The following is a 123,211-nucleotide window of genomic DNA, read 5'->3' on the forward strand; positions in this document are numbered from 1 at the left end:
TTGGTGATATTTAATTACTTTAATAACTAATAAACAAAAAAAGACCGAACATTTAAAATAAATAAATAAAAATTCATTTTTCTTTGTTTCTGTTATTTTTGCCAGTAAATAACTGTCCTTCATAATATTCAGCCAAAATTTATTCTGCTACATTTCTTTGGTGAAAATAACCCAAAAAATAATATAGTCTGTAGGAAAGGTATAGAGTCCACAAACTATGATAAATATCAGAAAATTTATCAATCCTGATGTGTTGATGGACTTTCTCATTTTTTGAGGCCCGAAAACGCCAGGACAGTAAAAATACCCCCCCCTCCCCCCAAATTACTCCCTTTTTGGAAAGTAGACAGTCCAAGGTATTTAGTAAGAGGCATGGTGGATTTTTAGAAGTTGTCATTTTTTGGGAAAATTAAGAAATTAAAAAACATTTTTTTTCACATTTAATAGATTTTTGTTTTTTTCTTTTACATACTGACACCAGTACAGCGTAATCCGGCGGTGATCAGTGAAACTGACTGGTGACATTACAAAAAAAATAAAAAAATAAACTTTTTTTTTTTTTTTTCCATTTGTGTCATTTGTTTATTATACATTTTTTAACACACTGTGACCAGAGCAATATGTTACCATAGTAATATTGTACTACTCTGGAGAAGTGATCAGGATTTTTTTGATTTTTTTTGCACATTAGGATTGCTTATAGCAGTGAATTTCATTGCTATAAGCAAGCATTTTACGGAATGAAATTGATTTGTTCAGTTTGTTTTGTTGCGATTAGATGTGATTGGCCAGAGCTAATCATATGGCACAGATGGGTTGTGATTGGCCCTGTCTGTACCATGTGATCACTGTGACCAATCACAGCTAGCAACACAATTTTACACTATGGGTGGCATGAAAGGAAGCCATTCATTGTTTACAACTGTCATGCGACCTGCTGTGATTGGTCACAGCGATCACATGGTACCGGCAGCGGGCTGGTACACTGATCAGTCATCGGCTGTGTCCGGTGACAGATCGTGCGGGCCTGATTCAAGAGGACGGCATATGATGAAAGGCCCGCCTGGCCATCATTTTGCCATAGGCCGCATGGGAACTGGTTAAATCAACGCATGTTAAAGTAGAACTAAAACATTTTTTGTTGGCTAGAGTAAGGGTGGGTTATAAACCCTGTCAGATCCCCCCCCCCCCCCCATCAGTGTCCCATTGGGGGGGGAGGGTTTCCTTTCACTTGCCCCATCAAAGCTAATACAGAAAGTGAGAGGAAATCCTTCCAGAGTGAGGGAATCCCTGGTTGTCACACAAAATATAAGATTTCCTTTCACTGTCAGTAATAACGATAAACAGGACAAAGAGGGGGAACAGAAAGCAATAAAAACCTGACAGGGGGTCTAAACCCTTCCCACTCTATCCTTCCTGTAATCAGCAAACTGCAACAACCTGCCCGACAGAGTCACACGAATGAGGAAAATCTCATCATCTATACAAAGTAGCGGGGGGTTGGGGTTTGCCGCACATGTCCTGGGTGCGCTCCAAATCAGGATTGATGCAAAGTAATGCTCAGCGGGGTGCTTGCAGGGGGAGGAGACAGATCAAGAAATATAAATAAATGTATTCTGTGACTGACGTTTCGGTGGGACGCAGCCAAGCAAGGCGAAAGACACAGCAACACCATAAATGCCAATTCATCCAAAACGCTGCACCGCTCCTACAAATGCGATGTCATTTCCAACAACAAGCTATAATTTGCAACTTTTTCACACATTTGTAAATCTTAGTAGCAGTTATTTCCTGTATTTTTATGTTCTATGGCCCGATATGCCCATATTTTTCATCATACGGCCCAATACACCCACATTTTATGTAATGCGGCCCAATACACCCAGAGTTTGTGTTATACAGCCCAATATGCCCATAATTTACAGTCTATGCTTCTATACACCTATATGTGACATTATACAGTCAATATTTTACATTATGTGGCCCAATACAACCATATTTTGCATAATAGAGGCCAATAAGTCCATATGTTATGTTATACGGTACAATATACCCATATTTTACATTACATTATACAATCCAATACACCCAAGTTTTAGGTTACACTGCCCAATGCACCCACATTTTACGTTATGCAACCTAATATGCCCATATTTTGTGTTCTGCAGCCCAGCATGCCCGTATGTTAAGTCATGCAGCCCAATACCCCCATAGTTTGTGTTATACAGTTTAATATGCCTATAAATTACATTATATGGCCCATATTTTTCATTATACAGCCAATATGTTACATTACATGGCCCAATACAACCTTATTTTGCATTATAAAGCCCAACAAGCCTATATTGTATGTAATATGGTTCAATATACCCATATTTTATGTTATACAGCCCAATACACCCAAATTTTAGGTTATACTGCCCAAAGCTCCCACATTTTACATTATACAACCCAACAAGCCCATATTTTATGTTATGCGACCCAGTATGCCCAAATGTTACGTAATGCAGCCCAATAAGCCTATAGTTTATGTTATACAGCCCAATACACCCATATTTTAGGTTATAAATATATATATATATTTAGCCCATATGTTAGGTAATGCAGCCGAATACACCCACAGTTTGTGTTATACAGACCAAGAAGCCTATATTTTATATTAAATGGTCCAATATACCCATATTTTATGTTATACAGCCCAATATACATATTTTACGGTATGTTATACAGTCCAATACACCCATATTTTAGGTTACACTGCCCAAATTAACCCACAATTTATGTTATACAACCTAATATGCCCATATTTTATGTTACGTATCCCAGCATGCCATATGTTACGTAATGCAGCCCAATAAACCCATATAGTTTGTGTTATACAGCCCAATAAGCCTATATTTTATATTAAATGGTCCAATATACCCATATTGTATGTTATACAGCCCAATACATCCATATTTTAGGTTATATTGCCCAAATGATCCCACATTTTACATTATACCACCCAATATGCCCATTTTTATGTTATGCGGCCCAGTATGATCATATTTAACGTAATGCAGCCCAATACACCCGTACTTTGTGTTATACAGTCCAATATGCCTATATTTTACTTTATTTGACCCTATACACCCATATTTTACATTATATAGCCAATGTGTTACATTATATGGCCCAATACAACCATATTTTACATTATCCAGCCCAACAAGCCTATATTTTATGTTATATGGCCCAAATATACCCATATTTTGTGTTATACAGCCCAATACACCCAAATTTTAGGTTATACTGCCCAATGCACCCACATTTTACGTTATACAACCCAACATGCCCATATTTTATGTTATGCGACCCAGTATGCCCATATGTTACGTAATGCAGCCCAATAAGCCTATAGTTTATGTTATATGGTCCAATATACCCATATGTTACGGTATGTTATACAGCCCAATACACCCATATTTTAGGTTATACTGCCCAGTGCTCCCACAATTTAGATTATACTACCTAATATGCCCATATTTTATGTTATATGACCAATATGCCCATGTATTACATTATACGGCCCAATATGCCTGTGCGCAGGATCAGTGGTATATTAGGCTCTCTATAGTAGTGCATTAAGCTCTCCCCATGCCGTAATTTAGACATTTTTTTTTTTTATTATATTCATCTCATTCCCATCTTTGTACGAATGATTCAGAACAACCTTCAAAACATATTTATAAAAATACCAAACCACCACCACATTTTAAAAACAAAACAAATACCAACCACCTTAAAAATAACAAAAAAAAAAAAAAAAAAGAATATATTTCACTATAAAATGATAAGCAAAGTTCTCAAATATTTCATAAATAAGATCGAACAAATTCCAGGATCCAAACAGCTGACGCAGCTATGAAATTAAAGGGACCCCTCATTTTTTTGAGCCTGCAATTTAATATTCCCCCAGCAATTTAGAAGCTCTTCCCGCCGCTGAAAGTGCCCACAGGCTGAAGCCAATCACAGATTTACACAATTGTAATATCCAGGTCTTCCATCGGGCACAAGACGACTATAGTCAATGGGCTGGGTTGGAATTTGTCGGTAAGCTGCTAAAATAAGCACCATAGAAAAGTTTGGAGGTTGGGAGGCAGTAAATGTTTTCTCTAATTGAACATGGCTGCTTGACCAGTTAGACTCCCCCCCCATAGAGTTGGTCATAAGACCCCCAACCCAACCCGCCAGGTCATGCCAGCTGATCTCCCAGGTTTATGGATCCTAGATCTTTGTCCGCCCCCATCTGTAAAGGTGGTCCCAAAAAATTCAAACACGGGGAGGTCATTACCGCAAATTTCTTGATGTAATCCGAAACGCTAAATCCTCCCGTCGCCAGGCGAATCGATCGGTGGAGAGGCGACTCTTGATATAATGTTCCCATTTTCTTGCTGTGACAACCTACCATCTAGCCGAGTCCCTTCTGTCCGACTTTAGGAAAGAAAAAATAAAAAAACCTCTCAGCCCTGTTTGGATCTTGTAAGTATTGTGTTTGGGAGATAATGGAGGAATGTGTTTATCGGGCTTCACTCCAAGCATCCAAACCCGGCATGGCCTTATCTCCTACCGAGTGGAATATAGCTTCCGGAGATACGGCTGCTAAAGGCATCACTGGACACGGTGAGGCTGACTGACGGCTAAACCAATGGTGCCTTTTCTCAAAAAAAAAAAAAAGAAGTTTTATCCTTTCAGATTTCCAGAACATTCTGGAGAGAGGACATATCTCACATGCATTACTTTCTAGGCTCTGATTTCATTATATACACATATATATATATATATATATATATATATATACACACATTCACACACACATATTTTTGAGATATATATATATATATTAGGCTTGTGCAATTAGTTTCGCAACGAATCATAATTCGGCCGAATTTTGCATCTTTTCGGACATTCGGGTGCATTCGAATGTCCGAATAAAAAAATAAGGAATACGAAAGAAATATAACGAAATGAATTCGAATTAATTCGACATGATTCGGTAATTCTTTAAAGATCTAATGAAACAAAAGGTCAGCTCAAAGTAAATCTTATAGTCCAATCAGCTAATAAATTTTGTGCCGGAGGTTGGATTACTGGCAAAGTGCGTTCCTGAGAACTGAGTTAGAAGGGTGTTGTATTGTATTTGAGCCGAGGAGAAGAGATGTTGTCATTGTGTGTGTTAAAAGATTCAATAAACAAACGACTTTCCAAACTACGAATCGTTATCCCGAATGTCTATACATCAACTGTGGGTAAAGGATTCTGAGGATGCAGGTTTTTCATTCATTTCTTTTTGTCTTTTGGTTGAAGTGGCTGGACGTGTGTCTTTTTTTTCCAACTTCTCTATGATATATTAGGATAGTAGAGAACTTCTCTATGATATATTAGGATAGTAGAGAACTGTCCTCCAGGATATAGATTTGATATTTCTCACCTAAACACTACAATAATAATAATAATAGCCAATAGTCTGTGTAGCAGAGGCACCATTCATGCATCATGTGACACCCCCCTGATATAATATACGGTAGTTCACAGTATGGGGGTCACTTCAGGCATAAACATTCTCCAAATGTTGATTTTTTTTTCTCCCATGCTGGTACATGTAGTCCCACTGCGGATAGAGAGCTGAACATCCAACGCAATGGAGGGACCCGATTTAATACCTTCTAAATGACGAGTACATTGATATTAGACTCGGCTCCATCTGCATGAATAACACCGAGTAATAATCCGATTTGTGGTAATATTTTCCTGAAGGGTTCTTTTAAAATCATTATAATGTGGCAACAAAAGGTATAATATATCCCACACCATGGTAACGAGCCCCGGCTCCCACTTAGCTTATGAAATGCTGAATTACAGAAAAAAATAAAAAAGAAAACAGAGTAGAGGTAGAAAGAAAGACGGCTATGTGCGTTTCACATGGAGCTACTCAGGTTCTAAAACCTCTGTTTATAATCCGAGGAGATGAAAAAAAAATTACCTCTTTTCTGCTGTGTATATATATTTTCCCATATATTGAGCTGGGGATCCCTTTGTACAGTATATACAGACGCAGTTTTTATTTTTATAGATATATACACACACACACTACGAGAGAGAGAGAGAGATATCTCTATCTCACACACACAAATTATATATATATATATATATATATATATATATATATTACACAGTATCTCACAAAAGTAAGTACACCCCTCACATTTTTGTAAATATTTTCTTCTATCTTTTCATGTGACAACACTGAAGAAATGACACTTGTCTACAATGTAAAGTAGTGAGTGTACAGCTTGTATAACAGTGTAAATTTCCCATCCCCTCAAAATAACTCAACACACAGCCATTAATGTCTAAACCACTGGCAACAAAAGTGAGTACACCCCTAAGTGAAAATGTCCAAATTGGGCCCAAAGTGTCAATATTTTGTGTGGCCACCATTATTTTCCAGCACTGCCTTAACCCTCTTGGGTATGGAGGTCACCAGAGCTTCACAGGTCACCACTGGAGTCCTCTTCCCCTCCTCCATGATGACATCACAGAGCTGGTGGGTGTTAGAGCCCTTGCACTCCTCCACCTTCCATTTGAGGATGTCCCACAGATGCTCAATAGGGTTTAGGTCTGGAGACATGCTTGGCCAGTCCATCACCTTTATCCTCAGCTTCTTCAGCAAGGCAGTGGTCATCTTGGAGGTGTGTTTGGGGTTGTTATCATGTTGGAATACTGCCCTGCGGCCCAGTCTCCAGAGGGAAGGGATCATGCTTTTCTTCAGCATGTCACAGTACATGTTGGTATTCATGGTTCCCTCAATGATCTGTATCTCCCCAGTCCCGGCAGCACTCATGCAGCCCCAGACCATGACACTCCCACCACCATGCTTGACTGTAGGCAAGACACACTTGTCTTTGTACCCCTCACCTGGTTGCCGCCACACACGCTTCACACCATCTGAACTTGAAGTCGCAAGCCGATTGGCCCAACATCAAGTCGCAAGCCGATTGGCCGAACTTCAAGTCGCAAGCCGATTGGCCGAACTTCAAGTCGCAAGCCGATTGGCCCAACATCAAGTCGCAAGCCGATTGGCCCAACATCAAGTCGCAAGCCGATTGGCCCAACATCAAGTCGCAAGCCGATTGGCCGAACTTCAAGTCGCAAGCCGATTGGCCGAACTTCAAGTCGCAAGCCGATTGGCCGAACTTCAAGTCGCAAGCCGATTGGCCGAACATCAAGTCGCAAGCCGATTGGCCGAACTTCAAGTCGCAAGCCGATTGGCCGAATATCAAGTCGCAAGCCGATTGGCCGAACTTCAGGTCGCAAGCCGATTGGCCGAACTTCAAGTCGCAAGCCGATTGGCCGAACATCAAGTCGCAAGCCGATTGGCCGAACATCAAGTCGCAAGCCGATTTGCGACTTGAAGTTCGGCCAGCCGATTGGCTGAACTTCAAGTCGCAACCAAATAAGTTTATCTTGGTCTCATCAGACCACAGGACATGGTTCCAGTAATCCATGTCCTTAGTCTGCTTGTCTTTAGCAAACTGTTTGCAGGCTTTCTTGCGTATCATCTTTAGAAGAGGCTTCCTTCTGGGACTACAGCCATTCAGACCAACTCGATGCAGTGTGCGGCGTATGGTCTGAGCACTGAGAGGCTGACCCCTCACCACTTCAACCTTGGTAGTAATGCTGGCAGCACTCATATGTCTATTTCTGAAAGACAACCTCTGGATATGATGCTGAGCACATGACCTCAACTTCTTTGGTCAACCATGGTGAGGCCCGATCTGAGTGGAACCTATCCTGTTATATGGCTGTATGGTCTTGACCACTGTGCTGCAGCTCAGTTTCAGGGTCTTGGCAATCTTCTTATAACCTAGGCCATATTTATGTAGAGCAACAATTCTTTTTTTCAGATCCTCAGGGAGTTCTTTGCCATGAGGTGCCATGTTGAACTTCCAGTGACTAGTATGAGAGAGTGAGAGCGATAACAACTAATTTAGCACACCTGCCCCCCATTCCCACCTGAGACCTTGTAACACTAACCAGTCACATGACACTGGGGGGAGGGGGGTGGTTGAAGATGGCGAATTGGGCCCAATTTGGCCATTTTCGCTTAGGGGTGTAATCACTTTTGTTGCCAGCAGTTTAGACATTAATGGCTGTGTGTTGAGTTATTTTGAGGGGACAGCAAATTTACACTGTTATACAAGCTGTACACTCACTACTTTACATTGTACACAAGTGTCATTTCTTCAGTGTTGTCACATGAAAAGATAGAATAAAATATTAACAAAAAATGTGAGGGGTGTACTCACTTTTGTGAGATACTGTATATAGTGTGCTGGGGATCCCTTGGTTTTATTTATTGCACTACCCATGTGCACCTTTTCACTCATTTTAAACAGATCACAGCAGACGCCATTGTTCCTTTTTTTGTTTTCTATTTGGTGCAAATACACAATGGAAGTCTTCAGCTGCCTTGTAAAGGTAATGTCTGGGCTTCTGATGTCTTGTTCCTTTAAGAAGGAAAGCAGCAAAAAGAAGAATATTTGAAGAATCACACCACTGTTCAATAGTCCAGGTACAATTTTATTCCAGGAAAAGTCAAAGATGATAAAAAAAAAAAAAGAAAAAAAAAAAAGAAGAGGTGTGCTGACGCATTTCAGGGATCCAAATACACTTTCATTAGGGATTGCAATAGGAAAAAAATCAGGACTGAATAATGACTGGACCTTGAGGAGTATTTAATGCAGTATGAGAATATTCACAGATCTCCTGAGCAGCTGATTAAAGCGGTATTAAACTGCATTTAAAAAAAAAAAAAAAAACATGTAAAAAAATTGCATAATGTTCTAGCATGAATCACATACTAGGACATTATGAAATACTTACTGTAGAACGAAGCATTCCAGCGGCACGCTGTGACCGCTGAAAGCGCTTTCATCTTCACCAGGTCTTCCTTCCAGGTTCGCATCCTCCGGGCGTCCGATTGGCCGTGCCGACGTCACTTCCCGCGCATGCACACAGGAGTCAGGGACTGCGGGGCATGGAGCTCTGAAGGGATGGCACGGGTATACTGTCCTTTCAGAGCGCATGCGCTGGTGACATCACCGGCTGCATCCGGTGTGAATATCTCCTAAACCGTGCAATTTTAGGAGAAATTCATTCTACCCACAGAGAAATCTTATTAAAAGGCTTACCTGTAGGCAAGTCAAAAAGAAGACTTTACTTCCACTTTAAGAAGGAAAAGGCTGCTTCCAGGGAGCCTGCGCTCTGTTAATGCAATCACAATAAATAAATCAAACATACATCTATATCTCCCCCCCCCTCTCTCTCTCTCTCTCTCTCTCTCTCTACCCCCCATCGCTCTCTCACTCACTCTCCCTCCCTCCCCCTCTCTCACTCTCCCTCCCTCCCCCTCTCGCACTCTCCCTCCCCCCTCTCTCACTCTCCCTCCCTCCCCCTCTCTCACTCTCCCTCCCTCCCCCTCTCTCACTCTCCCTCCCCCCCCCTCTCTCACTCTCCCTCCCCCCCTCTCTCACTCTCCCTCCCTCCCCCTCTCTCACTCTCCCTCCCTCCCCCACCCCCCCCTCCCTCCCCCTCTCACTCTCCCTCCCCCTCTCACCCCCCCTCTCTCACTCTCCCTCCCCCTCTCACTCTCCCTCCCCCTCTCACCCCCCCTCTCTCACTCTCCCTCCCCCTCTCACCCCCCCTCTCTCACTCTTCCTCCCCCTCTCACCCCCCCTCTCTCACTCTTCCTCCCCATCTCACCCCCCCTCTCTCACTCTTCCTCCCCATCTCACCCCCCCTCTCTCACTCTTCCTCCCCATCTCACCCCCCCTCTCTCACTCTTCCTCCTCATCTCCTCCCCCCCTCATGCATTGAATACAACCAAGAGACAAAAATCAATAAATTAAAACCTAAACCCGCAGTTGATCCAGAGGAAGGAAAGAAAAACTCACTTTGTTCCATTTTGCTCCAACAAGGAACAAAGGTTAATTTACTAAAGGCAAATAGACTATGCACTTTGCAAAGTGCAGTTGCTCCAGAGTGTAAAGCTGTTTCTCCCCCCCCCCCCCCCCTTGCATGTGATGGGGTATTCTTTGCAAAGTGAAAGGCTGGGGTTGATTTGCAATAGACTGCACTTTTTGAAAAACCAAAAACACTTGACTGGATGATGGAAGTCAGCAGAACTTCTGCTCATTTACTAAGCTCTGGACTAACTGCACTTTCACTAAAAGGCAAATAGACTGTGCACTTTGCAATCAACTCCCAAATCCTTCCTAAACCCCTAAAGGCAGTTGGAGACTCCCTGGATCAACAATCCCCGGTGTTATTCCTTATCAATATTATTAGGTAGTTATATTTTGTACATTTAGAAAGGCATCCATTTTTTTTTTTTAACTATTTACATAGATAGCTAGATCTACACTTAAAGGGTAACTCCACTTTTGTGGGAAAAAATAAATAGCAAATAATGCACTCGCTCTGTCTCCTAACTGCTCTCCTGGGTTGTCACCCTGTGCCACTGGCTTCCAGTGGAGACTACAAGTAGCCATATCCACACACATCACACAAGGACGGTCCCTGACAAATGCCATGCATCCATTGTTGGAGTGCACATTAACGAGAAGTGGCTGCAAACAGGATGCAGGAGATTAGCAGCACCGATTTGCAACAAAGGAAGGGAAAAAATAAAAAAAATAAATGCGTGTTTTCACCAATTTTTTTTTAACGACAATTGTTTGATATAAAGCGCTTTAGCAGACTAAATGTCATTCGCTTAGGGTTTACATCTACTTTAGGTTGCAAAAGCAAATAACTCACGTTTCGTCTTTGGTACCATCCGTGTAAACACCTGGAGCTGGACACCAGCATAAAGTGACCACAGCAGAGGAAAGAGTGCGTTGTGGGGATTCTGCAGGAGCTGGGCTGGAAGGACGGACGGGCGGAGAGGAGCAATGCTCGATCAGCCGAGGTCCCCCCAAGACTTGCCAAGCCCAGAACGAACAGCAGTCATAAAAATAATCCGGACGGGGGCACTCGGGAGGCCGCGCCCTCTGGCCATTATCTCTGTCTAGGTGCTGGCTGCCGGCTACATAGATTAATAGTAAAGGTCATTCCCAGAGAAGCCCAGCCAAAAGGGATGGTACAGCTCAAAACAAAAATAGAGCGACTCCCCGCTGTTATTTCAGGTGCTTTGTATTGTTTTAGAAGGGCTTTCGTCTGACCGGCGCTGGAATGGCTGATCCTACGTCTGGTGGACAAGCCAAGCTGGGGGGGGAGGCGAAGGTTAGCATCACCACGTCCATGTTTACAGCAGCAAGGAATTGTGGGAAATAAGATGTATAATCCACGACGGTTCAGCAGCTCTATCCTCCTGCAGAATAGTCCTTTTACTACATCAAGAGTCCCCAAACTACGGCCTGCGGGCCACATCCGGCGTACTAAAAAATTGTAAAAGGAAAAAAAAAAAAATAGTTGACTTAAGAAGTTTGGAGGCGTCATTTCCACCATCTCATAAAATTATTTCAAATTGTACATAAACCTCCAATTTTTGATTTTTTAAAAGGCAATGAAAACTATTTAAGTAAAAAAAAAGTCATTCGCATATAAATACATAGGACAAAAATTGAATAAATAGAATTCCGTCATTACACAGATATTTCATAATGTTAAAAAGCATAATGCATATTTAGAGAAAGCGATACATCATACTACAAAATGTGGTCACCACAAGCTCAAAAAAAGTGGCGTGTAGTAGCAGACATCGTGACTACTACACGACCACATTTTGTAGTATGATGCATCGCTTTCTCTAAATATGCATTATGCTTTTTAACATTATTATTATACAGGATTTATATAGCGCCGACAGTTTACTCAGTGCTTTACAACATATGAAATATCTGTGCAATGATGGAATTCAATTTATCCAATTTTTTTCCTATGTATTTATATGCTAATAAATGACTTTTTAACTTAAATAGTTTTCATTGCCTTAAAAATCCCAATTGGAGGTTTATATACAATTGTTTTTTACTACAAATATTGCATCTGGCTTGCAGCTTAGGCGCACAGATAGAGAATCCGGATCAGTTGCTCTACTGATGGGGACCCGGATGTAAGGAGAGACTGATGAAGACTCTTATGTAAGAGGGGACCCTGATTTAAGGTGGATCTCTGATGAAGACTCGGATGCAAGGTGGGTTCTGATGGGGACTCTAATGTAAGGGGGCTCTGATGGTCTCCCAGATGCAAAGAGGGAACTCTGATGAAAACTTTGATGTAAAGGGGCTCTGATGGGTACTCTGATTTAAGGGGGAACTCTGATGAAGACTGATGTAAGCGGGCTCTGATGGTCACTCAGATGTAAAGGGGGGGCTAAGACAAAGACTCAGATTTCAGGGGAACGCTGATGAAGAATCTGGTGTAAGGTGGACTTTGATGGGAACTCTGATGTAAGGGGAGCTCTGATGGTCATTCAAATGTAAAAAAGTGGGCTCAGATAGAGACCCTGATGTAAGGTGGAACTCTGATGTAAGAAGGGCCCTGATGGGTACTCTGATTTAAGGGAGATCTCTGATGAAGACAGCTCTGACATTAAGGAGATCTCTTGATGAAGACTCTGATGTAAGAGGGCTCTGACATAAGGAGGGAAATCTGACGATGACTCTGATGTAAGGTGGGCTTTGATGGGGAACTCTAATAAAGACTCCGATTTCGGGGGGGGGGGAACTCTAATAAAGAATCTGGTGTAAGGCAGACTTTGATGGGGACTCTAATGTAAAGGGTGAACTCTTTTGTAAGGGGGTCCCTAATGGGCACTCTGATTTAAAAGAGGACTCTGATTTTGTCATGTGCTTCATCTCTCGCACACGCCGTACAACACTACACGCATCTGTTAAAGGAAAAGATCTAATGGAAAAGCACCCCCCCCCCTCCACCCCCACCCCCCTCCACACACACACACACACCAAATGAATGTTCTTTATATGGCTCATGTGTGAAATGATTCAGGAGAAGGATATGTTGGTCATCACTGCATCCTAATGTGAAATTTTAAAGGAAAGAGTGCAAAAAGTCGACTTTAAAAAGGATTAACCAAAAAAATAACGTATGCAGTCCACATAAGGTATGCCAATCTATAACCCTAAACCAGTGCTCGTCAAACTATGAGCTAAAAGGGGGCCTTATATGCGGCCCCTGACATCACCAAAGGGCCGCCACATAATGTTCAATATATGTAATGCTTGAGAGGACTGTTAAAAACGTCGGCCCTAGTAGAGGAAATGAGGGTCGCAGAGTGTGGACAGGCTTCATTTGTGGCTGGGGAGATGCTGCAGAGACAATACAGGACTGGGAACAGGTTACACTAATCTAGTAGAGATAAATGCTATTATCCCTAATCAATGTTCCCACCACAGACTGCTAAGGTCCAAGGGCCTCACACCATCAGTTGGTCTCTACTGAGCCCAGACTACTGACCTCAGGCCGCAGGTTGGGCACCAGTACCCTAAACTTATCAGACTTTTAAAACATGCCCGTTTGTCCTTGCCATACCTGTAGGATATTTGTGCAAGGAGTGAAGCCCATCCCAAACACCCCTGACAGTTGTCAAAGCTCCGTTCCGTCTTTCTTCTAGGATGGATCAGCCCTTAGGCCAAGCGCCCCTTGTAGTACAGGAGTCAGCGTCGTACCCTTATCCTCCTGAATCCAGCACATGGGCAGTCAGTTGGCCTCATCCACAGTGACAAGACAGCACCATGTGCGTGGGTCAGCAGACAGGAGGTGCTCCCTACAGGCTTCACTCCTTGAGCTAGTGGCCTGCAGGTATGGAAAGGGCATAAATGAATATTTATAAAGTTCGATTCGTTTATGGTTATGGAATGGCGTTATGGAGGGCTTTTTTTTTTTTTTTTTTAAAGCAGAATTCAACCAAAAGAAAGAATAACCTAAGAATAAAATTAAAAAAAAAGCTTTTTCTGCGTTACTTATCCTTAATCTATAGCCATCCCCACAGTACTTCTTTTCCACCACTAGATGTCCTCAGTCTACAGGCAGGCTTTCATGGGCCCATCCATAGCTGGTCAGCCTTGGATACGCAGTACAGTGATGCGTCCTTTTTATCCACGGAGTTCGGCTTTAAATCATGTACGCCAGCGGGAGCCGTTGCTTTAAATGGACAATGACACCCCCACCAATATGAGGGGCTTCCATTCATGTGGCACAGTGCCGACATCATCGATAGACTATCCTTGGAGTCTGTGGGAGGAACGCGGCCCCTCCCCCATCCTTGGCGTCTGTGGGAGAACGCGGCCCCTCCCCCATCCTTGGCGTCTGTGGGAGGAACGCGGCCCCTCACCCATCCTTGGCGTCTGTGGGAGGAACGCGGCCCCTCACCCATCCTTGGCGTCTGTGGGAGGAACGCGGCCCCTCACCCATCCTTGGCGTCTGTGGGAGGAACGCGGCCCCTCACCCATCCTTGGCGTCTGTGGGAGGAACGCGGCCCCTCACCCATCCTGGGCGTCTGTGGGAGGAACGCGGCCCCTCACCCATCCTTGGCGTCTGTGGGAGGAACGCGGGCCCCTCACCCATCCTTGGCGTCTGTGGAGGAACGCTGCCCCTCACCCATCCTTGGCGTCTGTGGGAGGAACGCTGCCCCTCACCCATCCTTGGCGTCTGTGGGAGGAACGCTGCCCCTCACCCATCCTTGGCGTCTGTGGGAGGAACGCTGCCCCACCCCATCCTTGGCGTCTGTGGGAGAACGCTGCCCCACCCCATCCTTGGCGTCTGTGGGAGGAACGCTGCCCCACCCCATCCTTGGCGTCTGTGGGAGGAACGCTGCCCCACCCCATCCTTGGCGTCTGTGGGAGGAACGCTGCCCCACCCCATCCTTGGCGTCTGTGGGAGGAACGCTGCCCCACCCCATCCTTGGCGTCTGTGGGAGGAACGCTGCCCCACCCCATCCTTGGCGTCTGTGGGAGGAACGCTGCCCCACCCCATCCTTGGCGTCTGTGGGAGGAACGCTGCCCCACCCCATCCTTGGCGTCTGTGGGAGGAACGCTGCCCCACCCCATCCTTGGCGTCTGTGGGAGGAACGCTGCCCCACCCCATCCTTGGCGTCTGTGGGAGGAACGCTGCCCCACCCCATCCTTGGCGTCTGTGGGAGGAACGCTGCCCCACCCCATCCTTGGCGTCTGTGGGAGGAACGCTGCCCCACCCCATCCTTGGCGTCTGTGGGAGGAACGCTGCCCCACCCCATCCTTGGCGTCTGTGGGAGGAACGCTGCCCCACCCCATCCTTGGCGTCTGTGGGAGGAACGCTGCCCCACCCCATCCTTGGCGTCTGTGGGAGGAACGCTGCCCCACCCCATCCTTGGCGTCTGTGGGAGGAACGCTGCCCCACCCCATCCTTGGCATCTGTGGGAGGAACGCTGCCCCACCCCATCCTTGGCATCTGTAGGAGAAACGCTGTCCCCCCCTGCTTGGAGTCTGTGGGAGGAACGCTGCCCTCCCCATCCATCTGTGGGAACAACACTGTCCCCCCCCCCCCCCATCCTTGGCATCTGTGGGAGGAATGGTGCCACAAGGGCCAGATAAGTGCAAGCAAAGGGCCACATCTGGCCCATGGGGTAAAGTTTGGAGAACACTTCTCAAGACCAAATGTAGGGACCATAGCCCCGCATTAAATGCAAGGATGCTGAGCGACAGTCCACCACCAAAGCATGGGGGAGCATAAGATCAGGTAAGTAAAAGTGTTTTTTCCATCCCCTATGCAGAAAGCAGTTAACCCTTGCAGTGCAAGCACAGCCCCACTGCATGAAAATACTTGTAATTTTTTCCAGAGTTTGACTTTAAAAGTGTAAAAATTTCAGCTCTTGGTTAAAAGCGTCATTTAACCTAATGGAAATGACACAACAGTAGAGCAGCTCCAGTTTGCAGTATTTGTGCTCTGACATTGGAAAGGACTCATCTATGTAGAGTGAAGGTCCTCTGCACTTCCATAAAACAAGAGCACCATCTAGTGGCAGGAAAAGGAAACTTCACAACAAAAAAACAAAAAAACGTACTTCAGCTGAGCTATGTACGCTGTGTGCCGCTTATCTTAGTATTACTTTATACATGTAAAAATCTTAGAAACTTTCTAACCCCAAAAAAAAAAAAAATATTCCTTGTCGCACCTTGCTGGTCCTTTCGTCCTTTCGCCAGTCTACGTGACAGGGGCTTTCTGATTGGAAACAAAAAACACAAACTGCCATTGACATGTTTCACACAACAAAGTACTCATTATGAATATGTACTTGGATGTGTGAAACGCGTCAACCACCTTGTGTATCCTAGTGCTGTCAGACTAACATTGGTGGCAATAAACGTATTGGTAATTGGACTGTGTACCCACGGTGGTGCAGCCATTTGTTTATTTCTCCCGGATCCTTCCTTTGACTTCCTAAGTTTAACTAGGAAATCCTGCAATCTGATTGGTTTGATTACAATACAGACACACACAAAAAAGCCAGAAACAAAATAACGCATTACACATCTTTCAAAAAAGGCAACATCCATTTAATATATAAAAGTTATATAAACTGTACATTTGTCAGGCTCTATTTTTTTTTTTTTTAATTTATAAAATTGTGATACATATAATAATATTTTAACAAGCATTTAAATACACCAAGTTTGGCGGCCGTGCCAGAGTGATTTCCTCTTCTAAAAAAAAATAAAAAGAAGGATTAGAATCACTGAGATTCATAATGAAGGGAAAAACGAAAAGCCCCCGTGTGGAAAATAGAATATTGCTGTAAGACACGGTAGAAAATACAAAGTCTGTAGTGCAGGGAGCCGTCTGTAATGTCCTGTACAGGGCAGGACTGCACCTGTATTGACCATCCCCTCCAGCCAGATGGAGGAGGTCACAAGATAAGTCTTTGATTGAGGATTTTCCGGTTAATTTCTGCTAGTGCAACGGAAAATACAAATGCTTTTTCATCTGAGAGGTTGGCATACATGTCCACTTCTTTCTCTTGTTTTTCTGGGGAAGGGAGGGGGAGAGGGAGAAAAAGAAGGGAAAGAAAGAGCGGAGTGGGACAGAGAGAGGAGAGCAGAGAGATGGGGTAGAAGGGAGAGAGGGCGAGAAAGAGGGGGGGGGGAGAGGGGAGAAGAAAGGAGAGAGAGGGGGGGGGGAGAGAAGAAAGAGAGAGAGGGGGGGGGGAGAGAAGAAAGAGAGAGAGGGGGGGGGGAGAGAAGAAAGAGAGAGAGGGGGGGGGGAGAGAAGAAAGAGAGAGAGGGGGGGGGGAGAGAGAAGAAAGAGAGAGAGGGGGGGGAGAGAAGAAAGAGAGAGAGGGGGGGGGGAGAGAAGAAAGAGAGAGGGGGGGGGGAGAGAAGAAAGAGAGAGAGAGAGGGGGGGGAAGAAGAAAGAGAGAGAGAGGGGGGGGGAGAGAAGAAAGAGAGAGAGAGGGGGGAGAGAAGAAAGAGAGAGAGAGGGGGGGGGAAGAAAGAGAGAGAGAGAGGGGGAGAGAAGAAAGAGAGAGAGGGGGGGAGAGAAGAAGAGAGAGAGAGAGGGGGGGGAGAGAAGAAAGAGAGAGAGGGGGGGGAGAGAAGAAAGAGAGAGAGGGGGGGGAGAGAAGAAAGAGAGGAGAGGGGGGGAGAGAAGAGAGGGGGAGAGAAGAGAGAGAGGGGGGGAGAGAGGGGGGGAGAGAAGAGAGAGAGAGAGAAGAGAGGAGAGAGAGAGAAGAGAGAGAGAGAAGAGAGAGAGAGAAGAGAGAGAGAGAGAGAGAGAGAGAGAGAGAGAGAAGAGAGGAGAGGGAGAGGGAGAGGGAGAGGGAGAGGGAGAGGGAGAGGGAGAGGAGAGGGAGAGGGAGAGGGGAGAGGGAGAGGGAGAGGGAGGGAGAGAGAGAGAGAGAGAGAGAGGGAGAGAGAGAGAGAGAGAGAGAGAGAGAGAGAGAGAGAGGAGAGAGAGAGGGAGAGAGAGAGGGGAGAGAGAGAGGAGAGAGAGGGGAGAGAGAGGGAGAGAGAGGGGAGAGAGAGGGGAGAGAGAGGGGAGAGAGAGGGGGGACAAAGAGAAAAGGAGAGAGGGGACAAAGAGAAAGAGGGGAGAGAGGGAGAGAAAGGGGAGAGGACAAAGAGAAAGGGGAGAGGGACAAAAGAAGAAAGGGGAGAGGGACAAAGAGAAAGGGGGAGAGGGGACAAAGAGAAAGGGGAGAGGGACAAAGAGAGGGGGCAGGAGCAAGGGGGGGACAAAGAGAAAGGGGAGAGGGACAAAGAGAAAGGGGAGAGGGACAAGAGAAAGGGGAGGGACAAAGAGAAAGGGGAGAGGACAAGGGACAAAGAGACAGGGAGGAGGGGGGAAAGAGAAGGGAGAGGGGAGAGGGAAAGAGAAGCGAGAGCTGGAGTGGGACAGAGGAAGAGGAGGGCAGGTGGGGTGGTGAAAGAGAAAGAGAAGAAATATAAAAAGTGCATCTTTTACCATCTAGCTGAAGCATAATAATTACTGGAATACAATAACTGTACTAGTCATTCACCTCAAGTCACAGAACACATAGAAAATTGAACTGCAACACTAGACACAACTGTTTATTTCGGAAAGAGGGGGAACATTTATAACTTCTATTATCATTTTTTTTTTTTTTAAATGACTGTCTGTGTACATTGCAGAGATTTCCTCGATCATATCCCGTTAGCTAAAGTATGATTGTTATTTATTTCATAAAACAGAGAAGTTCTAACCCAGTCCTGTTATTTAAAGATTCCTTTTTTGCCATGTGAGTGTTGGAGAGATTCTGCTCATCTCCTGGCAGCCGGTAGAGAGTTTGAGGAAGGTCAGATTTACCGGACTGTCCTCCTAGATCTATGGCCAGCCTTGGAATCCAGTTGAAGGTTTGTATGTATTATCCAGCTTCAGCTGGCTGCTTTCCCCTCTTATGGTTATTATAGTTATTTATTTGTACTCTATATCCATTTTGAATGGTTGAAAAATTATTTTTGTTTTATAGGTTATGAAATATCTGAAAATTAAATTTACTGCTGCAAATTTAACACAATATAGTGTGTTAGCCAAGGAAGTCTGTAAACAGATCATTGTATCCTTTTCCTTGCTCAAGCTGTCCCCAGCAAGTTCTAATTTCCACACTGGAAAGTTTTCACACTGTGGAGACTTCATGGTTATTTAGCAACACTTTTATCTTTTATATTTTTACTACCCAATGGAAGCCTTTTTGTTCATTTTTGTTTTGCAGTAAAGCTGCCTATGAGGGGTAAATATGTTCCGTTGGGGAGAGAGGGCATTAAATTGAACCCGTTACCTTACCCCACACAGGTTCATTTTAACCACTTCCAGCCCGACCTATTGCAAAATGGCGGCCGGGCGGGACCTTCGTCGTTCCGGGTGGATGTCCTATGATGTCCTCCTAGAAGGCGACCACAACGCAGGAAATCCTCTGCAGGCGCAATCTGTCACCGGTAGTGTCCACAGGGCACTGCCAATGACAGATCGCTGTACAAACCTGCTGACAGAACCATGTGATCACTGTGAACAATCGGAGCAGAACACATGACATTTGTAATCAATGGATGGTTTTCTTTCATGCCATCCAATGTGTACATTTGTGTTGCTATTGGTGATTGGTCACAGTACTCACATGGTACAGACAGGGCCAATCCCAGCCCATTTGTACCACGTGATTAGCTATGGCCAATCACAGCTAATCACAATACACACTGAATGAATCAGTTTCAATCAGTAAACATGGTTGTATATACCAATAAAATTCATTGTTATAACCAACCATAAGGTGTTGAAAAATCTGTAAAAAGAAAAAAGAAAAAAATCTTGATTACTTCCCCAGAGTAGTACAGTGTTACTATGGTAATGCCCCGTACACACGATCGGAATACTCATCGGAAGAAGCTCTGATGGTTTTCCCGACGGAATTCTGCTCAAGCTGTATTGCCTACACACGGTCACACTAAATTCTGATTGTTTAGAGCGTGGTGACGTACAACACGTACGACGGGACTAGAAAAAGTAAGTTCAATAGCCAGTAGCCAATAGCTTCCGTCTCGTAATTGAATCTGACCATGCGTGATTTTTGGCGTGTTGGAATTGCATACACACGATCGGAATTACAGATAGAAAGTTTTTCCGTTGGGAAAATTGAGAAAATGCTATCAATTTTTGGCTGGCGGGAATTCGGACAGGTAAATTTCTGATGGAGCCTACACACGGTCGCATTTTCCGATGAAAAGCTCTCATCGGTCTTTTTCTGGCCGGAATTCCGATCGTGTGTACGTGGCATCGCACTGTATTGCTCTGGGTTTTGTTACATACTGTCACCTGTCTGTCTTCCTGATCACCGCCACACCAATCATATGGTGACACTGCGCTGCACTAGTGACAGTATGTTAAAAAAAAAAAAAATTGTGAGGCCGACAGTACATCAGGATTGTGGACAGACGAAATAAAACACAGATTTGGGTTATTTTCACCAAAGAAATGGAGCAGAATAAATTTCGGCCTAAATCTACGAAGAAAAGTTTATTTGCAACATTTTATATTTTAACATTTTAAAAAAGCAACTTTTCTTTTTTTTTCTTTTAACATTTTCGGTCTTTTTTCAGTTAGCAAAAAATTGAAAATAAAAACGGTAGTGATTAAATACCACCAGGGGAAATCCATTCGTATTTAAAAAAAATATATATATAAAAAAAAAAAAAAAAAAAAAAAAAAAAAAAAAAAAGATAAAAATTTGGGTACAGTGTTGCATCAGTGTTGCATCGTCAAAGTGCGACAGGGCTGAAAGCTGAAAATTGGGCTGGTCAGGACGGGGGGTGAAAGTGAAGTGTATTGAAGTGATTAAAAGGAGTTGTAAAGTCAGAAAGGTTTTTTTTTATCTTTATGCATTAAAATAAAAAGCCTTCTGTGTGTGCAGCAGCCCCCCCTCAGCACCCCCAATACATACCTGAGCCCCATCTCTCTTCAGTGATGTCCACAAGTGTCTTGGCCGTTCGAGGCTCTTCCTCCTGATTGGCTGGGACACAGCAGCGGCACCATTGGCTTCCACTGCTGTCAAAGTCAGTTAGCCAAACCAGGAAAGAGAGGGGGCCGGGCCGGACCGCAGCTCCGCGTCTGAATGGACATAGGGAGCTGTGACTCGGCTCAGGAGCCCCCATAGCAAGCTGCTTGCTGTGGGGGCACGCCACAGGAGGGAGGGGCCAGGAGCACCGAAGAGGGACCTGAGAAGAGGAGGATCCGGGCTGCTCTGAGAAAATCCACTGCAACAGAGCAGGTAAGTATAACATGTTTGTAAAGACTTTTTTTTTAAAAATAAAAATAACAAATTACTTTAAGGTCACGAACTCATGCTTTACCAGGGTTCCTCCAGAGGTTGCTTGGGGTTCTTAGAGCTGTGGGAAAAGACAGATTGATCTACCACCTGTAAACACTACCCAATGTGGGGGGGAGGGGGCCACTGATATGTGATGTAATTCACTTCCACACTGATCACCAGTGGGCATTTCACCACTGACCATCAGTGTAATGAAGGCCTTTTTCATTGACCACCTATGTAAGGAAAGGGGAAGGGGTTTCTGCCGGCCACCAATGTAAGAGCATTTCTTCAACAACTACCATTGATGGAAAAAAAAAAGAAGGCAACTAAGATTTCCAACGGGGCAGGAAGGTTAGGTCCGTACTCCTTGACACTAGGCAAAAAAAAAAAACTGAGCTGCCTCTAGCAGATGAAGGGGATTACGCCACCAGCAGGGGGAGCCCCTGTGCAATGCTATCGTTTCTGTGCCTGGTGTCCTTCTCCTGATGGTGGATCTATAACCCAATGGTCAAGATCCAAAAATCTGAGATTTGTCCTTCAATGGAGGGAAGAGAAAGTTATACAAGAGAATTATAAAAATACAGTCAGTATTGCAAGCTTCATTGTTAAAGAAAAATGTTACAATTACCACACACTTTTTTTTTTGACAAATGATTTTGAAACTAAAAACAGCAGAATAGTCGACATCAAACCAGCCCCATTGCTCACCAGAGCAATCTCTCCCACAATGCAATTGCTCGCCAGCAATCACCTTACCTTCTCCCATCCCCTGCTGCCTCCTACTCCCGCGGTCTGTTCTCAATGATCTGGATTCGTCGCTGCTCCCTGCTGACGGTCTGTCAAATACGGTCTCCTTGAGGCTTCCAGGCGCCGCTGCCGGGTAAGACTAATGGGTTAGGGTTAAAGCTGCAGCAGGAGGGAGGGGTGAAGCGTGATGTCAGCAATGGAAGGAAAGGTGGTGGTGGTGGGGGGAGGGGGGGTGTTAGCTTTAGGAGGGGGGGGGGGGTTAAAAAAATCTTAAAGCCCATTAACATTCCCTTTTAAATAACTAAAACCCTCAAACAATACAAAACGCATAAAGTAAAATGTTAAACTTTCATTTAAACCAAAAACATAATTTAAATGCATTAAGTCAATCGCCTTCTTGATCAAAAACTGTCTCTGGATGTGAAAAGCGGGGTGGAAGCGATGCAGGAATTAAGAAGCTGGATAGGCAAAGGTTGCAGCAGCGTTGTCAGGCTGGGGAGTCCAAGCAAGTTAAAGGGGTAAGCAAGGTTAGGGATGTGCGTGGGGGTGGGGTGGCAGAGGGGAGGGGAAGGGTCTGGCCTAACCTAACCTCCACTTATTAGCAAAGAGCTCATTAGGCCAACTGCTTGAAATGTATTATTTTAACAACATGATTCTCAAGCAGCAACTAAAACACAACTAGTTCTTAAAGCAGAGTTCCACCCAAAAGTGAATTTCCGCTTATCTAATTTGCCCCTCCCCCATTGGTGCCACATTTGGCACCTTTAGGGGGGGGGGGGGGTAGCTACCTGTTTTTGACAGGTACCCTGTCCGCACTTTTGCTGGACCTCGTTGCAGCAAGGTATGTTGGAGGTTCCAGCCCTCCTTCCTCTGCTGCCGGGCCAGTAAAAGAGCGAAGCGTGCATAGTAGGGACCCGGCTGTGAAGCCGCAAGGCTTTACAGCCAGGTTCCCTTACTGACAATGGTGGCAGCAGCAGCACCCGACAGCAACATCGCCTGGGGCACCAAAATCGCGGAATTCCTGGAACTCATCTTTAAAGAGCGAACGTCTTTTTGCAACTCCCCTGAAAACCCAACTATAAATCAGATAGAATGTATCAAAACAAAATGTGCATAGTTCTTTTATTCTTAAGTCTGACTGACTGATAAGGGGTGTGTGAGACCTCTGCTTCCATAAGTTCTGAATATAACATGTTTCGAGGGTAGTACCCGCTTCCTTAGATGTTCTGGCCATGAGAAAGCAGGTACTACTCTCGAAACACGTAAGACAGTCAGAGGATCCTGGTGGTGTCCTTCAAGTTTAGGAATGCGCTGAGGGGACTTGAAGCTAATGCTTAACTTGATGCAATAGGGTTGATTTACTAAAACCGGAAATGTAAATCTAGTGCACTTTGCATAGAAATCAATCAGCTTTCAGGGTTTTTGTCAAAGCTTAACCTCTTCATGACCATGCTATAGCTGATTCATGGCCGATTGTGATCACGCTGTTGCATGCCCCCCTGCGGCATTCCTTTCCACACGCTGACAGGAGGAGACGCAATAACCAGAAAATCCACACTGATAATCAGGGAACCGATTACAGTGCCGCCCCAACAGTGCCCATCAGTGCTGCCTGTCAGTGCCACCCAATCAGCCCACATCAGTGAAGGAGAAAAATACTTATTTACAAATTTTTTATTCAAAACCTGGTTTTGACAGGTACCCGCTCCCACTTCCAGGTAAGATCGATGTACGGCCCCTCCTCAATACCCCTCACAGTCTTTGGGACACACACAGGTTCCAAAAGACCACAGAACAAATCACAAAAGCACAGCGCGACTTGCCCATGCTTGTCCCTGGCTTCACTGCCAGTTTCCCTTAGTGAAAATGCCGATGCCTGCACCCAAAGCCGATTGAAGAATCGGCTCGCATGCCGACATCGCTGGATCCCTGGACAGGCAAGTGTCCTTATATTAAAAGTCAGCAGCCACAGTATATGTAGCTGCTGACTTTTAATTATTTGGTGGGAAAATTCAAGCTCCTCTTTAAAAAGCAGGCTCCAGCAGCCGATTATAAAAGCTTGCAAGGACCCTGGTGGCCATTCTCCCTGGGACAGAATGTTCTAGGAAACCCAACAATTTATGGGTGACACTGGACTAGGTGGTGAGGGGGAATCCACCAATGGGGACACTTGTTCCAGTGAAGAAATAGGATTTCCTTTGACACTGGGGAGATCTCCACTCACTTCCTGTTGTGTAACTGGGACAGGGCATGAAAAAAATTCTCCTTGATGGGGGTAAAGACAGCCAAAAAAAAAAAAAACTGATGGAGGTTCCGACCCTTCCCAGCTCTATAAGGAAAACAAAAAAAAAAAAAAAAAAAGTTTTGGCTGCAGTTGAAGTTGCCTTTGAGGGCGAGTTTTTAGTCTGAAGACACAAAGGGAGGAGTCTAGGATGCATGCGGGAATTTGACAAAATGTGATGTTCAGAAGACCAAGGCTAAGGCTCGGTTCACATTGCTGTAACTTGGGATCCAACCTGTGAGACCCCCAAGTCGCTTGACATGTGAAATCGCATGTTATTCAATGAGAGCGGTCTTAATCAGCACTACTGAAACCGCTCCGACTTTGGAAAGAGGTTTCTGTACTACTTCAAGGCAAATTCTATCCGACTTGTGCCCATAGACTTTAATGGAAGTCGCCTCCAAGTCTGATCCTCATCTTAACTGATGTGATTTGGATCCGACACTACAGGAAGATTACCTAAAGCTGCTTCAAAGTCGCCTGGCATAGTCGCACTGCAGTGTGAACCGAGTCTAATGAGACCATGGCAGGAGGGGTTTGCTGTAATAATCCTTGGGGAGGGTGTTAAAAGTTGACAGACAAAGAAAACTCACCCACCGCAGCCAGCATGAGACATAATGACTGCAGTTTGGGCAGTAATTAATCAGTGCCACCAGCAACTACCATGTCAAACACTCGCAAATGTGATTATGTCACAGCAGTCGCTGAACGATGATTGCTGATTGGTTCCCGAGGGGGTGGGGGGGGGTTACCACACTGCTCTTCACCTCCTAACATAAGGCTGACTATGCTACAGTTATCATTTACTTGCAAGAATTACATTTTATCCTTCTTTTACCTTTAGCGCAATCTAATCAAGAATGTAAAATGACAAAAATCATAACAGGAGGATGCAATCATTTATGAAGAAATTAAGATTAATAATGATTATGTAGACACAGTACATTTATAAATCCAGGATGTGGTTCTCCACCCAAATCTCACATCATTATAGCAATAGATCCTGTAAACCAGGGGTGCCCAACCTTATGAAGAGTGAGGGCCACTTAAGCGACTTGGTAACCGGTCGCGGACCACAATGAGCGGAGCGGGTGGATGGCATGTTTGTGTCCATTCTGCATTTTGAGAGCGGACACGGATGCAGCCCACGATACCTTTTAGCGGATCGTATTGGAGGTAGAACATAAGTCGGTTTATGTCTGCCACTACTTAGAAATGAATAGAGGGTCCAATTGGTCGGACTGTCGCACTGCCCGTGTGAAAGGGGTCCAAGGCTGCTTTCACACTGATGCGCTGCGGTTTACCTGCACCACCAAAACCTTTGGCTTTCCTGCAGTTTGCAATAGACTTCTATTATATTCTGTAGGTTTGGTGCACTTTTAGAAAGCTCACCAAACTCGCAGGTAATAATAGAAGTCTATGGCTCAGTGCAGGTAACCCTGCAGGTAAATTGCTCTGCACCTGCGAATCAGTTTGAAAGTAGCCCAGTAACCACTGTAGAAAAGATATGCCCGTACATACACTGGGATTTAATAACAGTATTCTTTCTATTCTATCCCAGAGCAGGAGGTCGTGGGACACATGTGGCCCCCGGGCCACTGGTTGGGCACCCCTGCTGTAAACAGAATGACCCTTTCCTCTGCTCCAGGCCCACTGAAGGGAATGGATGGAGGTCTGAATTCATGAACAGCAAACAGTCTTTGTTTAACACGGCAAGTATCCGAGACTGAGAAAATTATACACTATATTGCCAAAAGTATTGGGACCAGTGGCGGCTGGTGTTTTTTTTTTTTAGCCCCCCCCCACCTCAGCTTGCTGTCTGCCGATTGGTCCGGTACTTACCCCATCTAGGTGGAGTGGCTGGCTGCAGCTCTGGTGTCCTCCAGCACGGTGGTCCCCATCTAGGTGGTGAGCGGCAAGTCTCCTCCAGCATGGTTGTTTTCCACCGGGCGTCTCCTCTTCCTAGGCGCTAGGTGCCCAATAGGATCGCCTGACGTTTTGGCCTCCCCCGATTGGCACGGAGGAAACTTAATGTGAAAACAGCGAATACTCATTCTCTAGCATCACACAACTGGGTGGGATCGGGAGCAGTGCCTCTGGCTCTAATCACATGCTTCAAACAAAAAAAAAAAAAAAAAAACACAGCTCCGCCATTGGAATCCATAGTCAGGCACCCTCTATGTAGATCAGGGGGCCGGACGCATGGATGGGGGGGGGGGGGCGCCACTAATGGACGGTCCGCCACCGATTCGTACGCCTGCCTTTACACACACACACACACAAACTGTAATGGCATCCCAGTCTTAGTCCGCAGGGTTCAATATTGAGTTGGCCCACCCTTTGCAGCTATAACAGCTTCAACTCTTCTGGGAACACTGTCCATAAGGTTTAGGAGTGTGTCTATGGGAATGTTTGACCATTCTTCCAGAAACTCATTTGTGAGGTCAGGCGATGATGTTGGACGAGAAGACCTGGCTTGCAGTCTCCGTTCATCCCAAAGCTGTTCTATGAGGTTGAGGTAAGGTCTCTGGAGGCCAGTCAAGTTCCTCCACCCCAAAACTCTCTCATCCATGTCTTTATGGACCTTTACATTCAGCGTTTCACATGCAAATTTGACACTTAAAATGCACCTGAACAGGACTGAAAAATGCACCGGACCCTTTTCTTTAATTTGCACTGCAACCGGCCTGCATATATGTCAACAAGCTCCACTGAAAGCTGATCTAGTTCACGTTATGCAAATCAGATGCAGTTCAAAAATATGTGTGAACCAAAATCTAAAGCTGAACTCTGGGAATGGAAAGAAAAAAAATAAATAAAAAAAAAAAGGGAAGAAGTACTCTTGCAGTGGAGTAGTCCTGCTTGATCAGGCTCATGTACATATAGGCCAGTACAAAGAGGCCATCTTCACCTATAAAAGATGAACAGGTGTTCCATGCAGACTACAGGCTCAAATCAATGATAGGCAGCCAGGTGTACAGATCTGCACAGATCTCCATGCCCGCCCTGGAGAGAGCCTCCATGCCCGCCCTGGAGAGTACATGTGAATCACCCTCTGTTGGCTTTGAATTTCTCTCTGTGCACCTGTTGCAAATATTCCCGAACTTCCTGTTTGGTAAAACAGTTGTCAGCCAGACAGGAAGTAAGGCAAAAGCTCTCTTCCAAAGCCCTGGAGAGCAGCAATTTCTTTACAGGTGTTCAAACTAATCCACATGCCATGCAAAACTAAAAAAAAAAAAAAAAAAAAATTGTTTTGGCTGGAACATGCACTTGAATGTTGGTCATCGAGTAGAAGGCACTCTACTGACCAGCCTGACATCAGAAAGGTCCATTCTCTTCAAATGGTAAAGTAATAGGCAGTCCCCTTACGAGTCACACCACCATTTATAAAGGAGGCTCACCCCCCGCCCCCATGGCAGTACTAAAATGCAGAACCTTGGGTAGAGAACCTCTGGACAGTATGTAGTTACAGATACCTTTCTCCTCTTCCGGTTTCTTCGATGTAACGGTTTTCGGCCGCCCCCTTCCACGGCGCACTGCTTCCGATTGGCTATTGGATCTCGACCGCCGCCTGTTCTCCAGGTCTCTACTGACTGTAGAGATGATCCGCTCTCTTTTTATCCTTTCTGTCCGCCTTCTTTTAGGATCAGATCTGTTTTCTAAACAAAACCAAAGACAGGAAACTATATGAAGTATACGAGAAAAAAAAAAAAAAAACTGTCCAGCATAGGCGAGCCAATCTCATGACTCCAATGTGACAAAATAAGAAACGCTTCTACATAAAACCAGAACTTCTATTTTCTCCCTATTCGTCAGGTAAGTATAACATTGCAAGCATTTAGTTCTATCTGTTCTATAAGTGTAGAAATGTTGCTTTTGATCCTGCCCTAAATCCAGTGGGTTCCAAACTTCCAGTTAGCAATGTTTCCCAGCTATCTCTGTGGACTACAAAACACCTCCCTCCAATGTTCGAGGTAAAGGGGATCCCGACAGGGAGAAAGAAAAAAAAAAATGATATTATAATAAATTTATCTCTCTATTGTATTATATTGTATATATATATATATATATATATATATATATATATATATATATATATATATATATATATATATAGATTTGTTTCATCCTTAGGCGTGAAAGGGTTAAAGAGGAACTAAATTCTGGAAGCCGGGCACAAATATGCAGGCAGGGGGCAAAGGGCTGGTTACCAGTATTGTCTGTGGTCTCTCCGCAGTTGATCTCTCTCCTACCCCCCCCCCCCCCCCTTTACAGACTTTCTATGCCTTGTGCTGCACTGTTGCTATGTGGAGGCGGCCACCTTGGTAGAGGCAGGGCTTTTCTTCCTCATGTCAGATCCTCCAGTAAGGAGAACAGAGAGCAGCACGCTAGTGACAACTCCAAATCTGAATAAGTCAGAGGGACAGCAGTGCCCGAGATCTCACACTGCAGATATACAGCTATGAGGCTGCAGGCACACTCACATACCAGGAAGTGCACAGTGATCTGTCAGGAGGAATTGAAGACAAAAAAGGTACATCTCACAGGGTACTGCTTCAGCACACTTAACATTTCTAGATGTTCACGATCCACTTGCCGACTACCTAACCAAGGAATGTACGTCATGTTTTAGACTTTAATTACTGGGGTTATAGCGGCAGCTAGTCACCATAACCCCAGTTATCTTTTTTTTCTGTTAGGCAGTCGGCTTTCCAATAAAAGTGATCGCTGGGGCGCAAGATCACTTTTATAGGTGGCGGGAAAAGTGACCCCAGCCCCTCCCCCCGCTGCTTCTGAGCCGGAGTCGTCGGTAAGCCGGAACCGATCCAATGCGGCCGATGGCTAGGCAGGAAGTCGAGTAAGGACAAGATAGCCCCCCACTCAACTCTATGCCCTTGGAGGACCGGAGTGAGCTCTTATGTCACTTCTGGTTCTTGGGCTTAAAGTGGTTGTAAACCCTTACAAACCACTTTGACCTACAGGTAAGCCTAGATTAAGGCTTACCTGTAGGTCCAGGCAATATCTCCTAAACCTATATGGTTTAGGAGATATTTGCCAGAAAACGGGCACCGCTGTCTATGGTGCATGCGCCGTAGACAGCGGCGCGCAGGCGCACTGAGCGCGGCATTCTCAGCGACGGAGATGCCGCGTGTGTCGGCTCCCGTGCGCATGCGCGGGAGTGACGTCATCGCGGCTTCGCCGAATGACAGCGGCGGAGCTGCGAGACCCCACCAACAAGATGGATGCGGCGGACTACAGGGGACAGCGGCGACTTCGCTGGCTCCTGTGTCAGGTAAGTGACACATAATGGGCTACTATGCGATGCATAGTAGTCTGCTTTACCTTTGCAGGGAATGAAAGAGGAAGTAAACTCATCAGGGTTTACTTCCTCTTTAAAGACATTATTATTATTATTATTTGTTTTTTAAAGTCAAAATGTAATTTTTTTTTTTTGCTTTTTGGGTAATTTTCTTAGTAAGTTTCTAGCAAAAATACAGATTTTTACTTGTAAAACAAATGTTAAAGAAAGGTCTGGTCAGCAAGTGGCTATAACAAATCAAATCTTCACTTTGTAAGTTCAGGTTCACTTTAATGTTCTGTGCATCTCCTTTGCTCAGGTGGGACAATTAGGAGAGTTAAATAATAATAATATATAATAGGGTGAGAGGAATACCTGACGTGGGGTGTATCCGCTCTGTCTGTCTGGCATGTAGAAGTTTTCTACTTATAAATATGTAACCACAGGGACAGGACTTGCAGGCCACAGGAACCTGAAACACAAAAACACATTTCATAAGACCGATCCCAATCATCCCTATGGTTGTATAAAACGAAAATACTTTTTCTGAATTTGTGGAACTGCAACCAACTCTAAAGAACCCTCGGTACACCAGCAGTTATATATTTAAAACCCAAAATGGACTTTCTTTTCTGTTCCCCATTCCAGGAGCATCGGAACAAATAGTGAATTTTCTTTAGAAAACAGCCACAGTCTGGTTAGAAAAGCCAGTCCTTTGCCAACATGCTGCAGAGTGGGACCCTTGCTCTCTGTGTGGAAGCAGTGGTCTCTTTGCAGAGGTCAGGCACACCCTCTGAGGAGTCAAACTTAAAGCGGAGTTCCACCCAAAAGTGAAACTTCCGCTTTAAGCACTCCTCGCCCCCTTGCATGCCACTCTTTGGATGTCATTTTTTGGGGGGGTGGGTGAAAAAAGGGTACCTTAATTTTCAGAGAAACTTCCTGTCCCACTTCCTCCTTCCGCTTCTCGGCCGCCTAGGCGACTCCTCCTCTCTCCTTAGGTGGCCCCTCCCTCCCTGAAATCTTCTGGGACATGTCACATGATTGCATGGCCAATAGAGTGCAGCGCGACTTCCGCATGCACAGTGCGCGCCCGGCCGCGAAGCCGCAAGCTGTCACAGTTGCTATGACGGCGCCGCGGAGAGGAGGGGGAGAGGAGCGAGGCTCCGGGCAGCCACATCTCTGGACCGCAGAACAGGCGAGTGTCTGTTTATTAAAAGTCAGCAGCCACACATTTTGTAGCTGCCGACTCTTTTTTTTTTAGTATTAAAACACGGGTGGAACTCCACCTTGAAAGTTATTTTAAAATCGAGGAGAGAAAAAAAAAAAAAAAAAAACACACACACACACACGTTTATACTTACCTGCCCTGTGTAATGGTTTTGCACAGAGCAGCCCAGATCCTCCTCTTCTCTGGTCCCTCTTCCCTGCTCCTGGCCCCTCCCTCCTGTTCAGTGCAGCTCCATTTAGACACAGAGCCATGGCCCAGGCCCATCCCCCTTTGTCACCTCATTGGCTGACTGACTTTGACAGCAGCGGGAGTCAATGGCGCTGTGCTACCGTTTCAGCCAATGAGGAGGGAGAGTCCCAGGCAGCCGAGATACTCTTGCAACATCGCTGGAGCTAGAGGGACCTCGGGTAAGTGTTAGGGGGGCTGCTGCACACAGAATACGGTTTAGCCTAATGCATAGACTGCATTATAATATAAAAAAAACAAAAAACAAAACACTTCTGCCTTTACAACCACTTTAAATTCGCAAAGCTCATGCTTCCTGCTTTGACTTAGCAGGGGGGGGTTGTCAGGCCAGGTTTTTTTCTGTGTCCATGTGCAAAGTGAATGTGAATGGAAGTGACTTTATAATTATTAATCAGCTGCCGCACCTGCAGGGCTTGAGTGAGGAAAGGTGCAGAGTCTGCATCCCTGCAGAAGTGATTTCCCTTTGGGAGCATCTCACCAAAAATGACCTTTTTGTTGAGTGCCCAAAATCTGCCTTGTATTTTAGTACAGACTTCTGGGAAAATCAGTGAGCCAATCACACAAGCAGGAAATTACATTGGGGGGGGGTTGGTTATGTATGCCATCTGTGTACAGAATGTTTCTAGGCTGTCATATTGCATTTGATTGAAAATGACAGCGGCTGCATATTGAAAAGGTCATTTTTTTTTAAAAAAACATTCAATTACAATGTTACTCATGTTTTCCTTTTTTTTTTTTTTATTTCTTTTTTTTGTATTCTATTTGCCAATTTTTTTTTCCCCCCCAAGAAAGTTGGAGTTACCCTTTAACGTTACATAGCAGGAGGAAAAAAAATACATTTTTGAAGTCGCCAGAAAAAAGGTAAAATAGAAACAGCTAATTTTTCATGTTTTTTCAAGCCAAGCTATGTGAACGGGACTATGTAAGAAACCCAAGTACTGCAGTAGGTTTTCTCAGATGGCTGCAAAAAAAAAAGTGGAAATGCACTTTAAGCGGGAGATTAAATAAAATCCCTGCAGGGCTCGGCCTCTAGGAAAAGAAAAATCGCTAACTCCTGCATTTTCTGCAGTCATTTCGGCTCCCCTCCCCTCCCCCATGCAGCGGAATGCATGCTGTGTGACATGTGTTGTATTATCTATATACAGTATATATCCAATATTGCATGAAAACAAGGAATCTGGGCCGGAACAGAGCCACTAACTGGAAAGAGATGCAGGTAATGTGTATGCACTTTGCTCGCCCACCGATCTCCCCTGTTCACTGAACCCACGTCCTTGGAGCTCCCCAACCTGCCCGACACCAAGGACCAACCAACACTCTGCACAGGGCAGGGGCACTGGACCACAGATGGAGTGTCCCCAAGCTTCATCCCAACTCCTCCAGCGATGTAGGCTGCATAATTCACTGCTTGGGAGTAAAAAAAGTATTTGATCCCCTGCTGATTTTGTACGTTTGCCCACTGACAAAGAAATGATCAGTCTAATTTTATTGGTCGGTTTATTTTAACAGTGAGAGCCAGAACAACAAAAATATCCAGAAAAACCCATTTAAAAAAAAAAAAAAAAAGTTATAAATTGATTTGCATTTTAATGAGTGAAATAAGTATTTAATCCACTATCAATCAGCAAGATTTCTGGCTTCCAGTTGTCTTCTATACAGGTAATGAGCTGAGATTAGGAGCACTCTTAAAGGGAGTGCTCCTAATCTCAGCTTGTTATCTGAATTAAAAAAAAAAAAAAAAAGACACCTGTCTACAGAAGTAATCAGATTCCAATCTCTCCACCATGGCCAACGAGCTGTCCAAGGATGTCAGGGACAAGATTGTAGACCTACACAAGGCTGGAATGGGCTCCAAGACCACCGCCAAGCACCTTGGTGAGAGGGTGACAATAGTTGGTGTGATTATTCGCAAATGGAAGAAACACAAAATAACTGTCCATCTCCCTGGGTCTGGGGCTCCATGAAAGATCTCACCTCGTGGAGTTTCACCGATCATGAGAACGGTGAGGAATCAGCCCAGAACTGCACGGGAGAATCTTGTCAATGATCTCAAGGCAGCTGAGACCATAGTCACCAAGAGAACAATTGGTAACACTACGCTGTAAAGGACTGAAATACTGCAGCGACAGCAAGGTCCCCCTCCTCAAGAAAGCACATGTACAGGCCCGTCTGAAGTTTTCTAATGAACATCTCAATGATTCAGAGGAGAACTGGGTGAAAGTGTTGTGGTCAGACGAGACCAAAATCGAGCTCTTTGACATCAACTCAACTCGCTGTGTTTGGAGGAGGAGGAGGAATGGTGCCTATGACCCCAAGAACACCATCCCCACTGTCAAACATGGAGGTGAAAACATTAGGCTTTGGGGGGGCGAGGTTTCTGCTAAGGGGAAAGGACAGCTTCACCGCATCAAAGGGATGATGGACCAGGCCATGTACCATCAAACCTTGGGTGAGAACCACCTTCCCTCAGCCAGGGCATTGAAAATGGGTCGTGGATGAGTATTCCAGCATGACAATGACCCAAAACACACGGCAACGACAACAAAGAAGCAGCAAAAAAAAAAAAAAAGCACATTAAAAAGGTATTGGAGTGACCTAGGCAGTCTCCAGACCTTAATTCCATAAATATGTGGTGGGGGCTGAAGGTTCAAGTTACCAAACATCAGTCACAAAACTTTAAAGTGGATGTAAAGCCACTCTCATCCTTTCTAAACTACTTCCATAGTGGTCATCTATGATATACATGCCTCCTGCATGTATCCTTACCTGTCAAATGTCTTCCCTCTGTCTGTTACGAGACCCGAAAAACTGCAGATTCTGTGGGCGGGTCTGTTGTCCGAAGCTCGGTGGGTGGAGTCGTGATGTCAGTAGACTTCCCGCCCACATCTACATTTCCCTTGTCAACATGCATTTTCTCTTGTGTATTTCTTACACAACTTCTGCTATGATCACTAACATCCAGTCAAAACCCAGAAAAGTCACCACATGACATCAGCTTGCCCAATCATGCTGAGGTGTGGAGCAGCCAATCCTGGGAGAGCTGGAGAAGAAAGGAGGAGGGGATGGGAAGTACACTGAATGTCTCTCTCAGGTTCCTGAATGAGAGATGTAAACCACCTCTCACTCACAGAAAGGAGGAAGAACCGACTCTTATTTCTGTGTGTCAGTTTTTCTTAGGGCCGGTTCACACTGCAGGCGAGGCGAGGCGACTCCGACTTGCCTCGCCGCGACCTGCCGCGGCCTCAGCGGCGACTTGCAAATGACTTCTGTATAGAAGTCAATGCAAGTCGCCCCGAGGTCGCCCAAAAGTAGTAAAGGAACCTTTTTTCTGAGTCGGAGCGACTCGAGTCGCTCCTGTCAGAACGGTTCCATTGTACAGAACGGGGGCGACTTGCGAGAGCGAGGCGAGGCGAGTCGTGTCGCCTCGCATCGCCCGCTGTGTGAACCGGCTCTTACTGAAAAAAAAAAAAAGATAAGAGGACTGCTCAGAGCTGAATTAACTCTTCGTGGCGAGACTGGGCACAGATTACATGCAAACCTATACTGTACAAGGTGCAAGCCTTAATTTAAAAAAAAAAAAATGGGTTTACTTCCACTTTATGATAGAGTAGTAAAGGTTTTTTTCAGATTCACACTTGCCTAGGTGGATGCTGCATCGGTCCCTCTGCACTGAGAGCTGAGCAATCGAACACCACCAATCGCTCATTTTCAGAGCTTGGTGAGCAGAGAGTTGTATTCTGTTCATTCACAGCTCTCTGCTCTGCTCCCTCCTCGCTCACTTGAGCGCTGGGCTGTGGGCGTCCGGCTCAGGCTCTCATCGGCTCGTTAAGAGGCTGAGCCTAGTGTCAGTCCAGGCACCTGGTGGATCCCGACTTTGTTGCAATGACGCCGTGCCTGGACTGACTTCTGTGCAGCAGACTTCAGCCCGCTCTCTGCTGCAAACGGGTCACAGGAGTGCAAAAAAAAAACGGCACAGCTGTTATCCATAGGAGAAGTACAGCCAAACTCAGGCTGGACTTCTCCTTAAGACCCCTTTCACACTGAACTGCCTAGGGCGTTAGTGGTAAAGCTGCGCTATTTTTAGCACCGCTTTACCATCGTTTTAGTGGCGCTATTCGGCCGCTAGCGGGGTGGCTTTAACCCCCGCTAGCGGCCAAAAAGGGTGTAAATCCACCCACAAAACACTGCCAGAGCAGCGTTTTTGCCGGCGGTATCTCAGCGCTTGCCCATTGATTTCAATGGGGAGGAGCGCCGAGTTCAACGCTGTTCACTGATCCAAAGAAGCTGCTGGCAGGACTTTTTGTGACGCCCTGCCAGCGCACCGCTCCACTGTAAAAGCACTCAGGCTTTCACACTGGAGTGAATGGAGCCGCTTTTTCAGGCGCTATACATGCGCTATTTTTAGCGCTGCAGCGCCTGAAAAACGCCCGCAGTGTGAAAGGGGTCTCAATGACCCGGAGAGGATCTGCAAAGAGGAGTGGGGCAAAATCCCTCCTGAGATGTGTACAAACCTGGTGGCCAACTACAAGAAACGTCTGACCTCTGTGGATTGCCAACAAAGGTTTTGCCACCAAATACTAAGTCATGTTTTGCGAAGGGATCAAATACTTATTTCACTCATTAAAATGCAAATCAATTTATAGCTTTTTCGAAATGCGTTTTTCTGGATATTTTTGTTGTTATTCTGTCTTTTACTGTTAAAATAAACCGACCAATAAAATGATAGACTGATCATTTCATTGTCAGTGGGCAAACGTACAAAATCAGCAGGGGATCAAATACGTTTTTTCCCCCCTCACCGTTTTTTCCACCCCCCCTCAGTTCCTCTATTTTTCGGGAAATATCATGCTGGTTACGCGGGTCGCAGGACAGACTTTCCTTATACAGCTGTACACACATTCTGTGAACCTTTAGAGAAGTTTTATGACTTCCCAGCAATGAGGAACATGTGCCGTTTTATGTTGTGAAAGCTCATAAAACACAACACATACTTCAGACAGCTGTATACTCCCAACGAGCCGACACCACCATCACCGAGGATTTTTGTTTTCCACAGAAATAGGCTTTAAAAGTATACCTGAAGGCAATTATGTTTTTGTTTTTCATTGAAGGGAGAGGGATTAGAGCCCCTGTAAGATTGTTGATTTTTTGTTTTATTTTATTGCTGTCTTTGTCTCTGTTAGGGAGATTTCCCCTCTCTATTTGTCTGGTATACCATTATCACTGAGCGTTAATGTATAATATAATCCCAAAAGTTGGGTTGTCAGAACAGAACATGAAGAGGGGAAACCTTCCAATGGGGACAATGGTTCTGGTGACCCCCTTGTTTCATCAGATTACACGTCACATTTTGTAACAGAAGCGACATTTTGTCACCGCCATCTTGCTACACCCTGTGCTCATCCACAGTAAGGATACAGTGAGAAGGCGACAAGCGGACATCTTGTTACACCCACCGGAGTTGCATTTCACACTTATTTTTAACAGTAAACAGTTTATATAATGAAATACAGTATTTAGAAATCCGTCAGTCTGTTTTGATGTTCATTTTACAAAGTAGCAGTGTTCTGTCATATTATCAAACCTGTTAGATCAGCAGGTTTAAAACTCTGCTTTTAACCACGTCCCGACCAGCGCACGCCGATGTACGTCAGCAGAATGGCACGGGCAGGCATATTGGCGTACAGGTACGTCCAATCTTAAATGCCACCGCCATGTATGTTTATAATTATATATATATATATATACACACACACACACACACACACACACACACACAGGGGTTCTAATTCTCCCTTGCTCTGTCTAAATTGAAAAAAAAGTTTGAAAAAAAAAAAATGGCACCGATGCCACCACATTCTTACTGCTCCAGATGCCTCCTTAGCAAGCCTAATGCCAAGACAACGCCTGTGTGCATGCACTCCTAAGCTGAACTGTGTGCATCCATAGAAACACACAGCACTGGTAAGCCACACCCCCAACCCCTTCCTATGGCTTCAGCTACTCTCAGTGTCTCCTGTGAGACCAGACAGTGAGAGGAGTGATGTTGGAGGCAAAGCAGGGCTGGAGTGGTGACAAGGGCCATTTAAGTATTTATGGATGGGGGTAGGTAGGACAGGTAGTGGTTAGTGTTCATTACATTGACTAAAACATTTGATGACCAAATTAATACTATTTTAGTCAACTAAAACAATCGAGACGACCAAAATACAACTAAAATGGCATTTTAGTAAAAAAATAAATAAAAGAAGGAGTAGGACTAAAGCTTAAAGCGGTAGTAAACCCGCACATTTTTTTTTTTTAAACCTGCAAAGCAAAAGGCATAATGAGCTAGTATGCACCGCATACTAGCTCATTATGAAATACTTACCTTAGAAGGAGGCCCCGACATCTGGCCCAATCCACGCCAAGGGAGCCGACATGCTCCCTCAGCGTTTCTTCCGGGTATCGCGGCTCCGGCGCTGTGAGTGGCCGGAGCCGCGATATCGTCACTCCCGCGCATGCGCGCGGGAGATTTCAGTCCGGCCGCTCGGCTGCTGCCGGATTTTGACGGCGAGAAACCCCTTGTGCGCATGCGCCGCTGCAGTCAGCGGCGCATACCGAGGGGAATATCTCCTAAACCGTACAGGTTTAGGAGATATTTTTTTTACCTACAGGTAAGCCTTATTATAGGCTTTCCTGTAGGTAAAAGTTAAAAATGTGGGTATACAACCACTTTAATTGAAATTTGACTTCAAATTTAACACTGGTCTGTAGTGCATGTTCAAACCATAAATAATAACATATTCTATTTTTCACTCCAGCAGTATATAAAGAGTTTGGAAATTGTAGAGAAATGCCTAAATAATTCATTACATTCTTGAAACTTCAATAAAAATATTGAAAACAGAAAAAATACATTACAATTTACATTACAATGACATGGGTCAGATGGTAGACGCACAAACAAGGAACAAAGCGTTACTAGACTTACTGATTCCAACAATACAGACTGATCACAGATGTGGAAATACGGAGCAATTTAGGAAACAGCAATCACAGGTCAATTAGTGTCAGCATAAATCACACAAATAGGAAACATAAGGGGAATACAAAGACACTGAATTTCAAAAGAGCCAACTTACCTAAATAAACTCCTTGCTAGAAGATATTAAATGGGATAAAATCTTAGGAACAAAGCACACAGAGGAAAAATGGGTGTGTTTTAAGAAAATATTAAATAAATGTATTAGCCAGTGCATCCCAATGGGAAATAAATTTAAGAGAGTGAATAAAAGTCCTGGGTGGCCTAACTCCAACATAAAAATGCATATAAAAGCAAAAAGGAGAAGGCCTTCAAAAAATACAAGGCTGATGGAACATCATCAGCATTTCCACTTTACAAAGAATTCAACAAGAAACTTAAGAGTACAATCAGGGCGGCTAAGATAGAACACGAAAGGCAAATAGAGGAGAGTAAAAAAAAAAAAAAAAAAATAGTAAAAGAGGGAGGTCAGATCATATTGGCCCCATAAAGAATGATGACAAAAAGGTACTGAAATTATTCTTCTCCTCAGTTTTCACAAGGGAAACGGGGAGATTCAGTAACCAAAAACGGCAGTGTATATCCTCATGACACATCACAGGAAGCACCCTCATGGCTAACAAAGAATGGAATTAGGAATAGACCTGGAAAAAACGTAACATTAATAAATCACCGGGACCAGATGTCTTGCACCCTAGGGTCCATAAGGAACTCAGTCAAGTAATTGCCAGACCATTGTTCCTAATTTTTACTGACAGTCTACGGACTGGAATGGTACCAGCTGATTGGCTTTTCTCCAATGTAGCTCCAATATTTTTTTTTAAAAAGGACCAAGATACGTCCCTGGGAATTACAGACCAGTTAGCCTAACATCAATAGCATGCAAGCTCTTGGAGGGGATGAGAAGTGGCTATATACAAGATTTTAGTAATGAGAACGGTATCATTAGCAGTAATCAGCATGGATTCATGAAGAATTGTTCTTACCAGAACAATCTATTAACCTTCTATGAGGAGGCGAATGGCCATCTAGATAAAGGAAGGCCCGTAGACGTGGTGTATCTGGATTTTGCAAAGGCATTTGACACAGTTCCCCATAAACGTTTACTGTACAAAATAAGGTCCGTTGGCATGGACCATAGGGTGAGTACATGGATTGAAAACTGGCTTCATGGGCGAGTTCAGAGGGTGGTGATAAATGGGGAGTACTCGGAATGGTCAGGGGTGGGTAGTGGCGTCCTCCAGGGTTCTGTGCTGGGACCAATCCTGTTTAATTTACTCATCAACAGCCTAGAGGATGGGGTAAACGGCTCAATCTCTGTATTTGCAGACAATACTAAGCTAAGCAGGGCAATAATTTCTCCGCAGGATGTGGAAACCTTGCAAGAAGATCTGTACAAATGAATGAGGCGGGCAACTACATGGCAAATGGGGTTTAATGTAGAAAAATGAAAAACAATGTATTTGGGTGACAAAAATATGAATGCAATCTATAGACTGGGGGGAGAACCTCTGGGGGGGGGGGGGGATCTAGGATGGAAAAGGACCTGGGGGTCCTAGTAGACGATAGGCTCAGCAATGGCATGCAATGCCAAGCTGCTGCTAACTAAGCAAACAGAATATTGGCATTAAAAAGGGGATCAACACCAGAGATAAAACGATAATTCTCCTGCTCTACAAGACTCTGGTCCAGCCGCACCTGGAGTATGCCGTCCAGTTCTGGGCACCAGTCTTCAGGAAGGGGGTACTGGAAATAAAGCGAGTACAAAGAAGGGCAACAAAGCTACTAAAGGGTCTGGGGGACCTCTGCTATGGGGAAATACTACAAGCATTGAACTTATTCTCTCTGGAGAAGAGACGCTTGAGAGGGGATATGATTTCAATGTACAAATACCGTACTGGTGACCCCACAATAAAGATTAAACTCTTGCGCGCCAAAAAAATGTAAAGAGACACACGGCCATCCACTAAAATGAGAAGAGAAGCGGTTTAACCTTAAACTGCGTAGAGGGTTCTTTACTGTAAGAGCGGTAAGAATGTGGAATTCCCTTCCACAGGTGGTGGTCTCAGCGGGGGGCATCGATAGTTTCAAAAAAACTCTTAAACACCTGAACGACCACAACATACAGGGATATACAATGTAATACTGACATATAATCACACACATAGGTTGGACTTGGACTTTTTTTCAACCTCACCTACTATGCAATTTAAATAAAACCATTAGATTTCAGACAACTAAATACGACCAAAACTAAAATGCCATTTTAGTCAAAAGACTAAAACTAAATCGAAATTTTCTGCCAAAATTAACACTGGTAGTGGGGCAGTTTTTCACAATGAAAGCATTAAGGTAAAAAAATAATAAAATAAAAACCCCTTTTGTCTTTAGAACCACTTTAACCCTTCCCTCCACTCTACAAAGCACAAAAGCTTTGATCCAGCCAAACCTGCAACCCAGAAAAGCTTTTGTTTAGGCTGTAGCTGTTCTTTGAAGGCGAGGAGATAAATAATAGATGATATTTGCAGAATATTTTATCAGCTGCAATGTCTCCGCGCTCGGCGATACTCCGGAACCCTCTGCGGATGGCGCAGTCTTTTAATAAATGAATGCAGCAGTGTTCTCAACATAATCAGAATCCACCAACACAGCACAACGGTCTAAAATAAGATTAAATACGCAAACATGAAATCAATCTGATGGAAAAAAGAAATGCAAGCAGTCTGTGCTACTAAAAAACATTACAGCAGAGGGACCAGCAAACATCCGTTCTTGGAATGCAGACTGAGGATTAAAAACGCAGAGCGATCTAGGAAAAATAGATTCCAGAGCCTGGAAAATATGGAGCAACTCACTGCCATGGGGCCAAGAATTCAGAGAGAGGACAAAACTAAACTTAAGGGAAGAACACAGAATATATAATAATATCAGAATAATGATAATAATAATAATAATAATAATAATAATAATATGGTACCTAAGTATCAATGTGCATTTAGAACTCTAACATATGGTTAACTGATTGTTGGGTTTATCACCAGGCTCTCTCTTCAACATGTCTAATTCTTCTTTGTACTGTACAATGCACACTACTTTCTAAAAATAATTAAAAAAAAAAAAAAATATATATATATATATATATATATATATATATATATATATATATATATATATATATATATATATATATATATATATATATATATATATATTTTTTTTTTTTTTTTTTTTTTTTTTTTTATTTCCTAATGTTTTTGGGATCAGGCTTTAATACTTTTTTTTTTTTTTTTTTTTTGGCGGGCTAGCAAAAAAAATATATTTTTATTTTATTTTTTATAAAACATAATAATAATAATAATAATAATAATAATGAATGCACCAACATAATGGCCTGCCGAAAATTAGCTGCCGATAATAGGCTGATCAGCATTTGCTGATTAACAAAATAATAAAAAAAAAAAAAAGTGCAATGGGCGCTGAAAAACGACCGCAATTTTACGGTGCGTTTTTCATAGGTCATGTGACTCAAAAACAACAAAACCCGGGTGCATTTTTGAAGCAATTTTGTCACATTTTCAATGGGGGGGTGCATTTTTTTTTTTTTTTTTTAAACGGACCAAATATGCACCAAAAATTCAGCAAATCAGGAACACCCCAACGGATGTGCAACGGACCAGTGTGAAGACATACACAGAATTTAAAGCAATGCATTTTCCTTGAGTTTCTCCTCTCTCGCTTTTTATAAAAAACGCAAAATTCTTGAAAAACTGCTCAGTGTAAAAGCAGTCCATCGGCCGAAAAGGTGCCATTAGTGGCAGAGAATAAATTTATATTAATTTAAATTCACGATATTAAAAAGGTTGAGTATAAATACAATAATATATATATATAAATATATATATTATATATATATATATACATACATATACATATACATATACACACACACAACCTTTTTAATTAATATGTATGAATGAATAAAACTTTTTTTTTTTTTTTTTTTAAACTGTCCATTTTGGCTTTCGGCTAAGTGCATCCTGAATTTTCATTTCAGTGCACCACAAATTTTTATTATAATAAATATATTTAACAGTCTATATTATATTTTTAAAAAGTAAACACACACACATATTATATTAAGTTTTAGAAATATAGAATTATTTTTAAATCACAAAATCTATAAACTTTTATACATTAAAAATATACAGCTTTCTGTGTATACACTGTCAAATAAAATATAGAACATAAAAAAATAATATAAAAAACAATATGTCAAATAAAATTAATTCTAAGAAGATATTTTATTTGATATATTATTTTTGAAAAAAAAAATGTTAGGTTCTAGATTATACGGTTATTTTTATACAGTGTGTACAAGGTGTATATTATAATTGAAAAAAAAAAAAGTTTATAAATACACACATATAAAATATATAGAACATAAATATTTTTTTGTGTGTGAAAATTATAAATGTTTTCTGAGCCTTCTAGAATAAAATTACAGGTCTCAGATGGCGATGTAACAGGCAGTGTCTGGATTGCTGAGCGCTCTGACAGCAGAATGCCATATTTCTCAATTTTCAAGTCATATTTACAGCAACACAGTCATAAACTGTCAGCTCTTCCATTATAAAAAAAGAACACAATCACATTCTCCAACTCCCTGCAGCAAGCAGTAACACCATTACCTATAAGTGTACTCCATCTCTGTAAATTTTGACCCTTCCATACACACAAAGGAAAAACTAGTGCTAGCCCGCCACAAAAAAAAGTATTAAACCTGACCCCAAAAACATTGGGAAATAAAAAAAGTAAATTATATATATATATATATATACCCCTGTTGAAGACATATGTTGTCGAAACGCGTCGGGATTGCATTTGGCACCCCACATTGCTTTTTTCTTCCTTTTAAATATATATTTTTCGTGATCACATGTCATAATTTTGTTAATTTTTATGACTTTTTTTAAAATAAAACCTAATGGTTACCATCTGACCTGCACCATTTGGAGCCTCTTTTTCCTTTCCCCTTTTTTTTGCGGACCATCTCCCGCATTTGGGGCTGGCACCCCAAATGCGACTAATCTGATCCTGACACTTTGAGAGACGCTTCGAGAGACGCTCATCACAGCCTTACAACATCTGAAGTCCTTCCAAACTGGAGCCCACTGAGCCATCCATTTGGACTACTATCAATTCATCATTGGTTCCATGTTCGGACCCCAAGCGCTGTTGACTCAACCGTCGTATGACAGATGAGTCCACCCTCTCTGGTAAGAGTATTTTATCCATTCTTTGAAACTACTTCAGACAAGCCGTTATCCCTGGTTTTACCTGATCTGTGCATCCCGATTCCCTCGTGGGGAAGATTAACCACAATATTTGTGTACCATTTAATACATGTGGGCTATTCTCACTGGGACTCACAATTTAGTTAACACTTTCCAGTATTCACATACTCTTGATGTTGTATTTTCAGTATATTTACATTTTGATTTTTTTTTGTAACCGCATAATTTATTTATGTGCGGTATATTGTCATTTTTCCACACATTCAGTGCTACACTATTTGTTACTATTTGTTTCACCTCCTTTCTAGCGCTGTCCCTTGCAGTATTGTACTCCTGCCAGTAGATGTCACCACCTTCTCAGGTTGAATAACTCCCAGCAACTGAGGACATCTTGTGGCAGAGAAAAGGTACAGCAGGGAATAATGCAGGATGTGATTATTGGAGACAGGGGAGGAGAGTATTGCAGCCAGAGATTTTATTTTGAGTACTCGGGGGGGGGGGGGGGGGGGGGTTTGTTGCCTCTAAATGCCTGCATGGGCACACAGGCTAACATGGAGGGGCATTTAGGCTCCATTCACACTTGTGCAACACGACATTCCCCATGTTTACCAAACGATAACCATTCATATAGGTGCAAATTAAAGTTGCAGCAACTTTAAAGTAATTCATGCACTACTTTGGTCCGACTTTCATGCAACTTGAAGGCCATAGGCTGCAATGTTAACCCTCAGAAGTTGTATGGAAGTCGTACCTGAATGTTACACAATGTAACCGTTGTCCAACAGTCTTTCCATTATCACTGGTCTAAGACAAAGTCTTTTCCAAGTTGCACCCATGCAAAGTCAGAGCAACTTTGGAGCCGTAGAAGTGTGAGCGGAGCCTTTAGGCCTCATTCACACGAGGCGGATCTGCTCAGCGGAGACCACCAGCTCAGTAGAAGGTCAGAAGAATACGAATAGAGTATATATACTCTTCTACGGTGACACAACTAGACACCCCAAAGACACGTGAAAAGACGGGAGATGCCTTCACCACAGCAAACACTGCCGCTCACTAGATCGCAATGGTCGCTAATTATAGGGGAGATGGCCATTATCCCAGCTCGGGATCTCTGTGCTGTGCACTGAACCCCTTAGCAACAGCAGTGATGGTCCTCACACAGGTCGAATCAGGCATGTGCCCCCTGACGACATCCTGCGAGTGACGAAACGCGTAGGAAAGAGGAGCGACGCACTGATGTGACCTTTATACGCCTAGTCCTGGAAGCTACAGGCTTATTCAAAGTCGGCCGGCATGATTTTTTTTATGCTTTATTCTACATAAATGTAGGTGTCCATTTGTCTTTTGCTATATGAAATAAATGTGGAAGCTTTTACACTATGTGAGCCTTATTGTTTTATGGGGATCTGATTCGACCCGTGTGAGGACCATCACCGCCATTTTTTTTGCGATTCAGCACTGCGTCACTTTAACTGACAATTGAGCGGTCGCACGACGTTGCACCAAAACAAAATTGACGTCCTTTTTCTCCGCACAAATAAAGCTTTCATTGGCTGGTATTTGATCACCACTGCAGTTTTTATTTTTTGCGCTTAAAAAAAACAAAAAAAAAAAACACACATTTAAATACTTTTTGATATAATAAATATCCCAAAAAATTAATAAATTATTCTTCATCAGTTTAGGCCAATATGTAGTATTCTACATATTTTTGGTAAAAAAAAAAAAAATAAAAAGCAATAAGCGAATATTGATTGGTTTGTGCAAAAGTTATTGCGTCTACAAAATAGGGGATAGATTTACGGCATTTTTATTATTTCTTTTTACTAGTAATGGCAGCAATCTGCGTTTTATAGTGGGACTGCAACATTGCGGCAGACAGATCAGACACTTTTTTTTTTGGGGACCATTGACATTTATACAGCGATCGCTAGGGGGCGATCAAGGGGTTAAATGTGTTCCCTAGGGAGGTGTTTCTAACTGTAGGGGGAGGGGGCTGACTGGCGGAGAGGAGAGGAATCACTGTTTCTGATCACTAGAAACACAACTCTCTCCTCCCCTGTGAGGAATGGGGATCTGTGCGTTTACATCGACAGATCCCCGTCCTGGCTCTATTTCCCGCAATCGCAAGCAGGGTGGCGGACATCGCGGCCCGCTGGCCATGTGCATCGGGTCCCCCGTCGTGCAGCAGGCGCCTGCTATGGATTTTAAAAAAGGAGCTGAAGTAAAGCTACGGCAATTCGCGGGAAGGAGCAGACCTGCCGCCGTATAATGACGGCGGCTAGTCAGCAAGTGGTTAAAGTAGAACTATAGGCAAAACTTTTTTTGTTTTTCATAGAAAAGGAAAGGTTTTAACCCCGTCAGATTTTTTTTTTTTTCGCCATCTGTGTCCCATTGCAAACAGGAAATGAGAGGAAATCTCTGCAAATTAAGGGAATTCCTTAGGGACCCCCAAAACACCAGAATTAGTGGTCCCTGTTGGAAGATTTCCCCTCTATTACTTTTCTGGGGACAACCCACATTTTGGAATTTTATTTTATTTTTCGCTTTCAATGATAACAGTAAACAAGACAAACAGAGAGGGAAAATCTCCCTAACGGGGGTTCTAATCCCTCTGCAATCTATTAAAAAAATAAAAATAAAAAATAAATTATGTTTTCAGGTTTTGCCTTTAGTTATACTTTAAGGTTTGGCATGTTGGCTATCTATTCGATGCTACCTCCCCTTTTATATTTAACCAAAAATGTGGGTAGTTTTGTTTGTTTGTTTTTTTTCTTTTTGATTTTTGATTTTTTAATTTGTTTTTACTGAAATTTGCATTAATAACGTGTGACACAAAAATTCAAACTACCACTATTTTATTCTCTAGCGCAGGGATATGCAATTAGCGGACCTCCAGCTGTTGCAGAACTACAAGTCCCATGAGGCATTGCAAGACTCTGAAAGCCACAACCAGGACACCCAGAGGCAGAGGCATGATGGGACTTGTAGTTTTGCAACAGCTGGAGGTCCGCTAATTGCACATCCCTGCTCTAGGGTGTCTGCTTTCAGAAAATATATGTTTGGAAGGGGGGGGGGGGGGTTGTGTAATCTTCAGGCCCAAAATCATTTTTTAAAATTGTGTGCAAAGAAAAAAAAAAGAAAGAAAAAAAAAAAGACAAAAAAAAAAAAAAAAGACAATAAAAAAAAGAAGAAGAGCAAACGAAATGGTTAAACTCTTTACTGTCATATCATCCTTGAACAGAATCTCACATGTACTCATTAAACATTTTACAATATAAAATTTTATGAAACTTCCTGAAAACCTTATCTTGTAACGACCACACTGCTTACACAGTTGATCCTGCCCATTCCAGTCATCTATAATCTGAACTTCTGTATAGTTATTATGTACGGTACTATTTGTGTTATGTGTCAGGCTTGGTCCAAGTTAACGCATGTGTGTGCATTTTACACGTGTTCCCATGTGCCCTAGTGCAAAGGGCAATTAGTTTTTTTCATTTTTGGATAAAGAGGATTTCAACTGCTGGGGAGATTTCCCTTCACTTCCTGTCCCATCCCTTCACTTCCTGTCCCATACCCAAAACAGGGTCAAGGGTAGTGTTGTGCCCAATGTGTTCTGGTGGAGTCAGTGCCTCCCCTGTGCGTTGTGTATGAAGTGTTCTCCTGGTGGAGCCAAGCCCTACAATGTGCATTGTGATATGCATAAAGTGTTCTGTATCTCCCATGTGCATAGATCAGGTGTCCCTGATTCAGCGCCTAGAGGCGATTCAGTTCGCATTGTGCGCTATATAAGTATTTCATTCATTCATTCATTCAGGGACTGTCCCCGACTTGGAACAAAGTTACTGTTTCCGGTATGATCTATGTATTATTATATAAAATGCACTTTTTATATCTTAAAAAAAAATAAAAAAATAAAAAAAAAAGTGTCTCTCAGTGCTAAACCTTTCATCCAATTTCTAAATTGACGCATTTGTAAATTTCAAAAGCCAGAAAAAAAATAAAAAAAAAAAAAAAAAAAAAAATGAATAAAAGGAATAGTAGTGGTTAAAAAAAAAAAAAAAAAAAAAAAAAAAAAAACACTTTTGGGTTTAACTAGCCACTTTAACCACTTCAGCCCCAGGAGATTTTACCCCCTTCCTGACCAGAGCACTTTTTGCGATTTGGCACTGCGTCTCTTTAACTGATTATTGTGCAGTCGTGCGACGTTGCTCCCAAACAAAACTGACGTCCTTTTATCCCCCCCCCCACAAATAGAGCTTTCTTTTGGTGGTATTTTATGACCTCTGCGGTTTTTGGAGCGCTTTAACTGACAATTGCGCGGTCGTGCGACAATGTACCCAAACAAAATTGATGTCTTTTTTTTCCTCACAAATAGAGCTTTCTTTTGGTGGTGTTTGATCACCTCTGCTGTTATTTATGTTTATTTTTTGCGCTATAAAGAAAAAAAAAAAAAGGAAGGAGCGACAATTTTTAAAAAACACAATATTTTGTACCTTCTGCCTAAAATAAACATCCAAAAAAAAAAAAAAAAAACTAAGTATAAAAATGTCTTTATCAGTTTAGGCCGATATGTATTCTTCTACATATTTTTGGTGAAAATAAAAAAATAAAAAAATTATAAATACATTATATACACACACGTATATTGATTGGTTTGGGCAAAAGTTATGTCAAAATGGAGGATAGGTTTATGGCATTTTTATTATTTTTTAATTATTTTTATTTATTTTTACTGGTAAGAGCGGCGATCTGCCATTTTTTTTTTTGCGGGTCTGCGGGGGACAGATTGAACACTTTTTTTGGGACCACTGACATCTATACAGTGATCAGAGCGAACAAAAGCCACTGATTACTGTATAAATGTCATTGGCAGGGAAGGGGATAACACTAGAGGGGGGCGATCAAGGGGTTAAATGTGTTCCCTCAGTGTGTGTTCTAATTGTGGGGGAGGGGGGGGGGCGGTGGACTGACAGGGAGATCGCTGTTCCCGATTACTAAGAACAGACGATCACTCTCTACTTCTCTGACAGAACGGAGATCTGTCTGTTTACATTGACAGACCTCCGTTCTGTCTCTCTGAGGAGCGATCGCGGGTGGTGCCCAGCGGACATGGCAGCCACCGGGGGCAAGTGCATCAACTCCTACGTCACGCTCCCCCCCATACCCCTTAAAGTGTCTGCCATACAGCGATTTGCACAGGCTTTACACAATGAGCACAATCTGCATTTTGGCTTTTCCTCCACCTTCCCCTCTATGTGTTGATAACCAGAGTGATATACAAGGAATGGGATCTTCAAAGCCCCCCCCCAGGGGCAGAAACACTTCACCTCTCCCCTTCATCTCTGTGTTGCAACAAGCACATAACTTCAAATGCAATCCATTTCCTCCTTGAGCCGCCATCAACAATAGACTCTTCATGTAACACAAATCGCCCTTTATACCTTTCCTATTAGTTGCGCCCCTTCCTGCTTTTAACCCCTTCATGTCCACAGCAAGCACCGCTTACCCCCATGGGTCCATTTAAAGCGGTTGTAAACCCTCACAGACCACTTTAACCTACAGGTAAGCCTAGATTAAGACTTACCTGTAGGTGCAAGAAATATCTCCTAAAAACGTACACGGTTAAAGGAAATATTTTCCTAAAAAACGGGCACCGATGAGCGCGCCGCTAGTGAAGGAGATCACGCCGGCACCAGCGCGAATGCGCCGGAGTGATGTCATCGCTGCTCCAGCCAGTCACAGCACTGGAGCAGCAATACCCGGAAGTCACTCCGGGAGATATGGTGGCGACGGAGGAGGGGGACGAGGGTCGCATCGGGGGCTTCGCTCTCAGGTAAGTAATTCATAATGAGCTAGTATGCTATACATACTAGCTCATTATGCCTTTGTCCTGCAGAGTGTTTTTTTTTCTTTTTTGGACAGGCTTTACTTCCTCTTTAAAGGAATATTAAAGTGGAACTTTATGTTATAAAAAAAAAAAAAAGGGGCAAACAGGCGGGATTTTTTTTTTTTTAACACAGAGGCATTTAAGAGGCATGCTTTGTCTCTTCTGCAAGTGGTTGTAAAGCTCAGACAAGAAATACGAAACAAAGCTTATCCCTCCATAGTGTGTACTACAATCCAGAGCACCAAGTATCATTTCTGTCTGCTCCCTCCTGACTCTGCTTTGAGTTACTTCTGACAAGCTTTCCTGACACCAAGAGAAAAATGGTGACAGAGCAGGAGGGAGCTCCAGCACACAGCCTGTGATTCACAGCCTTAGCTCTGTTCCTGTGTGAAGGGGTGTGTCCCTTCCCTCCAATCAGCTGTCAGAGCTCTCTTCACTGAGCTCTGCAGAGTGTAACTTAAAACGGAGTTCCAACTACAGCAATTTTTTTTTTTTGGACGAATATATTGTTTTAAACACTATTATATGACTCGCAGTTTAGGGATCGATTGCTGATCTACTGCCGACTTTGATCATAAGATTTATTTGATTCTTCTATCCCTGGCATGTTCCCTATTGCTTGTGGGCATGTGACGCCCACAAGCACTTTTTTCTGTGTTACGTTGCAGCTGAGCAACCAGCATGCACCGCTCCATTCTCACGCATGAGCGGTATGTACGGCTCGCACCAACGAGGAGGGGGGGGGTTACCGAGCCGCGTCACAGCTCACTGTGTCCATTCAGACATGGAGCCCCGACCTGGCCCCGCCCCATCTCCTCTGATTGACTAGCTGACTGAGTGACAGCCGCGGGAGCCAATGGTGCCGCTGCTGTGTCCTAGCCAATCAGCAGGAGAGTAACAGATGGCCTTGTAGACCTCGCTGGAGAGAGATGGGGCTCAGGTAAGTAATTTGGGGAGGGGAGTGCTACACACAGAAGGTCGTTTATCTTAACGCATAGAATGCATTAGGATAAAAAAAAGAAAAACCCTTCTGCCTTTACAAGCCCCTCCCACCACAGTTAGAATCACTCCCCAGGACACACTTAACCCCTGCAGTGCCCCCTCCGGGTTAACCCCTTTACTACCAGTCACATTTACACAGCAATCAGTGCATTTTTAATCAAATTGATCGCTGTATAAATGTGAATGAATGGTCCCAAAATAGCGCGAAGAGTCGCTGTCACGATAAAAACTAAAAAAAATGTAAATAAATAAAATCGCTGATCACCAACAATACTAGTAAAAAAAAAAAAAAAATATGTTAATAAAAATGCCATAAAACTATCCCCTATTTTGTAGACGCTATAACTTTTGCACAAACCGATCAATAATCGCTTATTGCTCATTTCCACTTTAGGCTGGGTTCACACTATAGCGATGCGGGAACGCCGCGAATCCGCGGCGTTTTCCCCGCATCGCATACCTCCCACCGGCAGTTCACACTGCCCTATGCGGACGGCTGGGAGTGTCAATGATATGTTAATGACACCCCCAGATCCGTCCGCATATCGCAGTGCGATCTGCCGACTCGCACAGGAATCGGATCGCATGGTGTGAACACCCATGCGATCCGATTCTGCTGCGGACCAAAAAAAGGGTCCCGTGCGAGTTTGCGGCGGGTGCGATGCGAATTCAGCCATACTATCTGTATGGCTGTACTCGCATCGCTACGGAGATCGGATGTGATTTGCACTGCAGTGCGGTGCAAATCACATCCGGATCTCCCCCCCCGCAGCAGTGTGAACCCGGCCTAAAACAAACTTTTTTTAACTGTAAGGCCAGGGACAAAAAAATATATATAACAAATTCACATATATACCACTGTTGCATGACTGAAGGCTGAAAACTGGCCTGGGCAGGAAGGTGGTGAAAGTGCCCAGTAGGTGAGTGGTTCATAAAAGACACACTAATGCCCACTCAGAACTATATTATAGACCAGTGATGGTGAACCTTGGCACCCCAGATGTTTTGGAACTACATTTCCCATTATGCTCATCCACTCTACAGTGCTGTTGAGCATCATGGGAAATGTAGTTCCAAAACATCTGGAGTGCCAAGGTTCGCCATCACTGTTATAGACATTTATTGAGCAGCGTGTGTGTGTGTGTGTGTGTGTGTGTGTGTGTAATATATATATATATATATATTTTTATTTTTTTTGGTAGACTATATATTTTCTACCCAGTACTCATTTATTTTTTTAATAAAAATACATTTGTATGTATATATATATATATATATATATATATATATATATATATATATATACACACACACACACATATACACACATACATACATACACAAAAGACACAGCGATCCCTACTCACAAGCGTAATATATAATCGGACTCCTTAAATATATAATACAGCTCTGATTCTGCAGTTATATATATATATAAAAAAAAAATGTATAACACATAGCGATAGATATACACATTTTAGATTTTTTTTTTTATTATCATTATTATTAAAATAGTGTATACACACAGTTCCCTCTCCCTCCACATCTGTAATACTATCTATGTCCAATAATAAAACAATATAGCGGAATTTTTTTTTTTTAATATATATATATATATATATATATATATACATATATACACACACATACATACATATATATACACACACTATATAGAGGACACATACATATCCCCTCCCCCCACTCAGAGCTGTATTTCTATTGGTTCACCTGGGTTCTTCCAGCTGTAGAAGGACTACAACTCCCAGCACCCCCTCCCCCTGGCTGAGCCTTGTAGTCCCCCCCACGCTGTGATTGTTGCCATACCTGTCAGATCAGTGCCCCCCCCCCGCTGATCTCTCTATACCCCCCACCTCCTCACCTGTTGGTCGCACTGCGGACAGGACTTGGTGGCCATCTTCACTTTCTTGGCTCTGGCCACAGACATGCTCCTTCCCGCTGTGCGCGCCCCCCCTCCCCACCACCGCCAGCAGCCGCGGCTCGCTCCCGCCTCTCCCCGCTTTCCTTACACGTTCACAGTCAGCAGAAGAGAGCCTCGGGAGCGCGCATCCGTACGTCACACCCAGCCTCCCACCCCGAGGAGGGCACGCCCATTGTTTACTGCTTTCAGCGTAGGCATTGGCTGGGCCGGTGTAGTAAAAAAAAAATTGAGAGACTCATGCAGAAACCAAACCCCGTCACTCAAACAGCTGACGGCGGGGCTTTACTGCGCATGCGCGATTTCACGTCCCTTAATCGCGCATGCGCGGTAGCTAGCCGCGGCCAAGAAATATTATGCTCTCGGGCGGGCGGAGGCGGAGAGATGGTTTAACTTCAGAGACAGCCCCGCCCACCCCACTGGCACGCCGCTATCGCGCATGCGCGAATCTTGTGTATGTCCAGGTGCCAAAAAAATTATGGACTCGAGGGGGCGGGCGGAGGCGGAGAGTTTGTGGGAGGGGGAGATGCGCATAGGTGCATATCACTGAGTTGAAGTACAGTATATTGTTCTGCCAATAAATACGCTGCCACTGTGCCCAGCAAACGCCTCAATGCGCCTGTCAAACTGTGCCCAGCAAACGCCGCCTCACTGTGCTCAGCAAACGCCTCACTGTGCCCAGCAAACACCACCTCACTGTGCCCAGCAAACGCCTCAATGCACCCGTCAAACTGCCCAGCAAACATCACCTCACTGTGCTCAACAAACGCCTCACTGCGCCCAGCAAATGCCTCACTGCGCCCAGCAAACACCACCTCACTGTGCCCAGCAAACACCACCTCACTGTGCCCAGCAAACACCACCTCACTGCGCCCAGCAAACGCCTCACTGCGCCCAGCAAACACCACCTCACTGTGCCCAGCAAACACCGCCTCACTGCGCCCAGCAAACGCCTCACTGCGCCCAGCAAACCCCTCACTGCGCCCAGCAAACACCTCACTGCGCCCAGCAAACGCCTCACTGCGCCCATCAAATGCCTCACTGTGCCCAGCAAACACCTCACCTTGCCCAGCAAACACCTTACTGTGCCCAGCAAACGCCACCTCTCTGTGCCCAGCAAACACCTCAGTGCGCCCAGAAAACGCTGCCTCATTGTGCCCAGAAAACACCTCACTGCGCCCAGAAAATGCCACATTACTGTGCCTAGCAAACGCCGCCTCAATGTGCCCAGCAAACGCCTCATTGTGCCCAGAAAACGCCTCACTGCGCCCAGAAAACACTGCCTCACTGTGCCCAGCAAACGCCGCCTCACTGTGCCCAGCAAATGCCTCACTGTGCCCAGCAAACGCCTCACTGCGCCCGTCAAATGCCTCACTGCACCCATCAAACGCCTCACTGCGCCCACCAAATGCCTCACTGTGCCCATCAAACGCCTCACTGCGCCCACCAAATGCCTCACTGTGCCCATCAAACGCAATCACACTGTGTCCATCAAACGCAGCCACAATGTGCCCATCAAACGGACCCCCTTCTCCCCCCTGGAGAGGAGGGGTTTCCTGTCCCCAAGAGATAAGGGGGTTCCTGTCCCCAGGGGAGAAGGGGGTTCCTGACCCCAAGAGATAAGGGGGTTCCTGTCCCCAGGGGAGAAGGGGGTTCCTGTCCCCAAGAGAGAAGGGGGTTCCTGTCCCCAAGAGAGAAGGGGGTTCCTGTCCCCAGGGGGGAGAAGGTTTCCCCGTCCTCGGGGGGGAGAAGGGGGTCTCTGTCTTGGGGGAGGGGGTCCCTGTCCTCAGGGGGGTCCCTGTCATCAGAAGGAGGGAAGAGGGTCCCTGTCCTCAGAGGGGGGGAAGGGGGTCCCTGTCCTCAGAGAGGGAGAGAGAGATGGAGGGACGGCATCCATCTTGAGATTAGGGAAGGACCACTTTTATAGGCCTCAGGAGAGGTGCCCCCATTCCTGGTGGACCACCACTTTAATTAAAGGTGAAAAGACATGATAGGTGGGGATGTGGGTGAAGAAGGTTCTCCTGGTGAAGGACCATGAGGGGTTAAGATTCATGTATAGAGAAGGCAGGTGATAGGTGGGGATGTGGGTCAGGAAGGAGCTCCAAATGAAGGACCATGAGGGGTTATAGTTTATGGAAGGTGAAGAGAGATAATAGGTTGAGTTTGTGGATGAAGAAGCTTCAGGTGAAGGACCATGAAGGATGATGTTTCATGGAAGGTGAAGGGAAATGATAGTTGGGGATGTGGGTGAGGAAGGAGCTCCATGTGAAGGATCTTGGTTCATGCGAGGTGAAGGGAAATGATAGTTGGGGATGTGGGTGAGGAAGGAGCTCCATGTGAAGGATCTTGGTTCATGCGAGGTGAAGGGAAATGATAGTTGGGGATGTGGGTGAGGAAGGAGCTCCATGTGAAGGATCTTGGTTCATGCAAGGTGAAGGGAAATGATAGTTGGGGATGTGGGTGAGGAAGGAGCTCCATGTGAAGGATCTTGGTTCATGCAAGGTGAAGGGAAATGATAGATGGGGATGTGGGTGAGGAAGGAGCTCCATGTGAAGGATCTTGGTTCATGCAAGGTGAAGGGAAATGATAGTTGGGGATGTGGGTGAGGAAGGAGCTCCATGTGAAGGATCTTGGTTCATGGAAGGTGAAGGGAAATGATAGTTGGGGATGTGGATGAGGAAGGAGCTCCATGTGAAGGATCTTGGTTCATGGAAGGTGAAGGGAAATGATAGTTGGGGATGTGGGTGAGGAAGGAGCTCCATGTGAAGGATCTTGGTTCATGGAAGGTGAAGGGAAATGATAGTTGGGGATGTGGGTGAGGAAGGAGCTCCATGTGAAGGATCTTGGTTCATGCAAGGTGAAGGGAAATGATAGTTGGGGATGTGGGTGAGGAAGGAGCTCCATGTGAAGGATCTTGGTTCATGGAAGGTGAAGGGAAATGATAGTTGGGGATGTGGGTGAGGAAGGAGCTCCATGTGAAGGATCTTGGTTCATGCAAGGTGAAGGGAAATGATAGTTGGGGATGTGGGTGAGGAAGGAGCTCCATGTGAAGGATCTTGGTTCATGGAAGGTGAAGGGAAATGATAGTTGGGGATGTGGGTGAGGAAGGAGCTCCATGTGAAGGATCTTGGTTCATGCAAGGTGAAGGGAAATGATAGTTGGGGATGTGGGTGAGGAAGGAGCTCCATGTGAAGGATCTTGGTTCATGGAAGGTGAAGGGAAATGATAGTTGGGGATGTGGGTGAGGAAGGAGCTCCATGTGAAGGATCTTGGTTCATGGAAGGTGAAGGGAAATGATAGTTGGGGATGTGGGTGAGGAAGGAGCTCCATGTGAAGGATCTTGGTTCATGGAAGGTGAAGGGAAATGATAGTTGGGGATGTGGGTGAGGCAACAGATCCAGAAGAAGAACCATGAGGGATGATGCAGAAGAAGAGGTAAAGAGATATGATAGTTGGGGATGTGGGTGAGGAAGGATTGGTTGCCAGGCAGAGTTGCTGCAATTTTGATGAATTCCCCCTTTTATTTTGGTGATGACAGCCACCTTGACAGGAAGTTGTCACCTAAACAGGAATTGAGGGAAAATGCTTCGGCAGGGGTCACCTGTTTCGGTGAGAACAGCCTATGGGCCGTTCACACCTCATTGCGGTGAGCTGTATTAGGCATCTATATAAAGTAAATGCTCTCATCCCATGCAGAGTTAGTACAGTCTCGTATTTCTTTGAGTTTGGGTGGGAGGACTCTGATTTACACCTTTATTAGTTCCTTGGTACTGATAATCATGACAGGCTGCACGTCAGAGCTCTCCTCACAGAACAGAATGCTGCCCAGTGCCCACAGGTGTACAAGCCGGGCTCTTCCCGCCAATTCCTGTCTGGCGAGCTCTTTAGCGGCCCCCGCGCGCCCCCTCCTCCCGACTCCTCCCACCATAGAACGGCGGCTGGCCCCTCCTTCTGACTCCACCCACAAACAAACCTGCGCCCTGCCCCTCTTCTGACACTGCCTACAAACAGAACGGTGACTTGCCCCTCCTCCTGACTCCGGCCACCACAAAGCTGCGTCCTGCCCCTCCTCCTGACCCCGCCCACTACAGAGCGGTGGTCCCGGGTGACATGAGGGGTCCGGTGAGGTCGGTGCTCCGCGGCGGGCTGAGGAGGGCGGGGGTCTCCGGGGCCCCCACGAGGGATAAAAGTAGTGTGGTGGCGGAGGCCCCTGCGGTGCGGAGCCGGATCCTCACCCTGCAGTCTATGAACCCCAAGGTGCGGGCGGTGGAGTACGCTGTGCGGGGACCGATCGTCACCAAGGCCGGGGAGATCGAGAGAGAGCTGCAGAGGGTGAGGACTACAACTCCCAGCATGACCGACAGAGGGACTACAACTCCCAGCATGACTGAGAACAACAGAGGGACTACAACTCCCAGCGGGACCGGAAAACCGACAGGGGGACTACAACTCCCAGCGGGAACGGAAAACTGACAGGGGGACTACAACTCCCAGCATGACTGATAACGACAGAGGGACTACAACTCCCAGCATGACTGGAATAATGACGGGGGGACTACAACTCCCAGCATGACTGGAATAATGACGGGAGGGCTACAACTCCCAGCATGACTGGAATAATGACGGGAGGGCTACAACTCCCAGCATGACTGGAATAATGACGGGAGGGCTACAACTCCCAGCATGACTGGAATAATGACGGAGGGACTACAACTCCCAGCATGACTGGAATAATGACGGGGGGGACTACAGCTCCCAGCATGACTGGAATAATGACGGGGGGACTACAACTCCCAGCATGACTGGAATAATGACGGGGGGACTACAACTCCCAGCATGACTGGAATAATGACGGGGGGACTACAACTCCCAGCATGACTAATAATGACAGGGACTACAACTCCCAGCATGACTGGAATAATGACGGGGGGACTACAACTCCCAGCATGACTAATAATGACAGGGACTACAACTCCCAGCATGACTAATAATGACAGGGACTACAACTCCCAGCATGACTAATAATGACAGGGACTACAACTCCCAGCATGACTGTGATAACGACAGAGGGACTACAACTCCTAGCGTGACCATAATACTGAAAGGAGGACTACAACTCCCAGCTTGACTGGAATAATGATGGGGACTACAGCTCCCAGCATGAATGTAATAATGACAGGGACTACAACTCCTAGCATGACTGTGATACTGACAGGAGGACTACATCTCCCAGCATGATTAGAATAACGACAGGGACTACAACTCCCAGCATGACTGGAATAATGACGGGGGACTACAACTCCCAGCATGACTGGAATAATGACGGGGGACTACAACTCCCAGCATGACTGGAATAATGACGGGGGACTACAACTCCCAGCATGACTGGAATAATGATGGGGGGACTACAACTCCCAGCATGACTGAAATAATGACGGGGGGGCTACAACTCCCAGCATGACTGAAATAATGACGGGTGGGACTACAACTCCCAGCATGATGGGGGGACTACAACTCCCAGCATGACTGGAATAATGACGGGGGGGCTACAACTCCCAGCATGACTGGAATAATGACGGGGGGGCTACAACTCCCAGCATGACTGGAATAATGACGGGGGGGCTACAACTCCCAGCATGACTGAAATAATGACGGGTGGGACTACAACTCCCAGCATGATGGGGGGACTACAACTCCCAGCATGACTGGAATAATGACAGGGACTACATCTCCCAGCATGACTAATAATGACAGGGACTACAACTCCCAGCATGACTGTGATAACGACAGAGGGACTACAACTCCTAGCGTGACCATAATACTGACAGGAGGACTACAACTCCCAGCTTGACTGGAATAATGATGGGGACTACAGCTCCCAGCATGAATGTAATAATGACAGGGACTACAACTCCTAGCATGACTGTGATACTGACAGGAGGACTACATCTCCCAGCATGACCAGAATAACGACAGGGACTACAACTCCCAGCGTGACCGGGAAACCGACAGGGGGACTACAACTCCCAGCATGACTGATAACGACAGGGGGACTACAACTCCCAGCATGACTGGAATAATGACGGGGGGACTACAACTCCCAGCATGACTGGAATAATGACGGGGGGACTACAACTCCCAGCATGTCTGGAATAATGACGGGGGGGGGGAATACAACTCCGTGTACACGGAGCTCGGGACTTCTATGACCTCTACTGCTGTGCAATGCTGGGACTCTGCATGTCCTATGAAGAGCAAACTTCCTGGGGCACTACAGATCCCAGCATGCTCAGTGGAGATTCAGTTCCTGTACATGTGCAGAGTCTATGTGTGAGCTGGAGATGTGTTGGGCCTCGTATGTTTCACCCTTTTCAATGCGACGTGTGAGAAATCACCAGGAATGTCTTCTGGGCTCCCCCACCGACTCCTGGCTCCTCCTCCTTGAACAGTGCCCCCAATATCAAGCCACTTGCTATGGGGGCCACTGATGTGTGCTCACTCCTGAGCCCTTCTCTTTGCATCCATAAGAGACACAGAGCTGTGCTCGGTCCCACCCCGCCCCCCCGCTCTCTCCTCATTGTCTCACTGCCTGTGATTGACAGCAGTGGGAGCCAGTGATTTATGCTGCTGTTTCAGCCAGTGAGGAGCGATAGCCAAGGGTCTCGTGGACATCACTGGATCGAGAGGGGGCTCAGGTGAGTGGGGGAGCTGCACACAGAAGTTTTTTTTTTCCCCCTTGATGCATAGAATGCAAACCTTCAGTTCACTTTAAAGTGACTGTAAATGTAAACCTTGATGCAACCCATTCAGTTTGAAAAAGAAATGAAAGGCAAAACATTTTTGTATAGATGGATATAAAAAAGAATTTATAATGTTTTTTATTTTGTATAAGTGCTCGCATTCCCTCTGTTAAGAGCTGGGGGGAGGAGAAACGGCAGCACACTGATCTTCACAGTGAATGGCTGTGCAGCGGGGGCGTGTCATGACAAGTCTGATCATTGGAAGAGAGCACACTCAGCCAAACCTAAAACAATGACGCCTTGTCAGGGGGTTAACCCTTTCACGGCCAGTGCATTTTTATTTTGCAGATGTTTGCAAAAATAATTTTAGGCTAGAAGATTAGTTAACCACCTCGCGCCCGCCCTATAGCCGAATGACGGCCGTAGAGCAGGCGTGTTTGTCCGGGAGGCCGTCCCTGGACTTCCTAATGTTTACTTCCGCAATGCGCGCCGCCGCGGGCGCGCATCGCGGAAGTTCTGTGTTCGCCGTGTCCCCCGGGGACAGGCAAACACAGATCGCTGTAAACAGCCAATCACAGCGGCCATTTACAGTGCGATCGGCGTGTCCAATGGGAGATGATCTCATATGTAAACATATGAGATCATCTCTCAGCGCCGTTCTCCCTCCTCACACAGACAGTGTGAGAGGGGAGAGATAAAAAAAAAAATTAAAAAAAAAAGTGCCATCCTCCCCCAGCAGTGCCACCTGTCCCCAGTGCCACCTGTCATCAGTGCCACATAGTGCCATCGGTCGTCAGTGTCACGTGCCATCTGTTGTCAGTGTCACGTGTCATCAATGCCACTTATCAGTGCCATCTGTCATCAGTGTCATGCGTCATCGGTGCCATGTATTAGTGCCATCTGTCATCGGTGGCACGTATTAGTGCCACGTATTAGTGCCACGTGTCTTCAGTGCCACGTATTAGTGCCACATATAAGTGCCACGTGTCATCAGTGCCACATATTAGTGCCATCTGTTATCAGTGCCACATATTAGTGCCATCTGTCATCAGTGCCACGTGTCATCAGTGCCACGTATTAGTGCCATCTGTCATCAGTGCCACCTGTCAGTGTCACGCGCCATCTGTTGTCAGTGTCACGTGTCATCAATGCCACTTATCAGTGCCATCTGTCATCAGTGTCATGCGTCATCGGTGGCACGTATTAGTGCCATCTGTCATTAGTGCCACGTGTCTTCAGTGCCACATATTAGTGCCATCTGTTATCAGTGCCACATATTAGTGCCATCTGTCATCAGTGCCACGTGTCATCAGTGCCATCTGTCATCAGTGCCACATAGTGCCATCTGTCATCAGTGCCACGTATTAGTGCCATCTGTCATCAGTGCCACCTGTCAGTGTCACGCGCCATCTGTTGTCAGTGTCACGTGTCATCAATGCCACTTATCAGTGCCATCTGTCATCAGTGTCACGCATCATCGGTGCCATGTATTAGTGCCATCTGTCATCGGTGCCACGTATTAGTGCCATCTGTCATCAGTGCCACGTATTAGTGCCATGTGTCATCAGTGCCACGTATTAGTGCCATGTGTCATCAGTGCCACATATTAGTGCCATCTGTCATCAGTGCCACATATTAGTGCCATCTGTCATCATTGCCACCTATCAGTGCCATCTGTCATCAGTGTCACGCATCATCGGTGCCATGTATTAGTGCCATCTGTCATCGGTGCCACGTATTAGTGCCATGTGTCATCAGTGCCACGTATTAGTGCCATGTGTCATCAGTGCCACATATTAGTGCCATCTGTCATCAGTGCCACATATTAGTGCCATCTGTCATCATTGCCACGTATCAGTGCCATCTGTCATCAGTGTCACGTGTCATTGTCCTGGTGCTTCAAAAGTGTAATAAATAGTCAACAAGTTAGATGTGTAATTTATGTTTCTAGAACACATGATGGCGCTACCTGCATCTTGGGCCTCTCTAAGTGGCCAGGCTGTGAAAAAGTCCCACACATGTGGTATTGTAATACTCAGGAGGAGTAGCAGAATTTTTTGGGGGTGTCATTTGTGGTATACACATGCCATGTGAGAGAAATAACCTATTACAATGACAATTTTGTGGAGAAAAAAAAAATCTTAATTTTGCAAAGAATTGTGGGGAAAAAATGACAACATCAAAAAGCTCACTATGCCTCTTACTAAATACCTTGGAATGTCTACTTTCCAAAAAGGGGTCATTTGGGGGGTATTTGTACTTTCCTGACTTGGTCGGGTCACAAGAAGCGAGATAGGCCACCAGTACATCAGATGTGATCAATTTTGTGCGATTCGCACCACAGCTTGTACACTCTCTAACTTTCACAAAGACCAAATAACATCCACTAATTGGTTATTTTTACCAAAGATATGTAGCAGTATAAATTGTGGCCAAAATTTATGAAGAAAAAATTAATAATTTGCATAATTCTGTCACAGAAACAAAGAAATATGCGTTTTTTTTTTCAAAATTTTCGGTCTTTTTTTTATTTATAGCGCAAAAAATAAAAATCCCAGAGGTGATCAAATACCACCAAAAGAAAGCTCTATTTGTGGGAAAAAAAGGACAAAAAATTCATTTGGGTACAGTGTTGCATGACTGAGTAATTGTCATTCAAAGTGTGAGAGCACCGAAAGCTGAAAATTGGTCTGGGCAGGAAGGTGTTTAAGTGCCCAGTAAGCAAGTGGTTAAAACTCCCAAACCGTATTTATATATTCTAAAATCGGAGACCCTGGAGAATAAAATGGTGGCAATTACAATTTTTATGTTGCATGATATAAACACAACAGTAGAAAATAAACTCTAGTTAACCACTTAAGCCCCGGACCATTTGGCTGCCCAAAGACCACTTTTTGCGATTCAGCACTGCTTTGCTTTAACTGACAACTGCGCGGTCGTGTGACATTCTTCTCAAACAAAACTGACGTCCTTTTTTCCCCCCCCCCACAAATAGAGCTTTCTTTTAGTGGTATTTGATCACCTCTGCGGTTTATATTTTTTGCACTATAAACCAAAAAAGCGTCAATTTTTAAAAAAACAATATTTTTTACTATTTGCTATAAGAAATATCCCCAAAAAATATATAAAAAACATTTTTCTTCCTCAGTTTAGGCAGATACGTATTCTTCTACATATTTTTGGTAAAAAAAAAAAAAAATCGCAATAAGCGTTTATTGATTGGTTTACACAAAAGTTATAGCGTCTACAAAATAGGGGATAGTTTTATGGTATTTTTATAATATATTATATATATATATATATATATATATATATATATATATATATATATATATATATATATATATATATATATATATATATATATAAATTTTTTTTTTTTTTTTTTTTTTTCCTGCGACATTATGGTGGACACATCAGACACTTTTGGCACGATTTTGGGACCATTCACATTTATACAGCAATCGGTGTAATTATAAATGCATTGATTACTGTGTAAATGTGACTGGTGCTGTAGGGGTTAAGTGTGTCCTAGGGAGTGATTCTAACTGTGGGGGGGAGGGGCTGTGTGTGACACGTCACTTATCACCGCTCCCGATCACAGGAAGCTTTGATCAGTGACACTGTCACCAGGCAAAACGGGGAAATGCTTATTTACGTCAGCATCTCCCCGTTCTTCCTCCCCCGTGAGACGATCGTGGGTATCCCCGCGCAGATCGATTCCGCGGGACCCGCAATCGGACTCATGGAGGTTGTGGCGGGCACGCGCCTGCAAACCGCTTCTTGAAGGGCAACATACAGGTACGTTAATCTGCCTATACGTGCCCTTCTGCCAACGTATAGCGGCGTGAGCCGGTCGGCATGTCAGAAGTTTTTTTTATTTATTTATTTTTTTTTTTCATTTAATACATTCTGTGTACTAAAAAAAATACCTTTTTGTGTGCAGCAGCCCCCCCTCAGCCCTCCTAATACTTACCTGAGCCCCATCTCTGTCCAGGGAGGTCCACGAGGTGTCACGCGCGTCCGGGACTCTCCCTCCTGATTGGCTGAGACACAGCAACGGCACCATTGGCTCCCGCCGCTGTCAATCAAAATCAGTCAGCCAATCAGGAGAGAAAGGGGCGGGGCCGCAGCTTCATGTCTGACTGGTCACAGGGAGGAGCTGTGACTCGGCTCTGGTATCCCCATAGAAAGCTGCTTGCTGTGGGGAGACTCGACAGGAGGGAGGGGCCAGGAGCACCGAAGAGGGACCTGAGAAGAGGAGGATCCGGGTAAATCCATTTCACAGAGAAGGTAAGTTTGACATGTTTATTGTTTAAATGGGAAAAAAAAAAAAAATTTGACTTTACAACCAATTTAATTTTAGGGAAAACAAATGCAATACATTACTCAATTTTTGGGTAAAATATAACAGATGAGGTTGCATCGAGTAAATTGATACCAAACATGTCAAGCCTTACCATTGTGCACAGTGACGATGCAGGTCGGTGTTCTGGTGTGTTAGCTTTGTGAATTAAGCCTCCCATGTGTTTCCAGCTGTCATAGGAAAGTATTAAAACACCAGCAACCGGTGGGTGAGATACAGCTGTCGGGGGGGGGGGGGGGGGGGGATGGTTATGCTGGAACTTGTGGTTACACAGCTCGTATATGCCTTTTTCTAGGCGGAGCTGTGCTGTCTTGTAATCGAGCCCAGGATTTCGGCAGCTTGCTGAGACTTGTAGTTCCACCAGTAGAAGAGCAGATCTGTTCTGTACAGTTGTGATCAGCGGACGGCCCTGGAATCTCTCCGGTCCCCATTACATCCTTGTGCTCCGGCCTTCCACCTGTCGGTAAGGATGGTGACCCCGGCATTCCTCTGCAGGTTTTATGGCGACCGCATTCCGCTCACACGACAGATTTCTATTTATTCCGCTGGTCACAATTCTTTCTTCTCACAGGACCGCATTGCATGTTATGTTTGAATTGCTCCATCTCGCTTTCTGCACGGTTAGGATCATATTGCTTTTATGTAGCGTTACACCGATACCGGGGCTGATACAGCGAGGGGGGAAAAAGTATTTGATCCCCCTGCTGATTTTGTACATCTGCTCACTGACAAAGAAATGATCCGTCTGTAATTTTAGTGGTCGGTCTATTTTTTTTTTTTTTTAATCAAAACGGATTTTATTAACACACAAATACACACACAGGTCATCACATAAGCAGCAGAGAATACATAGTCAAACACCATACACATAAAGACACCTTGTACATAGCAAAGTCATATTCCGCAAGCGGTATTAAATATTACCCTAATCGATCATAACACCACAGATACAGGTCAAGATTGTCCAGACGGGCCGCAGCCCTATTACCTGCTCCCCCCCTCCCCCGCAACAACACATACCCTCGTATGGCCTGCCGTATACCCCCTAACTAAGCAACCGTCCCAGAACCAGCTCCAGGGGTGATAACCCGGGGGTATCAAGCCAGGGTCCCCACAGTCGCTCAAAGCGTCCCGCTCGGCCTCGGTGTTGGTAAATATACTTTTCCATACTTAACACGTTCCCCATCTGAGTTATCCATTCCTTCAACCTCGGGGGGTCACTCGCTCTCCAGTGTTGAAGGATGAGTTTGCGCGCCTGAAAAAGAGCTCTCCCCAGGGCCTCCCTAACCGGCGCCTCCAGCGAGAGATCATCCAGCACACCCAAAAGGCACACCTTTTGGATCCTGTGGAATCCGCACCTGGAAGGCCCCATTGAGAGTATCAATGACCCCTGACCAATATAAATGTAATTTGGGACAGCGCCAAAGTAAATGTATGAGGTCTCCCCTATCCCTGGCACATCTGGTACAAAGGCCCCCCTCCCCAATCCCCATCCTATACAGTCTGGCCGGCGTTCGGTGCACCCTCATAACAATGTATAGTTGCGATAAGCGCTGTGCCGTATTCAATGAGCAACCCTGTATTGCCTGTAAGGCTTCCACCCATTGGTCCTCCTCAAATACTCCCACATCCCTCTCCCAGGAGGCGATCACCCTTGCGGGGAAACCCGGCATAGATGCGTTTAGTAACATATTATAGGAACTGGATATAAAACCTTTGAAACTGGTAACTTCTGTCACAAACCGAAAAATTGGGGTGGGAGATTGCCTCCAGGGATTGTTTCCAGCTTGAGCCGTGACAGCATGGCTCAATTGCAAGTAGTAAAAATACATACCCTGAGGGACGCCATATCTTTCCCTCAGTTCTGCAAAAGAGAGCAGTGACCCCCCGGAAAAAATTTGAGACATAAGAGTCACTCCGCAGCGCCTCCAACGTTCAGCACAAGTCAAACCGACCATCTCCCCATAGTACCGGTTATGCCATATCGGGCTATACTCCGTAAAGCCCTCCACATTCTGCAATTGACGTGTTCTATTCCATATTTTTTTAAGTAGGGCATACGTTGGAAAGAGCCTGTTAGACTTGGCGAACGATAGGGTTTCCAGACCCGCCACCACCCCATCCGAGCCCGCACCATGGGTCAGAAGAGCGGTGGCGGGATTCCCCACCCCCTCACCTGTTTCCCGGCCGTTTACCACGGCACGGGCAATATGCTGTAATTGAGCCGCTAGATAATAAAGCCACGGGTTGGGCAGAGCCAGCCCCCCCGCCTCCTTGGGTTTCTGAAGCTGCTCCAGACGTATCCTAGGAGGTTTGTTAAGCCAGATAAATGCCCTAAATAAGGAGTTAATAATTCTAAACATTTTAAGCGGGATCACCATGGGAGTGTTATGTAAGACATACAGTAATTGTGGCATAAAAATCATTTTAATAAGGTTCACTCTGCCTACCAGCGACATTTTCAATTTAGCCCAAACTTTCGCTTTATCTCTGATCCTACTCAGCAACGGGGAAAGGTTCAGTGACAAATAGTCACAAGGTCGCGGGGTGACCCAGATCCCCAAGTACTTAAATTTATCAGCGACTGGGATATCATACCGCGTAGGATCCCGAGGGGAGGGGGCATCTAGTAGCATAAGATGTGATTTGGTCCAATTAATCACCAGGCCCGAGAACGACCCGAAGTGCTGAACCACTCTCATAGCCTCAACCAAAGACCCAGAGGTATCCCCCAGTAACAACATAGCATCATCAGCGTATAACATCAGTTTTTCATGCAACTGCCCATATTTAAAACCCGTTATCAAGGGGTTGCTTCTCACCAGGACTGCCATAGGCTCGATAGCGAGAGCAAAAAGTAAAGGGGACAGAGGGCACCCCTGCCTGGTCCCTCTGAATAAGGGAAAAGGAGTTGACACCCTCCCCGCCTCCCTGATGACCGCCGATGGCGAATTATACAGTAGTTGTACCCAGGATAGAAAACCAGGCCCAAACCCGAATCTCTCGAGAGTCGCCCACAGGTATCCCCATTCAATGCTATCAAAAGCCTTATGGGCGTCGAGCGACAACAATGCCCTGTCCCCCACATTATCAGCACGGGACTGCACATTAAGAAACAAGCGGCGGAGGTTAATTGCCGTAGACCGCTCGGGTATAAAGCCCGATTGATCCGGATAAATGAGGGAGGCGATCACCGTGTTCAATCTCCGAGCTAGCACTTTAGCAAGGATCTTGATATCATTCTGTAGCAGCGAGATCGGCCTATACGAACCGGGATCCAACGGATCTTTCCCTGGCTTAAGAAGCAGCACAATGCTGGCTCTTCTCATTGACTCTGGAAGGCAGTGTGATTCCCTAGCCAAATTCAGGGTACGGAGCAGTTGAGGCAAAAGTACTTCCCCAAACTGTTTATACACCTCTATCGGGATGCCATCATCCCCCGGGGCTTTAGAGTTAGGGAACGAGTTGGCAGCCAACAACATCTCCTCCATTGTAATAGGCTCCTCAAGAAATTCCACCTGGGAGTCCGCTAAACACGGTAGCTCTATCCCCTGTAGAAATTCCCGAACTTCATCCATAGTACACGTCAACTTGGACTCATAGAGTTCAGAGTAGAAGCCTACCAACTCGCTCATCACCAAATCAGGAGTATTAACCAACCTGCCCGACCTGCCGTGCACAGCCCCAATAGATGGGGAGGACCGCTGAGAGTGCACCAACGTCGCCAGCAGCTTGCCCGTCTGCTCCCCCTCCTCAAAAAAGGCCAGCCTATTAAAAAATCTCTTTTGGTTCGCTTTGGAGGCATCCATTCTGTTAATAGCATCCTGTGCAGCTACCCAAGCCTCCCGAGTGCCCCCCCCCGAGCCAGCAATATACTCCGCCTCCAGCCGTCTAACCAACTGGTCAGCTTGATCCCTCTGGGCAGATGTAGCATGTTTAATGGCATTGACCTCAGTTATGAACAGCCCCCGTAGGAAGGCTTTAAAAGCGTCCCAGGCAGCGTTCGAATCTGTATATTCAGCATGTCTCTGCCAGTAGGCCTCCACGTCCGCTTCAATAGTGTTAGTGGGAGGAAGAAGGTGCAACCAAAAAGCATTACGTTTCCATGGGTCCCTCTGTAAAGTGGAAGCCGGGTTAACCGTTATATGAACTAACAAGGGGGAATGATCAGAGATACTTCTGGTCAAATACTGTACCCTTTCCACATGTTGGAACGCTGCGGCCGAGCACAAGCACATATCAATCCTAGACAAAGAAAAGTGCGTCTTGGAAAAGCATGAAAATTGCCGCTCGGTCGGGTTCCTGAGCCTCCACGGGTCCATCCAGCCCACCTCCCCCAGGAACCTTGCCAAGGCCGTAGAATGTATGCCCCCACCCACTGGAGGAGGAGGGTGTCTATCTAGGCCAAGGTCTAGAACACCATTGAGATCGCCCACCAATACCATAGGGGTCCCCGGGTTAGCTAATAAAAAAGTTAATAGGGCACGAAGAACTGGGGGACTGAACGGAGGGGGTACATACACCGCAGCAAGAATAAATTGCAATCGTGACACTCTACACATCAAAAATACATATTTTCCCTCCTGATCAACCTCCAAAGCTAGCAGCTGAAAATCAAGGGTACGATGCACCAGCACACTCACCCCCCTTGAATAGGAGGTGTGGGTGGAGTGATGCGCCCACCCCACCCATGCAAACCCCAGGCACGACACCGTTCCCGGAGTCAGGTGGGTCTCCTGCAGCACACAAATACCCGGCAGATGTTTTCTAATGGCCGTGGAAACCATAGTACGTTTTAGGGGGTCCCCAAGGCCCCTCACATTCCAGGACAATATAGGAATAGACGTCATCCCGGCACATCAGCTAAATGAACTATACAGAATATTTCCTCCATAAACATATTATACTGCCCGGTTCTTACACCTCCCAGATCCTCCCCCAACCCCATAGTGGGAATACCATAATATACAGTCCCGGAGAGATTCAAAAATCAGGCAACATCCCCAGTGATAAAAAACATCTAAACCCAAACTCCCCCACCCAACTTCTATGCGGCAGTCTGTCTGCTGGGCTTGACTCGGTGTACTCTTCTGTGTGATTCTTCCATAATACTGTAGTGATGACCCCTCACCCCCCGCAGGAGCGAGAATAATGTTAGAAAGAAAAAAACCAAACTTAAAAAACTGCAAAAAAAGTCTAAGGGTATAAACACAACCCCTCACCGGTCCATGTTGCAACAGGCATACCACGGCCAGTGGTTCCGCACCGAAAGTGCGCTCCGTCGGCGAAGGCGGTCGGTCTATTTTTAAGAGTGAGAGACAGAATGACAACAAAAATATCCAGAAAAACGCATTTCAAAATAGTCATAAATTGATTTGCCTTTTAATAAGTGAAATAAGTATTTGATCATCAAGCAAGATTTCTGGCAACCAGATGTCTTCTATACAGGTAACTAGCTGAGATTGGGAGCACTCTCTTAACCTCCCTATTTCGGATTTTAGGTGCTAAAAGCGGTACCATTATTTTGCATGAAAATTTGGCGTTTTATATTGTAGTCCTGTAATTCTTAGGAATAACTCTCTTAAATCTGTCCAAACCAGAGTCTAGCAGACATCTCGGGTATGATAAAGTTTGAAAAATGAAATCATAAATTATAATATAATAAATAACTATAAATAATTATACCAAATAATAATATAACAATAATAAAAATTATTCAATAATGTAATCAAATCAAAAACACTGAAATTTGCTCAGTTGCAGAATTGTCACTGTCATTACTTTTCAGTGTCATTGTCATTTGATGACGGATCTCCCCACAAATCGCTATCGATCAATTCTGCGAGTGATTACAATTTATTGTCGCTGTTTTCTAGCTGGTTTAAAACCATTTTTGATGTAAAATGACAGTTTTGGTTGCTATGGACAATCTCCAGTTTCCAGGCATAAAGAACAGTTTTTATATTATAAAACTGCATGCAGGACACTGGGCAGACCACTAGGGACAAAGGGGATGTGAAATATTTACATACAGCAATGTAATCTGTAAGATTACATTATACTGTCTGTTTCACTTTTTGAATTTGGCACCGATCTCCGTCCCCGTGCGTCGCAACGCTTGCAGGGCACGGAGATTGGGTCCGTGATAGATCGAGCGAGACACGGCTCGCTCGTACAGCGGGGGAGACATCGCTGGATCCGTGGGAGAAGGTAAGTAAACCTCCTCCTGGATCCAGCGATGCGGTCCCGAGTCTGGCTCGGGGATACCGCTTTTGGTATAAAAATTCCACCCCGAGCCAGACTCGGGAATACCGTCAGGGGGGGGGGTTAAAGGGAGTGCTCCAAATCTCAGTTTGTTATCTGTATAAAAGACACCTGTTCACAGAAGCAATCAGATTCCAATCTCTCCACCATGGCCAAGACCAAAGAGCTGTGCAAGGATGTCGGGGACAAAATTGTAGACCTACACAAGGCTGGAATGGGCTACAAGACCATCGCCAAGCAGCTTGGTGAGAGGGTGGCAACAGTTGGTGTGATTTATTTGCAAATGGAAGAAACACAAAATAACTGTCCATCTCCCTCGGTCTGGGGCTCCATGCAAGATATCAGCTTGTGGAGTTTCAATGATCATGAGAACGATGAGGAATCAGCCCAGAACTACACGGGAGACTCTTCTCAATGATCTCAAGGTAGCTGGGACCATAGTCACCAAGAGAACAATTGGTAACACACTACGCCGTGAAGGACTGAAATCCTGCTGCGCCCGCAAGGTCCCCCTGCTCAAGAAAGCCCATGTACAGCCCCATCTGAAGCTTGCTAATGAACATGATTCAGAGGAGAACTGGGTGAAAGTGTTGAGGTCAGATGAGACCAAAACCAAGCTCTTTGGTATCAACTCAACTCGCCCCCTATGGGAAAGAGGAAGAAATGCTGCCTATGACCCCAAGAGCACTATTCCCAACCGTCAAATGTGGAGGTGGAAACATTAGGCTTTGGCGGTGTTTTCCTGCTAAGGGGACAGGACAACTTCACTGCATCAAAGGGACGATGGACGGGGCCATGTACCATCAAATCTTGGGTGAGAACCTCCTTCCCTCAGCCAGGACATTGAAAATGGGTCATGGATGGGTTTTCCAACATAATGACCCAAAACACAAGGCCAAGGCAACAAAGGAGTGGCTCAAGAAGAAGCACATTAAGGCCCTGAAGTGGCCTAGCCAGTCTCCAGACCTTAATCAAAATAGAAAATACTTGGAAAGAGCTGAAGGTTCCAGACCACTTTTTGCGATTCGGCACTGCGTCGCTTTAACTGGCAATTGCGCGGTCCTGCGACGTGGCTTCCAAACAAAATTGACGTCCTTTTTTTCCCCCACAAATAGAGCTTTCTTTTGGTGGTATTTGATCACCTCCTGCGGTTTTATTTTTTTGCGCTATAAACAAAAATAGAGTGACCATTTTGAAAAAAAAAACATATTTTTTACTTTTTGTTACAATATCCCCCAAAAATATATATTAAAAAAAACATTTTTTTTCCCTCAGTTTAGGCCGATACATATTCTTCTACATATTTTTGGTAAACAAAATCACAATACGCGATTATTGATTGGTTTGCGCAAAATTTATAGCGTTTTACAAAATAGGGGATAGTTTTATGGCATTTTTATTCATTTTTTTTTTTTTTTACTAGTAATGGCGGCGATCAGTGATTTTATTATTTATTTTTTATTTTTTATTGTGACTGTGACATTATGGCGGACACATCGGACATTTTTGGGACCAGTGTCATTTATACAGCAATCACTGCTATATAAATGCACTGATTCCTGTGTAAATGACACTGGCAGTGAAGAGGTTAACCAGTGGGTGGCAGTGTAGGGGTTCCTAGGGGTGTGTTACTAACTGTTGGGGGGTTGGGCTTTAATTTAGTGAACACTGATCTCTGCTCCAATCACATGGAGCAGAGATCAGCGTCACTAGTTGCTAGGCAAAATGGGGAGATGCCGTTTACAACGGCATCTCTCCAGTCAGCCGCCCCGTCAGACGATCGCGGGTATGCCCACGGCGATCGGGACCCGCGACCGGACTCGCGGGGGTCCCGACAAGCACAAGAGCGATGGCAGGGTGGCAAATTTAAAGGGACGTACAGGTACGCCCATTTGCCTGCCCGTGCCATTCTGCCGGCGTGCGCCGGTCGGGAACCGGTTAAATGTGGTTTTTCTGGATATTTTTGTTGTTCTGTTTCTCGCTGGTAAAATAGACCTACCATTGTTTGGTTTCAAGTTAAAATCTTTTTTTTGCTAGAAAATTACTTGGAACATTTTTTATTTTTTTTCTTTTTTTTTGGAGAATTGTGATCTCTTCTAAGCAAAAAAAATTGTGATTCTTATTTTGTCCAGAATCTCGCAGCTCTGCTTGTAACATGATGTTTCCTAAAAAATTAGGAATCCGAGTCATAAGGAATATTTTGTATAGGAAAGAATAGCAGATCACTTCCTGTACTCTTTGTGATCTCTGCGGGGTGCTCTGAGCTAATCTGCTTCCATCCATCCTCCTCCATGCTGGATTGCTCTCTGCGGAGTGCTTACATTGTACTTCTCTAATAGACTTGCTTACAATGCATTCCTGCAGTCATTGAATTTTCAGCCTTTGCTAGCCCTGCATTCCTGCGGTTTAGTATTACCATCCTTCCAAGATAAGTTTTTGCTCGGTATTCAGCAGAATGGCCTTTTGTAGATAATGGGTCTTTTGGAATACGTTGGGTGAGGGGGGGGGGGGGGTTGACCTGTGCAGAGTTCCTACCTCCTTTTTAGTAGTGCAACGAAATAAAAATTCCAGTGCCGAAAACCGTAATGGACATTTTTTTTATTTTTGAATTTAAATACCGTGGCTATCGTTTTTGCGTTGCAACCAGTGGGACACAATTTTTGCCTTGCAGCCAATGGGATGCGATTGTGCGTTGCAGTCAATGGGACACAGAATGCAGCGCAATAAAAATTTTTTTTTTTTTTTTTTTTTTTTTTTTAATTGCTAATTATTTTTTGGGACCGCTATCAGTGCATCCCTGCTCCTTTTGCAGGGGAGGGGTAGGAGTCCCCTTAATGGGGTGCAGGCAGCAATAAAATCCTGTCAGAAGCACTAACCTTTCCCCAATTACCCGCACGCAGGTTTCCTTTAAAACAATTCACTTAAAGGCTTGTCTTAACCCCTAGGCACCGACAGTATGCAAATATGTGGCCTCTTGGTGGTTGGGGCTTCACGCCGAGAGGCCACATAGCTGTGTACCAAATTGCAGACACAGCTGTGCCGAGAGCGTGCTCCCGGCACAGTTAGGCAGTTATAACCAACATATCGTGCTTCTCGACAGCTGATTGGCTCCCATGCACAGCTTTTGCACTCTCCAGTTTTAGTAAATCGACCCCATTGACTCCTTGCACTGGTTCTCTCACCCAGTCTGAGCTCTATGGTTCACACTTGTGCGATGTGGGAACCCTGCGAATCCAGTGCGGGTTTCCGCATCGCACCCAACTCGCCAGGCAGTTCACACTGCCATATGTGAACTGCCGGGAGTGTCAATACATTGTTAATGACACCCCCATTTCAGCTCGCATATCGCACTGCTAACTGTCAGTTCAGCCATGAATCGGATCGCATTGGTGTTCTCACACACACACACACACACACACACACACACACACACACACACACACGGGGATCCTGGTGCGGACCAAAAAAAAATAGGGTTCTGTGCGAGTTTGGTCGGAATGCGGTGTGATATCAGCCATACTATCTGTATGGCAGAAATGGCATTGCACGGACATCGCATGAGATTTTTCAGTGCGGTGCGAATCACGTGCAATCTCGCAGAGCACACTAGTGTGTACCGGCGGAGTTCCACTTAAAGGGGGAAGCTCTGTTTATTTGTCTCTTCCCACGCTGCCACATTTGGCACCTTTTTGGGGGGTGGGGGAGCGGGTACCTGGTTTTGACAGGAACCGATTCCCACTTCCAGCTGACTTCGCTGGGGTGACCTCAGCTGGAAGTTCGGTCCTCCTCCTCCTCCTTCCCACACTGCCGGGTCATTCAGGATTTGCAGTGAGCTTCACGCATGCGCAGTAGGGAACTGTTTGTGAATCCACAAGGCTGGGTTCCCTTAGCTGAGATGGCGGCAGCAGCACCCCGAGAGCCAAATGAAAAATCGGCTCAGATAAGGACCCTGCTGGATCCCCCCTGGACAGGTAAGTGTCCTAAAAGTCATCGGCTACAGTATTTGTAGCTGCTGATTGTTCGTTTTTCCTGAAGGAGCCCGGAGGTCTGCTTTAACATACAAAGTCTTCATCCTCCTTGACTTGATTTGGAGACTTTCTGGGTTGTCATCAGACGGGCGTGGCCAGAATTTCTTCTCATCTTGATGATTTCATTCTGCATTAGACGAGGTTGATGGATTTTTACCTTTAGGCAAAACACACCGCCTTACCGGTTTTCTGTATTTGCTTTCTGTGGGGGGGGGGGGGGGATCATGGAGGTGCCAGTGTTAGGCTCGGTTCACACTGGGGCAACTTCAAACTCACCCAACTTTGCAGCCGCTCTGCACACCGTGACTTCAGCGCAGCTTGGAAATGACCTCTTTAATAGAAGCCGCAAGTCACTCTGAAGTCACCCCAAAGTAGTGCAGGAACCTGAAGTTAGAGCAATTTGAGTCGATCTGTACAGTAGAGCTCTGACTGAGTGAGAAAATCGGTGTAAGGAGTCAATGAGGGTTGATTTACTAAGGCTGCATTCACACCTGAGCGTAGCGTGTTTGAACGTTTTTACCGGCGTTTTGTCGCGCGACAACGAGCGTTTTGTCACACTACAACGCGCGACAACGAGCGTTTTGTCACACTACAACGCGCGACAACGAGCGTTTTTTAACTTCGGCGTTTTTTTTCAGCCAATAGGAAAAATATTTTTCATCTGCTTATTTTTTCTTGAGCAGATACAGCGTCAAAACGCCCGTAGAAACGCTCGTTGTCGCGCGTTGTCGCTCGAATCGAGCGTTTCCATTAGTTTCTATGGGAATGAAAACGTCCAAATCAGCCCGATTCGCGCGACAAAAAAGGGTCCAGAACTTGTTTGAGCTTCAGGCGTTCGGCTTCAGGCGACATGGAGTGGAGATGTGAACGATCTCCATTGAGAATAATGTATTTTTTCCCCTCCAGCGTTTTGTAGCTTCAGGCGTAGGGCTACAAAACGTTCAGGTGTGAACGGGCTGTAAAGCTGTGCATGGTAGCCAATTAGCTTCTAACAGCTTGTTCTATTAAAGTGATATTAAAGCCTTGTTTTTTTTTGTTTTTTTTTAAATAACAAACACGTTATACTTACCTGCTCTGTGAAAAGGTTCTACATAGAGCATCCTCCTCTTCTTGGGGGGGGCCCACTGGCACTCCTGGCTCCGCCCTACTGCTGGGTCTGCTTGATCTGGGGGCACCCAAGCAGACCTGCAAATCTTTGTGTCCAATCATGCGTGGCGCCACGGCTCGGCCCCTTGGTTTCTACGCTTATGTATGTGTTCGCTTCTCCACGCGAGCTCGGCGGCACGGGGCACGTTTAAAAATTTTTTTTTTTTTTTTTTCTTATTTATTTTACCTTTTTTATTTTTACACTGTTCTTTAACCACTTAAGCCCCGGACCAATTTGCAGCCAAAGGACCAAGCCCTTTTTTGCTATTCGGCGCTGCGTTGCTTTAACTGACAATTGCGCGGTCATGCGATGTGGCTCCAAAACAAAATTGGCGGCCTTTTTTTTTTTTTCCACACAAATAGAGCTTTCTTTTGGTGGTATTTGATCACCTCTGCGGTTTTTATTTTTTGCGCTATAAACAAAAAAAGAGCGTCAATTTTCAAAAAATGCAATATTTTTTACTTTTTGCTATAATATCCCCCAAAAATATATAAAAAAACTTTTTTTTTTCCTCAGTTTAGGCCGATATGTATTCTTCTATATATTTTTGGTAAAAAAAAAAAATAGCAATTTGCGATTATTTGGTTGGCGCAAAAGTTATAGCGTTTACACAATAGGGCATAGTTTTATAGCATTTTTTTACCGTATTTATCAGCGTATAACATGCACTTTTTCCCCCTTAAAATCGGGGGAAAGTCGTGGGTGCGTGTTATACGCCGATCCCCACCGTCTGTGAGGCTAAAATACCGAGCGCCGCAGAAAAAGACTGAGCGCCGCCGAAAAAGACCGAGCCGTCTACTCGGCTCCGCTCGTAGTCCCGCCTCCCTGCTGTTTCTGGAGCGAGCGCTGCCGAAAAAGACCGAGCCGACTATACTGTGTACTTGGTATGGGCGGGACTGCGAGCCGAGCGGAGCCGAGTACACAGTAGAGTCGGCTCGGTCTTTTTCGGCAGCGCTCGCTCCAGAAACAGCAGGGAGGCGGGACTACGAGCGGAGCCGAGCAGACCGCTCGGTCTTTTTCGGCACCGCTCGCTCGGTCTGTCTCGGCGGCGGGATATTTACACATGGGCAAGGCTGCAAACGGCGCTGGGCGAGCTGGAAATTACACTGGCAAGCTGCAAATGACACTCTGCAAGGCTGCAAACAGCGGTGGGCAAGCTGCAAATGACACTGATCATTCTGCAATTATGGACAAGGCTGCAGATGCACACTGATAAGGCTGCATTGACGGGCATTTAAATGTAAGTTTTTTTTTTTCCCCTTAAAATGCCCTCCTAAACTTGGGGTGCATGTTATACGCCGGTGCGTGTTCTACCCCGATTAAATATGGTTATTTTTTTTTTTACTAGTAATGGCGGTAATCAACGATTTTTATTGTGACTGCGACATTATGGCGGACACATTGGACATTTTTGACACATTTTTGGGACCATTGTCATTTATACAGCAATCGGTGCTATTTAAATGCACTGATTCCTGTGTAAATGACACTGTCAGTGAAGGAGTTAACCACTAGGGGGCAGTGTAGGTGTTATGTATGACGTTATGTAGTGTGTTTTTTTGTTTTTTTTTTGTTTTTTTTTTTTTTTTTATTGTAGGGAAGGTGGCCTGGCATGTGATATCACCGATCGTCTTTCCCTATAAAAGGGAAGAGACGATCGGTGACAGGCTTGGTAGGAAGCACGGGGAGAGGTTTGTTTACACAGACCTCTCCTCGTTCTTCAGCTTTGTGACCTGATCGTGGGACACTAGCGGACGCGATCCCGCGGTCATGGAGCTCAGGACTGGGTCAGGAGCGTGCTGCCGGTGGCGCGTTCCTGAGCCACGGCTGGGCACTTAAAGAGCAACGTACAGGTACGTGCTTGTGCCCAGCTGTGCCATTCTGCTGACGTACATCAGTGCGAGGCGGTCCTTAAATGGTTAAAAAAACTGTCACTTTTTTATTTCTATTACAAGGAATGTAAACATCCCTTGTAATAGAAAAAAAAGCATGACAGGGCCTCTTAAATATGAGATATGGGGTCAAAAAGACATCATATTTACACTAAAATGCACTAAGAGCTATGATCTCCAGTGCCCTCCTGTCGGTAGCGACTGAGGTGACCGGGGTCCTTTCTTCTGTTGGGTATGGAGACGAGTGAGGTGAAGATGGTCCCCACCCGACTCCATACCATTGCAGGGCAGAAACTACGTCAAGAAGTCACTTCCGCAAAACACAGATTACTGTATAAATGTCATTGGCAGGGAAAGGATTAACACTAGGGGGCAATCAAGGGGTTAAATGTGTTACCTAGGGAGTGTCTCTAAGTGTGGGGAGGGTGGGACTACCTGGGGGCGGAGACGGATCATTGTTCCTAAGCATTAGGAACAACTGATCCGTCTCCTCGCCCCCAACAGAGATCTGTCTATTTACAATGACAGACCTCCGTTCTGTCTCTTGCAGGAGCGATCGCAGGTGCACGGCGGACATCGCGACCGATGGGCACGTGCATCGGCTCTGGCGCCCCCTAGCGCTCTTAAAGCGGCCGACATACAGCTACGACGGCTCGCCCAGGGGAGCCGACCTGTCACAGTATAACTGCGGCAGCTGGTCGGGAACCAGTTAAAGTGTTTTGATCACTTTTTTGTTAACGTAAGGAATGTAGACGTCCCCCTAGTGATAACAATACGGCATAACAGGTCCTCTTTATGAAGAGATCTGGGGTTTAAAAGACCCCCAAATTTCTCCTCTACCCTTAAAAGCAAAAGATATAATTTTTTATTTTTTTTTATCCTGTGCTTTTAAGAAAAAAAAAAAAAAAACGCTGAAGTGACGTTGACATCACTCCGGTCCTCCAAGGGCATAGAGATGAGTGGTGGCCATCCAGCCATCACCCAGTGTGCATGAGGCCTAAATAGGCTCGGCAATGCAGCCACTCCCTTGAAAAGAACTGGACTGCTGATCAGATGTACCAGAAGAGCGATCGTCCGCATTTCCTCTCCTCCTTTGATTATAAAGCGTGAAGGACTCTAATGTATCTGGAAGCATCGGAGACCATTTATCATGTTTATTTTTTTTTTTTTTGTGTTCGTGTCTCATAAGGAAGAAAATGTCATGCTACCATGGCAACCTCCAGTTAACCGTCCGCACTTGGATCTAAACCCCGATCACTAAAATCTCATAAGACCAGCGCACTCTGCGAGATCGCATGTGATTCGCACCGCAGTGCAAATCACATACAATGTCCGTGCAATGCGATATCAGCCATGCCGATTGTATGGCTGATATCGCATTTGGACCAAACTTACACAGGGCCCTTTTTTTATTTCTTTTTTTTTTTTTTGGCCTTGCCAAAATCCGATTCATGTCCGAACTGTCAGTTGGCAGTGCGATATGCGAGCTGAAATGGGGATGTCATTAACAATGTATTGACACTCCCAGCAGATCGCATTTGGCAGTGCCGACTGATGTGCGAGTCGGGTGCGATGGAGGAACCCGCAGTGGATTCACAGGTTTTCCGCATCGCACAAGTGTGAACCGAACCTTAGGCTTGACAAATTTTGCTTTGAATCTAGGAGCTAGCTAAAAAAAAAAAATGTTAGGAGCCAGTTTTTTTATTTATTTTTTTTATTTTAAACTAAGAAAGCTTACTGGTGGAACACCTAAACCAGTGATGGCGAACCTTGGCATCCCAGATGTTTTGGAACTACATTTCCCATGATGCTTAACTACACTGCATAGTGCAGGAGCATCATGGGAAATGTAGTTCCAAAACATCTGGGGTGCCGAGGTTCACCATCACTGCCCTAAACTGTTCCCGAAGGATGAAACTTATCCATTAGCCCTTTCACAGTCAGACCGGTTTTTGCATTGTTTGCACACGTTTAAAAAAAAATATATATATTTTAGGCCTGAAGATTGCATAAATTATTTTTTTTTTTTTTTTTTTTTTTTTTTACAGATTACATAAAAGCCCTAGAGAATAAAATAGCGTAGTTCCATTTTTTTTTTTTCACGCGATATTACCGTTAAGGTCTTTGTAAAAAAATAAAACAAATTAAAAGTACATTTTATGGGCACAGTGAGGCTGAATTGATGAGTACTGATACTTTATATTAATATTGTTAAAGTTTTTGTTAATATTTATTTTTTGGAACTTAATTCTGCTTAAAACATATAATATATAAAAACATACAATATAATATATAAAACCTACATTACACAAGTGTCATTTCGTGAGATAATTTTACAAGGGTGTGTTTAGGGGTGGACGTATGGGGTGGGGCAGGGGAGCGGTTGGGTGGGGCAACTAGTGTCCAGTAACTCTTAAGGCCTGGCTAGTGGCTCAGGACTTGAAATTTTGAGCCCTGACAATATATAAATATAATATAATATAAATATATATTATAAAAATATAAATACATTATTATTATTTTTTTTTAACTGTCGGTTTTGGTTTTCGGCCAAGTGCTTCCTGCAATTTTTGTTTTGGGTTTCGGCACCAAATTACCAATATACGCTTATACAAAAATATGTAGCAAAAATGCACTCTGGCCTAAATTTATTAGGAAATTTTGATCTTTTTTTTTTTTTTTTTTTTTATTTATTTATTTTTTTATTAGATCTGTTTTATAGCGGAAAGTAAAACCATTTTTTTTTTCATATTATTATTTATTATTATTGTTATTATTATTATTTTAGTTATTTTTTTTCAAAACTGTTGATCTTTTGATTGTTTGTAGCACATAAAATAAAAAATGAAGAGGTGATCCAATACCACCAAAAGAAAGCTCTTATTTGTGGGGGGGGGGGCATCAATTTTATTTGGGTACAGAGTCGCACGACTGCTCAATCCTCAGTTAAAATAACGAAGTGCCGTATCGCAAAAAATGGCCCGGTCTTCCGGAGTTGAAGTGGTTAACAAAATAAAAGCCATTCTGTTGGGTTTGGATTTCTGTAGACTGATGTGAATTTGGTCACCTTGCACTGTAGATAGGAGTTTTGCTAATTGATCAACCTGCGTAATGAATAGACTTCAGATGTGATTGTATGGCAGATATCCCCGGGGCTGACATACAAAAAAAAAAGAGCGTATTTATGTTGCGCTAATCTTTCATTAAAACATTCTAGGAAACAAAATAAAGTGTGTGTTTTTTTTTTTTGTTTTTTTTATATTTCACAGCATGATAATACAATGCACCATTGTTTAATGAAGCCGGTTGTTGGAACATAAGCACCGTATTTGTTATCTAATTGCTGGCTTCCTGTATCTATAGAAATGAATGGTGTGAAATAATCGTCTTTGTCTTTATTGTTCTTACTATACAATTGTTGAGGCCATTATCCTCCCAGATCTGCTCTGATATGAGGGGACTGACATTAAACACTGACAGGTTGATTGAAAATGTGCTGAAGGAAGAACTTGGAGAGAGATCTGAATATAATTGTGTCATTCCTGGGGGGGGGGATCAACAATAGGGACTTTGTACTGACTGCAGTTACCATGGTAACCCCCGAGCCTGCGACCCAGCAGTGTAGCGGATACTGGATGTACATGCAAAGCGTCCCTGCGCCAGCAGAGTGAGGGCGGCAGCAGTTAAATATGGAACTTCTGACACATTTTTATGTCCTATTATTAAAAGTGACTGCATAGAATTTTTTTTTTTTTTTTTAACTCTTTCTATTGCATTAGTTAATGTACAGTGCATCAGGAAAGTATTCACAGCGCTTCACTTTTTCCACACAGACTTATTCAAAAATGGATTAAATTCATTATTTTTTATTTTTCTCAAAATCCTACAAACAATACCCAGTACTGACAATGTGAAAGAAGTTTGTTGGAAATCTTTGCAAATATAATAAAAAATAAAGAAATGAAAAAAAAAAAAAATCCCATGTACATATAAGTATTCACAACCTGTTTTCCACTGATCATCCTTGAGGGTCGGGTCACATTGGGATGACTTAGCCACCTGACAAGTAGCGTCCCGTTCTGTACAATGGAACCATTCTAATCGGAGTGACACAAGCCGCTTCGACTTAGGCCCCTTTCACACTACCGATCCGTTCAGATCCGCCTGTCTGTTTTTTATGGGGACCTGAACGGATGCTCCATAGAGCTCTATGGAGCGTCGGATGTCAGCGGTGACATGTCCGCTGACATCCGACCCGCTCCGATCCGAAAAAGTGTGACGGAGGAAAAAGCTATTTTTCCATCCGTCTGCAGATCGGATCGGGGGACGACAGACACTGCGGTCCGTCGTCACCCGATCTCCCATAGGGGAGAGCGGCGCTGTGACGGGTCCGTCCCTGTGCAGTGATGGACCTGTCATCTCCCTGCTCAGCGGAGATCGCTCCGGCGATCCCCGTTGTGCAAGCGGATATCCACGGGGCGGATCAGCACTGATCCACCCCGTGTGAAAGGACCCTTAAAAAAAAGGTTCCTGTACGACTTTGGGGGCTACTTGCATTGATTTCTATAGAGAAGTAATTGTGCAGGCCGCCTGAGGCAGTCGTGCTGTAAGTCGTGCTGCCTCCGTGTGAACCGGACTTAAGATGTTTCTACAACTTGATTGGAGTCCACCTGTGGTAAATTTTGGTTGATTTGGACATGATTTGGAAAGGCACACACCTGTGTGTGTGTGTGTGTGTGTGTGTGTGTATGTGTGTATATATATATATATATATATATATATATATATATATATATATATATATTCCAACAGTTAACAGTGCATGTCAGAGCACAAACCAAGCCATGAAGTCCAAGGAATTGTCTTTAGACCTCCGAGACAGAATTGTATGGAGGCACAGATCTGGGGACGGGCACAGAAAAATGTCTGCAGCATTGAAGGTCCCAATGAGCACAGGGGTCTCCATCATCCATAAATGGAAGAAGTTTGGAACCACCAGGACTCTTCCTAAAGCAGACCACCTGGCCAAAAACTAAGCGATCGGGGTAGAAGGACCTTAGTCGGGGAGGTGACTAAGAACCCAGATGGTCACTCTGACAGAGCTCCAGCGTTTCTCTGTGGAGAGAGGAGAACATTTCAGAAGAACAACCATCTCTGCAGCACTTCATCAATCAGGCCTTTATGTAGAGTGGCCAGACGGAAGCCCCTCCTCAGTAAAAGGCACATGACAGCCAACCTGGAGTTTGCCAAAAGGCACCTGAAGGACTCTGACCAGGAGAAACAAAATTCTCTGGTCTGATGAAACAAAGATTGAACTTTTTGGCCTGAATGGCAAGCGTCATGTCTGGAGGAAACCAGGCACCGCCCATAACCTGGCCAATACCATTCCAACAGTGAAGTATGGTGATGGCAGCATCATGCTGTGGGGATGTTTTTTAGCAGAACTGGGAGACTAGTCAGGATCGAAGGAAAGATGAATGCAGCAATGTACAGAGACATCCTTGATGAAAACCTGCTCCAGAGTGCTCTGGACCTCAGACTGGGTCAAAGATTCATCTTCCAACAGGACAACGACCCTGAGCACACAGCCAAGGTAACAAAGGAGTGGCCCGCCCAGACTTGAACCCAATTGAATATCTCTGGAGAGATCTGAAAATGTTGGTGCACCGACGCTCCCCATCCAACCTGATGGAGCTTGAGAAGTCCTACAAAGAAGAATGGGAGAAACTGCCCAAAAATAGACGTGCCAAGCTTCCACCATCACTTAATTTTTTTTTTTTGAGGCCGTAATTGGTGCCAAAGGTGCTTCACCAAAGTATTGCGCAAAGGCTGTGATACTTGTGTACATGGGATATTATTTTTATTAATATTATTATTATTATATTTTATGTTTTTAATAAATTTACAAACGTTTCAAAGAAACTTCTTTCACATTGTCATTATGGGGTATTGTTTTTATAATTTTGAGGAAAACAATGAATTTTATTCCATTTTGGAATAAAGGCTGTAACATAACATAACAAAAATGTGGAAAAAGTGAAGCGCTGTGAATACTCTCCAGATGCACTGTATACTAAAATTTAAAAAAATGAAAGGGGCTAGTTCACTTTTGCCAAAAAAGGGCTATTGCAGATAAGGGATGTCTGTAGATGAAAACAAACCGTGCAGCTTTGGCCAGAGTTGGATAAATCCTATAGGTGTAGACTATTTATGTACTTCCTAAAGCCTGACTGGGGAAAAACTCCCAGAACCTTCTACGAGAAGCTCAGTTGTTACGGCTCACCTTCACCATCACAGTGAACACTCAAATGCTGAGCTCAGATCTTCTATGTCTGGGGTGATTGAGTGCATGTTGGGGGGGGGGGGTTGCATCAGAAAGGGCTTGTTTAAATGGGCAATGTCATATAACGGAACAAAAGGAAGGTGTGCACACCCTAGCGCACTACCAAACACTGTGGAGCCCCAATGACTTTGACCCTGCTTAGCTGGGGGGCGGGGGGGGTCGCATTCCTAGAGGTGAGCCTATACCCATGGGGGGGGTGGGAGGCACAAGTAAGGTGATTCGCTGGTGGTTTGGATGTTCATTGTTAAGTTTTTTTTTTTAACATTCACTTCTGGGACATTCATTTGTTTTAATATATGGACATTTTTGCACTATATTGCATGGACATTTATTATCATGCATCTTGCATGTTTTTGATCTACATTGATTGTTTTGATATATGCAATTTTTCATGACTTAGCGCTTTCTTTATTAAGTACTACTGAGTGGGGAATCGGCAGAGCTGGGGGTTCCTACTGAGCGGGGAATCGGCGGAGCTGGGGGTTCCTACTGAGCGAGGAATCGGCGGAGCTGGGGGTTCCTACGGAGCGGGGAATCGGCGGAGCTGGGGGTTCCTACGGAGCGGGGAATCGCCGGAGCTGGGGGTTCCTACGGAGCGGGGAATCGCCGGAGCTGGGGGTTCCTATGGAGCGGGGAATCGGCGGAGCTGGGGGTTCCTACGGAGCGGGGAATCGCCGGAGCTGGGGGTTCCTACGGAGCGGGGATTTGCCGGAGCTGGGGGTTCCTACGGAGCGGGGAATCGCCGGAGCTGGGGGTTCCTACGGAGCGGGGAATCGCCGGAGCTGGGGGTTCCTACGGAGCGGGGAATCGGCGGAGCTGGGGGTTCCTACGGAGTGGGGAATCGGCGGAGCTGGGGGTTCCTACGGAGTGGGGAATCGGCGGAGCTGGGGGTTCCTACGGAGCGGGGAATCGGCGGAGCTGGGGGTTCCTACGGAGCGGGGAATCGGCGGAGCTGGGGGTTCCTACGGAGTGGGGAATCGGAGCTGGGGGTTCCTACGGAGTGGGGAATCGGCGGAGCTGGGGGTTCCTACGGAGCGGGGAATCGGCGGAGCTGGGGGTTCCTACGGAGCGGGGAATCGGCGGAGCTGGGGGTTCCTACGGAGTGGGGAATCGGAGCTGGGGGTTCCTACGGAGTGGGGAATCGGCGGAGCTGGGGGTTCCTACTGAGCGGGGATCTGCTGAACAAGGGTACTACTGAGCCCCTTTAAAACAAATAGAGATTCAACACATACAGGAAATTTGCCTAGCTTCATTAAAGCATCACATGAGCATTAAAGCCTTTTAAAGTGGTAGGTGCTTTAACACACATTAAAGTCAAAGCAAGTGTAAGACCCCTTTCACACTGAGGCGTTTTACAGGTGCTACAGCACTAAACATAGCGGCCGAAAACCCCTGCAAAAGCAACGGTGAAGCGTCGCTTTGCCACCAACAGCCCCAGTGTGAAAGGGGTCTAAAAGTGAGTCGGAAAAGAGCTCACTGCTATGATGGCCGTCCTGGGAGTTTTTTCAGTCAGGTTTCAAAATGTACATAAATGGCTTTCACCTATAGCCAAACACAGTGGGAGGAAAGAGGCGCCGCACGCCGATGACATCACTGCAATCCAGAATTCTTGCACAGATGGCCACAATAGCAGTTCTGGCCTGAACAACAACCCCCACTAACGCATTCCACCCGATAGGGCTTGGTCCTAGAGATTAGGATTGAGCCCTATTGGGTAAAAAGCGTTAGTCCTTCAGGTGCAGGTTGCTGTTGTGGCTATCTGTGCAGAAATCCTGGATGGCCATGACATCACCGGTATGCTGCAGCTCTTTCTCTCCTCCCAATAATTTCAGTACTTTACAATTTATTTAAAGCGCGTTCCTCATGTTTTGGGCCTCCTGATTTATTGTTCTCTTTTTTTCCTATAGGGGATTAAGAAACCTTTTGATGAGGTCATAAAAGCCAACATTGGGGATGCCCATGCTATGGGACAGCAGCCAATCACATTTCTGCGACAGGTAACAAATATAGTTTCTTTTGTCAATAGCATCATGTGAATAATTTGCATTATAAGGATGTTTATTTTTTTCTGTTAAATGGTCCATCCAAATGAAAGGTCAATCACCTATTAGTTTTTAGATCCTATTATAACTGTACTCCTGGTATAAATCTATTGCTAAATTTGGAGAGTAGAATAAAAGGTGAACAGAACTGAGAACTCAAAGCACACCTATGGTAGGTGCACACAGATCAAAGTGACCTTATAGCTGCATAGTGTATACTTAGCCATGCAACCCCTGCACAGCACTTTGATCAGCTGCAATAACCCCCTGCGTGGCACCACCGTCAGCCGCCACAACCCCCTGCACAGCACAGCGGTCACCTGCAATAACATCCTGTGCATCCTGAAATTTCAAATATGATGGCAAATACATGCCTTCCTTCCCATACCTGCAATGCAGTGTCAGAATGACCCATTACTACAGGGCTCAAAATTTCAAGTCCTGAGCTACTAGCCAAGCCTTAAAGGTTACTCACCAACAGTTGCCTCACCCAAGCCCTACCCCACCCCTGATTCCACCCCTAAACATCCCCTTATAAATTAACTCATGAAATTACGCTTAAATGTTTTATGCAGAATAAAGTTCCAAAAATAAATATTAACAATGACTTTATCAGTGCCCATCAATGCAGCCTCACTTGTGCCCATCAATGCAGCCTCGCCTGTGCCCATCGTTGTGGCGTGACCTGTGCCCATCCTTGCGGCCTGACCTGTGCGCCCGGATCATCACAGGGGAAGAGAGTGTGGAGAAAGAGAGATGGTGACTGGATCACAGAGGGATAGCCCGCTGTAACAGCTTACATTTGAATTGCCTCCACTCGCGGTCACACATAGTCCCGCTTCCTGACCCAGTGCCTGTTAGAGACAGAAGACATCCACACCGGCATTGGACCGGTGTTCTGTCTATCACAGGTGCTGGGTCAGGAGTAGAGACTGTGTGTGACCACGAGCGGAGGCAATTCAAATGTAAGCTGTTACAGCGGGCTATCCCCGCTCTGTAATCCAGCCAGCTCTCCTCTTCCCCCATGATGATCCAGCCACCCTCTTTTCTTCCACGCTCTCTTCCCCTGTGATGATCCAGCCACCCTCTCTTTTCCTCCACACTCTCTTCCCCTGGGTGAACGGCTCCCATTCAACCCCCGCCTATCGTTTTCCACTCACAAAATGCGAGTGGAAAATTTGATGGCTGGCTGAGCACTGCTCTGGGGAAGGGGGGTTGACAGGTTGATCACCTATTTTCACAAAAGTCAATATTTTCATAGCATTTTTGGAAGGGTCAGTGCCAGGATTAAGGGCAACTGGGTGACACACAAGAAGTACCTTGGGACTCGGGAATGTTTCATACTCTGCAACTGCTAGGTCACTTTGCCTTGTGAAAAATGGCCAACAGAGGTGCTTGAGGCAAATAGATGTCACCCTAGTTTTAATATGTCAGTGAATGGTTCAACCTGTCTGGATCTACTTTTAGATGTAAATATCAGGTTTGGAATGATCCATTGCCTTGTAGTGGGTGAAGCTCTGCACCGCCCCCTCCTATTTTTTTTATTTCTTTTTATTTTTTTGTGTGTGTAATGAGTATTGTCCTTCCATGGTCTTCCAATCAATAAATGACCAAGTATTGCTTTTGCTGCTGTTTGCAGGTGGTAGCACTGTGCACCTATCCTGATCTCCTGGACAGCCCGCGTTTCCCAGCGGATGCCAAGAGCAGAGCCAGCAGAATCCTGCAGTCATGCGGAGGATACAGCCTTGGTGAGATGCAGTAATTGATAAGCCTTAGTACTCAGACTAAACTGCCTTATTTAAGAAATATATTGAATGTTGTCAGACGGAATAAAATCTCATTTAGAGCTCCGCAGAGAAGGAAGACATAAATCATCGGACGTGTGGGCCTACGTGCCCGTCACTAAAATCCTCGGGCTTGGCTCAGCCTGCAGCCTCTGTACAGCACCAGCATGTCAATGAAGAGATGCAAAGGGGAGATTGTATATTTTTCTTACCTAGATAATGGCTGATAATAAACCGGAACGAAACTCTCAACATCAACGATTAAAGGGGTTGTAAATTTGTTTTTGTTTGTAATTTAAAAAACAAACAAAATGTTATACTCCCCCCCCCCCCCCCCCCGTACAAGGGTTTTTGCACAGAGTGGCCCCAATTCTCCTCTTCTGGGGTCCCCCAGCAGTGCTCCTGGCTTCTCCCCGCATTGAGTGCCCCCTCTGAGACCCGCATTTCAAGGGAACACCCATGCAGGCTCACTCCCGAGACCTGCTGCAGCGTCCATTGACGCAGACAGCAGGACTCAGCCCCCGTGTCACTGGATTTGATTGACAGCAGCAGAGGAGGGGGGCTCTGGGTGGGAGCTGCACTACAGGTTTGTTTATTTTTTTTTTGTTTTTTTTGTTTTTTTTTTTTACTTACCTCTAAATGCCTGTTGCTAGGTGGTCCATCATAGTCTGCCTCCTTCAGCGCCTGGGCTCTTGACATCACTTCCCCTCGGCGCAGGAAGGGGGATCAGCTCTGCCCCCTCCCTCTTGTCAATCATCTGCGACGCGTCTCAGGTCCCAGATGATTGTGGGGCCAATCGCGGCGCCGCTCACCCATGCGCAGTGGGTGCCTGGTACCCACTGTACAGCCGGGGCACCCACAGTTACAAAGCCGGTGCCGCAGAGCGGGTGGTGGGGTGGTGGCGGTCCAAGCAGGACTTTGATCCCCTGCATCGCTGGACCCTGGGACAGGTAAGTGTCCGATTTTATTAAAAGTCAGCAGCTACAGTATTTGTAGCTGCCGACTTTTACTTTATTTTTATTTTTTTAAGCAGAACACCGCTTTAATGCATTAAGGTGAAAAACCTTGAGGGTTTACAACCCCTTTAATCCTTCTGCTGCTAACATTAGTAAATAGATGGGAAATATTTACTTGTGTTTAAACTTTTTAACTTTTATTTTTTTTTTTTTTTTTTTTTTTTTACATTTCCTTTGCTTCCTGGGTTCTGGCCTAAGCCACAAAATTGTCATACATCCCAGGAGTCTTCATGGGCATTTATTTTTCTTACATCTGGAGGAGCTAAGCACACCCCCTTTTGCCTTCATTCTTAAGCTAAGGGCAGATGGATTCCAGCAAGTAAATGCTACATGAATCACCTGCTGTTGATGCCCACACCTAGAAATGCTAGGGGTGTTTTTCAAAGTGATTTCTCATCAAAATAAATCATGGAGACATGGATGGATAACTTTTTAATAGTATAAATGTATTAAAAATTGTTTTCTGTTTTGTGTTGAGTCTTGCTTTAAGGTCCCTTTTACACTCTATAGAGACACCTGCCAAAAACATCCTATCCAATCCTGTCCATTAAAAACAGATGGATGGGGATTCGTTCCCCATCCATCTGGCAGATTGGATGACAGTCAATGGAAAGGGACAGGTGGCCGTTTTCCATCTGACAAACCATAAAAGGACAAGCCCGGGCTGTGTCCGTGTCCACTCTGTATTAGCAGAGCCGACACGGACCTGTCATCCGCCTGCTCTACAGGGTTCATCGGAGAGATCCCCTGCTGAGCGGGTGGATCCACTGGTGGACTCCGCCAATGTGAAAGGGGCTCAAAGGATAAGTTCACCTTTTTGGAACATGTTCCAGCTGGTGCCACAAGTACCCCCATCCTTTCAAAGTGACAGTGGGTTGGGAATCTTCTCCCTGGACTTGCTGTCACTTTTTGACAGGAAAAGAGAGCGTGGCTGTGCTGGGCTCTGCCCACATGACTGCGTCATTTATTCACAGTTACCAGTGGAGGAATGAACTACAAGTACTGTCATCCACCCCTGATGAGCGCTCTCCTAGTTCATTTACAAGCCCTGCAGCTTTCAACAAGCAGCCCATATGTAGGTACGGGCAGAAAGCTGCAGAAGCCCAACATTGCACCCCCTGATCACGGGTTCAATTCTCCTTCAGATCCTGCTGAAAAAAAATAATAAATGCACTTTTTTTTTATTTAAAAAAAAAAAAAAGGTGAATTTTTAAGAAACTTGTGAAGTTGTAGACAGCATGTCATTTTCTGCAAGTCTGAAAGTGCTTGTGGTTTTGTTGCATATGCTTCATAATAATGCACAGCTTTGTTTTTGTCATAAATCTTCATTTCCTGCTGTGTGTTCTACTCCGGTAGTTGTGATCTTGTTTAAATGAACAGTAAAAGAGGTGGGTGCAGTTAAAATGAAACTCAATATACTGGAAATGCCTCAGATTTTTGTCTGGGTGTGTACTCCACACGTAGAACAACTTTTAGGTTTTGTCATTTATTGGGTTATATTTATGTTTTATCATGTAGTGTAAGGGCCCTTTCACACCGAACGCAGTGGGATGCAGTTTGATGCATTTTGAACTGCACTCCAACCTCATAGACAGCCCAAAATGAAGGTAATCCTATGAGCATCATTCATATCATTGCAATGCATCGGCGTTAAAAAAAAAATAAAAAATAAAAATGGTGCATGCTGTATTTTTCTGCACTACAAATGCAGGGAACGCACTACAAACACACTTCAAACTCGCGTTCCTTTAAGCTAAGAAAGCCAAGCACAAAAACATATGGCAAAATGCACTGAAAATGCATATGTAAACATGCAGTCAAAAACGCAGTTGTGTGCAGTTTCTGGTGTGAATGGGCCCCAAGAGTCCATTCACACCCGAAACTGCGCATTTACTGTGCGTTTGACGTTTGTTTTTATGTGCATTTTACCTAAGGTACACACAATTGCTTTTTGGTTCAACCCAGGGGGCTGGACAAAAAAAAATACAGAGGTCTCCGTGCTAACGAAACAATGATAGTACAGCGATCTCCTTGACTGAGCTATTGTGTTCTGACAGAGGACTGTTCCCCCCCCCCCCCCCCCAGGACACACTGATCAGTGCTCGCAGACATTGGCTGGGAGTGCTGATCAGATGCTGGTTTTCCAGCATGCTCGTTCGACAGAAGCCGGTCAGGCTGCTGTGGACACTGGCCAAATGTTGGCCGCTTTCTGTTGAACCGGCCAATATTTGACCTGTGTGTACCAGCTTTAAGCTGACTAAGCACTAACATTTGCGTGAAACGCGTCTACCTTTTTGTCCCCTGCTCCATCTGTCAACCACTTGTCCTCATGAAGCTTCAATAAAAGGATTTTTGGAAGTGCAGCCGTCCGGAATAATTTCTTCATGTTACACAGCATGCGTGCTGGGCTATAGCACTAACACTGGTGTGTTTGGGGATTATCCAGAAACTTTCTCACCTGGAGTGGCTTTTCTTGTTTTATTGTACCAGCCTTATGCTTGCTTTTCCCTTTTGAGGTCACTTCCATCTTCTTTAGGTTTTTTTTGTGCACTGCATTGCTGTGTATTTTTGCACATATACATTAGAGCTGCACAATTAATCGCCAAGAATTGTTATCGCGATCTTGACTAAAGTGTTTCACAATTCTTTCTATGCAAAGAATTCCCTCTGCTCTTCTGAAGCCACAGGCATCAAAAGAAAGGAAGAGAAAAACTGGGCAGTCTGCCAAGAATCAAAACATTCTTTATCAGTTGAACTTAAGTATAAACATTGTAACAATTTGTCAAAGGAATAGACTGTGTGTAAGTGGAAAAAGTTTAAACACTAAACCTTTTTCTGACATTTGTTGGTTACAAGTTAAAATATTTTTGTTTTGCTAGAAAATTACTTAGACGCCCCATTTTATATATATATATATATGAGACCCTAGAGAATAAAATGGTTGTTGCAATATATTATGTCACACTGTATTTGCGCAGCGGTCTTTCAAATGCATTTTTTTTTTTGATAGCAATACTTCAATGAATTAAAAACAAAAAGATGTGAAAGATTTTACATCTAGAGAATCGTGATCTTTTCATTCAAAGAAAAAAAAATTGTGATTCTCATTTTGGCCAGAATCGTGCAGCTCTAATATACATGCATTTATGTACATTTCTATGCATTTGCATTGCAGAAAAATGCAGCTTGCTGTACTTTTTCACTGCTCCTACAATAGTGTGAACTATGCATATAGGATAACCTGAATTGTGGATCTCTATCTGTATGGCTGAAATCGCATCGCACAGACTTTGCATGTGATTTTTGCACTGCAGTGCGGTGTGAATCACATGCGATCTTGCACCACGCACTGGTGTGAACCGCCACTAAGATACAAACGTTTGGGATTGCGTTGTTGGAGCTCAGTTTGCTGGTGTCAGGATAGTTACTATCCGGCTTCAATACTTTCCAACCAACCTGAAACAAGTTTGGCACTTTTCTCTAACTTTTATTTAACTGCAATCTGCATCCTTGTTCTGAGTCGGTGACTGAAGGCGGCAAGAGGATCAGAATAGCAGCCAGTTTCTTCAGAAGGAGAGTCAGCAATTGCAGCGTCCTCCTTTCTTCTTTTTTTTTTTTTTTAACTTTCATGTCAGGTTAGCTTTAAGCAGTCTGGGAATTTGGGAGAGTTTATGTGTTTTCATGTTTCTAGGATACCAGACTGACATGTGGGATTAGCACCGTGCTGATAGCTGTGCAATACCAAGCTAACACCCGGGATTCCACATGGCATTAAAACTTGGAAGTCCCACAACACGGTACATGAGCACTTCAAGGGCAAACAAACAGACTCGTGTTACAATTTTTTTGAAAGGCATTATAAACGTTCTTACCTGCAACTAAGATGCATAAGATGTGTGTCGATCCTGTAGTATCACGGTGTGATTTGTTACTCTGTACGCACAGCCCATATTGGATCACTTTCACACTGGGGCCGCCCATGCGTTACTGGTAAAGCGCTTTTCGTCCACCAGCAGGTTGCTTTTAACCCCAAAGAAGGTGTTAAAAACTCTGGCGGTGCTTCAGAATCGCTTTTCAGGCTCTTCGGAAGCGCTGTCCATTCGTTGCAATGGGCAGGGGCGTTTTAGGAGCGCTGTGTACCGTGTTCCCAAAGATGCTTTTTGCAGGACTTTTTCTAACGTCCCGCGATTGCACCGCCCAGGTGTGAAAGCACCCATTGCAATGAATGGGAGGCAGTTTTCAGGCGCTTTACAGGCACTATTTCTAGCGCTAAAACATCTGAAAACCGCCTCAGCATGAAAAGGAGTGGTAAAGTAATTTTTCACATTGCGGTGTCAGACTTTTTTTTGTGTTCAAATGTGAGGCATGGCACATTGCACTGCACGGGGGTAATACAAGGCCTCTGTCTGTGGTCTTATGCCCTGTACACACGGCCGGACTTGCCGACAGAAAATGTGTTGTTGGAAAATCCGATCGTGCATGGGCTCCATCTGACTTTTTCCGTCTGAATATCCGACACACAAAGTTTGAGAGCAGGATCTAAAATTTTCCGACAACAAAATCCGATCGTTTAAATTCCGATCTGTGTAGACAGTTCTGACGGACAAGGTGCCACGCATGCTCAGAATAAATTACCAGACGAAAGCTATTGGCCCGTTTATAGCCCCATCGTACGTTTTGTACGTCGCCGTGTTCGGAACGATCAGATTTTCCAACAACTTTGTGTGACCGTGTGTATGCAAGACAAGTTTGGGCCAAAATCCGCCGGAAAAAATCTGATGGATTTTGTCGTCAGAAAGTCCGTCTGTGTGTACAGGGCATTAGAGCGGGCACTTCCTGTGAGGAAACTACATATCCCACAACGGGGCTTAATAAATTTGCTTTGAATCCAGGAGCCAGCTAAAAAAAATTGAGAGACAGTTTTTGTTGCCCATTAGCTGACCGGGCACTTTCACTCTCTTCCCGCCCAGGCCAATTTTCAGCTTTCAGCGCTGTTGCACTTTGACAATTGTGTAGTCATGCAACACGATAGCCATATGAAAGTTTGAGTTTTTTTTTTTTTTTTTTCCTCTCAAACATAGTTTTTTTTCTTTTGGTTGTATTTAATCACTGCTGGGTTGTGTGTGTGTGTGTGTGTGTGTGTGTGTGTGTGTGTGTGTGTGTTTGTTTTTTTTTTTTTTTTTTTTATAAATATATATATATATATATATAATATATATATATATATATATAACACACACACAACCCAGCAGTGATTAAATACAACCAAAAGAAAAAACTTTATTTTTAATTTATTATTAGTAAAAATTGAAAACCATTTTATCATTTTCCTTCCACTTCACAATTATGAGCCACTTTGTGTTGGTCTATCACCTAAAATCCCAATAAAATACGTTTTTGGTTGTAAACATGACAATTTCAAGGGGTATGAATACTTTTGTCAATACGGAAGTGTTTAAACCACTTTAACAGAAAAGCTGTGACTGTCACTGGTCCATTCATCACCTGAACTAGAATTTGGTGTTTTCTTGGTTTGTAAAGCCTAATTATTACTGTTTTTCATGCTAAAGTTTTTTTCTTTTCTCCTTTAGGATCCTACAGCACCAGTCAAGGTGTGGCCTGCATCCGGGAAGATGTTGCTCGGTATATAGAGAAGAGGGATGGTGGGATCCCTGCCGACCCTGACCATATTTTCCTGACCACTGGAGCAAGTGAAGGCGTAGCTGTGCGTACATTTATATTTTACCGCTTTTATTTTCATTTAACCACTTGACCTCCAAAAGATTTTACCCCCTTTGTGACCAGGCAATTTTTTTTGCTATTTAACTGACAATTGCGCGGTCTGGAAACACTGCCTAAATTTTAATTTACAGTATATAGTACTTTTCACACAAATAGAGCTTTCTTTTGGTGTTAATTAATCTCACCTCTGGCTTTTTTATTATTATTTATTATATAAAAAAGGCAACATTTTGGGGGGGGGGGGGGGGAACCAATACAGTGCATCCAGAAAGTATTCACAGCGCTTCACTTTTTACACACTTTGTTGTTGGAGCCTTATTCCAAAATGGATTAAATTAGTTTTTTTTCCTCAAAATTCTACAAACAATACCCCATAATGACAACGTGAAAGAATTTAGTTTGAAATCTTTTCAAATTTATAAAAAAAAAAAAAAAAGAAAAATATCCTCATGTACATAAGTATTCACAGCCTTTGCCATGACACTCACAATTGAGCTCAGATACATCTTGTTTCCACTGATCATTCCACTGATGTTTCTACAACTTGATAGGAGTCCACCTGCGGTAAATTCAGTTGGTTGGACATGATTTGGAAAGGCACACACCTGTCTATATAAAGGTCCCACAGTTAACAGTGCATGTCAGAGCACAAACCAAGCCATGGAGTCCAAGGAATTGTCTGTAGACCTCCGAGACAGGATTGTATGGAGGCACAGATCTGGGGACGGGTACAGAAACATTTCTGCAGCATTGAAGGTCCCAATGAGCACAGAGGCCTCCATCATCCATAAATGGAAGAAGTTTGGAACCACCAGGACTCTTTCTAGAGTGGACCGCTCGGCCAAACTGAGCAATCGGGGGAGAAGGGTCTTAGTCAAGGAGGTGACCAAGAACCCGATGGTCACTCTGACAGAGCTCCAGCGTTTCTCTGTGGAGAGAGGAAACTATTCCAGGACAACCATTTCTGCAGCACTCCGCCAATCAGGCCTGTATGGTAGAGTGGCCAGATGGAAGCCACTCCTCAGTAAAAGGCACATGACAGCCTGCCTGGAGTTTGCCAGAAGGCACCTGAAGAACTCTCAGACCATGATAAACAAAATTATCTGGTCTGATGAAACAAAGATTGAACTCTTTGGCCTGAATGGCAAACATCATGTCTGGAGGAAATCAGGCACTGCTCATTACCTGGTCGTTACTATCCCTACAGTAAAGCATGGTGATGGCAGCATCATGCTGTGGGGGATATTTCAGCGACAGGAACTGGGAGACTAGTCAGGGTTGAGGGAAAGAGGACTGCAGCAATGTACAGAGACATCCTTGATGAAAGAGGGCTCTGGACCACAGACTGGGGCAAAGGTTCACCTTCCAACAGGACAACAAAGCTAAGCACACAGCCAAGATAACAAAGTAGAAAAGAAGTGGCTACAGGACAACTCTGTGAATGTCCTTTAGTTGCCCAGCCAGAGCTCAGGCTTGAACCCGATTTAAACATCTCTGTAGAGATCTGAAAATGGCTGTGCATCAAGCTCCATCCAATCTGATGGAGCTTGAGAGGTCCTGTAAAGAAGAATGGGAGAAACTGCCCAAAAATAGGAGTGCCAAGCTTATAGCATCATACTTAAAGACTTGAGGTTGTAATTGGTGCCAAAGCTGCTTCAACAAAGTATTGAGCAAAGGCTGTGAATACTTGCGTACATGGGATATATTTTTATTTTTTAAATAAATTTGCAAAGATTTCAAACAAACTTCTTTCACGTTGTCATTATGGGGTATTGTTTGTAGAATTTTGAGGAAAGTAATGAATTCATTTTGGAATAAGGCTGTAACAGAACATAAAATGTGGAAAAAGTGAAGCACTGTGAATACTTTGTGGATGCACTGTATTTTCTACTTCCTGTTATAAAACTTATCCAATTTAAAAAAAAAAAATAAATAAAATTTCTTCGAAAATTGAGAAAATGTATTCTACTAGATGTCTTTGATAGAAAAAAAAAAAATCTGAATACATGTATATTGATTGGTTTGTGTGAAAGTTATAGCATCTACAAACTATGGTACACAGTATCTCACAAAAGTAAGTACACCCCCCACATTTGTGTAAATATTTTCTTCTATCTTTTCATGTGACAACACTGAAGAAATGACACTTGTCTACCATGTAAAGTAGTGAGTGTACAGCTTGTATAACAGTGTAAATTTGCTGTCCCCCTCAAAACAACTCAACACACAGCCATTAATGTCTAAACCGCTGGCAACAAAAGTGAGTACACCCCTAAGTGAAAATGTCCAAATTGGGGCCCAAAATGTCAATATTTTGTGTGGCCACCATTATTTTCCAGCACTGCCTTAACACTCTTGGGCATGGAGTTCACCAGAGCTTCACAGGTTGCCACTGGAGTCCTCTTCCCCTCCTCCATGATGACATCACAGAGCTGGTGGATGTTGGAGACCTTGCGCTCCTCCACCTTCTGTTTGAGGATGCCCCACAGATGCTCAATAGAGTTTAGGTCTGGAGACATGCTTGGCCAGTCCATCACCTTTACCCTCAGCTCCTTTAGCAAGGCATCGGTCGTCTTGGAGGCATGTTTGGAGTTGTTTTGTTGGAATACTGCCCTTCGACCCAGTATCCAAGGGAGGGGATCATGCTCAGCTTCAGTATGTCACAGTACATGTTGGCATTCATGGTTCCCTCAATGAACTGTAGCTCCCCAGTGCCGGCAGCACTCATGTGGGCATCATGTGAATGGGCAGCACAAAGGTGGGCTTTATGTCATATTGCAACTTATATGCGCATGGCCAGCATATTATTGTGTTGAGAGTACATTTGATTGTCCCCTCCCAGCATTGTGACCACGTCGTCCTCAACAGCTGCCAGTCATGCAATGACATTCAGGAGCTTGTAGGACAGGCTCTCAATCATGTGATGAAAAAGGAACACAAGGGGGGGGCCCCAGCTAAGTGCAGAATCAATGGTTTTATTTTAGTACATCTGCAGTAGGTGGTCGCTAAGGGTTTAAAGGGCCAGCTCCTGCCAGAGGTAGGTGTGTGTGTGTGTGTGTGTGTGTGTGTGTGTGTGTGTGTGTGTGTGTGTGTGTGTGTGTGTGTGTGTGTGTGTGTGTGTGTGTTTGTTTCTTTTTATTTTTTTATAGACCTAAGATCAAACTGATCCAAAACCAACACAGTTCCCATTAAAGAACTGCAGATACCAAGTAAATCATTCAGTGAACTGATTGTCCAGGGAGTTCTGTTGAAATTTGTAAATCCACTTTAAATGTAAAATAATCATACCGATTAGGTGTGCCTTGATTGAACCTGTATGTTTAGGATGGCTTTGTTTTGTTTTTTTTTTACCTTCAGAGCATCTTGAAGATCCTTGTGTCGGGGGAGGGGAAGTCCCGCACCGGAGTCATGATTCCCATCCCACAGTATCCACTCTACTCGGCGGCCATATCCGAGTTTGATGCAGCTCAGGTGAATTACTACCTGGATGAGGACAACTGCTGGGCTTTGGATGTCAATGAACTGAGGAGATCTTTGTACCAGGCTAGAGCGTACTGCAACCCCAAAGTGCTATGCATCATTAATCCGGGAAACCCAACGGGTACGTTTAGCGACCAGCTGCGTCCAATGAGATTTATAAGGCTATAAATTATGACTTCTATTAAGAATAACATTTAATGGTTAACCCTATGCTCTGCCCTACTAGAGGGCCCCGTCTAGTATAGATTTCATTATTTTATTTTTTCTATCATTCATTTTTTTTTCAGGCTCGTTACATTATTATTATTATTATTATTATTATTCAGGATTTATATAGCGCCAACAGTTTGCGCAGCGCTTTACAATATGAGGGCAGACAGTACACTTACAATACAAATCAATACAGGATGGATCAGAGGGCCCTGCTCGTTTAGAGCTTACAATCTAGAAGGGAGGGTCAAGTTGAAACAAAAGGTAATAACTGTGGGGGGGATGATGGAGAAACATGACCCGTTGGGTCGTCTTCCTCTTCACTCTCTCTGCAACCCAGGGGATCCTATGCTAATTCAGAGAGGTGATGATGTCAGCAGTACTAATACACTGTAAATGAAGGGTGCTATAGTGACCCCCCCCTCTTGACATTGGGCATCATTCAACCCAGAGGACTGAGGACACCTTGTGGCAAAAGAGCTGTACTGCAGAGGACTGCTTTAGCTTGAAGTATAGCGGCCGGAGATGATTTTTATTTTTGTAGTCTGTTTTAAGGGGCCCATTTATATTGTTCTTAAAAAGTGTTGGGCTTTAAAGCAGAAAAAGGGGAGACTGGTAAATTTTTACTTAAGAGGTTTTGTGCAGTTTTGCGCTTCAGTTTGAGTGGTAGGAATCCCTTTCTTACAGAAGCACCAGATTACTTGTGACATTTTTGTCTGGTCATAGATACGATCGTAATTATCTACCTGTTCGATGACCTCAGAACCCAGGCCAGAAAATGTATTAGAAGAGACACACTAATATTGTAAAAGACAGATAGAAAAGAAGCAGTGCAGAAGGGCAAATAAGGTGGCAGTTTAGTGAAAATGTTACAATAAAGTGGATTACCAGCGCACTCACAAACCTCAGAGAGGTAGCATAACAGAGTTTGGGGGAATCCGCTGTCCCAGTATAGAATCCTCCACCCTGCCCTGATAGTATTAGGCAGACTGAGGGCGGAGAGGTTCTTTCCAAAGCATGTTTCTGTGCCAAAGTGCCGTCATTTCTGGGGGTGGGGGGGGGGGGTGACTCTGTCGAGGATTTTGGAAGTGGTTTGCATACACTTACTCTGCCCTCTCTCAGCGGAGGCTGTTTGATAGGTTTGGACTCGGCTGACCAGGACAGAGAATTCCATACAGGGACACCAGTTTCCCCCAAACTCTGTTATTTTGCTGATACTCCTCTAAAGTTTGTGGGTGATATTTAATGTAGTTTCTATTAATAACATTTTCACAAAATGACTACATAACTGGTAGGGTTGCGTCAATGGCGATACTAGTATCGGTGCCGATACCTGAGAATTTGCACGAGTACTTGAACTCCTGCAAATGCTCCAATGCCTAATCTGATACCTGGGCAGTCAGGGGATGATCGGTGCAGCGGTGGGGGCTGTTACAAGCACCGATCTCCCTGTATAGATGTCAATAAAACAGCCACTTCTCCTCCTCTCCCTCCCACGGCTTTCAGCTGCTTTATTAAAATCCTATAGAGGGAGATTGGTGCTTGTAAAGGCCCCCACTTCTGCACAGATCATCCCTGACTATCCGCTGTGTCCTCCTTCGTGCTCCTAAGGTCTCTAGCCATGTGCTTCTCCGCTCCCCCTCCGTGTCCTCCTCTGCTCCTTCTCCACTCCCCCTGTCGCGTCCTCCTCGGCTCCTTCTCCGCTCCCCCCGCCGCGTCCTCTTCGGCTCCTTCTCCGCTCCCCCCACCGCGTCCTCCTCGACTCCTTCTCCGCTCCCCCCGCCGCGTCCTCCTCGGCTCCTTCTCCGCTCCCCCGCCGCGTCCTCCTCGGCTCCTTCTCCGCTCCCCCGCCGCGTCCTCCTCGGCTCCTTCTCCGCTCCCCCGCCGCGTCCTCCTCGGCTCCTTCTCCGCTCCCCCGCCGCGTCCTCCTCGGCTCCTTCTCCGCTCCCCCGCCGCGTCCTCCTCGGCTCCTTCTCCGCTCCCCCGCCGTGTCCTGCTCTGGTCCGCCCTGTCCCAGATATGTTATCATGGAGAGTGGAGTAAGGAGCCATTATATATGTAGTTTACTGACTCCTTCCTTTCCTGAATGCACAGTGATCACTGCCTCTGTCCATTCATAACTGAGCAGAATGTTTACGATGCTTCAGTTTATGAATAGAGAGGACAGAGGAGCCTCTATCTCCTCTCCATTCATCTTCAGTGCAGCTGAGGCTACAGAGAAAGGGACTGGGGAATCTGTGTCTATAGTCCCTTTCTCTGTCTCAAAGGGGAGATGTCAGGAGTCTGTTCAGACCTCTGATACCTCATCAACTCCCCCCCAACAGAGTTGCAGGGTTCATTAAAAAATAAATAAAAATAATAAAAAAAATAAAAAAAAACACTGACAAAAAAAAAGAAAAGCACTGTAAAAAATATATAAATTGGAAAAAGAAAAAGCTACTGACAGTCCACACCTCATCATCAGTGTCGCCTATTAGTGCCCATAAGTGCCACTGCCACATGACATTAAAAAAGTATCAGTACTTGTACTGGGTATTAAAAAAGTGGCATCGGTGCAACCCTAATAACTGGCCCTTCTGTGCAGCTTTTCTGTTTCTTCCTACTTGCTCTTTCTTCATGCTACTGGTAGCCCTCACTCCTCTCTAAGCAGGCTGGCTGCACTAGCTCTCTCATTTAGCGTTGGTTTTAGGTGTGGAATTATATATATATATATATATATATATATATATATATATATATATATATATATATATACACACATACACATATATGTATATGGTGTGAGGGGTTAGCTCGGCAGCGGGTGTGTGTGACCCCCCTGGATAGGTTCACAACACAAAATCAGGCACAGCAGACAGCATTGTAGGTGCAAAAAACAAAAGGTGCAGTTTATTTATGCTACATGCAGTGATGCATATAACAGCCAAACAAAAATAAAACATGAAAATAAATCCTGGTCAGCTTGACCTCTAACTACACACTTAGATACCCTGTCTAACAACTGAGTGCAGCCTTGTGCTGCCCCAGTCCCTGTCCCTGTTGTAGAGGTTTGCCACACAGGCGTTAACTCACCGCACAGAACAAGTGTCACACTCCCCAGTCTATACAACACAAAACTGGTTCCAGGATGGAGCCTCTCCCTAAGCATGCTGGAGTTTTTTGTAGAGGTCTTAATGAGCCCACTTACTTCAGCTGGGCTCATTAACTCTTCCCTCTAATTGTACAAGTCTGCATAAAGCCTGAATCTAGGGCACACATATTTCCCATCCTGGATACAACCAGGTGATTTTACCTGCGTGTTGCCACAATGGACTATTTTGTATACTTGGTATTTGTAACTATAAGATACTGTATGTTTGTTTTTATATTGTTCATGCTGTAGCAGTGCGACTACACCCATCATCCTTATTTAAAAAAAAAAAAAAAAAAAAAAAAAAGAACTTCTTTGCCTAAAAAGGTGTGCTTGAGCGACTAGAAAAAAATGTTGTACACAATATTGTAACCCCCACAATGAAGATTGCTAGAATAATGTGTAACATATGTGTACCGTGTGTGTATTGTTGGAGCAGAACTGGCTCGGTACCTGCAATGTCAGTATTTTCCCTTTTTTCATTTCCAGGGCAGGTCCAGAGCAAACACTGTATAGAGGAAGTCATTCACTTTGCCTGGGAAGAAGGTCTTTTCCTCTTGGCAGATGAGGTAACACGGATATTCACAAGGGGAAATATTGTTTCCATATCTTCTCTTTCAGGCTGCTGTCACATGTGCTAAAAAAGTGGGGAAAAAATACAGTGTGGCCAATAAATCCTATGGAAATTTAAGACTTGTCAGTTACGGGTCCTTTGCGATTTTCCAAGTCCTGCAGGCTGCACTTTTGATGCATTAAAAAAAGTGCGCCAATACAGCACCTCCTCATTGAAATTAGTTTAAACCATATCAAAAACGCACCCACAGTTGTGTTTTTGGGTCGCATGTCCTTTTTTCACAGGTGCAAAATGCTCCGGAACCACAGCAAAAAAAAAATAAAAAATTTACTGCATTTTTGCAACGAAGCAGTGTAATAATTACCTTTAAGCCCCTTTGACATGGGTTGGATTCCACTCTGATCAGCAGGGATCAGTTCACAGATGGAGCAGGTCCACATCTGCTCAGTTTTTGCAGAGTGGACACAGACAGGGCCCACTCTGCTCTATGGGTGACCCAACTGCCCTTGGATCCAATCCACCTAGACAATGGGGACAGATCCCCCTTCTGTTTATTTTTTATTTTTTTTATCTTTTAAGTGGACTGGATCGGATCAGAGGTAGGCGGGTGTAAATGCATACAAGTCTGTTTTACATCCCGCCGGTCCATAGGGGTGAATGGACTGTTTGATTAGGTCTACCTGGAAAACTGACAGGTGGACCTGATCGGACCTGCCGTGTGGAGGGGGTTTTAATCACAATTTTTTGCATCAGCTTCTTTTCATTTTTTAAAATAAAATAGGTGTATAATGGTACAAAATTTCTATTTTTCTGCAATAAATGAATTTATGAAGGGTGTGCCTAGCATGATAAAACAAGAACGTTATCATCTCTACAATACATGCCATTTTTTCACTATGTGTTCTCCAACCAAAGCTGTAAATAGAACGCAATATCTATTGATCTGCCAAAAAATCCAGTGAGCTTCCAAATTCCTGCCGTGGTGGGCTGACAACCACTCCCCTGTTGCACTGAATTTCCAAGCAGTGTTGTCAGCCCTGGCTGAGTTCTCCCCCGCTGGATTATAGAAGACCTCATCTCCTTTATGTAGAGAGGAAGAGATGTAGTGATGATCGCCAGTAGATTAAGGATCAGGTAGGAGGTGGGGAAGTGGCCCAGGGAGGGCAGAATTGTAGACTTCTTCTAGTGTATTGCAGGACCATTGAGGCCTAATCATTAATCACTTAAGAACTGGGTCTATTTTTTAGACTTGGTATTTACAAAATAAATTCCTTATTTTTTTGCTAGAAAATTACTTGGAACCCCCACACTATATATATATATATATATATATATATATATATATATATATATATATATATATATATATATATATATATATATATTATATAAAAATACAACAGTAAAGTAAACCTGATTCAAAATTGTGCCCAATCCTAGAATGGTGACAAACTTTTACCCTCAAAAATCTCCATAGGCGACGTTTAAAAATCTCTACAAGTTACCCGTTTTGAGTTACAGAGGAGGTGCCATAACAATAGTATTCCTCTTCAAACAGCCAATGTAAAACGATGGCAGGCAGTCTTTAAGTGGTTAAAGTAGTGAACACAGTATTTAGATGGTGTCCTATTCACTGGAAATTTTCTTCTAATAAAACCTCTATGATTTCGGAAATTAATTAAAAGATTTTTTTGGCTTGGGCCTCCAAATATGCCTAAAAACAGGTGCCCATGGGACTTTTGAGGAGCGACGCCCTAAAAAAAAAAAAAGTAACAATTGTTACAACATGTATATAAAAAGTTTGATCATCTTTATTATTCACATTCCGTATGAGAACATTAAAAACAAACAATAGAAAACATTTAAAAAGATGCCTGTATTAGTATGAAATATCATCATACATTGCATTGGACATGATAGAGAAAAAATGTATGATGCGTACCAGGCACTGATCCTTCTCTCGACGCGTTTCGTAAAACAAAGTTCACTTCCTTAGGAGATGAGTGAATTCAAAGTTGATAAACAACATACAGACACAAACACTTTGGGATGAAATCATCTTTCGCAAAAGGGCAGGTGCCCGAATGTGCACCAATGAGACCGTCTTGCGTGGGAGCCGTGGGTGTGGCAGACTGTTTAAATTTAAGGTGCACCAAGGATTAATGGAAAGGCTGAATGGAAATAATGGTAAGGGATGGTTACCTGTTCATAAAGTCCAAAAAAGGACAAAGAGAACTACCGTATATACTCGAGTATAAGCCGAGATTTTCAGCCTCTTTTTTTAGGCTGAAAGTGCCCCCCTCGGCTTATACTCGAGTCACCGCCGTCTGCCTACACGATCAGCGTGTCGTGCAGACAGACGGCGGCCATTCCACTATTCAAAAGCCGCGCCTCCCTGTCTGTGATAGGCGGAACACTCAATTTCCCAGCAGTCAGTGTTCCGCCTATCACGGACATCCGCTCATTCTCATACTATGGACGAGGATGAGAGGATGTCCGTGATAGGCGGAACACTGACTGCTGGGAAATTGAGTGTTCCGCCTATGACAGACGGAGGCGCGGCTTTTGAACAGTGGAATGGCCGCCGTCTGTCCGAGCAGGAGGAGAAGTGCGGCTCGGCACGGCTCTGCACACAGAGGCTGCAGAAGGCAAAGAGACAGGTAGGCTGCGATGGACACAGGGATGGACGTGACGCAGGGATGGACGTGACGCAGGGATGGACGTGACGCAGGGATGGACGTGACGCAGGGATGGACACAGGGATGGACGCATGTCTCACCCTCGGCTTATACACGAGTCAATAAGTTTTCCCAGTTTTTTTTGTGGTAAATTAGGGGCCTCGGCTTATATTCGGATCGACCTATACTCGAGTATATACGGTATGCAGTCGTCCGTAATCATGAACATCGAGTACAAAGTCCTTGTGATTTCAGATAGATTGACCTTGGCTTAGTTTGTACCACACAATGCTCTGTGGTTTGCTCTATAAGTCAGTGAGGGAGATTTACTAAAACTGCTAGCCAATCGGCTTCTAACTTCAGCTTGTTCAATTAAGCTTTGACAAAAAACAAACTGGAAGCTGATTGGTTTCCATGCAGAGCTGCTCCAGTTTGAGTAAATCAACCCCAGTGTGTCCTTATAGCACTTGGGTGTATGTAAAAGCCTTCACTGATATTATTATAAGTCTTCAAAGTCATGATGTATTGGAATGGGGGGGGGGGGGTCCAATATATTCATTCTATCAGAGGTTACAGTTGAATATCTGTTCTTAGCAAATCAGGAATGTGTCATGGAAAACAATTTAACCACTTCGCCTGGGTTGACATCATGTGACGTTGTGGACTTGAAATGGAGATATCTGTATGAAAAGCCATCATTTCTCCCCCACACCCTCTGGTTCTTCTTGGGTCTCTCCTATGCAATCAGGAAACCAGAGAATGAATTCTAAGGCGGTTTACCATAGAACTGACCAGGGACAAGATGGTTTCCTGGCAATCTCAGAGACCAAAAGTGACGACATGACGTCGCTTCCAGCGCTGGATGATGTAAACACTGCTTTTTTTTAAATTTATTTATCTCTGGCCTTTTCAGCATAGAGTGGAGGACTTATAGACCCCAGATCTCTCCATAAAGAGGACCTGTCATGTCCTATTCCTGTTGCAAGGGATGTTTAGATTCTTTGTAATAGGACTTAAAGTGATCAAAAAATTAAAGGAAAATGAACTATACAAAAAATAAACAAAAAACAATTTTTTTTTTTTTATTATTTTTTTTAAAGCACCTCGTGCTCGCACGCAGAAGTGAGCACATACATAGGTTGCACCCGCATATGTAAATGGCATAAACCATACATATGAGCTATCGTTGCGATCGTTGGAGTGAGAGCAATAATTCTAGCCCTAGACCTCCTCTGTAACGCTAAACTGGGAAACCTGTTAAACTTTTTAATGTTTGGAGATTTTTAAGTACTGTAGTTTGGCGCCATTCCACGAGTCTGCGCAATTTTAAAGTGTGACATGTTAGGTATCTATTTACTATGCGTAACGTCATCTTTCACATTATACAAAAAAATTGGGGTAAATATTGTGTTTTGTTTTTTTATTCATTAAAAGTGTTTGTGTTTTTTTTTTTTTCCAAAACAAATAACGTTAGAAAAATTGCTGCGCAAATACCGTGTGACTTAAAAATTTGCAACAGCCGCCATTTTATTCCCTGGGGTCTCTGCTAAAAATATATAATTTTTGGGGGTTCTGAATAATTTTCTAGCAAAAAAAAAAAAATTTTTTTACATGTAGGAGAGAAATGGCAGGATTTGGCCCGGTGTGGAAGTGTTTTAAAGGGTGTTTACAGAATGCCGCCTTGTAATATTTCTCATGTATCGTCTTGTATTGTGCAGGTCTACCAGGACAATGTCTACTCCGATAGTTGCCAATTCCATTCCTTCAAGAAAGTTCTGTTTGAGATGGGACCAGAGTACAGCAATAATGTGGAGCTTGCCTCATTCCACTCTACCTCCAAGGGTTATATGGGAGAGTAAGTGTCCAGAATCAGCTTCATTAAGTCTGCCATTCGTTTACATATATACTCCTGTTCCTATCCCTTCGAGCCCTGCCCCCTGTATTTACCCTTATCCACCCCTAGAGGTCAGGGTAGAATGCATTATCGATCCTTCCTCTTTACAGCATGTCATCATAGTGTGCATTAGAAGCTGCAGCAAGTCACATAGAGCCTGTCTCATTTCCTGGCTGGAGGACATCCTTGCACATCTAGCCCTTTCTTCCTCATTGGATTTCAGCTCTTTCAATCATTGAGGCTCAGCATCACATGTGGGCATTATTGAGGGTGGTCTACTTGCAAATACAGCCTGCCTAGGATCGCCGACTCCTCCAGACTGACATCCACCTATCAAGACATTTTAATATTTTCCTAATGCTTCCCAAAAGCCAGCCCAGAGCTGAAGGCTCTGAAGAATATTAGTGCAGGGTGCTGCAATGTTTTCAGGAAACCTCTTTACCACCTGATTTAGTCCTTTAAATGCAACATTACCCTTCTGCAATGATGTACATCGCACACAGGTGTGTGTGTGTGTGTGTGTGTGTGTGTGTGTGTGTGTGTGTGTGTGTGTGTGTGCGGTGGGGGGTTTGTACTGCGGCCCCATAAATCTCCATTAGTGGCGTTTGGCAACAGCAACACCCTCCAAAATGTATCTCCTGTGCAATCTTTGCAGCGGTCATGGCAGTGGCATGTGTACAGCCAGGAGCACATGCATGTCAGTGTTAATGGGTTGGGAATGGGTGGTAAAACCACAGGTCAACTGCCCTGTTTTACTGCCCCCCAGCTGCATGTGTGAACGAAGCCTTACAAATGAGGAGAGGGTATGTGTAACAATGATTCCTAAAAAGAGTGCATCTACTGTACCGCTCCTCATTTGTATTTCTACTACATCATGACTGATGTTTTAGCTGGAAGCTGTACTGATTGTATTTATATTTCAGTCAATCAAGTTCCAGTGTATACTTGCAAGTAACTAGTGCCCCCTAGTGTTGAAAGATATAGACTAATGTGTTGAACAACTAAGTAAAGCGTTTGTTAACCCCAAAAAAATGGATCCTCCTCCTTTTTAAAGCATGTTATATGACAAAGTACTTGTCCTCTGTCCTATTGGCCCCTGGTAATGTCTAAAAAAAAATAAAAATAAAAATAAATAAAAACCTGGCTGATCCTGCCGTCCCTGTAGCAGTAAAACTTCTATTGGGTGAACTTTAAGCAGTTAAGGACCTTCTGCTATTAATCCAGTCACATTTCACTTAGATGTTAACACTAAGAACCCTTTCTCATTGGGGCCACCGTTCATTTTAGCAGCGCTTTACTGCTGGTTAAGCAGTGTTTAACGGCTGCCAGTGGGGCGCTCTTAACCCCTCAATAGCGGACAAAGAAGGGGGTTAAAAGTGCCAATGTTGCAGCGCTTCCGAAGGGCTGGACATTCATTTCAATGGGCATGGCGTTTTGGGAGCAGTGTATACAGCGTCCCCAAACCGCCCCAAAGATGGTGCTTGCAGGACTTTTCCTAACGTCCCGCAAGCATAACCCGCCCCAGTGTGAAAAGTCGCACTGAAATGAATGAGAGGGATATTTCTAGCGTTAAAATGCCTCAGTGTGAAAGGGCTCTAAGTGTTATTTTTTTTTTTTTAGGATTTGGATGGAGTAGAGAAAAAACCTCTGCCAGACTTCTTCTTTTTTTTTTTTTTTTTTTTTTTTGCAGTCTGGCCTAGTGTATGAATTCCCCCATCATTTAATGTACTGATGACCAAATGGGAAGTAAAGAGAAATCTTATTGATGGCATGGACAGCAGGAAAACTTTAACTTGCTTTCTTTGTATCCAGATAATAAAACTGAAAGTTTTTTGGCTGACGTTTCTTAATTGCTAATCATATGTACACTTTCTTGTTGTATTTGTGCAGTAATATAGGTGGTAGTATATGTTTACAGTACGTGATTTTTACATCTCTCTTAGATGCGGTTACAGAAGCGGTTACATGGAAGTGCTGAATCTGCACCCTGATATACTGGCCCAGCTGGTGAAGATGCTCTCTGTCCGCCTTTGCCCGCCAGTGTCGGGTCAGGCAGCAATGGATGTCGTAGTGAACCCGCCACAGCCCAATGAAGAGTCCTATGAGCAATTTATCAGGGTATGTTCAGCATGGGCAATATTATTATTATTATTATTATTATTATTCAGGATTTATATAGAACCAACAGTTTACGCAGCGCCTTTTTTTTTTTTTTTTTTTTTTTTTTTTTTATTAACATTTTTATTGATTTTATAGCAATTCCACAAATATTCCAAAATATATAACATTTCCAACACTTAAAAAGAAGAAAAGCTTATTCAGATATACCATATCCCCCCCCCCCCCCTAAAAAAAAAAAAAATGCAGCGCTTTATAATGTAGAGGGGAGACAGTACATTCATACCCTGTTCAAGTCAGTTTCTGGAAAGTATTGTGTCCTTTGTTCCTGGTGTAGAATATTTTCCTATAAAAGGAAAGTGGAGACCTAGGGTGCTCTATATGCATAGGGGTTGTCCCAATAAATATCATACAATTTGGGACCGATGGTTGGAAGAGGCTTCCACCTGCCCCGACGCAGAATAACTCTCTAACATATTTTCATATCCTGGTGTATGTGTGTGTTGCGTATGTATGTGTATGTATATATGTGTATGTATATATATATATATATATATACACATACATATACACACACATACTGCTCTCCCTATGGGTGTTTCTAACTTAAGCTCTCATGTTAACACATATGGTTTTTGCCATTTATATCCACCGGTAAATGGTGTAATCCTTCTCTAATATTGCTCCTTTACGTGACGAATCTTGCTATTGAAATTTATTTTTGCTCCTATGTTCATGTCGCCCCCTACGGCTTTCGCGATGTTCATTTCTGTATTACCTTGTCAATGTGCTTGTTCTTTTTTTGCTTGTAGTACATGTCACCCTAATTGTATTTATCCTTCTTATATGTACAATAAAACTTTTGTTTTTTTATCAAAAAAAAAAAAAGAAAGAGACCTGTCCAGCTTTTGCTTTTAGAATCTGAAGAATTATTTTATGTACAATGGACTTCTGTTTGTTTGTTTTTTTTTTTTTTTTTTTTATTTCTTCTTGTGGTGTGTGTTTTTATTATCAATCGTGGCTCCATAAGCACTAGAGATTTCTTTTATAATGTTCCCTCAGGAGAAAGAAACGGTCCTCGGGAATCTCGCTCAGAAGCCAGAGTGACGGAGGAATTATTTAATCAGGTTCCTGGCATTCAGTGTAACCCCTTGCAGGGTGCCATGTACGCCTTTCCCCGGATCTTCATCCCACCTCGAGCCGTAGAGAAGGCGAAGGTCAGTTGCGCATTGTCGCGTGTTGGCAGAGTTACTGATTATTCACTATAGTAGCCCCTGCTACTACAGTGATTGCCGCCATCTTCCAGGACCCGGAGGGGGGGGGGGTGCCTCCTTTTTTGCACAGGTGCCATTTAGAGAGCATCTTAATGAAAACAAGACATTCTCTATATGGACAAGGTAGAAATAGTGATTTTAATTTCTTTGTTTTGCATGCATTGCTCTTCCATGTGCTCCTTACTTTGAAGGCCAATTATAGGTGGGGGCAGTAGCCAGTTGATTGATACTGATGTAATAGAGGTAAGGGGGCACACTGGACACCTTTGCAGCCGTTGTCTTGGGTGTCCTGTGCCTTTTGAGGGGTGGGCTCCCTCCAGGCTCACCTGCCTTCTCTCTATCCATTAGAGTGCATGTGCTTCTACTATGGAGGCTCTCATAAATTGACAAGCGTTAGGACTGCAGAAATACTTGGGTGCCTTGGAGTGGCTCTGCAGCTTACTCATGTATTTGCAAATGTGTGCAAACGAAACCCCTGTTTTTAACACAAACTATTTGACAGGATAATTTGGTAGCAGATTGGATGGTGAGTTGAGCTGGCACTTTTCTTTGGTTTTGTTTTATAATGATTTCAATGCTTATTTCTTCTCCCTATCCAATCAAAGGACTCTTTGCATGCATTGCGTAAATGCAAGGCGTTCTGTAAATGGTGCCTAGCAAGTGACCCCTTGTTATTCTATACAGCAGGCAGCCACTTGTCTGGAGAATCAGAAGACCGCAAGGATCACTGTAGTCACTTTGGCTTCTTCAGTGGGGGATATGTACTAAAACTGGGTGAACACAGAATCTAGTGCATAGAAACCAATCAGCTTCTAGTTTTAGTAAATTCCCCCCACCCTGTGATTCTCCACTTCCACAGGGATCAGTCAGGTATTGAAAATGCACACTTGGTCTAAGTTGGACCAGTGTAACTATCCAAAAAAAACACAAAAAAAAAAAAACAATACAGTGGAACCTCAGTTTGCGAGTAACGCGGTTTATGAGCGTTTCCAATACGAGCAATTTCTCTTTTTAAATCCTGACTCGCTTTGCGAGCATCGTCTCCCAAGACGAGCAGGATTTTAGCCGCTGGGGTGTGCAGTACCACATTTGGCCAGAGGTGCGGGGGCGCCCCGACGCTCAGACACTCTTAGCCCTTGTACACACGGTTGGAGATTCAGACGGAATGTGTCCAATCGGAGCGTTTTGTCGGATATTCCGGACTGTGTGTGGACTGCATCGGACTGTTTCCGTCGGACCAAATTTTCCAACTTGCTGGAAATATTTTACAACAAAATGCTCCGATCGGACATACTCCGATCATGTGTAGCCTACTCCGACGGACAAAGTGCCACGCATGCTCAGATCAAATTCCTACATCAAAGCTATTGGCTACTAGCGTGAACGTAGTCCCGTCGTAATGAAATAACGTCATCACGTTCTGAACGATCGGATGTTCCGACAACTTCGTCCGACCGTGTGTATGCAACAGTTCGGACAAAATCCGACGGATTTGGTTGTCGGAATCTCCGGCCCTGTACAAGGGCTTAGACTCTCCGTTCCCGAGCGTCTCGAGTGCTCCCCGGCACCTCTGGCCACATGCAGTACTGCATAGACAAGCAGTGGCTGTGGAACGGATTATCTGAGTTTGTTATTTCCTATGGGGAAACTCGCTTTTGTATATACGAGTGCTTTGGATTACAAGCATTATTCTGGAATGAATTATGCCCCTAATCCGAGGTATTACTGTATCTGGAATTCAGCTTTAATGTGATAAAGGAAAAACGTAAAACAATTCTAATAAGTGTCTTATACCCACAGGAGCTGCAGATGGAGCCGGACATGTTCTACTGTATGCAGTTACTGGAGGAGATGGGGATTTGTGTTGTACCAGGAAGTGGTTTTGGCCAGAGAGAGGGGACTTATCACTTCAGGTAACGTTGATTGTCAGTAGGAAATCTAGAAAACCCGCCCACTGGAACAAGTCAATCTCACATTCTGGTTGCTTTGGGCAGCAGTTGCCTTTGCCTTTGTTTGCATAAATCAATCCTTTGTATCTCTTCCCTACTAATATACCATAAGGAAACTTGGGTGAAGAGAAATTATCACTACTGATAGAGTTCACTTCTTGTCACACTCTGCTTCTAAGTACCTTTTAAAGTGATTCTAAGGCCCAGTTCACTCTCATGCGGTGCGGGACCCGCAGCGATTTCTGTGTGGTTCTCACACCGCATCAGGACTGCAGGCCGTTCACACTGTGTGCTGCAAACTGTTGCTGTGTCAATATAGAGTTACTGACACCCCCAAATCGGTTTGTAGAACGCAGTGCAAACTGTGGAATTGGATCACGTGGGTCTGAACACCTAGCGAAAGTTCAGTAGTATGCCAGTACCAGAGAAAACCACAAAAGACCTGCACCCAAAGAGGGCCTTCATTAAGCACTTAAGCCCCAGAAAGGTTTTACCCCCTTCCTGACCAGGCCATTTTTTGCAATACAGTGCCGCGTTGCTTTAACTGACAATTACGCGGTCGTGCGATGATGTACCAAAATAAAATTGATGTCCTATTTTTTTTGTTCCCACAAATAGAACTTTCTTTTGGTGGTATTTGATCACCTTTTGCGGGTTTTATTTTTTATGCTGTAAACAAAAAACATTCTTTACTTTCTGATAAAAAAAATTCAAATTTCTTCATCAGTTTAGGCTAATATGAAAAAAAAAATTATCCCAATAAGCATATATATTGATTGGTTTGCGTGAAAGTTATCATGTTTACATACCGTGGGTTTGATTTATAGCATTATATATTTTTTTTGTTTTTGTTACTAGTAATGGCATCGATTTTGCGATTTTTAGCAGGACTGTGACATTGTGGCGGACGAATCGGACTCCAAGTGACACTTTTTTTTGGGACTAGTGACACCAATAGAGTGATCGGTGCTAAAAGAAAATGCACCGATCCCTGTATAAATGACACCGGCAGGGAAGGGGTTAACACTAGGAGGTGATCAAGAGGTTAAGGGGGTCAGGGGTGTGTTAGACTGGAGGAAAACGGTGATAGAGTTTCAGCTTTGCTGAAACAGAAGATCTCTCTTTTCCTCACTGATAGATCAGCGGTGTGCCTTGTTTACATAGCCACACCCAGTGGCGTTGCTAGGTCTACAAAAGATCTGGGGCTAGAGCCCATAGCAGCATAGTAAAGAAAGTCATATCCTTGGGCGCGCATACACATGTATATACAGTTGTGTGTGTGTGTGTGTGTGTGAGAGAATATATCCCCAGAGAGCCTCCCCCTTAAATCTGGGTCCCCAGAGAGCCTCCCCTCCCCTTGGGGACCTCTGCAAAGACTTTGGGCTATGGGCCACAGATTCGTGGCTATAGCCCCTAGCGATGCCACTGGCCACCCCATTGCTCCGAGTATCCTGTGAATGGTTGGCGGTGGCCATTGCGGCCGTCAGACCCGCTGATTGGCCACAGTGGGAGCTGCGCTTCAGCGGAGCACACGCCCTACACCACGTGGACAAAATCGCTTGCAGGTACGTGATTTTGAGCAGCCAAGCCATCCTGCCACAGTATATGTATGGTAGGCGGTTAAAGAAAGCAAGGTAGCATTTTAAGAAGGGGTCAGCAATGGCCTTTCCAGCAAAGTGTCTGTTGGGTTGATTCAATGTGCAGAAATTTACAGACGCATATCAGGAGTCAGCTCAGTTATATCTGGTTGCTGCACTCATTGCACCCCACCAAATAACTACTCTGGTAGGTGGTTTTGTGCAACAGGGATACTTTGTATTGTCCATGACAAAATATTTAGCAACCTAGACATCTACCTGGATTGAGCTGTGACCGATCCTGAGAACAGGTGTGAAGGAGACAGTTGATTTATAACTTGCTGCTTGTCTTGACTGTGAACACTTTCCTGAGACAAGCAACAGCAAGAAGAATGCATCCTCCTTCCTCTGCATTGCTCTTGCTTGTCTTGGGGAAAGTGTTCAGTCAGGACAAGTAGCAGCTATAAATCAGCCGTCTCCTTCACATTTGTTGTCAGATCGACCAGTGCGCTGATTGAAAAAAAAAAAAAAGTCATCTAAGACCAGCTTTAAAGTTCAGCTGTCAAAAAAATGTATCTGCCTATGGCTGGTGGTACATGTAGTCTCTCTTTCTCCTTTGCCTCTTCTCTCCAGAATCTATGCAGGCCTTGATTCTGGTCCCTTTTTTTTAACCAGGATTTCTGTATTTCTAGGATGACCATTCTTCCTCCTCTGGAGAAGCTGAAGCTGCTGTTACAGAAAGTCAAAGAATTTCATGTACGATTCCTGGATGAATTTTCCTGAAATTTATGAGCAATTCACAGACTTGGCTGACCACAAATGCAAAGTGCTGGTGACTTGGCGTGTAGTACAATAAGCAATGCGTTATTAATGTTGGATTCTAAGGAAGTTATACTTTTTACATTCTGGACAAAACTGTAGGAAAGACAAATGGAAATGTAACCAACAACTAACAGTCAGTCGGGTTTTTTTTTTATACCTGTTTTATAACAGCAGACTGATTTTTGCCAACACTTTTTTTTCCAATTTTTAATCTAGTTTAAAGCTGAACTTGAAAATCCTAAATTTGTGAGCAGGAAGTGTTTTTTTTTTTTTTTTTTTTATTGCAGAAGAGACATAATATTTCTCTTCTGCAATAAAGGGTTTTTACCTTTTCTCCTTGCAAATTGTTTACAAGCCAAGGGGGCTGAAGATCCTGAATCCAGAAGAAACAAATGAGAAGATCATAGTACCGGCATGGGAGCTTGGGGATGTCACATCGCTGGACCTGACGCAAGTATATGTTTCCTACTGCTCATGCGCGAGTCGCGCTGTGCTGTCTGAATGGTCCGTCAACTTCTGGGACACACACAGGTCCCAGAAGGTAGAGGGGGGAGGAGGAGGGGCCTGACATGACTTGGATCCACATGCAGCAATCTTACCAGGGAGTGGGTACCTAGCAAAACCTGGTCCCCCTCCCCAAAAGTGTCAAACTTGGCGGGGGGGGGGGGGGGGGTGTGCGAACCTTTTTGGGTGAAGCTCCACTAGAACTGATCAAGCTGACGTTAAGCCGATTGGCTACCATACACAACTGCACCAGATTCTGAGTGCTCCAGATTTAGTAAATAAACCCCATAGTGTCTTTTTGCCCATTTATGGTAATGTGAGTGTGTGCACATAGGGGGTCATTTACTAAAGGAAAATCCACTTTGCACTGCAAGTGCACTTGGAAGTGCAGTCGCTGTAGATCCGAGGGGGACATGCAAGGAAAATAAAAAACAGCATTTTAGTTTGCGCGTGATTGGATGATAAAATCGGCAGAGCTTCCCCTCATTTCAGATCTACCCCATAGATTTAGAGCGACTGTATTTCCAAGTGCACTTGCAGGGCAAAGTGGATTTTCCTTTCGTAAATAACCCCCATAGCATCCTGTCGTCGCCCATCCCCCCCCCCCCCACCACCACCACCACTATACACTTACCCAGCTATGCTAACTCTCCTTCCAGCCCGGCTCCATGCCCTTGTGGACTTCCAGGAGATCTCCCCCATGTGACAGTGCTCCCACCTGATTGACCAGTCATCAGGTCTGAATGCTGTCATGTGGGGGTGCCAAGATGCTCACCTCCCCTATCTAAACCTTGACACCAGTCCTATAAAAGAGCTTGGACAAGCCAGGGGAGGCAGTGTGGCTGGATACATATACATGCCTGGGGAGTGGGTTTTGTGAAGACTCATTTGCCCTCAATGGACAAAGTGACATTTACTTTAGGGGCTCACTGAACAAAGACCACAGTGCAGTAAAAGGCGTTCTATCAAAGCTGGTGATCGCTGTGCTGAATTGCTCAAATTAGGGTGTACTTGGAAGTCCACTATCAGCTGCTGTGCATATTCTAGGCTACAGTTTGGTCAAACTACGGCCCTCCAGCTGTTGTGGAACTACAAGTCTCATCATGCCTCTGTGAGACATGCTTGTGGCTGTTAGAATCTTGCAATGCCTCATGGGACTTTTAGTTCTGTAACAGCTGAGGGGCCGATGTTTGCTCCCCCCTGTTTTAGGCCCTTATCTACTTCTTAGTACACTAATTGGGGAACCTGAATGACATATTTTTGTCTATAATTTAAAACGGAGTTAGTTCTACAAAGCAAAGTTTACAGATTTTTGGCTACACATATCTGTTACATTAAAATTATTTGAAATTTGTTACATTGTCTGTTACATTTATAAACCACAAATGTCTGTTGCATATAAAATTTACAATTTTCATATTACAATACATGTATATAAAAAGATAACTCTGGAGGGGAGAGATTTTACTAAAACTGGAGCCCAGAGAATCTGGTGCAGCTGTGCATAGTAACCAATCGGCTACTAGGTGTTGGGATCGCTTCACACTGATGGTCCGATCGGGTCTGCCTTGTCAGTTTTGCAGGCAGACCTGATCGGACATTCATAGCTCTCTATGGATGTTAGCGGATATGTGTCCACTGACACGCACGGCATCCGGTCCACTAAAAACAGATGACTGGGGATCTGACCCCATCCATCCGGTGGATCGGATTGGATGACAATTGGATGGGAATGGACAGGCAGTCCGTTTCCATACAACCGCCCCATAGAGAACAGCAGGCTGTGTCAGTGTCTGCTCTGCATAGCAGAGTGGACCCGGACCTGTCATCCGCCCCTAACTAGCAGGCAGATCCACTTGGCGGAGTCCGCCCCGCCTGCAAGGGGCCTTATTGTCAAAGCTTCATTGAACAAGCTGAATGTAGAAGCTGATTGGTTACTATGCACATCTGCACCAGATTCTCTGGGTTCCACTTTTAGTAAACCCCCCTCTTGTTTACAGTATTAAAAAATGCTAGAAAATGTTTGTTTATAACAAAAAAAATGTTATTTATATATATATATTTTTTTGTGTGTTTTTTTTTTTTTTATTCAGATGCTTTTTTTGCATTAGCATGCAGTACCTCCTACTATCCAGTAGGTGACAGTGTTACAGAGAATACTACATGTTTGTTAGTCTTTACTGCGCTGCTTAGAGACCAATGTCAGATTGCAGTAAGCAGTGTTTTTCAAATCCAGTCCTCAAGGTGCCCCAGCAGGTCATGTTTTCAGTATTTCTCTCAAATCACCTGTGCAAAATAATGGGAAGCCTGAAAACATGATCTGTTGGGGCAGCTTGAGGATGGGAGTTGAGAAATATAAGCCAATAACCAGAAATAACAGGACCACGGGCTGCATTTCTGGTTACTTTGGTTTATGGCTTGCATAGCTCTAATTCTGTTTTACGCTGCTTTATGGTACAAGACTAGGTACGCCAGTTGATTTACCTGTGTAGCATACAGCATAGTCCACAGACTTGGAGGGCTTCACCGCTTGATAGCAGGTCATAAAATAGATATTCTTGAAAAGGGAGTCTGGTGTGTGTGTGTGTGTGTGTGTGTGTGTGTGTGTTTTTGTGTTTTTTAATACTGCATGCTTTAGATTAACCCATCTTTTTTGGCTCCCTAAATAAACCCTCCACCCACACACATTGGGGTGATTTTCTAAAACTGGAAAGTGCACAATCCAGTGCAGCTCTGCATAGAAACCAATCCACTTCTCACTTCAGCTTGTTCAATTTAAGCTTTGACAATGAAACCTGGAAGCTGATTGGTTTCTGTGCAGAGCTGCACTGAATTTCTCATTCTCCCGTTTTAGTAAATCACCCTATTTGCATTAGTCTGGCTGTACAATCGCCTTTTTACCAATGATTATGTAATGTGAGAGTCTCCTGTACTACAAAGTTGTTGGTGGACCTAAAAAAGAAAGTGTACAGAGCCAGCTTAATCAGATTGTAGTATGTTTGCTCAGCTTTAGCTTTGTTTAAAGGGTAGCTATAGTGTATTTGTAATTTTTTATTTTTTTAACCACTTTAGTCACAGTTACGATTTTTAATTGCCACTGGGTGACCGACTATTTGTCGCAGCTTTGTTTTAAAATACCACCAGAAATTGGCTGGTAAGTCGGGTCCCTGTGTTGGTTCTTGCTGGAACTGCTGGTGGTCAGTATTCGTAACAACAAACGGTGCTAAGCCCCCTGGGCTTAGCAATCGGCTCCTGGGCTTCTGATGCTTCTAATGCCGCGTACATATGACCGGACTTTGAGGGACTAAGTCCGACGGACTTTCGGCAGAGTTCCGACTGACTTTCCAAATGAACGGACTTGGCCACACACAATCACACCAAAGTCCGATGGATTCGAACGTGATGACGTACGACTGGACTAGAACAAGGAAGTTCATAGCCAGTAGCCAATAGCTGCCCTAGCATCGGTTTTTGTCCGTCGGACCAACATACACACGAATGGATTTCTCGGTCCGGCGGAGTTCAGGTGGGAAAATGTAAAACATGTTCTATTTCTAAAGTCCGCCGGATTTTTGGCAAGCAAAGGTCTGATGGAGCCCACACACGATCGAATTGTCTGACGGACTCGTTCCGTCAGACCTTTGCTGTCAAAAAGTCCAGTCGTGTGTACGCAGCATAAAAGATTGCTTTTATTGCTGTAGAGGTGAATATAAATGGTATGCTCCCGCATAGTGATTATATGGGGTGTATAGCGTTGTCACTACACTTCCTGTCAGTAAGGAGCTCCATCCAGCCTCTAACTACAGAAGTACATAACTGTTAGCAGTTGCTGCAAAGGGGTCTGGAACTGGTCGGTGGGGGGGGATAGATATAGATATATACACACACACATATATACACATATATATATATACACACACAGGATTTTACTCTGAAGGAGGCATCAGCTAAAGGGTCACATCCTACTGATTGCACGTTTTGTCCCTTATGCTGATTTTTTTTTTTTTTTTTTTTTTTTGTAGCTACACTTAATGCTGCATGCTTACATTGCAGCTAGGTCTCAGGGGAAAAAAAATACTCATAAAAGACACTTAAATATAGAAGCATAGAGATGTGTGAAGGGATCTCACCACTGCAATACCAGCCACAGATGAAGGCTGCTCTTAGTGCTATCTGAGATTGTTAATAAGCTTGCTGATGAGCAAGGAAGACCTTACACCTTATAACTCCTCATTTTACATTTAGATCATCGTACATATTTGTTTAAAGAACTTTAGGTAAAACTTTTTTTTTTTTCAGGGTGAGGGAGGGTTATAGCCCCTGTCCCATTTGGGGCCTTCACTTCCTGTCCCATAGCCACAACTGGAAGTGAGAGGAAATCCCTGCACATTAACTACTTCCTGCCCATAGGACGTCCTATGAAGTGAAGATACGTGGATGATCCCTGCAACTACAGGCATCATCCAGATATCTTTTTTGTTTTCAGCCAGCGATTCCCTCTTTTGTACAAGCCATCCTAGGGGCTGATTAGCCACTGGATTGCTTTTACAGGCAGCGGGAGGGGACATCGCCACCAAGGGCATCTCTCCGGGCTCTCCCATGTGATTGGGGAGCCGGAGACCCAATCTGGCAGTGGCGTCGGGTTACCATAGAGCTCTGTGATCCTGGGGCCCGAAAGCGATGTCATGATGTAATTTCTCAGCTAAAGCAGATGTAAACACTGCCATTTTTTTCTTCTTAAGCAAAATTTTTTTTTTTTTTTGTTTTTTTGTTTTTTTATCTTATGCTTTCCAGGGTAGAGGAGATAACTGGGTCCCCTCTACCCTAGAAAGCATGAGATAAAAAATAAGTAAAAAAACAATTTTGGTTTGTGATGCTTTGCCTTTAGAAATCTTTTTTTTATTTACTTCAAGGTCAAGGCTTTCACACTGTCTCAGTGCTGCCCCCTTGTGGATTGTTTTATCTCGCAGTTGAAAACTGCTGAACAATGCTGCTCATGTATCATTATAATAAAATTATCCAGGATTTCAAGTCGGTTCATATGTTTACTTTCCATAATAATGTCCCTTTTTATAACAGCCGGGAAAAGTGTCAGGGTTTTGTTTACATTTTAATATTGACTTTTTTTTTTTTATCTAACGGGTGTCAGGAAATTATTTTTTTTTTTTGAAAGAGAAATTGAATTCTTACATATTTTTGTAAGCATTTTTTCTAACAGAACTGTGTTTTTTTTAGTAGTTGGTTTCCTCTTTCTTGTAGACACAATTATAAGCTGTTGTAATAACCTGTTTAATGCTGTAACGCCAAGAATGTTTCCACTCTATTGCAGTAGTCTTGGTGGGTTTTATATAAATCTATCAATAAAAGTGAATTTTTAAAACTTACATTGTTGTGTTTTTTTCTATCACTGGGGGGGGGGGGGGGGGGGTGCACTCAAGAGCTACACCTGCTTGTCAGATGAGGACCTTCTCCAAAGAAAAGCAGTACAATGTGATGGAATAGGCATTGCCCAGATTCTTACTGTACAGGTCTTCCTTAGATTTCATACTCAAGATAGAGACTATCGGCTCCAACATATCTGGACAAAAGTCCTTGAGCGCCACAACAGGTCATGTTTTTAGGCTTTCCATTCTTTTGCACAAGTGATTTGATCAGTTTCACTCCCTTAGTAAATTACCACAGCTGTTTCATCTGAGGGAAATCCTGAAAACATGACCTTGAGGACTGGAGTTGAGAAACACTGTACTAGAGAACAAGCATAAGATCTACCAATGACTTTGTAATGTGATTCTCCTGTACTAAAGTTTTTGATGGACCTAAAAAGAAAGTGTACAGAGACGTGTTTCAAGGGCGATGTCCTCTTTCTCAAAGCTCAGAGAAAGAGGGCATCGCCCTTGAAACATATAAGCTGCGCCCTCTTTGGTGGACACCCATCTGGGCTTGTGATGGGGATTCGATGCATGCACTTGACTTTATTTCCTTTTGTAAGTATAGTCGACATGCACAGTTCATTTCAAATAAAAAATTTGGATTCATTTTTTGTTATTCAGATACATCAATATCCAATTACAATAGTAATGAATTTAAACATATCCAAAATAACAAAAAAAAATTCTAATTCAAATTTGAAAACCAATTCGAATTTGAATACGAGAATCGACTACAAAAAAAGGATACAAAGGATTCAGAACAGAATATTAAATATAACGGTAAATAAAGGAATAGAAAATAAATATAATAATTATAGAATAGAAAAAATAATGTAAAACAGAACAGATAGAATATAAAATTATAGAAAATAATAGCATAAAACCGAATGGAAAATTAAATAGAATAGAAAATTTAAAGAATAGAAAAAATAGCATAAAACAATAGAAAACAAAAGAATATAAAATTCTAGACTAGAAAAGAATAGCGTACTTCTTGTAAAAAAAAAAAGAGAAAAGAATAGCGTAAAACGGAATAGAAAATGAAGTGGAATAGAAAATAAAATTATAGAAAAGAATAGCGTAGAACGGAATAGAAAATGAAATATAATAGAAAATAAAGGCATAGAATAGAAAATTATAGAATAGAAAATGAAATATAATAGAAAATTAAACAAATGGACTAGAAAATTATACAATAGAAAAGAATAGCGTAAAATAGAATAGAAAGTTAAAGAATAAAATAGAAAAGAAAATAAGGGAATAAAATAGAATGGATTTCAGAAGACCCTTTATATTCTATTTTTTTTTTATTTCAAATAGAATACAATTGAAAAAACAATATTCTAGACTTCAATAGAAAGAATATAACCATCTTCCGAAAGTCAAATTTCAAATAGAATAAATTTGAATTGACTAGATTAGAAAATAAGAAAATAAATAGAGTAAAACAGAATAGAAAATAAAAGAACAGAATAAAATGGAAAATAATAGAATTAGAAAAGAATAGAATATAACGGTCTCAAATTTTAAATAGATTAGAAATCAGAAAATTAGAGACTAGAATTGAAAACAATAGAATATAACCTTTTTTCAAAATTCGAATAGAACAAATTTTCAGAATTTGGTCGAACTGATAGATATTTGTTTCACAGCTGATCACAGAGGTAAACATATGTCGGTTATTTGGCACTCCTTTCCTCATGCTGACGGCATGAGGATCAGAGAAGAGAGATGTTAACCGGCTTCTCTAAAAGGGACATCTACACTGATAATCGGGAAACTCATTTTCAGTGTCCTGATTATTGGCGCAGTCCCACCAGTGCTTCAAAGGGTCATTCAAAGTGTGACAGTGCTGAAAGCTGAAAATTGACCTGCGGTGGAAGGGGGTAAATGTGCCCACTAGGCAAGTGGTTAAAAAAAAAAAAAAAAACAGTAGGAAGGTGGACATCTATTTTTGGAGTGACAAATATAAAAGCCACTGCAGAAATAATGCACAGGCAGCCAGTGTGCCAATTGAATGTCTGTGAACCTACCCAATACAAGTCACCTTCGCAAAACGTTATGTCTGTGGTAAATGCACAATAAGGCCTGACAGCCGTGTTTCATTTATTTGTTTGTCCCTCCTGTCCTGGCCAGCCTGGCCTCTAGCTCAAGGACTGCTTCCTTTGCTACCACGCCATAGTGGACTAATAGTCCAGTGTACAATACAGTATAGTATAGGGTTCCACACAATTCTGCAGTGCATCTAAAGAAGTTAGTTGGGAAACTTTCTATCACATTTTGAGAGGCCCTAAAATCAAAGGCTGGAAAGTGTATTGGTCTGAAACATTACATTACAAAAAAAAGATAAAGTAAAAAGTGTTCTACTGTTACTGTGTGTTATTAACCGTTTGCGTCGCAGGAATGCCAATCAGCTGCAGCATTGATCTCCATATTTTGAGAGCAGCAGGTTGCTGCTCTCAGAATACATACATCAGTGCCTACAGCACTGCAGGGGGAGTATTCTCTATCCGCTGTTAAAAAAACAAAACAAAAAAAAACTTGTATGCCCAACGTTGGGAGCACGGGGTAGTCAGCAGCCAATAGCTCCTATACTCAGCATATACTTTTTATTTTACATTTTTCTGGCAGATATTTCTTCATCCACATCGATCATTGTGAATGGAGGAGAAACTTAGGTTATTTTTTTCATTCAGCCCAAAGGCTCAACATAAAGATGTACTGCATGCCCAACATTATGAGTGTGGCAGAAGCTCCTAAAACTGGTCATACACATAATGTATTTAGAGACCCTAAAATGCCAGGACAATTCAAATACCCCCCAAATGACCCCTCTTGGAAAGCAGACACCCCAAGTTATTTGCTGAGAGGCATGTTGAGTCCATGGAAGCTTTTTTTGTTTGCCATAAGTTTTTGCAAAATGCCTAAACAATTTATTAAATATTTTTTACACAAAGTTGTCACTTTATTTAAATATTTTTCACACATGCCATGAGTATATGTGGAATTACGCCCCAGAACACATTTTGCTACTTCTCCCGAGTATGGGGATACCACGTGTGAGACTTTTTTTCAGCTTAGCCATGTACACAGGCCCAAAATTCAATGAGCACCTTTAGGCTTTCAAGGGGCGTTAATTAAGCATTTGATTTCCTGACTTCCTACCACACTTTCTGAGGCCCTAAAATGCCGGGACAATATAAACACCCCCCAAATAACTCCTTTTTGGAAAGTATAAACCCCAATGTATTTGCTGAGAGGCATGTTGAATCCATGAAAGCTTTTTTTTATTTTTTTGCCACAAGTTTATGAAGATGCTAAAATTAATTTATGTATTAAATATTTTTTATACAAAGTTGTCACTCTAATAAACTATTTCTCACACATGCCATGAGTATATGTGGAATTACGCCCTAAAACACATTCTACCACCATACTGAGTATGGGGATACCATATGTGTGAGACTTTTGTTTTTTGTTGGCAGCCTAGCCATGTGCAGGGGCCCAAAATCCAATAAGCACCTTCAGGCTTTCAAGGGCCATAAATTAAGCATTTAAATTCCTGACTACCTATCATCAAATTTTTAGAGGCCCTAATATGCCAGCACAATATTAACACCCCCCAAATGACTCCTTTTTGAAAAGTATATACCCCCAAGGTATTTGCTGAGAGGCATGTTGAGTCTTTTGAAGCTTTTTTTTGCCACAACTTTTTGGAAAATTAAAATTTTTCTTTTATAAACGGTAATACCTTGGATTGCGAGTAACACGGTTAACGAGCGTTTCGCAATACGAGTTATTATATTTTTTAAATCCTGACTTGGTTTGCGAGTGTGGTCTCTTAAAACGAGCAGGATTCAAGCCTCTGCGGTGTGCAGTACCACATTTGACCAG

General features: G+C 44.1%; 3 protein-coding genes across 5 annotated transcripts in view; 1 reads left to right on the top strand and 2 right to left on the bottom strand.

Moving 5' to 3' along the window:
* MYLK3 (myosin light chain kinase 3) overlaps nucleotides 1-11,191 on the bottom strand; it is a 106,051-nt gene extending 94,860 nt beyond the window's left edge. The window contains exons 1-2 of one of the 2 annotated variants that reach the window (XM_077452442.1): nucleotides 10,861-11,191; nucleotides 4,334-4,699 (exon numbers count right to left, since the gene is read on the bottom strand). In XM_077452442.1, the coding sequence (XP_077308568.1) occupies nucleotides 4,334-4,450 (117 nt within the window). In that variant the 5' untranslated portion in view covers nucleotides 4,451-4,699; nucleotides 10,861-11,191. The remainder of the gene's footprint in view (nucleotides 1-4,333; nucleotides 4,700-10,860) is intronic. The other variant, XM_077452449.1, reaches the window with a different exon arrangement.
* A 5,385-nt stretch (nucleotides 11,192-16,576) lies between these two features.
* On the bottom strand, nucleotides 16,577-52,556 carry CUNH16orf87 (chromosome unknown C16orf87 homolog). Of its 2 annotated transcripts, XM_077452462.1 has the most exons (5): nucleotides 52,258-52,556; nucleotides 30,064-30,160; nucleotides 27,866-28,048; nucleotides 22,118-22,234; nucleotides 16,577-17,067 (listed from the first exon to the last, which is right to left on the bottom strand). In XM_077452462.1, the coding sequence occupies exons 1-5, from the start codon at nucleotides 52,321-52,323 to the stop codon at nucleotides 16,949-16,951; spliced, it is 582 nt and encodes a 193-aa protein (XP_077308588.1). In that variant the 5' UTR covers nucleotides 52,324-52,556; the 3' UTR covers nucleotides 16,577-16,948. The 2 variants fall into 2 exon arrangements, with proteins under 2 accessions (XP_077308588.1, XP_077308599.1); XM_077452473.1 differs by lacking the exon at nucleotides 22,118-22,234 and having other exon boundaries at nucleotides 52,258-52,553.
* Nucleotides 52,557-56,322: 3,766 nt separating this feature from the next.
* Nucleotides 56,323-119,272, top strand: GPT2 (glutamic--pyruvic transaminase 2). Its single transcript, XM_077452485.1, is given in 12 exon segments — nucleotides 56,323-56,646; nucleotides 85,002-85,091; nucleotides 86,776-86,884; nucleotides 93,528-93,661; nucleotides 97,036-97,279; nucleotides 100,988-101,067; nucleotides 105,469-105,605; nucleotides 107,588-107,762; nucleotides 108,825-108,858; nucleotides 108,861-108,979; nucleotides 110,837-110,949; nucleotides 113,255-119,272. Coding segments are annotated over 12 exon segments (1,548 nt in total). The 5' UTR covers nucleotides 56,323-56,424; the 3' UTR covers nucleotides 113,346-119,272.
* The last annotated feature ends 3,939 nt before the right edge of the window (nucleotides 119,273-123,211 follow it).

Source organism: Lithobates pipiens, unplaced genomic scaffold (genome assembly GCF_037356315.1).
Source record: "Lithobates pipiens isolate NorthernLeopardFrog02 unplaced genomic scaffold, aLitPip1_a1.2 Scaffold_10, whole genome shotgun sequence".
NCBI lineage: Eukaryota > Metazoa > Chordata > Amphibia > Anura > Ranidae > Lithobates > Lithobates pipiens.

Bases quoted from the DNA above. Each gene is read 5' to 3' on its own strand.
- CUNH16orf87 (XM_077452462.1), bottom strand. From the start codon at position 52,323: ATGTCTGTGGCCAGAGCCAAGAAAGTGAAGATGGCCACCAAGTCCTGT. The intron at 28,049-30,063 runs GTATTCCTCTCA...GGTTTTGTTTAG, and splicing joins GCGGATACACCCCACGTCAG to AAAACAGATCTGATCCTAAA. The intron at 22,235-27,865 runs GTATCTGTAACT...CTTACCCGGCAG, and splicing joins GAAACCGGAAGAGGAGAAAG to CGGCGCCTGGAAGCCTCAAG.